This window comes from Nannobrachium achirus (assembly GCF_963921795.1).
Source record: "Nannobrachium achirus genome assembly, chromosome: 2".
Classification (NCBI taxonomy): Eukaryota; Metazoa; Chordata; class Actinopteri; order Myctophiformes; family Myctophidae; genus Nannobrachium; species Nannobrachium achirus.
The window spans coordinates 68,570,845-68,715,023 of NC_137811.1; the positions used below are offsets into that span (position 1 = coordinate 68,570,845).

Below are 144,179 nucleotides of genomic sequence, written 5' to 3' on the forward strand. Positions count from 1 at the left end.
TGTGAGCGAGGATGGTACTGAATCGTCATCTGCCATAGGCTGGTTTTGGTGCCAGATGTCATCATCTTCTGTACTCGACAGATGGTGACCAATCACCAACCATACAGTTCTGTTTTTTTCCACCGAGATGTCATGCAGGCTTCGCTCACATTTGGAGCTTGGTTAGACTTTAAATCAGGTGTCTTCAACAGGGGGTCCAGGGGTCCTCAGAGTTACTACAGGGGGTCCTCCAAATCTTTGTGTGATAGAAATCTTTTATCTCCTTTTTTTATATTGACCACTTGAACCCAAGCATCCATATTCGGAGAACTTTAGCCAAAAATAGCAGATCTTCAAGCTCACAACGCCTCGCGCTGCTATTTTTGGCAAAGAGCTTTGGTGTAGAGGGGGAAAAAAGAACAGACTAAGTACTTACAGTAGTATAAGGTCAAGTTTATTAAGTATTGACAAGTGGTTAAATATCTGAAAACACAAATTGACACGAATCCAAATACACTGATGATTGTGTGGTCAAACAATGAAACTATATGGAATCTATGAACAGGTTGTGGGGGGTCCCTGCTTCATCCCCCTCTCAACTAAGACATTGAAGACCCCTGCTTTAAAGAATTGCATAAGGCTTTTTAAAACACTGGCGTGAATGTTCTCAGTGCACAGGTGGAACGTCCCAAGGCGGAGGAATTCCGATTCCTGAATTATGATATCCCTCACACTGAAACATCTTGTTAGTTTTGGATCACATGCGATCAGACGTCCTCTTCCTGCCTAATGGACTGTTCACAACACCTGGGGAACTTCCACCATCTCCTTCACTAGAGTCTGACCAAGGGGATAGAACCATAGAGTTATACACATGCACGCGCAGTTATCTTTAATTAACCACTTAAAGGAGTAGTTCACCCCAAAATGACTTTTTTTCTATTGATTCACGCCATGGAGACTTCAATAATATATATATTTTTTGTATTTGTCCCATTCCTAAGTCAAAAATGTGATTGTAGTAAATTTACCCCCATTGATTCTGGATGGGGACCCAATGCATTTGGGTCCGAATCAATGGGGGTAAATTAAGGACCAAGTAATGTTTACCCCCATTGATTCTGACTCTGAGCTTGTGTCCCCATCCAGGGCCTTTGCATGTGTGTCCCCTTCCATCCAGAATTAATGGGGGTAAATTTACTATAATCAAAATGTTTGTGCGACAAATACAAAAAATACAATTGAACTCAAGTCTCCATGGCGTGACTAATCAATAGAAAAAAAGTCATTTTGGTGGTGAACTACTCCTTTAAGCCCTATATACTTTGTCATGCCATGAAGGTAGCCGATGTACAAGCTCATAACGCGTTGGGATGCAAAGCTTTGTGCCCCTATAGATCTGCCTTTTTAATTATTATGTTGCCTAATGTCTAAAACGGGGACTCCAGTGGTTAATTAATTAATGTCCTAGCTCAGGCTCTGGTTTTTCAACACTGTCCTCATGGAGATCAGAATCATGTTAATGTTTACCAGTGATTGTTAAACACAGTTCCTCTTGTGTATGTAGACTTGTACGCTGGTGATACTATAATTTATACAGTATGTATTAATTTATAATAAGACAGACCATAATAGTCGTACTGTTAGTAAAAATATAGATATATATATTGGGAGTGTACAGTGTTTAGACATTTCAAGCCTTGGTGTGCCTACTGCATTGGTTTTTACTTTTTACTTGTATTTTATTTTATTTTTTCGACGAGGCTGCATTCGAGTCTTAAGTTTAGTCGATTCTGCAAGTGAAACATTCAAATGGGGGAGAGAAAAAAATGAAGTTGACGTAATTTGTCATGAATGCTGTCACCAGTAATACACAAACTGCACTTTCTATGTTATACATTTTGAATTGATTGAATTGAGCCGAATTGTGAATGCAACCACAGCTTTAGTTTCCATAAAGACATTCCTCTCCAGCGGTGGAGAGACCAGTAAAAGATTCATGTTACGGACACAATGGTGACCTAGAGAAAACCTGTTATTTCTGAAACAGCGTTGCATCTTGTGGGACTCACTGCTGAATTAAAGAATTGCTGAAACAGATGTTGGGTTTTATTAACTTTTTACTCTCTTTGTTTGAAGAAGCTGTGTGTTTGACCACGTAAGCCCTGATGTTTACTTTGTATAATGTCGTGACTTGTGTTGTGAAATGCAGTGGTGTAAAGTAGGCCTAACTAAGTACATTTACTCAAGTTTTACTTAAAGGAGTAGTTCAGCCCCAAAATGACTTTTTGGAGCTGTGTGAAGCACAGGCTCCCTATACGTGGCCGTGTGGGTCTGTGTGTCTGTGTGTCTGTGTGTGTGTGTGTGTGTATGTAGCCTGAACTTCCTAAACTTCGGCACGCCACTAGTCCCACAGTTTTGCCACCACACACTCGCGCCATATGTCAAATCGACCGGCTTACTCGGGAATCGTGGGCTATTACTTTTCTAAGAGAAAGGTTCTATAGTTTAATTGATATTAATTTATTAGTGAATTAATTTTCCCCATTGACTTATAATGGGAATCGCAAAAACTCACATTCAATTATTTGTCTCTCGCAAACCATAGGGGCTAGAGTTTCAAGACTTGGAGAGGAGGTTCATAATGATTTCAAGGATTAAATAAAAAATAATTGTGTCATTTGGCCGCATGGTGGCGCCATAACACCCCACTTTACGTTTTGGCCTGTAACTCTTGAACCGTAGGTCGGAAAATTAAAAATATTTTTTCCCTGGATTCCTTGGGTCATGACGCATCTCCCCATATAGGCCACGCCCATTTGCGCCATGATAGATTTTCCGCCATCTTGAATTTTCACCAAAACACACTTTTTGCTCCTTTTCCTACATATTTTCTTCAAATGTCACAAAAAACGGTACACATGATCCACACACACACACACACACACACACACACACACACAGCTCCACTTCACACGGGTGTGATTTTTTTTCTATTGATTACTCATGCCATAGAGACTTGAGTTCAATAATATTGTTTTGTATATTTGTCACATTCCTAAGACAAAATGTGATTATAGTAAATGTACCTCCATTGATTCCGGATGGGGACCCAAATGAATGGCACTGGATGGGGAAACCGTCACGGTATATTTTCTTTTTTTCCCTACATTTTGAGATATTTTTCTTCTACTCCACTACATCTCAGATGCAAATGTACTTTTTTATATATTTATTTTAGGGCTTTTTATGCATGTATTGATGGTAGGTTGATGGAGTTGCAGAGATGGGGAGTGATGGGAGCAGCAAAGGCCGCCGGGATCGGGACTAGGGATGGGACGATAAGAGATATCATTTATCGTGATAAAAAAAAACTATATTGTGGAGATTTAATTTATCGTGATGTCATGCACTGGGATCAATTAACCTTTTATTTGCCGAGCTGCATGTCCGGTACCACTTAAACCTTCTATAATTGGTAAAAGGTACTTATAATATAGTATGTACTTGATGCAGTCTTTTTTTCACTATAATAGCCGATCTGTGTCGCGTTGTGAGCTTGTAGATCTGCCATTTTTTGGCAAATGTTCCACCCAAGGGTAATGGATTTTGATTATCGCGATAATATCGTAAATCGCGATTTATTTTGTCACAATAATCGTGATATGACATTTTCGTATCGTCCCATCACTAATCGGTAATCGGGACTCGAACCCACATCGCACTGTCAGGCTACATTAGAGCCTAGGTGCCCGGTGTGCTGTGCCAGCCTTCCAGGCCAGGCAAATGTACTTCCACAGTGTCTTCCACTACAATTACTTGAAAAGTTTAGTTACTAGTTACTTTTGACACTAACCTCATACACACTATATATTTCAGCAATTTGAAAATAGCTGATCTACAAGCTCCCAACTCGTTGTGAGCTTGTAGATCTGTTATTTTCAAAAGACTTGAAAACTTCAAATGGGACATACTTTTGCTACTTATCTTTAAGTATATTTTAATGCCAATACTTGTGTATACTTTTAGCTTACAGTAAGTAAATTCTGAACACCAGACTTTTTACTTGTAACAAGAGCATTTCTACACTGTGGTATTGATACTACTTGTAGCTCTGATTTTCTCTTGTTCTTCCCCCCCCCCTCCCTCTCTCTCTCCCTCTGGTTTTCTTTCTGTTCCAAACAACTCTCACTCCTCTCTATAATCATCCCATCCAGTGTGCCTTTAGATCTGACCTCTTGCCAACATTCTCTTCTTCACCTGCTCATTTCTCTGTAATTCAAACAACAATGTGAGCAGTCCTGCAGCCAGCGTTCGCCACAGCACTCATTCCACATGTCCACGCTGGTATTTACTGCAGCAAAACCAATTGCGAATATACGCTCTAATACTGTATATTTCCAGGACTGTGTTTTCTGTAGCCGGAAAAGAAAAATGACCGTGGACCATGATTAACAAAGTTAAAGCTGCACTGTATGTAACCCAGGGGTTCTCAACCTTTTCAGGACGCGACCCCCAAAATAATCGTATTTTAACTGGGGACCCCACGCTGACAAGCACTTGGAATTTTAGGAGTTGGCATTGCATTTAGTTTGATTTCGATTTGTTCCATTGTGAAAATAGCAGATCTACATGCTCACAACGCCTCGCAACGCGAGGCGTTGTGAGCATGTAGATCTGCTATTTACTTAGTATACACTTATACTGTACAGTATGTTGGTCTGTTTACTGTTGAGTGAGAAAACAATGATAAACCTCTTCTACCCCTGATTTGAAACTGTTTTCTTGCGCAAGTGCTGCTCATTGAGCTAATAGAGCCTGCCTGCTTGCTCAGGGGATAAATTGAATTTTGACCATGAGGTCAAAATGTGTGTCAGATCCTGTATCTTGGTGAGACATGACCTTTGACACAATCTAAATGTCTCAATAGAAGAGTAGGGAGACAAAATACAACCGATTGTACAGGCCTGAAGGTAAGTTATAATGAATTAACAACATACTTTGCCATACAGATTGAACAAAATCACATTTTATTCATTCAAAAAAGTTGCCGCTATGCCTTATTTTATACTTTCTCGTTCCACTGTCATGCGGGGGGGGGAGGGGGAAATACCCGATCTACAACCTCACAATGCATCCCATCGCTGCGCGTTGTGAGTTGGTAGATCAGCTATTTCCGCAGTAATGCCATGCCCAAAAGTAGGGTTGCCTCAGGCCAGGGTTAAAGTGGCTATATGTTTACCTATACCCTATCATTTTAGCAGAGGTATGATAGAGGGTTGTTGAAGTTTTGGTTTCACTTTGTTTACTAGTGGTGAGGTGTGCTACGGGTGTGACGGAGGAGTTCAGGGTGGAAGTGGGTCCGCATCAAGGATCAGCACTGAGACCCTTCTAGTTTGCTATTGTGACGGACAGGCTGACAGATGAGCTTAGACAGGAATCCCCATGGACCATGATGTCTGCATGATGACATTGTGATCTGTGGTGAGAGCAGTGAGCAGGTAGAGCATGGGTGGGCAACTTTGATGATGGTGAGGGCCACTATATTTCCACCTTCACTCCAGAGGGCCACATTTGTCATTCTAGTAATTGCATACAATGGAAGCAAAAATAGCAGATCTACAAGCTCAAAAGCTTGTAGATCGGCTATTTTTGCTTCTTTTGAATTGGAATCCTGAATATTTTTTTGTTATTTCTTAATTGGAATCCTGAAATGTAACATTTTGATTTAATTTCAAACGCATTTAGTTACATACTCATTTTAACTTTATGAACCTAAATACAAATACATTGAACATTGGACATAAGAAAATACATTTTAATACTACTATACAAGTCATTAAGCTACTAATATAGACAGAATTAAAGCAGGTCATGTTTAGAATTGTAACAGCTGAAATCAATAATATATCAGTATTCCGGTATTAACCTGCGGGCCGCATTAAGTGAAGGTGGGGGCCGCAAGTGGCCCCCGGGCCGCCAGTTGCCCATGTATGAGGTAGAGGAACACTAGAGAGGTGGAGCTATGCCCTGGGAAGGAGAGGAATGAAGGTTCGAAGGCCGCAGCAAGACTGAATACATGTGTGTGAATGAGAGGAACCCAAGTGGAACAGTGAGGTTACAGGGAGTAGGGATGGGACGATATGAAAATGTCATATCACGATTATTGTGCAAAATAAATCGCGATTCACGATATATCACGATAATAAAAATTCATTATCCTGGGGCGGAATATTTGCAAAAAAAATAGCAGATCTACAAAAGTTCCCCCCCTTCTGTGTTGCCTAGAACTGGAAGATTGATTTTGGGGTTTGTATTGTAAAGTACAACTTGATGACATCTCACCGTTGTACTTTACAATACAAACCCCAAAATCAATCTTCCAGTTCTAGGCAACACAGAAGGGGGGGAACTTTTTTTTTCTATTTCCACACAACTCCTCTAAGTTATATTAATGACATAATTCACTATTGAAAATGGGTGGTCTTCCCCTTTAAGTATTTAAAGCATTTATAGTCCTACACCAGCCATTTTGAGGACCAACACAGGTGTTTTGATTAATGTAGAACATTGGTTCTATGCCAATCAGACAAATTGAACACCCGTGTTGGTCCTCTATATGGCCGGTTTAGGACTACAAATGCAACCCATGAATATCTTTGAATGTGGTACTTTTATTTTGTAGTATTTCTACACGTTGATATATTTGGTATTGCTGCCTTTTCTTGCAGTAGCCTAAGTAATAGGCTACGTTTGATCAAGACTAGCTTACTTTCACCACTACCATTTACATTATTTGGGGAAGAAAAACACTATATTCATGACAGATCAATATATATATTATTTATTTGCATTACATAATTATTTACATCATCATCATCATCATCATTTATTTAATTTTATGGTGGCTGCTGGCCTGCTTGTTGCTGCTGAGGCTGGCTGGCGTGGTACTTGGCCGTTCGCTGCTTGATGAAAGCAGCCATTAGCTGTGGGTTGGACTTCAGGATATCGAGGACTTGCTGCTGCTGCTGAGGTGAGCTGGGGGACTTGAGGGTACGGAGGAGGTCCTGGAGGGCATTGGGAGCAATGGTGCCGGTTCTCTGTGGTGTTGGTGGCCAGACGCCAGGCTGCTGGGGGGGCACCGACATCCCCTGGGCCAGCTGTGGCTGCTGCCCTTGTGGTATCATGGCTCGCTGCAGGGTCATGGCCTGCTGTGGGGACTGCCCTTGGGGAAAGCCCAGTTGCTGGGGCTGGGCAGCCTGCATCTGTCCGCCAGCTCCGGGGCACTGTCCCGGGGCCATGCCAGGCTGCATAACCTGGGGCCCCTGTGGCCCTGGCACCAGCTGCATGGGCGCCTGCATGGGTCCAGCCATGCGCTGCTGGTACTCACCTGAAGCCTGCTGACGGGTCTGGGGGTTGTTGGGCTGAGGGTGAGAAGTGGGTGTGCTGGGAGCAGTGGAGGCCGGCAGGGACGGTAGAGACATGGTTCTGTGCTTTATGTTCAGGCAGAACGGTACAGGACACTTGTTTTCCTGACAGTGCGTAGCATGATAGCAACACAAAGCAATGAGTTGTTTGCACACGGGGCATCCTCCGTTGGTCTTGCGCTTGCAACCCTTCGTGTGCAGAACCACCCTCTTCATCTTTTGGCAGGACGGCAGGGAGCAGTTGGCGTTGCGGCACTGGCAGGCGTGGACCAGGGACTGGATGTAGCGCTGGATACTCAAGCGCCTGCTCTCCTGAGGGCTCTTGGAGGCCTCTCCACTCTGGTTGCTATCATCATCCTCCAAGCCCAGGCCCCGCTTAACCATCTGGTGCTCATGGCCCTTGGAATTGTAGCAGTTAATGCACAGGTCAAAGTCCTCGCAGACAGTGCAGTGACAGCGCGTCTCCACGTGGTGCTTGCATTCGTTGCAGGTGTAGACGAAGCGATCCTGGCCTTGGTTGTGCAGCTCCACCAGCATGCACTTGGTGCTCCACTTGCACCGCCTCAGGGAGCTGAACTCCCAGTGTTTTTCCCTGGCCAGAGTCAGGAAAGTGTCACGGCTGTCCATCAGGTCACAGGTCAGCAGGGGGTCAGGGTCCATGATGGGCGGCAGGGTGTCGACCATGGGGGCAGGGTGCAGGTGGATCACAAAGAACTCCTCTTTGTGTTTCTCCAGGCTGGCATAAAGCTTCTGGGACAGATCATTGGATACATTCGGCATCCCAGGCTTCTTATTGTCTCGGCTAACGCTGCTCTTGTTTTTATTGACCTTCTTGTTATTTTTCTTCTTGGCTTTCTTGGTGATACTTGGTGTTCCCTCAGGAGTTTCACAGGCGGCGGTGTTCTCCGCCTTCTTACGCTCCTCCTCCTCTTGTTCCAACTCCTTGATGCTTTGCTCGAAAACGTTGGGCCAGAAGTCACCGTCAAAATAGGGAAGGTCTTTGGCGCTGGTCACACGGTCCTCTGTTGCCTGCTTGAAGATATCCTTGTAGTCGTGCAGGATGCTCTCAGCGTAGGCCTTGTCCAGCATGGTCCTGTACCACTCCTGAAGCTGCTTGGGTTTAGGGATCTTCTGGTCGGCAGGGTGGCAGTTGAAGATGTAGTCGTCTCCTTCACTTGGCGGACACACCCAAATGTGACCCTGGGCATACCCGAGTTTCTTGACATATTCTAGATAGCCAATGAGAATCTCATGGTAGACCGCCGTTCGTAGCATCCGAGGTCTGAAGAAGTGAACACTGTCGAGGTATGATATGTATACCCGCCTGGTGTTAGGGAACGAGCATTCAGAGCCGTACTCCTGTACGTGCATGCCAAAGAAGCACACGTCCACTCCATCAATCTCCTGAAAGGCGAAAAGTGCTTTGGTTCTGTAAGGAAAGGTCTCTGGCGTATCACCTGTGTCCACAAACCTGGTTTTCATTCCAGGCTTAACCTTCACCGTTTTGTCAGAGCTGGCCACCACTCGCACAAAAACCTCTCCAGCCTCCGGGTGGTTCTGGCTCTTCAAGTACTTATTCACACGGTCCTCTATGTGCATTCCCAACCGTGTTGACTGTAATCTTTTTGCAGAAAACATATTGTCCTTCCTTGTTTTACCGCTCTTCTTCAAACAATTGTCACAGATGAATCCAGACGGCCAGATGACGTTGTGGTGTAAAACACATATCTGGTGCATCTTCCGTCCACAATCTTTACATTCAACAAACGGTTCAGCATCTAGTGTGTCATTCTTCTTCTTTTCAAACTGGTCTTTCGATATTATTGTCTGTGGCTGAGCAGGATCATCCCTTAAGGTCACGCTCTCCCCCTGGATCTCATTGAAGCACTTCTCACAGAAATAATACTTGTTCTGGTAGCTGTAGTATGTGCCTCCAGTGGGTATAGTGCACAGCTGTTTGCCATAGCAACAGAGGGTTTGAAGGGAAAAGTCGTACTTCCTACCACAGCAGAAGCCCAGGCCCTGCATGACCGGGGCGATCTCGGACTCGAACACCTCGGCCAGCTTGGAGCAGTACTTGTACACGCGAGATGTCTTGCGGTTGTACAGCCAGGCGTTGTTAAACATGAGCCAGACATCCTCCACATACTGCCAGGGCACTTGGTACTGGCCCGTATCCAGCTTGCGCTTGATGGTCGACAGGTCTATGGGGTTCTTTACAATGTCAAAGTAATCCGGGATGCCCAGCTGCATGGGGTCTACAGGCTGTCTGAAGGGCAGTGACTCTGGGTCCAGCCTATAGAGAGATTCCAGGGTGGGCATCAGAGCCTGGCGCAGCTCCTCTGGTTTAAAGATTTTCCTCTGTGATTGAGAGGAGGGTGAAGAGGTTGTGCCGTTAGCTCCACCTTCCTCCTCCTCTTTGGGTTCCGTCTTCATCTCTGGCTTCTCCTCTACTTCCATTGCCTCATGCTTCTCCTCTGGCTCCTCTTTCTTCATCGACAGCGAACCGGAGTCCTCCCCACTCTCCATGTTGGGCTCTGTTTTTCCGCCGGCAGCCTCAAACTCCTGCCGCTCGTGGCGCGGCTCGACTTTGGTCTCCTGTTTGGGCAAGTCGGCTCCTGCGTGCTGGTAGTGCAAGTCAGCACTGGCGGCTGAGGCTGGGGTCGGCACCCGGTTATCTAGACTGGCTACCGGTTGAGACAGCGGCGTGGTAGGGGGCTGAGGCATCTGTGCCACTGCGGGGAGCACTGCTTGGGTTTGGGGCTGGGCAGGGCAGGGTGGGGTGGAACCCTGGGCCGGGGTGGGACCCGGGCCGGGGCCAGGGAGGTTGGGGGTGGAGCTACGTCTGGAGGGCTGGGCAGTCAACAGGGCCTGGTTGATGATCTGTTTCCGGAGCAGCGACCGCCTCTTCTCCTCCAGCTCCTTCTGGATCTTGTAGATCTTCTCAGCCAGCAAGTGGTAGTACTCATCCCTGCTGTTAGCTGACACATACATGTCCCCCTCCACCTTCCTGGCATAAACCACAAAGTTCTCCATCCGCCTGTCCTTCAGAGCTGCCGGGTCTGGGGTGGGGAATATGGCTTGAACTAGTTTATGTACAAGGTGATTGCGCAGGTCCAAGGTGACGTGCTCATGCCAGCCTTTCCTGGTGCACGTGGCGGAGAGGGGCGCTGTTGTGGGCAGGTTGCCCATGGAGCCTACAGCTGACCCGTCAGGCAGCAGCTGGTCTGGTCCATTAGACGCTGACAGCGCACGTGAATTGAGCTTCCGTCTCTTAGGGTTGGGAGGTCCCACGTCCAGCAGGTTCTTCTCAGCCATGGTGTTGTGGTGGTGGTGATCCCCTATGGATTAAAGATTAAGTCTGTTTAATTTAGTTGTCCAAAAAACGGACCAAAAAAAAAGGAATCCACAGAAATGCAGGGTAGGTCGTCCTAGGTCCAAATTTGGAGTTTATTAGGTGAGACCTACAGTAGATAAGTTGCAAGATGTGTCGGGTAGATTATTCTAGAGGTTCTCAATGTTATGACCTCACTCTGTTGACACCTGATGCATCTGAATGCTCTCAGGTCAAGAGGCCTTTATTTATTTGGCAACGACAAACTGCCACGTCACAAACGCGTTCATTGGTTACTGTACAGCGTACATTTCGGTTGCCATGGAGACCAACAAACTGTCAACAAAACACCGGCGGTCAGCGCCGTAGCCACGCCCCCAACGTACGCGATGAGCGTGGGGGAGACGCGGCTTCTGATTGGTTGAAACGCGGAAGTAAACAAACACCGGTGTCCGCTGTAAAACGCACAGTTAGTGGTGTAAAGTAACTAAATACATTTACTCAGGTACTGTATATTTAATTACACATTTCAGGTACTTTTACTTTACCGGAGTATTTCCAATTTTCATTACTTTTAGTTCTACGTACGCTAGCCTCACACTAGCGTTGCGAAGAGGTGCGTGATATTGGCGAATATAAGGACTTCCGAGTGTGAGAGATAACGAATATAAGACATCCGGTTTGCATGAATCGCCTTCAAAATATAACGATAGTAATCGTTTTTCAACGTTTTTCATTTGCCTCGGGGCCAGGGGTACTCTTATGCTGAAAATATCGACCACCGGGAAGTCTTATATTCGCCAGCTTATATTCGCCAAATAAACATAGCCAGTGTGTTTCTATGAGGAACTAGCGGAGAGAATTGGACAGTATCACTGCTGCTGGACACTTCTGTCATGCTTTTATAACTCTGTCACAACAGCTCACCAGGGTTTGTGTTTTGGATTTAATTCTCTATAGCCTATAGGTCTATATAAATATAAAATTATGTTCGGAATTTTAAATTGCACGTTCATTTTTTGACAACAACTAAAGTTGCGTTACAGTCCTGCCTTTCTCTTAGCTGCTCTGTTCTTTTTGTGTTTAAATTATGTTTGCACCGTTACTTCACTTGATAGAGCGTGTGAAGTTGTGAACTGGACTTAATTCAGTAGAACGTTAGAGCTGTGTTCCTCTCAAAGGACAGCTGCTATTGTTGTGGCTCAAAACACAAGGAAACATAACGTGTCATATGACATAATAACAACGTGTCATATGACTGGTCCACAGTAGGTGGTTTAGTCATTGGAGAGTGACTTATGAATGTGCCCAGAACAAGTACAGCTCAACATGAATCACCATCAGCTGCAATGGGGCGACCATGCCAGTTATTAATCAGTGTTTCTCATTCTCAAAACAGTTTCATGACAAGGATCCAGGGACCCCTTAAGAGAAGATATCTTTTGTTAGATTAGATTTAGTATATCATTCTACAACTGTCTTATACTAATAGGTAGGGAGAGTAGGCCTAATCTTTCATCATTCTGAATTGTTATGCAGTTGTTATCTCAAACATCCCTAACAGTTATCTGCTATTTTCCCATTGTTCCGAGGACCCCTGTTGGTCCCCCAGACCCCACTTTGAGAACCATTAAGCTAAATGACATATTATGCCTATTGGAGTTTAATTGTGTTCAATGAATAATTATTATCATCATCATAATGTTTTGAAACACACATCAACACCATCCATCAAACAATGCAAACAAATAGGTTTAGATCTTAAAAAATCTGTTGAAAGTGAAACATATTCTTTTTTTATCGATAGGCTGCTACAACCTGTATGTTTTTGTGGACTTGGCATGCAAGTTGAGCAGTACCTAGTTATACTGTAAGAAACAAAACAGTTAACTGCCTAGCATACTGTAGATGAGAATACGAGAACGCTCACCCCAAAACCCATAACTCTATGCCCAAAACGCACTCGCCCGGTTCAAATCCGACCACCTTGGAACGGTCGCCAGGGCACCAGGTATTCCTAAACGTAACCTCTGTAAACTATGCCTAAACCTAATCTTATTCCTAAATGTAACCTCTGTAAACTATGCCTAAACCTAATCATATTCCTAAATGTAACCTCAGTAAACTATGCCTAAACCTAATCTTATTCCTAAATGTAACCTCTGTAAACTATGCCTAAACCTAACCTTATTCCTAATCTTAAACTCAGTAAAACGATGCCTAAACATAACCTTATTCTTAACCTTAACCTCAGTAAAACAAATAAGAATACAACCACTCAGGGCAAGCCGCCCGCAGAAAAAGTGGGTCCGAGTGTGTTTATGGGGCCCGCAGAAAAAGTGGGTCCGAGTGTGTTTATGGGGCGAGTTGTACTTATCTATCTTTAAGAAGTTTTGGGGCTTTTATGCCTTTATTGATAGGACAGTAGACTAACAGGAACTGGGGAGAGAGATGACACACAGCAAAGTTGGTTGGGACTCGAACCAGCGACACGCTGTCAGGCTACACTGAGCCTATATGTGGTATGTGCCTGGACCGGTTGGCCAGCGGGCTGGGGCGAGTTGTCTGGTTACTGTAGATCAGTGGTCCTCAACCTTTTCAGGGCGTGACCCCCAAAAAATAATCATATTCGATTTGGGGACCCCCCACCAAGAGTTGAGGTGTTACATTTTGTATAACACGGTTCCATTGTGAAAATAGCAGATCTACTTGCTCACAAGCTATTTTCACAATTTCAGACTCTTTTTAATATTTGACAATTTGGACATGTTTAATGTCATTTTAGAGGCATTAAAAAGTTCTTAAATTGTCACTTTAGAAATGTGCAGATACCCTCTAGTCTAGTCTATATACTCTATTATGTTGGTTTACTCTGCTCTGTTTCCACAGATGGCCCTGAAGAACGGAGACGCTCTCTCCTCCTCCTTCTCTCTTTGTCTGTCTCTGTCCATCATGGCGTGTCTGCCTCACTCCGCTGTATCCAGAGCCTTCTCCCATCATCAACCCCAACACAAAGGTACCCACTCTCCCTCAGTGCTGGGAATTATGAATTATCTTCTTAGAGATTATTTTGTCCATCACTTTTTTCATTAATCGAATGATCAGGAAGTGGATTTTAAAAATTTAAACAAGTGTCTTACTCTTATTTCTTTTATAGAAAATAATTGACTAAATAAATTTGTCTGATTGTCACAACGAGAGCGTGAGCTTGTAGATCTGCTATTTTTTAAACTTTTTTCACCATGACAATGACATGCCCAAAATGGTGATGCCGGGACGAAAAGTGGTTATCGTTGCAATGGGCCATAATTCTAAAAATCTATTATTTTTAATAATCGATAAAAGCAATTCATTCTATTAACTGCTGCAGCCTTATTGTAAATGTAGTGAAGTATGGAGCACATACCACACGTGCATGTTTTTCATAATAGTAGTCGACTATAGTCTCCTTTTACCGAACATGTAATACATATAAATAACAATGAAAATAGTATTTTGTAAAGCAGGAAGTTCAGGCATCCTAGTGTGGTATTTCACACTATGTACTTTACACTATGAACCACAATTTATAAATGGCAACTGCCCTGCCAGCAGTTGCCATGACGAATTAAACACATAAATGATAAACCAGCGCTGTATATTTAGCATGAGGAAGTTGTCCACGTCTACCCCAGTTGACTGCTGCCTACAGCACAGACTAGTGGTCGACTAGTAGACTAATATATTAGGCCAGCGATTCCCAAACTGCAGACCGGATGAAGGGTTATCTGGGTTGAGGATATTTCTAGTGAGCCCTCAAATACTTGGCAAAACACTAAGATTTTATTCATAATATAACATTAATATTAAAAACAAAATGCATGGTATTTTTGAAAAAGTACTTTTCATTGTGATACCCCTACAGTAAATAAGAACTTAAAGTATATGTTAGTTCTTGAAGTATTTTATATGTTAGATCCACAACAGTTTAGGAACTGCTCATTTAGGCATTAGTGCTATACATTTAGTGATACCGTAATATTACTTCTAGTTACATTATGTCCAGTCAGTTTCATTATGCTCACAAAGTCCTGTAAGACAATGTAAAATCATAAATATTCAAAGCAAAGTACTATGTGTAAAATAAATCTATTACCGCTAGTATCTACTATACATTTTGTCAGATTTTTAAGTTTTAACTCATTTGTGTCTCTAGTTCGACCATGTCATTATAAGGGCAAACTTTCAAAAATATAAAAAATGTAGCTCTGGTCCATTGCATTGCGTCACCTCCAGTGACGCTCTGACAGACTCGTCAGCAAATGAATAGGCCGCGATTTCTCAGCCCCTACGAGCGCTCAACGCACCCACCTCGAGCCAGCCAGCGGCCACCGCAGATACAATGGTTCACAACCCGGATCTATTCATTTGCCGACTGGTCTGTCAGAGCGTCACTGGAGGTGACGCGATGGACCAGAGCTATAAAAAATGTACGTCACATTATGCGTTGTGAGCTTTTATATATTTTTTTGCAGAGTGACATTGTCACTTAAATGTATCATTTACCTTTTCATGTTACTGTGCTAAATATCAGATATAGCAGCGGAGGTGGCGGGCTACGCCGACGTGGCCAAGCGGATCATAGACCTGGCCGTGTCCGGGTCGGCCCAGAACCGCTCTTACACGCGCCTGGCTGACTTCACCGACGCCATCGGGAACAGAGTGAGCGGCTCCCACAACCTGGAGATGGCCATCAAGTACATGCACAATGCCATGACACAAGACGGACTGGATGTGCATCTGGGTGAGGATTAGGGCTGTCACCATTATGACATTTTACATGATGATTAATTGTCACTCAAATAATTGCGGTTAACGATTTAATCGTGTTTTTGTCGTTGACAATTACATTTCTGTTTGGCTTTTAGGCTTTGAAGTCGCACATGGCAGATATGACACATAACCTAAATATACAAAGAAATTGCTGACATATTTGATAACTTTATACTTTAAAAAAGAACATCGATAGTGGGAATAGCCGATCTACAAGCTCACAACGCGCCGCATCGCGATGCGTTGTGAGCTTTTAGATCTGCTTTATAATAACATAAAGCAGATAATAACAACAATAACAATTATTATGTAATAAAAAGTGTGACAGGCCTAGTGAGGATGAGTGGATAGATGAATGAATGAATACAGTCATTTTGATAGATTTCAGTAGATTGACTGGAAATGGGGAGAAGAGAGGGATGGGGAAGTGACACACAGCAAAGATCGTCGGGATCAGGAGTCAAACCCGCGACACGCTGTCAGAAAGCATCAGCAGCCTAGTTGCCTGGACCGCTACGCTACTATGTAGAAAAAGTAAAAGTCCGGAATTCAAAATGTACTTTAATTTAAGTATTTGTATCAAAATGTATGTACTTACAGTACCAAAAGTAGAAAGTACTCATTATACAGAATGTCCCATTTCACAAGTTTTCAAATGTATGAAATGTATAAAAACCCTTAAAAAATAGCCAATCTACAAACTCACAATGCGTCACATCGCGACACATTGTGAGCTTGTAGATCGTCTATTTTCAAATGGTCTAAATATATATAGGGCTGAAGTGGTTACTGTATGTTTTGTAATAATAATCAAAATCTACAAAGTAACTAGTAACTAAAGATTTCACATAATTGTAGTGGAGTAAAAGTACAATATTTTCCTCTTAATTGTAGTGGAGTAGAAGTAAAAGTATTTAAAATAGGAAAGTAAAAATACCTCAAAATTGTACTTGAGTAAATGACTGGAGCTAGTTACTTTACCCCCCTGAATCAATCAATTAATGGATAGATGAATGGACGGAACGAACGGATGAATTAAACCTCTGTGAAATTAATTGTGTGTAAATACATTATGTAAAGCAAGAGTTTGTGGTCTGCTGCTTTTCAGCCCACGACCCCCAAAAGAATCATATTTGACCTGGGGACCCCCCACCCTGACGAGCACTAAGAGTTGACTGAGTTGCAATACATTTTGTTCTATTGTGAAAATAGCAGATCTACATGCTCACAACGTTGCGAGGCGTTGTGAGCATGTAGATCGGCTATTTTCACAATTTCTGCCTGTACTATTTGACAATTTGGCCAATGTTTAATTTGTCATTTTAGAGGTATTAAAAAGTCCTTAAATTGTCACTTTAGCAATGTGCATGCAACTATACACTCAAATGTGATGTTGGTCTGTTGAGAGAGAAAACAATGTTGCACATTAAGTTAATCATCTGGGGACCCCCCAAAATAATTTGGGGACCCCTCTGGGGGTCCCGACCCACAGGTTGAGAACCACTGTCTTGCAGGACATGTGTATTTAATGTGCTGTCCCACTTGAATGCCGACAGAACCGGTGAAGATCCCTCACTGGGTGAGAGGAGAAGAGAGTGCTGAGATGCTTCATCCCAGGAACAAGAGTCTGGCTCTCCTGGGCCTGGGCAGCAGTGTAGGAACCCCTCCTGGAGGTACACTACACCACTTGCACCATATTATTACTCTTAACCAGTGGTGCTTTGGGATTTTTTTTTCTGGGCGGACAGTCATTTATTGACGTCACGTGCACGCGCCTCTAGAGGCTATTTAGATAGAAAGGATGTCAGCAGATGGTGGGAAAACAAATAGTTTTCTAGTCTTAACTCATTGAGTGCCTATCCCGAATTAGTTCGGGATATATTATCGCATCCCAGAGTGCCTATCCCGAACTAGTTCGGGATATTAAAAAAAAAAAAAAAAAAAAAAGAGATATTTTTTTGAAAAAAAAAAATTAGAATTTTTTTTTTTGGACCCCATCAAATCTAGTGAACATGATTTCAATCGCGATTTTGCATGTTCCACCCCCATACAACCCCATCTAACATACAGGGCAGCCATGTTTGTTTACATAACATGTAAAACATAATGGCGATTATCTCAAGAATGCCTGAACGGATTTCCAATCGGATTTTTTTGTTTGAAAGCTGTGAACAAACTGCACAAATCCACTCCAATGCAATCCAGGATTGCATTGGATTTTTTAGAGCTCATTCTTCTCTGTTTTTTTCCCATGCATGAGGTGTGCAAGGTTTAATCATGGCTAAGTTGACGAAAATAAGGCTTCTAAAATGCTTGGTAGCCAATAGCTAACTTTAAGCTAACTTCATCCTCTTCCTGTACATGCACAAAGGAAAGTGTTCAGGCAAGTCATGGCTGCAGGGCTTCTGCATATACCAGCATATCTCTATGGGATTTTCTATGGCCACTGGGCGCCCTCTAGTGGTGACTAGGGTGGCACTAAATGAGTTAATTACATTTGCATTGTTACTTAAGATTTTATGTTCTACTTTCTTTTAATTCATTTAGAAAATACAGCACTGCAGTAGGATAGAGAAACAAAGTTTGCCTTGAACGAATCTCAAACACTAAATACCACAGTAATATGGAGCCATGTATGAGGACACACACACTTCGACACATGCACATGCAGTCACAGCTGGAAACCTAGGTGTTAAAGTAGGCTATATATCCATATGAATAGAGGCTTGAGGACGCTCACACATTCACCACTAGAAACCTGTTATGCAAAGTAGTAGCCACTGATTAAAGTATAGCTTGTAGTTATCGCGGATTCGCGGGGTGGGGGGTTGTCGCGGCTCTCGCGGGGGGGTATGCGCATTTACACGCTCGTGCACCGTTCGGTGCTGTCCGTGCGCGTGCATGTGGGGAAATATTTCCGGCCACATGGCGTCCGGTCGCGTCCGGCCCCCAAAGCGCTACTGCTCTTAACCACATTACCACTGGCGGCTTTGATTTAAAATGGCAGATCTACAATCTACAAGCAGCTAATTTGTCTATTTGTCGTACAGCAAAGTATATAGGACTGAAGTGGTTAAAGGATTAGTGACATTACCTTTGTAGAATGACATGAAAATGTTTAGATGCGATGTACTGTAATACTTGCTGAGCAAAGACCGTTTGTCATTCTACCCAAAGAAAAAAAATAAGGGATGGGTGGCTTGGGCGCTGAATACAGGGAGATGGAGAAGAGTACTAGAAGGCCACTTTGAGATAACCTACTGTTCATTTTTAATCTGACATTTGTTTAATCACAACAATCACTATAATAGTTCACCATTGTCTTTGTTATACTGTAATCGCGGTGTGGACTCTGCCATTCACTTGATTTATAGTTATAGTTATAGACTAGTGCTTGGTGTGTACGGCCTATTAATCTGTACTGTCTGTACTGTACTCTACTCTTCCTTAATTCTTTGTCAGTATTTGACACTTGCTAACAATATGTTGGTGTGTTGGGCACTGGTAAAATGTTGTTGTTTTGAAAATGGTCTTAAGAAAATGTAAAGTACCGGTATACAATGATATTAACATGTAGCCTGGCGGGGCCCGACGTTATCTGTGTTCATTCCTTCCACAGTATAACGTCTGGCCTTTAGCCTATTGGCAGCTTGAAAAGTGGGCGGGAGTACTTGCCTTGACAGACAGACTCCTCTAACCAATCACCATCTCTCAGCCAGTCGGAAGAACGGCAAACAAACACGTCTTTTCGGCCGATAAACTCCACTAGCGCATCCTCCGTGTTGCTTTTTAATTGTTGTAATTGATTCCAACTCTGAAATAACTGCACTTATTGGTTGTTTTATGGTTAGAGCGTTAACTGTTACACTTTTTGCATCGCGAGGGCAGCCATTGTTGTTTTGAAAATGCTGCAGCTTGCAGCATGCATCTACGTCACCGTCTACACATGGACCAATCAGGGAAATCTTTTCACTTGTTGTCAGGAAGACTACGTTTGTTGTGCGGAAGCATAGTGCGGAAGCAGTCACTGATTGGCCCAAATCACAGAATAATCGGTATACTCGCTGCCAATCAACGGAAGTCCAGACGTTATACTGTGGAAGGAATGAACACAGATATAGCGTCGGGCCCCGCCAGGCTAATTAACATGCGCATCATTGTCTGCCTTAAAATAACCTTCAACTTCTTGTTTATTGAATTCTCTCAGTTCTCAGTTATCTATGAATTGAGTTCAAAAGGACCCCAATTTAAACAAGCCATAGTGATTTCTCGGGTTTAAATCCTATTAGTAGACTTTGTATCTGAAGTGTACTGTCTTGTGCTTTTCCCATTGCAAACTGCTTATAAAGTATTCAACCAGATCAATGGAACTCTGTCTCCCTGTCTCCCCAGGCATAGAGGCGGAGGTGCTGGTGGTGGAGTCCTTTGAGGAGCTGAGGCGTAGAGCGGATGAGGCGGTGGGGAGGATCGTTGTGTTCAACCAGCCCTTCGTCAGCTACGGGGAGACGGTGGCGTACCGGGCCTTCGGTGCCTCCGAGGCCGCCAAGCTAGGAGCCGTCGCCACACTCATCCGATCTGTCACTCCATTCTCCATCAACAGGTACCTGCTAGGGACTGTCACCATTAGGACATTTTACATGACGATTAACCCATTCAGAACGGGTACACATTATTGTGTATCATTATTTTATGCTTTAACTATTGAAAAATAGCAGATATACAAGCTCACAGCGCGGCACCGAGTGCCGCGCTGCGAGCTTGTAGATCTGCTATTTTTGAAAAATCGTGAAATGTGGAATTTTGACCCGATTCTATAAGTGTCTTTTGAATCCTTCTAAGGTTTTTTTTTAAAACCTATGTTTCTATGTCAGCAATCTGGCTAGCCATCGTCAAAGAAAAGGTCCTTTTCAGTTAACTGGATCTCAGTTAGTCTGTTCTTGAGAGACTACTATGTCAGTGGTTCTCAAACCTTTTCATGTGAAGGACCCCCAAAATGATATGTATTTGGCCACGGACCCCCATCTCAAAATATTTAGTTCCAGGGACCCCCCAGAAGCAAAATTTGAGTTACAAACGTTTGCTTTAAAAATACATATATTCAAAGATTTGCACACATTTTCACAACTTTTCGAAAATAGCAGATCTACAAGCTCGCAGCGTGGCACTCGGTGCCGCGCTGTGAGCTTGTTTATCTGCTATTTTTCAATAGCTAAAGCATTCAATAATTCTAGACCTAAATTTGAGAGCGTCTGCTAAATGCCTAAATTGTATATTGTAAATTGTCTTCAGTCCGCATACAGGTTGGCAGGACTACCAGGATGGAGTGAAGCGTATCCCCACAGCCTGCATCACGGTGGAGGATGCCCAGATGATGGGCCGCATGGCCCGCAGGGGACACGCCGTGGTGGTCCGGCTCACCATGGGAGCCAGGACCCTCCCCGACGCTGACTCCTTCAACACGGTGGCGGAGATCAGAGGCTGGCAGCATCCCGAACAGGTACGCTTGGGTTCAGCCCATTTAGACAAGTTGGAACGCATTTGTGTCACGTTTTTTTAACTGGTGCCGTGCTGTGAGCTTGTAGATCTGCTATTTTTTTTTAAATCATGACAATTTGTGCAAGTCTTCGAATATATTGACCTGATTCTATAATGTCTTCAAAAGGTTTTTTGAAAAACTCAAAACACAAACCTTTTCATGTCAAGGACCCCTATAATTAAGTGTATTTGACCACTTTCTTGTCAATACGTAGTCACCAGTGTCTCTTTCTTGTCAATACGTAGTCACCAGTGTCTCTTTCTTGCCAATACGTAGTCACCATTGTCTCTTTCTTGCCATGTAGACACCAGTGTCTTTTGCTGAGATTCTGAGTCCTCATCTTTAAACCAATCCAGTGACTTTTATTGGTGCAGGGCTGAGCATGGATCAGATTGTAAATACCATTATTATTATTTATTTCACTGCAGATAATCTCCACATTACATTTATAACACCCTTAACCCTTAAATTCAATTCATTCTTTCAATGGACTTGGAAAATGTTTCACTTTACACATTTTGGTTTCATAGCACATCTCTCTTTCTCTCTCTCTCTCTCTCTCTGTCTTTCAGTCTCTCCATCTCTTTTTATTTTTCTCTTCCTCTCCCCCACACTAGTGACGTTGTGTCCTCTTTTATTTCCCGAGAAAATGGGCGAGACGGGAGTGGCAACAACAACAGTCTTAAAACAACACATGGGCTTACATCTTTCAGGAGTCAGGATTTTGTGAAATAAATGCGTAGAATATCGTCATAATAAGTGATTGTTATTGTTGTGATCGTTGCTGCAATGTGGAGGAACAAAGCAAGGCATTGTACTGTGTGTAACTCGTGTATATATCATGAGATGTAACAAAATACAAATTGCTGAGCGTTTGGGGAAACGCTGGCACTGCCCTGCTGACTACACACATTCCTACAGCTGTTTAGTCTACCTACTGCAAGTGACGTAATCTTTCCAAAGAAGCACTAAGTAAGGCCTGCCTGCCTCTGCTGGAAATAGTTCATTTAACCACCTGAACCCCACTCTCCATATACTGGGGGTGGGGGACATTAGTCGAAAATAGTCGATCTACAACGCAACACGGCTATACTTAGATCTGCTTATTCGGCTATGTTTGGTGGAGAAATGTTATGTACTGTAAAAGCTTCATCACTAGGACAAATCACAGTTTTTTTGCAAGTAGGTCTCAAGTTTTTGCTCTCGAGTACTGAGTCAATTCCCAAGTCAAGACAGGCAAGTCCCAAGTGAAGAATAACAAGTCCCAAGTTAAGTCCAAGTCCCAAACATTTTGTTTTGAGTCTCAAACAAGTCCTAAGCTTGTTGGAATGTATCAAGGGACTATTTTCTTGTTTAAAGTAATCAAATTTGTCGACTCCACAAGAAGTGATTAACCCATTTAGGCCTAGAATTATTGACTGCTTTAACCAGTGAAAAATAGCAGATATACAAGCTCACAGCGCGGCACCGAGTGCCGCGCTGCGAGCTTGTAGATCTGCTATTTTTGAAAAAGTCGTGAAAATGTGTGCAAATCTTTGAATATATGTATTTTCAAAGCGAATGTTTGTAACTCAGATTTTGCTTCTGGGTGGTCCCTGGAACTAAATATTTTGAGATGGGGGTCCGTGGCCAAATAAATATCATTTTGGGGGTCCTTCACATGAAAAGGTTTGAGAACCACTGACATAGTAGTCTCTCGAGAACAGACTAACTGAGCTCAAGTTAAGTGAAAAGGACCTTTTCTTTGACGATGGCTGGCCATATTGCTGACATAGAAACATAGGTTTTTTCCAAAAATCTTAGAAGGATTCAAAAGACACTTACCTAGAATCGGGTCAAAATTCTAATTTTCACGATTTAAAAAAAATAGCAGATCTACAAGCTCGCAGCGCGGCACTCGGTGCCGCGCTGTGAGCTTGTATATCTGCTATTTTTGTATATTTAAAGCATAAAATATTGCGTCATAATGTGTTCAGGCCTAATGGGTTAACATAACACAAGCTGAGAGGGAGACAGATTAGGAGAGACAGACAGTAAGAAAGCTGAGAGGCAGACAGTTTAGTGGAGACAGACAGACTAAGAAAGCTGAGAGACAGTGTATGAGACACAGACAGTAGGGAAGCTGAGGTAGAAAAGTGTAAGAGAGACAGACAGCAGGAAAACTGCTGTGTGCGTGTGCGTGTGCGTGTGTGTGTGTGCGTGTGTGCGTGTGTGCGTGTGTGCGTGTGTGCGTGCGTGTGTGCGTGCGTGCGTGCGTGCGTGCGTGCGTGCGCATGCGTGTGTGCACATTTGCGTGGGTTCAGTTGGAAATGAGAACATTGGAACACTAAATATTACTTTTCGTCAACCATCACTATTTAAAGTTTCTATGGAAAGATGATTACACTGGGAGTTCACTTTCATTTCTGGGGGAAATATAATTATGAAGTCAGTCACTGTAGAATGTGCTGTTGCCTTAGCAACAATTATTTAGAAAAAAAAGAAAAAAGTCGAGTCCTGGCTATATCTACATCACAGCCAAACTTTATCATTAACATTCATGCTATCAGAATCAGAATGTAGAGTACAAAAAAGAAAATAAATAAATATTTGTCCGGTTTTGAAATATGCAAGATAAAGTCAGGCCTTATTCATGTACCCAATTTCACACACTGGAAACTTTAGTGAAAAAAACAAAAAAACAATGACATAGTTACAAAATACAAGATGGGATCCAATTTAGTATTTCTTTAAACCTTCTATTAATTCACAATTCTTTCTGTCACTGTCCGGCTTAACTCCGACCATACGGTCTAAAATCTGGCGCAGAAATGCAGATATCGGTATCTGTCTGAGGGGGACACCTAATTTCTCGGTGTGTTTGGGAGATTGTATGCATCTGCTTCCCAGATTGGCTAACTAACCCAAACCGTTGGCTTCATGGTTTGTCTAGGCCTTGTAATAATAATAATCTAGATATAATAATGATGATGATGATGATAATAAGAGCTGCTAAGAGAGGCAAGGGATGTCGATTTGGATTTGGGTGATTTCAAAATCTTAGTTCGTCCTGTTATTTTAGGAATGCTAAACATCACTGCTCTGCTGCTACAGAGAAGTACTTTACAGAGGAAGTTAACCACATGATGAAACAAAACAACCTCAGATGATATACTGCAAACTCCCAACTCTTTCTTTTCCCACAGCAGAAAAAAATCTAAAGTATTTTAAGATCACGTTGATGACGGACACACAGTTGGCTTCATCGCATCCATCCATCCAACGTGAACCTCAACATGTTGCCTGTACACAGGGGCGTCACAAGGGGGGGAAAAGTGGGACTGAGTTACTAGGGCCCAAGGTGGACGAGCCTTAATTATTTTATACTTTAGCTAAAAGAAAGTAGTGAAAATGTGTGCAAATCTTTGAATATATGTAGGTTTTTAAGCAAACATTTGTAACTCAAATTTTGCTTCTGGGGGGTCCCTGGAACTCAATATTTTGAGATGGCGGTCTGTGGCCAAATACATATCATTTTGAACTGAAAAGGTTTGAGCAACACTGACATAGAAACATAGGTGCAGCTCTACAAGCTCGCAGCTGTGAGCTTGTATATCTGCTATTTTTCAATGGTTAAAGCACAAAATAACGCGCAATGATGCGTTCCCAGTCTAAATACGTTAAACCCCCTCCCCCCTATGAAGAACATTCATGGGGGGGGGGGGGGGCGCAGTGAATCCTTGTACCCGGGGCCCGGAATTTGGTGCGACACCCCTGCCTGCACAGCACAAAGCCTGCTGATAAAGACTCATTAGATTTCAACAGTGTGATGTATGAGTCACGGTAGGTGGGTGTACACTGGGTTCCGCTGGCTTCAGCGCCGTGGGCTTTGTAGTGGGATGAGCCTGTTTGTGTTCAGGAGCGCTAGCTAACATGACTCATGAGTCACGCAGTCGGGGGAGGGGGAGGGGGGGCCACTGCTGACCTGTTAGCCTCGCGTAGCGCGCTTTAGCCAAACTCTGTGATGGGAAAACGTAATGGTTCATATCCCTGGACATCCTGCTGGAAACGGTGGGTGTGGGAAATGACTGAGCCTGGGCCAACACTAGACTAGAGGACTGGTTCTCAACCTGTGGGTTGGGACCCCCAGGGGGGGTCCCCAAATTATTTTTTTTGGAGGGGTCCCCAGATGATTAATGTAATGTGCAACACTGTTTTCTCACTCGAGTCAAAGCAACATAGGCTACAGTTTAAGTGTATAGAGGGTTTATGCACATTTCCAAACGTGACAATTTAAGGACTTTTTAATACCTCTAAAATGTCATACATTGGCCAAACTGTCAAATATCAGAGGCCGAAATTGTGAAAATAGCCGATCTACATGCTTACAACGCCTCATGTTTGCGAGGCGTTGTAAGCATGTAGATCTGCTATTTTCACAATAGAAACGTGTTATACAAAATGTAATGCCTCAACTCTTAGTGCTCGTCAGGGTGGGGTGGGGGGGGGGGGGGGGGGGGGGGGGCGGTCCCCAGTTAAAATATGATTATTTGGGGGGTCGTTGAGAACCACTGGACTAGAGGACCGGGGTTGTACTGGGTTGTTACTGCGTTGTACTGGTTTGAACTGGGTTACACTGTGTTGTACTTGCTTACACCAAGTTTTGATTGATTGATTGATTGAATAATTTATTAGAAGTTTGCATAGGGAAAAAGTACAGTTTCATGACCGTACAAATCACTGGTTCAAGGTCAACTAAAATTCCTATTAATTCAGCCTATTAAGCTTTTTGGCTTATTTACACAGGAACCACTTTATGTGGGCCTATCTCATATAACACTGACAGACAGACGGATAAAACACAGTATTTTTGCAAAGGGAATTGTCAGTAACAAAAGGGGAAGAAATTAAAAGCAGTCATAAAAAATTCAAATAACAAGAGAAAAGAAATAATAGTAATAAAGAGAAATATGAGATATTTACAATATCTTGGGCTTAGTCTATTACGAGTTTTGAGTAGCAACCGTTTAGTTGTACCGGGTTATGATAAAACACGTGAAATTTGTCCTCTGCATTTTCCCATCCTATGACTACTAGGAGCAGTGGGCAGCCACAGTGAGCAGCCACTGGTGCCATCTCAATATTTTTATGTCCAACTTCGTCATTCTAGTATGTCACACAAAAGTAACAAAAAATAGCCGATCTACAAGCTCAAAACGTTTAGCTATTTTTTTTATTGGAATCCTGAAAAGGATTTCAAATGCATTTAGTTATATATGGATAAACTTATAAAGTTAAATACATTTACACTGGTCAATTTTGTAATACTAGTCATGAAACTACCAGTCATTCAGAGGGTCATGTTTGCATTTTTGGAATTGGAACAGCTGAATAATAATAATAATATATCGGTATTCTGGTTAACCTGGAGGATGCATGTGGACCCCAGACCGCCAGTTGCCCATGTACAGTATGAGTTAGAGGTTCATTGTCTTGCTCAAAAACACTTTGACCCATTGCTGTACCTGGAATCGAACCTGGGGCCTGCACTGGCTTGTACTGGGTTCATTTGTACAGACTTGCACTGGCTTACACTGGATTAAACTGGGTTTTACTGGCTGGTACTGGTTTGTAACTTCACATGTGAATGTGAGGGTGTGTACAAGAGAATCTTGCAGTCGACTGAAGTTGCCAAAATACATACATGCAGTACATAAATCTTTCAGCGTCTACTCTGACAAAATAAACGACAGCGAAGGGTAGAGAAGGCCAGAAATGTAGAGTTTAATAACAAAATATGCTTTTTTAATAGCGTTTGGCTGATTCCGTTGAGCGAGTTAACCATTCGACTGGGACACGTTCACAATGTGTGGCATCTTTCCATGTTGTGAGTGTGTAGATCTGCTATTTTAGCTACTTTTTTAAGAAGAAAAAAACAACAATATAGTTTGGGCGATTTAGATTATAGGGCCCGGACCGTTGGCCTAGCAGGCCGGGCACCTAGGCTCCAATGTAGACTGACAACGCATTGCAGGTTCGAGTCTCGTTCCTGATGATCTGCATGTCTGCATGTCTCTCCCCATCTCACTCTCCCTGTGCCCTGTCCATCTCCACTATACCTATAGGCAGAAAAGCCCTAAATATATATTTAAAGAAATTACTGATTATTGGCCATATTTCAGTTATTTATCTAATATCACACACTAACAGAATCCTTTTTATGCCCATATATGGAGTTCCCTGATGTCATCAATATTAAGCCCATATCTAACAGGACTTCATATGGGAATGCCCATATATGGAGGAAGACAGCCCATATCTGTGTGGCTGGTTCTACAGACAGGGATATCCATGTATGGGCATAAAAGGGTATGATGTCAGATGTCATAGACATCATAGGACTTTCACATAATGAATAACTGAGTAAGCATGTTTGGGCTCTCAGCATAAGTATCTTCATATACAGTACATGGATCTCCATATATGGGTACCAGGGGTCTCCATATATGGGTAACTGGTCCGATGTACATCACAGTAGTAGTAGTAGTAGGTCGGGAGTGGCTTATTGTCGGTATCAGCCGGTAACACGCGGGAGTCTGTCCCCGTTACAATGAACTAGACCCCTGGGAGATGTACTGGCCAGATGGCAAAGAATTGGCGCGACCTCGCCCTTTGGGGTGAGGTCACATGTCGCCCTGAGGCGTCTTACTAGTGTAATTTGTATTCATATGTTCCAATGTTGAAAGCCAAAAACCTGTGACAATGAATCGTCATCTAAAATGTCATGATGGTGACGGCCCTGGTATTTGGTTGCTATTTGAGACTAGATACGGTAGCTTCCTGGTGTTGTGTAATCTAAGACCTCATCCTCCACAAGCAGAATTTAAGAATGAGGAAACTGAATCAGTGGAACAAAGAAGTCACAAAGTTGAGATGAACGTCGACGTTGCTGTCAACGTTACCCTGACAGCAGCGCACGATGACAGAGGTCACATGATTTCTAAAAAGACAGAGGGGTCCCCAAATGATTTTGGGGGGTCCCCAGATGATTAACTTAATGTGCAATTTGTTTTCTCTCTCAGCAGTAAACAAACCAACGTAAGGTTTAAGTGTATAGAGGGTATCTGCACATTTCTAAAGTGACAATTTAAGGACTTTTTAATATCCCTAAAATGACAAATTAAACATTGTCCAAATTGTCAAATATTAGAGGCAGAAAATTGTGAAAATAGCAGATCTACATGCTCACAACGCCTCGCAACGCAAGGTGTTGTGAGCATGTAGATCTGCTATTTTCACAATAGAACCGTGTTATACAGTGCTCGTCTGGGTGGCAGGGGTTCCCCAGTTAAAATATGATTATTTTGTGATGGAGAGGTCCATCACAAACATGAACGTTTAGTTGACGATTATTTGTGATTCATCATTTAAAGGGATATTTCACTTCCAAATAAATCAATCATTAAAACAATATATACAAAATAAATGAAAAGAAGTAATGGAATAAATCACAGCGCCCTCACGCATTAGAAGGACATTCTAATGCGTGAGGTGGCCTTTTTTAAATGTTTATTTTATTTGAAAGTGAAATACCCCTTTAATTGTGTTTATGGCATGGTGTTTTAGGCACTGTCTCAAATGTAAAACGTTATCAGATCAGAAATGCCAGGTTTGATTTGTAGAAAAACAATCAAACAGAGAGGTTGTGGTTCATCAATAGAAAACATAAGGGCTCTAGGGTTAGGACTCTAGTTATTATTTTCATAACCAATACATTTGTTTAAAACACAGTTTTTATCATTCAATTAACACTTATGTTGCTATCAATTAAATCTCTTTGAAGGTCCAAGATGCCATGGTCTCCATAGACTTCCATGTAATGTAATGTGCGCTGTTCACAGCTTTCAACAATCAACAATCTGCTTGGAAATCCGTTCAGGCATTCATGAGGTATAGCAGCCATTATGTTTTCTTCAAATGTAAACAAACATGGCTGCCATGTTTGAAAGGTGGGGTTGGTATGGGGGTTAAACATGCAATTTCGCGATCGCGATCATGCCTAATAGATCTTTTGAGGTCCAAAAAACATTTTTGAAAAAAAAAAATCTTTTTCTTCAAAAACGGCCCAAACTCTGGAAACTCGGGGTTGGCACAGGGGGGGTACTGTACCAATACAAACTCGGGAAACTCGGGGTTGGCACCAGACAGGTTAACCACTTGAAACCTACATACTTAGTTGACCGGGGTTCACCAGGGGTCCATACCTGGTCTGGTCCCCTCTACACCAAATGTCTTGCTGACAAAAATAGCTGATCTGGAGGCTCACAACACAACACATTTCTATGCGTTATAATCTTGCAGATCTGCTATTTTCGTGAAATGTTTGTCCCCAGAATAGGGATGCTAGTGTTTTAAGTGGTTAACCTAAAATGGTTAAAATAAAATTATACTGTAGTAAAAGGTAATAAAATACAAAATGATGGCACATGCGCATCACAAGTTATCTGAACCCAAACCCATCTTGAAAGTGATTATATATGTTCACCCCAAGGTCCAAAAAAGGGGAAACCCATCACGGTGTACTTTGCAATACAAAATCAATCCTCCAGTTCTAGGCAACACAGAAGGGGGGGAACTTATTTTTATTTTCCAAACTCTTCTAAGAAAAATGGGTGGTTTCCCCTTTAAAGGGGAATACCACTACTACTAATTGAATAACTATGTCATTAATAATATACCTTGGAGATGTTGTGTGGAAATAAGAAAAAGGTCCTCCCCCTTCTGTGTTGCCTAGAACTGGGGGATTGATTGTGGGGTCATGTGATCAGTGACATCATGAAGATGTACTCTGCAAGCCAAAGAGTTTGGTGAAGTTATGAACAGCCGGTTATACATTTCTGAATGAAATCACTAAATTGATTATTCGATTACTTGATTAATTGTCTCACTGTAATTGATTATTTTATAAATTGTTTTGCTATTAACGATATTCGATTACTTGATTAATTGTCTCACTGTAATTGATTATTTTATGAATTGTTTTGCTATTAACGAAAAGATCGACAACCCACAAGAAAGATCAACGATTGAAAAGAAAACTAAATTACTGGTGATCAAATTGAGGAAGCTACTTTAAGGAACAAAGAACTACAGTATATGTCTGCTAAAGAAGACTGTGGTTTCTCCTGAAATGTCTCCCTTCCATGTTATCGTTTGGGGATTCCACATCTAAAAGAAGATGTGGAAGTGACTGCTCATCAATCAGGATATTCTACATGTCTCATTTCCATAATGTATGAATGTCTTTCATAACTGCAGGGTGGCATCTTGTGAAAATTCAGATAATGTTATATGTGTATCTTATTTGTTGTCCAATTACTTGTGGGGCTCCACTTGCAATATCCTCACGACCCACTAGTGGGCCCCAGCACTAAGGGTGGGAATCAATGTCTTAAAAAAAAGAAAAAAAGCATCACCGACCCTTGGACCCTACTGACCCCAACACGGGGCTCTTTAATGTACATGGACACCTACTGCGAGGCTTTGGGAGCTTGAGGTTGTCTATTTTCACAATATGTATCTGTGGAACTGAGTCACACTATATGTAAGGCCTCAACTCCTACATTCCAAGTGCTTGTCAGGGTGGGGAAGGGTCCCCAGTTCAAATATGTTTCTTTTTGGCAGGGGGGGGGGGGGGGGGGTGTCACTCTCTGAAAAGGTTGAGAACCTTGGGATGGGACGATATGAACATTTCATATCACGATTATTGTGACCAAAGAAATTGCGATGTACAATTATTATCGCGATAATCAAAATATCCCCAACATTCATTATCCTGGGGCGGAACATGTGCCAAAATTAGCAGGTTATTTTCAGCTATTTTTTAGCAAAGACAATTGATAGAGAGTGAAAAAAATATTGTATCAAGTGCGTATGTTATAAGTACATTTTACCAATTATAGAGGGTTTAAGTGGTACCGGGATATGCAGCTCGGCAAAAATAAAAGGTGAATTGATCCCAGTGCATGACGGAGGACGATATCACGATAAAAATGTAATCTCCACAATACGATTATCGTGAGTGTTTTTTTTATCACGATAACCGATAATATCGCTTATCGTCGCATCCCTACTGCACACCTATAGAGCATCTTTCACCCTCCCTCCTCTACTGTGTGTGTCTCTGCTGTCAGGTTGTGTTACTGAGCGGCCATTTGGACAGCTGGGACGTGGGCCAGGGCGCCATGGACGACGGAGGCGGGGCCTTCATCTCCTGGGAGGCCCTGTCAATCATCAAGGACCTGGGTAATGAAGAGAGACACTTTTACTTGTTGCAATAACTCACGACAGGTCATCGGCTGTACAGTGGTGTTTGGCTTGACGCATGGCCTGGAGTGAGGTATTGCTTCTATAACACGCATACTTATGTACACATGTACCAAATATGACAACATGAAAATTAGGGATGCGGTATCGGTAGCCTACTCGTGGTATCGGTACTCGCCCCGATACCGGCCTATTTCGCGGTATCGGTACTCGTCAGATACTGCTCACAAAGCGCCCGAGTACCCTGTGTGTTCCGCCACTTCGCCTTTCTCTCTCTCTCTTAAAGTATCAAAAGTAAAAATACAAAATGTTTGAGCATAGCAGATCTAGAAGATCATGCACAGTACAAGAATTTCCATGGGCTAAACCTGAAAAAAAGTGAAATGTGTGGCAGTTGTGCCATGTTCTGGGAAAGCAATGCTATTTAATGTGTTATATACAGCCAGAAAGTGAGAAACATCTGATAAAAAAAAAAGAAAAAAAAAAGAAAAAAACGTAATTTAAAGACATTTTGTATTATTGATTGTACTCGGTATCGGCGAGTACTCAAAATGAAGTACTCGTACTTGTACTCGGTCAGCAAAAAAGTGGTATCGGGACATCCCTAATGAAAATCATATGCATGTCCCACTCCCAACAGGCTCCATGCAGCAGCCATGTTTGGAAAGAATCAAGGCCTCTTCCTTTACAGATCTTACCAATTATATGAGAATAATTAAGGCTCTGTTCCATCATGGTCAAATTGATTGATTGAATACTTTATTAACAGTTTCCAAAAGGTACAGACCTTATACAATAATGCTAAAAGGATTTTCAAAATATCCAACAATTATTTGCCAAAAGCTAAGCTTTTCATGAATAATACAAAAAATTTAATAAAATAAAAACTGCAATGACCTTTCTAAGAAATGGCATTAAAACAAAATACATTTCTAAGAAAGAAGTGACGGGTCGTGAGCTCTGAGAGCTGCTGTTTTCACTAGTTTGGGTCCCGGGCTAACATCTTATTTCTCTTTCGGGTCTCGAGCTAAAACGTTTGGGAACCACAGCCTTACACACCTTGGTAAAAAAAAAAGAAGATTTAAGTACTTCCGACAGATTTAAGAAATTGTGCTCTCATGTTGACCTCAAAAACAACTCTCCTGCTCTCCAGGTGTCTCTTCAGGTCTCTTTTCAGGTCTCTTTTCAGTTCCGTCTTCCCCCTTTTCAGGCCTGGCTTTTCCCTTTTCCCCAACATACTTGTGCAGGGTGCTGTAGTACGTCATGTTTTCATGTACGCTGTAGAGAGCCGAGATCTCCTCCCACGCCTCCTGGTCGGGGAGGGTGAATTTCTCGGGGTCCTTCTCGCCAAAGAAGCTCTCCACGTTTCTTTCTGCCAACTTTTGGGCATATTTCTCCGCAAAGACGTCAAAGTGCCTATTTTCCTTCAGCGTGTAGAGCTTCCAGAACGTGCGCTGCAGGTAGCTCATCCTGGAGCAGCAGTTGCAATTGCTAACGAGCCCAAGAACGGCACCTATAATGAGGACACACCAGCCCATGATCTGTGGATGCATAGAAGTATAAGAGCAGAGCACACGTTCACATGGTTAAAACTAGAACTGCACTCTGTTGAGGTGCCAACTTGCCAGTGACACCACTGGCATCACCAGGAATGCTGGTCCCTCATTGGCTGTTAATGATGACATTGCCAGAAATGCTGGTCCCTGATTGGGCTATAGGCTTAAAGGGGAAGACCACCCATTTTCAATATTGAACTATGTCATTAATATACCTTAGAGGAGAAATAGAAAAAATGTTCCCCCCCTTCTGTGTTGCCTAGAACTGAAGGATTGATTTTGGGGTTTGTATTGTAAAGTACAACGGTGTGATGTCATCAAGTTGTACTTTACAATACAAACACCAAAATCAATCCTCCAGTTCTAGACAACACAGAAGGGGGGAAACTTTTTTTCTATTTCCACACAACTCCTCTAAGGTATATTAATGACATAGTTCAATATTGAAAATGGGTGGTCTTCCCCTTTAAAGACTCTGCTTCAATTCATTGATCTCTACTATGGAAGTCACATGGTTATTGAAGAGGCTGCCGTGTCTTACGGCTGCCCTTCTCCACTCCCCCGCCGGCGTCAAGAACTTCCAGAGCATTGCTCACCTGTGACTGTGCCCTGAGCATTAGCAGCAGTTCCGTGCGTTCGCCAGCGGATAGTTTGCATAGCTCCTTGCAGGGCACACGCGGCAGTTCCTCCTGGCACATGGACGTCTTGTTCACACAGAAGGAACCCACCACCACCAGACGGTGGCCCAGACCGCTGGCGGCACACTCATAAAAGCTTCCGTTCAGCAGGGCCACGCACAGCCACATCAATGGGGCGACGCAGGCACGCGTGAAGATACTCAGGATCACCGTGGACCTAGGGCTGTCACAATTATTACATAATCGTCTAATCGTGATTATTTGACATAATCGTGATTATTTTTCATAATCATCATCATTGTTTCCATGTTGAAAAATGTTCATATATATCTTTTTAAAGTAAAACAATAGTGAAAATAGCAGATCTACAAGCTCACAACTTGAGCTTGTAGATCGGCTATTTCCACTATCAATGTTCTTTTTTAAGTATAAAGTTGTCAAATATGTCAGTAATTTCTTTGCATATTTAGGTTATGTGTCATATCTACCATGTGCAACTTGAAAGCCTAAAAGCCAAACAGAAATGTAATTGTCAACGACAGAAACACAATTAAATCGTTAATCGCAATTATTTGAGTGACAATTAATCGTCATGTAAAATGTCATAATCGTGACAGCCCTACCTGGGGCACTGCAAACAGTTGTCCTCTGGGCATAGTTTCTTATGGTTTAGACAGCAGCCGGTGAAGAGCCTCCACATTCTGGTGCTGAAGAACAGGCCAAGAATCAGAAGCACCGCTGCCGGGCCGAGCAGGAAAGTCAGCCCGTAGGCAAAGTTCTGCTCGTGGTTGCAGGGGCACTGAAAGGAGACCTTGGACAGTGGTGGAAAAGATATTCAAAATGTTCACTTTAGTACTGCAATGTAGAAATACGCTGTTAGGGTGCCCTCACACCAAAATACCTATGAGAGTGGAATCCGCGTTCCGTCAATGCATTTCAATGAGAAGGGAGCGTTTTTTGCAGAAATCCTCTGCTGGCATGAAACCGCTTCACTCTCATTGAAATGCATTGGCAGAACGCGGATTCCACTCTCATAGGTACTTTGGTGTGAGGGCACCCTTACAAGTAAAAGTATTGGTATTGAAATGTGCTACCAAAAGTAGAAAGTATTAATTATGCAGAATGTCCCATTTCACAAGTCTTCAAATATATAAAATGTATTAAAATCTTGAAAATAGCATAATTACAAGCTCACAATGCATTGTGAGGTTGTAGATCGGCTATTTTCAAATGGCCGAAATGTGTTTAGAGCTGAAGGGGCAGATCTACAAAGTAACGAGTAACTAAAGTTTTCAAGTAACTGTATTGAATTAAAAGTACAATATTTGCCTCTGAGATGTAGTGTAGTAGAAGTACTGAAGTACTACTTAAGTACAGTACTTGTAATAAGTAAATGTAATTAGTTACTTTCCACCACTGACCTTGGTGAAGATCGCCTCTCCACTGATTGTCAGAAGTGCCATGAAACTGTAACCGATGGTGGTCTTCTTATCCACTAAAAAGCCCAAGATGGAAGGCAGAACGTTATCCATAACGCCCATGAGAGAAGCTTTCAGATGACACTCCACAAAAATTAGAAGAAAAGCTAAGCAAGGCAAATTAAAGCAGGAAAAGGACAGATGAAAGCGCTGGAAAGTTGGTGTGCCCAAAGGCCTATTTCCTTCAAGATAATGCTCGTTTGGTATTACTGTTATATCCCAATGTTCTCTCCTCCAAAAGACGACTTAATGAAGTATTAAAATGTGCATTTCTGTGGACATGCTCAGCAGTTCATTAAAAAATACTGATTTGACTTTTGTTTACTGTCCACTTGCACCACCTCCCACTGTCTCACCATCAGTTCTCTGTCTCACTTCTCTTTTGCAGGATGCCGCAACAATAATGACAGATTATTAATGCTGGGAAATGGCACGAATGACACGAATCACGTGGAACGAATCCGCTGGGAAATGAATTCCGTCTTACCATGCATGAGAAACAATTCTTTGCCAGAGAAGCTTGCAGCTTACAATGGGAATACAACAATACATGCACTGGCTCCCCGTTTTCAGCCAGGATACAAGGCCACGACTCCAAGGTCCTGCTAATCACTCATAACTGTGTAAATGGACATGCGCCTCCCTGCCTACAGAAACCAATTAAGCCCCCACGGACGTCCACTCGCACCCTCAGATCCGTGACCAGATTCCTCCTCGATGTCCCTAGTACCAATCTATGCACCATGGGGGTCTGGGGCCTTCGGCAGCACCGCGCCTGTGGAACAGCCTTCCTATCGATTTGAGAGCAGACCGCAGACCCTGGATTCAGAAACGGGCCTAAAAACGTTATTATTTCGGAAGGCCTTTTCGTGTTAAATTGTTCTGTAACCACTGTGTGTGTGTGTGTGTGTGTGTGTGTGTGTGTGTGTGTGTGTGTGTGTGTGCGTGTGCGTGTGCGTGTGTGTGCGTGCAGGTTTGCGTCCCAGGAGGACCCTCAGAGCAGTTCTGTGGACAGCAGAGGAGCAGGGTGGCGTGGGAGCACAGCAGTATTACACCACCCACAAGGTGAAGTTCACTTTACACAGCATTACCCAAGACGGAAATAGCAATACAAGGCAATTCTGTTCTACTTCCCGTATCTGCGTGACGTAGGTGGATACCTTTTTAGGAGACGGGAAGCAGGTTGGAGTCCATTCATTTCATGAACACAGCTTCTGATCTACTCTTAAGCTCCATGGTCACTGAACTAAATATTGGACCTGATCGTTACAAGCCACATAATATTCCCATATGCTTTTTTCAAAAGACACAAATCAGGAGAAAATCTACTTTATTATTGCTCTTTTTCTGTCCCAGCAACACAACACACTCTTGCGGGATCTAGAACGATGCCTGTTAGGGAAGCGGACGAGGTTGTCGGTTTGAATCCTGAGGGCGAGGGTGGAAGATGTGCAGTGTGATGAGAAGAACTCAGACTTTTAACCCATTTAGGCCTAGGATTATTGACTGCTTTAACTATTGAAAAATAGCAGATATACAAGCTCGCAGCGCAGCGCGGCACCGAGTGCCGCGCTGCGAGCTTGTAGATCTGCTATTTTTGAAAAATCATGATTTTGAGTCTTTGAATATATCTATTTAAAGCAAACAATTGTAACTCAAATATTTGCTTCGGGGGGTCCCTGGAACAACATATTTTGAGATGGGGGTCCGTGGCTAAATACCTGTAATTTTGGGGGTCCTTGACATCAAAAAGTTTGAGAACCACTGATTTAGAGGAAGGATTTAGAAGTCGGGTCAAAGATCGTGTCAAAGATATTCAAAGACTTGCACACATTTTCACGATTTTTCAAAAATAGCAGATCTACAAGCTCGCAGCGCGGCACTCGGTGCCGCGCTGTGAGCTTGTATATCTGCTATTTTTCCAAAGTTAAAGCATACTATAATGGTTAAAGTGGTTAAAATCTAACGCGACTCGGGCGCGGTCCAGGTATTTGAGAGTTAACATAACCGCTTTAATGTCGCTGCATGTTTCTCAATATGTCTATCTCTCTTCCATCTCTCTCCACCCCTCACCCTCCTACCTCTCCCTCCCCCTCTCCTCCAGGTGAATCTGTCCAACTATGACCTTGTGATGGAGTCTGACTCGGGGACATTCACTCCGGTGGCCTTACAGTTCAGAGGCAGCGATGCGGCATGGAAGGTAGCGTTAAACGTCTCTGACACCATCTGTCTGTCTGTCTGTCTCACTGGGATAACTTGAATCACCACTGGGTCAAGGCTGGGCATCTTTGACCCCGGGGGGGCCACTATATTTTCACACTCACTCCAGAGGGCCACATTGCATATACAGTCAAAAATAGCAAAAATAGACGATTTACAAGCTTAAAACGCATTGTACTGCGACGCGTTTTGAGTTTCTTTGAATTGGAATGCTGAATTCTTTTTAGTGGATTAGAATCCTGAAAAGTATATATATTTTATTAATTTAATTTCAAATGCATTTATATGTTATGAACTTAAATACTAAAAAAAGACTAGTACTAGTCATTAAGCTGCTACTATAGACTGAAGTAATTAAAGCGGGTCATGTTTGCATGTTTGGAATTGTAACAGCTGAAATCAATAATATATCAGTATTACGATATTAACCTGCGGGCCGATTGTTGTGGCCCCCGCACCGCCAGTTGCCCATGTAAGCTCTAGGTGTATACTGGTCAGCTCCCAGTGGCTTGTCACATAAGCCTGTGCTTGTACTGGGTGCTTCCCAGTGTTATTTATTCTTGTTTAAATAAAGCTTTGTCATTGTGTCTCAACCGTCTCCAGGTGATGGAGCAGGTGGTTCAACTGCTGGCTCCCATCAACACCACCAAACTGGAACCCCAAGCTGAAGGGACAGATATATCACCCTGGATGGAGGCTGGAGTCCCAGGTACGTCTGTCTGTCTGTCTGTCTGTCTGTTTGTACTAGATCCCAGTCAATGAACTGGGGTGTGACGTTGGTGTAGTGGTTAGTGCATATCGATGGCCAAAACGCAAAACCTCCTATCTGAAAAATTCACTTTGTTGGGAAAATGAAAAAGAAAATGTGTGTTCAACACAAAACAGGCAACTTTTTTTGGTTAAATAACACTTTTTACAGCACTTAATTGAGATCAAGACATTCTACAGGTCTGTTACAAGTATTACCATTAACATTCTTTATCAAAGGTTTCACCACCTGACACCAAGCATTAGTAATCAATTGGCAACACAGATAGGAGGTTTTGAGCTTCATTATTTTGCCAAATGTTCCATATGTCTTTTGCCAAACCTGTCAAATGTCATGTTCTAGTCACATGACATTTTAGCAAAATGAGGGGCAGAACGATCTTGCAGACAGACCGACCATGTGTTGTGCAGCATAGCCTGTTGTCCTCATTTCTAGTGAAATCCAAAAATCATGAAATTTGCAGATAGGAGGTTTTGCGTTTTGGCCATCGGTATGCCCTTCATGTGGAAGGTGAGTGGTTCAAACCCTGCCTAAGCCGACGTCAGCAAGGGGGAGAAGACGACAGCCAGCCCCATGGCCTCCCCTAAGTAACAAGAAATCTTGTGAAATAAAATCTCGTCAACCAATCATCAAGGACGATGATACACGAAAGAGGAAGTCAAGGAACCAACCCTGGGTCTCTGTAGGCTTGTCACAATTATTACATAATCGTCTAATCGCAATTATTTTACATAATTGTCATAATCGTAATGGCAATAGTCGTAGACGCGTTGGAGCTTCTAGATCGTCTATTTCCACTATCAATGTTTGAGGAGTGAGGAGCATGAGGAGTGCATGACTGTGGATGGACTGTGACAACATCGAGGCTTGCCACCCGCTGCCCAGGAGAAAGGACAGTGACAACCCCGGCCCGCCGGGCGTAATTGTGAGGTTTGCCAACAGAAAATTCAAGACGGCTCTGCTGAAGCAGGCGAAAAAGTTAAAGGGAACCGATGTGTTCATTAAGCATCTATCCCCAAAAAAATGGGGAAATAGCAAGAAAGGCTCGCCAACTCAAGAAGCAGAAAAAAAAACAGAACACTTGGACCGCAAACTGCAAGATTTTTATCAAGTTAAATGGTACCACTGAAGATGCAAAAGTGGTGTTGATTAGAGGCATTGAGGAGCTGGACAAGTACCAACGATGAGCTATGAATGTACTGCACTGTATAGGCTACTGTAATGGACTTGACTGGTCTGGACTATAAGGTAACAAGTACAACTAACAACACATCATGACACAAAACCATAGAACTTATTCTTCATCTGGTGACATCAGTCACCTAACACAGAGGATAAGAGACTATGAACATATAGATCTTAATACATTGGATTATAGTGAATACAGCATAATGGACCCGGACATCAATTCTTTCTTCAACATTAATAACGCTTGCAAATACTACACTACTGAACAATATAATCGCAACATCAAAGCAGACGGGAAGTTATCAATTATTCACATTAACTCTCCCCACGCTTTGAACGTTAACGTTCGCCCCATTTTTTACAGAACCTCGATGCCAATACGGCGCTCGTTCGGTTCGTTCGTCTGATGACTGTAAGCTGATGAGGGGTCGCGCGGCCGTTTACTGTAAACACATTTTCCGCGGTGATGGTGTAAAAAATCCATCAACGGAGAACAATTCACTTCCTTGTTGATTTCCTCTGGCTGTAAGGCTCTGTGGCCAGTGACTGGTCTTCTTCTTCTTCAACACATAACAGGCAAATTCACATTCATTCTCGCATGACGCCGCCCTCTGCTGCCTGGCAGACCAAAGTGCACTATTGCACAATAAAAAAAAAAAAAAAAAAAAAAAGTCTGTCTATCTGCTATAACGTCGCAAAGGTAAGCCGCTTTTTGATGGCACCAGACCCAATAAATAAATAAATAATCTGGCAGTAGGAGAGTTAACAGTAGAAGTTTATATGCAAATTGTAATCGTGACAACCCCAGGTCTCTGTACCTCTTTTCAGTTACTGTTTTTGATAAACTAAACCCCTCATCTACTGGACTTTATGGTTTCAGAAGTGAAATTGCTGCGTACGCATAAACACATCCTCTTACTGGCACGCAACAAGACATCCAGTACAACACATGACCAGAGGTTCTGGTCACGGCATTTGTTGACCTCTTGAACCCTCCTGGCGTCCCTGTTCTGGCACCAACACTCGGCGGGAACAGACGATCTTGAGCTTGTAGATCTGTCAACCAACTATATTGGGTTTAAAAAGAGTATTGATTGGTAAACCCTATATCTGGTATAACCTAGTTGTTTTCTAAAACCAGAATTTCACACTTTCTTTATCAGTTAGTAAGTCTGTCTGTCTGCCTGCCTGCCTGCCTGCCTGTTAGTCTGTCTGTCTGTCAGTCTGTTCGTCTGTCTGTCTTTCTCTCGTTGCCTGATCGATCTGTGTGGTTTTCATTGTGGTGGTTAAGCGGTCCAGACAACGTGTCTTGTTTTCGCGCATAAAGAAGTGAAATTGCAGCGCACATGAGAAATGTACAGTCATGGTGGTCTCACATATCCGTGAGGAATTGAGAATAACTAAGCAAAGTTGACCAAGGACATTTGCTTTTTGACACAACAAGCATGTGTTTTTTAGTACACTAAAGCAGTGTTTCTCAAATGGGGGTAAGCGGGGATACTGCAGGGTGTACGTGAGAAAAAAACTAGAAAATGGAAATATTGGGAAAATGTTAGTATTATGGTCAACGATAAAACATTCACAGACTTTGTGTGAACCTGCTCATCTGTAAAGTATTAAACCAAATTACATCAATACCTTGACTAGTACAACTGTTAAAGCAATGTTTATTTGCCATTATGCTGTTTTATTTTCAACATATTGGCATTGGAACTGGACTTTTGATGTCAAGTTTTCTAAGCAAAATGCTGTAGCCAGGGGAAGGGGGTACTCGGCTTCAGAAATCACTATAAGGAGCAGCCAAAACAGCGACTGCGTTTTTTTTACTGACGAAAACTAAATAAAAACAAAATAAAACTAAACTGTGATTACTAAAACTAAGACTAAATATATTGTCAATTTCGTCAACAAAATAAAAACTAGACTAAAATGTTGAGGAGGGACTAGTGTAGAAGGGAGTCATTTTATGTTTGGTTGCTCTCAGGTGTTGCTTGCTGAAAATAGCAGATCTACAAGCTCACAACGCGTCGCAACGCGACGCGTTGTGAGCTTGTAGATCTGCTTTTTTCAGCACGCAAGCAAGTGTCATTACGATGCCATCAAGGCCTGCCAAAATACATTTTAGTTGACTAAATCAACTGTAGATTTAGTCAACTAAAATCTTATGATATTTAGTCGACTACAATTAGACTAAAACTAAAACTTTCAGGTGACTAAATTATGACTAAAACTAAATGAGATTTTATTCAAAAGACTATGACTGAAACTAAATCAAAATTTGTTGTCAAAAACAACACTGAGAACCAGTGCATTAAAGTAGCAGATCTATGTTGCTACATGCTACCCTGCCGTCAACGCACCGCAACGGGGCGCTCCACTCCTTTGGTCCCGTAGAATGGAAGTGAAGAGAGGCTGAAAGATGCGTTTGATGTGCATGTGTGACCATGACCATAGGTGTGACTGCACACCCTGTTGTGGCAATGAACTAATTATTGATGCACACAGGATAAAGCAGCCATCCCCCACACCTGTTTTATCTTGGTTCCTGGCAGCTACCTACTGTTTAAGGCATGGCAAGCAGTGCGTTCACGGAAATAAAGAAAACCTAAAACCCTGTCTGTCATTTGAGACCTGTAACAGAGATGTACTGTAGACCGATGACATGTATTTGCTTTATTTAACCTGTTAAAAACCTGTTAAAACCAATTAAAACCTGGAAAGCATCTGTGAAACCACTTTAATTATTTTTAATAGCAAGTTTGTGCCGTGCTATGAGCTTGTAGATCTGCTATTTTTTAATTTATTTTTATCGTAAAAATGTGCAAAAGAAATGATAGCAAACATTTTGAAGTCAAATCTTTGCTTCTAGGGATCCCTGGAACAAAATATTTAGAGATTTTGGAGGGGGTCCGTCGCCAAAATCCTGGACAAATACTGTAACAATGTTTTTTCAGAAAACTGTTTTTAGAACAGACATTTGTGGAATCAGGCCTCAGTTTCTTGGGTTAAATAGGACAGTATGGAGACAGGGGAAGGAGATGCACACAGACAGAATGGAACCGGGACGTTATGCATTATATGGTTCAATGTGCTCCTCTGTGCATATCTGCGCTCCAAGGTTTTCAGAAAGGTTTTCAACTGCTTTGCTTCCTTTTCACATCAATGTTGTTTTTGACAGCAAATTTTGATTTAGTTTTAGTCATAGTCTTTTGAATAAAATGTAATTTAGTTTGTCATAATTTAGTCACCGGAAAGGTTTTAGTTTTAGTAAAGTTTTAGTCGACTAAATATCATACGTTTTTAGGCGACTAAATCTACAGTTGATTTAGTCAACTGAAATGTATTTTGGCGATGCCATGATGGCATCGTAATGACTGATTTTACACTTTGTTGCATGCTGAAAATAGCCGATCTACAAGCTCACAACGCGTCGCAGAGCGACGCGTTGTGAGCTTTTAGATCTGCTATTTTCAGCACGCAACACCTGAGAGCAACCAAACATAAAATGACTCTCTTCTCCACTAGTCCCTCCCTAACGTTTTAGTCTAGTTTTTATTTTGTTGACGAAATTGTCAATATATTAAATTTTAGTCTTAGTTTTAGTCATCACAGCTTAGTTTTTATTTAGTTTTCGTCAGTGAAAAAAACATAGTCGACAAACATTTTTTTGTCATAGTTTTAGTCGACAAAATCAACACTGTTTCACATAGCTTTGTTTGATTGGCTTAGCAGCAGACTTGAACTGCAAACACATGAAGGTCTTATGTCATAATGTGTTATGTTTCTGATCTTCTGTCGAGCCAAACAAACAAAACATGGGAAAACAAGGAACAGGAAAATGGGTATTTCAACCTTCTGAAAAAACCCGGGACTACATTCAATACACTGATGCTCAGAGTCAGAGACTAATCCTGTCGCTTATGCGCCCCGATTAACGGGTGTTTCAGCTTAGCAGTGAGTTCACACCTTTAAGGAGCCTTGGCATGCTATGCTGACATATATTCTCCTGGCCTGGTCAGGGCCCCCCCTCCCCCCACCCTCCCCCCATCCTGAAAAAGACCACCTCATCAAGGCAGAAATGGAGCTGCATGCATAAGAAGAAGCTGGCAGGACTTGAACCATGCCAGGAAAATATACATCATACTTTACTTTACTGACTTATTATGTTTCATTTATTCTGATGTTTCTTTAAGTCTCTCTCTCTCTCTCTTTCTTTCTCTCTCTGTCTCTTTCAATTCAATTCAATTTTTCAATTCAATGGGCTTATTGGGATGAGAAAACATACGTTTACATTGCCAAAGCAGAAGTGTACACAATACAATACAATACAATACAATACAATACAATACAATTGGAACAAAATATGTACAGGTGAAAAGAGTGTAACAGTTTTCATGCGTCAAGGTTACGTGCAGGCAGAGCAGGGATATATACAATGGTCTTTAAGGTGGTTGGGTTCCATTTGATATCCTTGCTGCTGTGTTTGCACCTTGTTTTACTTCACCCAGCAGGTATGGGAGTTTTTCATCATTGGTCATGTTTTCAAACTCTCAAAGTATGTGTCTCCGATGTCTTTCTCTCTCTCCTCCCTCAGTCTCTCTCTGCTTTCAAATTCTATCTTTAACAAAATCTGACAACGGTTTCACCTGCATAACTAGCATGATGTTACCTGTTTAACCAGTTTATTGTTTGGTCCCTCTTTGATATGTATCTGACTATCGCGTCTTCCTGTTGTTGGTTAATGTTTTGATTTCATAACTCTACAAGGATTATATCAGTTCACCTCCATATATTCTATAGTGCTCACTTCAGCAATGTTTTTGACTGTTTTACAACCAGAATTACAACCATTTTCAACCATATCTTGATATAACTGCTACTCTAATGCTATGGACAGTTGAGAACCCTGCTTAGTGCCTACCGATGACATCATCCATGGGGATTCCAAGCTATTTGAAGTCTTTCTCTTCCTGGAAAGTTAGGATGCTGAAATGGAAGCCGACGGTATTTACTCTTCCATTGAAAATGGATGTAATGTCACAATTATTGGGACCAAATAAACTGCGATTTACGATATTATCGCGATAATCAAAATACCCCCAACATACATTATCCAACCCATTTAGAACGGGTACACATTATTGTGTATCATTATTTTATGCTTTAACTATTGAAAAATAGCAGATATACAAGCTCACAGCGCGGCACCGAGTGCCCCGCTGCGAGCTTGTAGATCTGCTATTTTTGAAAAATCGTGAAAATTAGAATTTTGACCCGATTCTATAAGTGTCTTTTGAATACTTCTAAGATTTTTTGAAAAACCTATGTTTCTATGTCAGCAATCTGGCCAGCCATCAACAAAGAAAAGGTCCTTTTCACTTAAATGGAGCTCAGTTGGTCTGTGTCCCCCCCCCCCCCCCCCCCCCGAAGCAAAATTTGAGTTTACTTTAAAAATACATATATTCAAAGATTTGCACACATTTTCATGACTTTCATCAAAAATAGCAGATATACAAGCTCGCAGCGCGCGCTGTGAGATTGTATATCTGCTATTTTTCAATAGTTAAAGCATTCAATAATCCCAGGCCTAAATGGGTTAATAAAAGGTGAATTGATCCCAGTGCGTGACGGAGGATCATTTCACGATACATTGAAATCGCCTTATTATTGTGTTTTTTAGTTTATCACGATAAAGGATAATAAGGATTGTGGTCCCATCCCTAGGTGCCAGCCTCCACGTGTCAAATAGCAGGTACTTCTGGTTCCACCACAGCGACGGAGACACCATGACGGTCCAGAGTCCTGCGGACATGGACCTCTGCTCCGCCCTGTGGGCCGTGGTGGCCTACGTGGTCGCCGACCTGCAGGACATGCTGCCCAGGTAGCCAATCGGAGGAACGCAGCGTCCCCTCACAAGTGACACGTTCGACCAATCAACACAGAGGACAGTTGACTGTCTCTTATGGCCCCAAGTATTCCGCCTCCAATCCACTGTAAACTGACTATACGGACTATACCGTTTTCATTCCAACCGAGCCTCAGCATGACATGATTATGCTAACTATTGGAGATTTTACTTTGAAATACCGACTTTTCTGATGCTGCTTTCAGTTGTCACCAAGTATTCTATTAAATTTCTGCTGACATGCACAACCTTGTCCAGGGACGAGGGTTAATGTTTATTGTGATCCATTGTAGATTTTATGTATTTTTATTTTTAACATCTATTTTTTATAAGTAATGTTTTAATCATTGATTTTATTATCATCAACGATTCTGTTGCGTCAGTAAAGTTTTACAAACATCAGTTATTCTTCCCTTCAGAGTTTGATTTGTAAAACAAACAAAAACCCACACTTCTTTGTAGGACAAATTAGTGAAAATAGCAGATGTACAAGCTCACAACACGTCGTGATGAGATGTGTTTTGAGCTTGTAATGTGTAGACCTGCTATTTTCACATTGTCATAATATCAAACATAGACAGTCAAGATTTCCCATAATGGAAATGCATGTGTTTAATTGAAGTCTAGCAAGGTAACTACAACCAAAGCCTCTACCAAAGTGTCAAGTGTGGCTTTAACAGTGAGTTCAGGACACATTCCATTTATACATAACTTTCTTTTGTTCTGTGACTTTGTCCAAACTTTACAACATATTGGAGAGGAGAGAGGAGAGGAGAGGAGAGGAGAGGAGAGGAGAGGAGAGGAGGACGTTGAGCATAAGGTTTAGACACACACACAAACACACACTGTGTGTAAATGTACTTACACACTTTGTATATTTTTCCACAACAGACATATCAATCAATCAATCAATCTTTATTATTAGCGGACTCAGGTCCATAGAACAGAATACAAGACATAAAAACACTTAACCATGCATATAAGAAACACAACAGGCAATAAAAAATCAATAAGAAGATGTAAAAAATAAATAGTACATATCCTAGCCCACAGGAAAAACACACAGGCATTTTAACCAGTGTACCCTTAGTCTGGATGTGTATCGTGAACTGCTCATAAGGGGGCTTGAAAGTGCCACAATGATGCCGTTAGTTGATACATCCAACCGTTTCATGAATTTGAACATTAAGTTTCTTAAAAGTGCTTTAAAAGTCCTCACTCCCGCAGTGACAAACATCTCACTAGCACTGCCCCCTCTGGGTTTTTTAAGGAGTATCCTCATAGCATCGTTATATGCAACTTGCAGCCTATGCATACTAGATTTCTTATAAGAAGACCAAAGGTGAGCAGTATAGAGTGGTGTACAGTATGTCTTAAACAATGACACTTTCACTTTAGTAGAACATTGACTGAACTTACGAGCAATAGTGTTTGCTTGAGCATACAGTTTTCTACACTGTCTGAAGATATCATCATCATCAGTCATTTGATCAGTAATGAAGTGACCAAGGTATTTGATTTTATTCCAGACTTCTAGATTATTGTCTGATAATTTAAATACAGGAAAATTAAGACGCTTGTCCTCTTTAGTCCTACTTATTAAAACAGCACTTTTGCTGGCATTGTATTTTATGTCATGATCTACGCCATACAGAGAACATACGTCCAGGAGCTGCTGTAAACCAGCACTACTGGGACTCAGGACCACCAGGTCATCAGCATACATCAGGTGGTTTACAATTGTTTCCCCAACCATGCAACCAGTGTTACAACCTCTCAATTGAGCAGATAAGTCATCCATATATAAATTAAATAAAATGGGACTTAAAATTCCCCCCTGCCGGACCCCATTGCTAACCCCAAATGGGGCCGATATACTCCCACCCCATTTGACTCGCATGGTCTGGTGGGCGTACCAGTAGGCCAGGACCCGCACAATATATCCAGGCACACCTCTTTGCTTCATTTTTAAGAAGAGCTTCCTGTGATTAACCCGGTCAAAGGCCCGAGATGCGTCAATAAAACACATGAGGACCGATGAGTTACGTTCTTTGTATTTGCTCACAATATCTTTGAGAGCAAAGATACACAAGTCAGTACCATGCTTTGCTTTGAACCCAAACTGGTTATCAAATGAATTAATATGATCGACAACTCTATCCAGTAGGATTCTTTCCATTACCTTTGAGAGGATACTGGCTATGGCTATGGGCCTATAATTATCCAGGCTACTGACCTTACCCGCTTTGTCCTTAATGACCGGGACAAGCAACACAGAAAGCATTGAATCAGGTAAAATCCCATGAATCATAAAACCAGTAAAACTGATGGATAAAAGAGGGGCTAGCCTCAGACTGGCATTTTTCAGGTGTTCTGCAGAGATCAGGTCCATGCCACAAGCTTTATTGTCAGATAATTTGTGCATGGCTTCATACACTTCATGTGTTTTTATTCCTATAGTGTTGTTATTCATGTCTGAGTCATCTACAAACAACTCACTATGAATACAGTTGAACAGCGTACTATAATGTTGTCGCCACAAGGCTGCAATGTTATCCCCTCCAGAGATTCCTTCAACCGTAGAAGGTAAGGAGGATTTACTATTAGTAATGGCTCTCACATCTTTCCAAAAGTCATTCATATTATTACACATTAGTTTGCTGGCCATGGAGTCTGCCCTCATGGCTTGCTCATTTTTACAAATGAACCGTACCGCATACTTGTATCTAGCATTTGCTAACATTTTATGCTCCAGCTCGGGCCCCTGTCTAGGCCTTCCAGCTATAGCCCACAGTTTAAAGGCATCCCTAGCCTCAGCATGATACACTGCTACATGGTCATTCCAGCCTGGTCTGATGTGACCTTTTCTCTTCCCCTTGTAGTGGGGCTTAGCACCTTCAACCAAGGCAGCCACTATTCCTTCATAAAGTGAACAGAGGGCTTCCTTATGATTAACACTTTTACAATTAGCATCTTTACACATGATAGCATCTATAGGTAAATCAATAGTATGTAATAATGTGTCAGTGGTCAAATAGTAAGAAACTAAATCCTCCTTGGACAGAGTTGACCAGTCCAGTTTACCAGAAAAGTCAATATTGTTGTTTCTATCTATTGAGGGCAGAGCCTCTACATTTATTGTGAAGGTCAGAGGTATATGGTCAGTTGTTGCTAACCCATACCCAATACTCATATTAACTATAGCAGCATGCCCATCAGCTGTACTAATACAGTGGTCTAACCATGAGGTACTATGCCAGGCTTCACTTATATAAGTATAGCTGTCAGTGGGCAGGAGCACTTTGCTTGACAAGGTGAGATTTGAATCGTCACAGAAGTGGATCAGGTGTTTACCAAATAATGAGTTTCTGTCATTAATATCAGAATTAATATCCCCAACAACGTAAACACTGCATGTGTCATTATCTTGAATAAAAGCATTAATAAAGGCAAGTCTGTTCAGATATTCATCCTCGTTCTCACGGGACTCATATGGTGTGTACACATTAAGAACAATGAAATCATTATCATTATGCGTATATTGGATCCCAACACACCAATCTACATCAAGTCGAATAGTCTTTATCACAGCATCAAGTTTCGAGTCCCAGAGAATAGCCACGCCCCCTGGTATTCTCCCTCTGAGTATAGCCTTACTGAGATCAGTCGTCGATTCACCCACTCCGTGGAATTTAGAATTAAGAGAGTTCAGTTTATCCAAATCTTGCTTAGATAAAAATGTCTCTTGTAGACATAAAATGTCACAGCCCTCCAGTAATTTGTCCACAACTAAGCGCCGCGCTTTATCCCCTGCACTCTGTCCCATACGCAGGCCACGACAGTTGTAAGACACGACCCGTATGGCCATTAGCAGGCTGTAGTATTGCCACCGTTGGGCACATTACTCACCCCGAGGGCAAGGTTAGTTAGCGTATTTGCCCCAACCAGTGTGCCTACAGCCTTGCGAGGCTCATAATATCGCCTGACAAATGCACCTTCAGGCCAGAGCTCAGGCATGTACATTTCACCAATGTCATTACATTCAGCAGTCACTTTAAATGAGGCAAATCTGCTGCGCACATTGTCAATTTTATGACAAGTGACATCACGGTTAAGTTTATCCTTGAGATACAGCGCCAACGTGCCAGCGTCTAACTCTGGAGCAAACTTAGTGGCAAATACACTAACAAGTTTAGTCTTAACCGTTTTGATGCTACTCACAACACTTGTGCCAACAATGGATACTGCTCCTCCTGGTCTCTTCCGTGCTGCGGAGGTAGCAGTCGCCCGCGAACCTGCGCGGACAGTGGCGTTCCCCGATCCCTGTTGTGGCCGGCTGTTTTTCACAACTTTGCTCCATGGAGGAGAGCTTGCAGCTGTGGTTACGGTAAACCGTGACACCGATCCATTTGGACCTTTCAGGTCGGAAGCGGAGGCGATCTTCAAGCCGTTCCCGGCTCTGTCTTGCCTGCAGGGCGACTGTGCTAGTCTCCCCGCTGACGTGTCGTTCACTGCGGCGCCCAGGTCCCGCGATACGGCGGCTTCCTCGTCCTCCGTCTCGCCCTCGGGGTGTTCCCCCCGGTCCGGAGCACGGTCTGCATGCGACACGCGCCCGTCTTCAGGGGCATTCAAACCAGCCTCCATGCCACCCTCGCCAGGTCCAACACCATGGCCAGGACAGCGCTCCAAAGCTGTGACTCTGAGGTTGACTTCCACAGCGTCGGCTCGTACCTGTTCACAAACATCTGTCTGCAGCTGGGTCAAGCGTTTCAGCGCGCCAACCTCAACACAGAGTTGCTCCATTCTCCGCAGTAGGCAAGTGACATCGATGCTGGTGAACGTAACTGGCGGCAGTTCATCCAGGTAATATGAAACAAATCTGGGTACATTTTCCCCACATTCGTTCAGGACTTTGAGACACAATTTGACGTTGTTTGTATCTTTATGCTGGCCTTTATGCGCTATGTTCCGCTGAGTTGTTGCAGGGCACAGGTCAAACAAAACTTTCTTGGAAGCCTCGATCCCGTCTGAATCAAAAGTGTTTGTAGCCAACAACACTATTTCATCTTGATTCATGGTCTTAATTCTAATAGAGAGAAAGTTCAGTAACTCATCCTCCACTATTACTTTGCCTTCCTCAGTTCTGTAGATCTCTGGTTTTAATCGTGATCGTTTGAAAGCGGGAGCTGCAGCAGGAGCTGCCGTGCTGCTGTCTGGTCCCTCCGCCATCTTTTTAGTTTAAAGCTCGGTATTGTCCATAATCAGTCATCCTCCGACTATCTCTCTCTCTCTCTTCTCTCACACACACACACACACACACACACACACACACACACACACACACACACACACACACACACACACACACACACACACACACACACACACACACACACAGGTTTGCATTTGCTACTTTGTGGGGACATTACACATAGTCTACTATCCCTGTGGGGACATTCCATTAATTTTTATGCAAGTCCTGTGGCCTTACCCTAACCTCTATCCCTAACCCTAACCCTAACCCTTAACCTAACCCCTAAACCTAACCCTTGCCATGTGGGACACTAAAATGTGTCCCCACAAGGTCTTTTTCTCCGATTGTACTATCTTTGTGGGCACCTGTGGGCCCCCACAAAGATAGTATTGCAAGCCCACACACACACACACACACACACACACACACACACACACACACACACACACACACACACACACACACACAGCTGGGATGTCTGCCACCAGCACAGATACGTCAGCAGTCTGATGTGATGACATCACGTTAGTCAGCCAGCCAATGCTGATAGCTGTGGAAACACAGACAGTGAGTGGACATCAGCACATCTGTCAGGTGTGTGTGTGTGTGTGTGTGTGTGTGTGTGTGTGTGTGTGTGTGTGTGTGTGTGTGTGTGTGTGTGTGTGTGTGTGTGTGTGTGTGTGTGTGTGTGTGTGTGTGTGTGTGTGTGTGTGTGTGTGTGTGTGTGTGTGTGTGTGTGTGTGTGTGTGTGTGCGCGCGCGTGCGTGCATCACATCTGTCAAACGTGTGGGAGAGAGAGTCTGTGTTCCCTAATGTGCTGCTGTACCACGGTTGTGGAAAGACTTGTGTGTGTGTGTTCAGTGTGTTCGCTCTGAAACATGAAACAGGCTGTCTATAGGTTCCTTCTCTGGTAATTAAATATGGTTGTGTAGCTACATCTAGTGGACTGAGTTGCAAACTGCACGACAGCATATTCTACTGCTTCACACACACACACACACATACACACACACACACACACACACGCACACACACACACACACACACACACACACACACACACACACACACACACACACACACATTTTTGCAAAGCACTGTGCTCAAAAACCAATCACAGTGCACCTAGAGTTTGAGTACAATTGCTTCATAATTATATAATATGGTTCCTTGATGAAAGGTTCTTACTTCTTAAAATCACCCGCAGATTGCGTTTCTCTCCGGTGGTAATCATTTCTTAATACAATAATGTTTACTACAACAGAACTTAACTGTAATGTATTGTTATTGTTATAAGTCATTGTTATGTCTGAACTTAACCTAATCACCCAAAAAGGAGAGGAGTTTGAGACCGTCCAATCAATGACACAACTATACCCTCTCTTTCGTAGAGCACAATGGTCTGATTTAATCACTTACAGTCCTTTGATAATGCTGTCTGATCAAAAGCCTTTTCTGTTGAAATGTAATCAAAGGGGTTTCAATTGATTAAAACTGGCTGTTGGAAACTGAGATAGACACATTCCACAATGTAGAAATAACAATGTCCTATAATTAACTTGAGTAATTGAGTCATTATTACATTTTAACAGCGTTATGATATCATCACAACACATGGTTGACACTCCGATACATGGGCAATGTTGGGTAATTCATGGCGATACGATAATATGATTACATTAATCTGTTTTTAAATCGATACAGTAACTAGCAAAACACAATCTGTGTGAAATGTCTGGATAGTGCAGGTTTTTAAGGGAAAAGTGTAGTACAGTATTATGAATATGGATATGTAAAGACAGTGATTCTCTGGCAAATACATGGACATTATAATTCAACACATATGGGCAAAACTCGCACCTTGACATGAACTCAGATTCGTTCAACGATATGAGCTTAGATCTGCTATTTTTGAAACATTTAGAAAATCTGTGCAAATCTTTGAATATACAGAATATATATACATTTTTATCTTTGCTTCTGTGGGTCCCTGGAACAAAGTATTATAAGATAGACAGGGCTCTGAGGCTAAGTACATATAATCTTGGGGGTTAGAGTGATATGAAAAGTTTTGAGCACCACTGATAAAGCAATATAACGTCACTGTCGGGCAGAAGCCTTGTATCTCCAAGTTCCCAATTTCAAGTAAAGTCCTGCTTCATCATACAAGACTGTCGCACAAAACTGCGATGCATTGTGTTCTTGTAGATCTGCTATTTTCACTACTTTCCACCCAACAACAATGGTAAGTTTTTCCAAAAACGTTTAGAATTCGCCTCAGGTCTTTACATGCTAATATTCCTTTTTGCTGTCATCATTTTGATGCTCTTCTACACATTTTAAAACTGCACCGATTAGTGAAAGATTGCATGGCAATACAATCTGCAATACGACTAACCCAGAACCTTCTACCTACGGAGAGTTGCGTCACTCCCATTCACTTCATGGGGCCAGGTCTTCTACGCACACATCTATTGGCGTATAGTGACAAACGGCGAACCGGAAGTTTACAAAATGCATTGAAGTCTATGAGGTGTAAAGTGACAATGAACCACGTGACCAGCGCTGTTTCTGACCCCGCAGTGGCATGACTCTCTGATTAGACGACTCTGGACTAACCTATAGAATTGTGAAACCCCACTACCAATGGGCTTTGTATAATATTTGTCTATCAGTCTGTCACACATCACACTTTTGCCCTACTCATATCTCTGCCACTGTTGCCCGGATCCATGCCAAACTTTGCACACACACTCACATGGCCCTCTTCTAGCGCCACCATGAGGCTTATTCTTGCTAAACACATTTTTGGCCACTGCTCCTACAGATTTGGCCCTAAAATCACGCAAAGCGGTACACACTCACAGTATCTCTACAGTCATGTCATCAAAATGCATCTGTCCCATCTAGCGCCACTATCTGGCCGATTTTTTTGTAAAACACATTTTTGGACACTGCTCCTACAGATTTTGCCCTAAAATCACGCAAAGCGGTACACAGTATCTCTAAGGTCATGTCATCAACATGGATCTGTCCCATTTCCCATATTCCCTCCTGATTGCCTTCTAAAGTTTGTGTATGGACCTGACGGTCGCTTATCTCCCGATTTAGGGAGTCTTACTGGTATTTCTATAATATATAGTCTCAATTTGGAGACTGACTGGATGAGCTTAAAAAGTATTCAGTATCAGGATTAAACTGATATCGTTTAGCGTTAACAGAACTGAACAAGTGAACTCAAATCACACAAGAGGTAGATGTTTATTTGAATCAAACATATCATGCCATCATTATAGTTGATTTTACAGATCTATATTGTCCTTAGAAGTCAGAGCCAAAATAATCATACAAGCATACACAAAACAACAAAACAAACATCATTATGTATTAAATCATTTTAAAAATACAAAATAACGACAAACACACTTTTACAATAAAGCTAGGCTATAGAATCATGAAAATCCACTACCTCACTATGAAACAAATCAAACAATGATGGCTTCATATCATTTTTTCTATATTGTCACTGTCGGGCAGAAACCTCGTATCTCCAAGTTTCAAATTTGTACTTTTTTCACCAAGCCCTGCTTCACCATACAAGGCTGTCGCACAAAAGTTTAATTCATTTTTAAAATGATAAATACAAAGGAACGGTCTTGGACATACAAGGTTTCCACCCGACAACGACGATATAGTCGCCATCGTCAATCCTCAACATCATCAACATCATCGTTCCACTCAATCTTCCCCGGTAACATCTTCATAGTAGCAGTAGCGCTAATGAATGGAAAGAGTGTTTCAGTGAAAGTGTGCGTGAAGGTGTGTATGTGTGTGTTAGTATCAGGATCAGAGAATGACAGTTTTCCTCTGTTCCAGTCCAGACTGACTCTGATAGTATGGGGAACCTGTTTCCACAAGAGATTGGTCTTTGACCCTGGTGAGGAGGCCATTGAGTATGAACCAGAGTTTATTCTCCAGAATGGACCCCCTCCGGTTCCCTTCCTCTGAAAGGACTCTGCTAAGACACCCATTGACCAGTGTTTACTGTCTCCCACCTCAACATCCCAGCTGTGAGTCCCTGAGTTAAAGCCCTCAGAACCCAGGACAACGTGCAAGTGGTCAAACCTCTCTGGGTTGTCTGGAAGCTGCTGGCTTTCTCCAGGTCTCACACTGGTCAGATCATCAGACAGGGTATATTTTGGATGGGCAGTGTTGGGGTCCAGAATGACAGGAGTGTAGGAGACAGTGTCCTTCATCTTGTCCCAGACTCTGAAGGTCAGGTTGCCCAGGTGTTTGGCCACATCTATCAGTGCTCCTGATGACAGCGGCTGTGGGTCCTGCAGTGTGAGCTGGAGTCTTTCCATTGTAGTCTCGTAGTTCTGCAGGAATGAGACGTGTTCAGCTCTCATCTCCTCCTCTAAAGCTGCGATTGTGTATGAAAGGGTTGATATGTCTCTGTTCAGAGCCTCGTTCGTCTCCTTCATCAGCTGACACTTGTGTTCCTTTTCCTCCCTCAGCGCTGTGATGCTGGCCTCCTCTTCCTCTTGTAGAAACCGATGCATCTTCTTAAACTGCTCCTTAATCCTACTCGTTGTGCACTGGGCCTGGACTCTAATGTATTCTGCTGTTTGCTCATATTTACCCCTAACATAATTACGTACCTTCAGTTTAATCTGTAAACGCTTCAGTGATTTCTGGACTTCCTCCTTTTGTTCCAGTGCAACTTCATCGATGGGTCTGAAACTGTGGTTGGTGTGTTTGTCTGAATGAAGACACACAACACACGCTGGCTGTTGACATTCCATGCAGAAGAGCTTGAACTTCTCGGTGTGCAGACCGCAGTCAACATCAGACCCTGATGAAGTTCTTGGATGTTTTGTTGCTCGGTTGCAGAGAACCTCAGACCCAGATGAAGTTTTCGGACGTTTTGAAGCTCTCTGACGTCTCGCCTGTAGGAAGGCTTCGCACAAGTTCTTCAGAACCAGGTTACAGGGTGGATGATCCGTTGAAGATATTTCCTTACAAATCGGACATTCCTTTAATTGCTTCTCTCCCCACCATGCGTGCACACAGCCTCTGCAGAAGCTGTGGCTGCACAGCAGGACAACAGGATCTTTAAAGATGTCACGACACACAGGACAGGAAATGGTAGCCATTGCGTCTCTCAGTGATGCTACGAACGCTGTGGTGAACGAGACGGGATATCAACCAGTCAGTGGTGGTAACACGCCCTTCTCCGGATACAATGTTCCCCAAAGTTGACTTTCGTAGTGAATCCCGGTTCTTGTTAAAGTCCGTTCAGCAGTCTGGGTCGGTGTCAGTATTCTCTCTCGTATAGTACATTAGTTATAGAAAGACAGCCTGTCCTCTCTCACTGGAAGATGTGTGTTTGATCTGAACTGAACTGAATCTTTTATTGTCACAAATGAGTATGATAAGGGACGGTGCTTTCACATGCAAATCACACACACACACACACACACACACACACACACACACACACACACACACACACACGCACACACACATACACATACACATACACACATACATACAAAGACACGTCTAGGCATGTCAACAGCCATTTTATGGTTGATTACATTTAAAAAAAGATAACCTGATGAAGGTCTATAGCCGAAACGTTATTCCCATTGAATATTTTTAATTGCATTTGAAGACAGTGTGAACTGTGAAGGTGTTTTTCTTTCAACAGTTAATTAAATCACTGTAGCCACACCCAAGCTGCTCATTCCCTGATTTAAAGACCACAACTAAAAAGTTAAAGTGAAATTGTTTTTATTACAATGTAAGTTTTATCTTCTTGCACAATATCATATATGACAATTCAGTTAGTTGACTTGACTGACAGTATGTATTCCCCAAATGAATTATTATATTTAGAGCATGGTGATCCATTTCTTTCCATGACTATTCAATATTTCAAATGTAAGATATAACCAGCTAGTTGATTGGTTGTTTTATTTTGAGAATGTTACCTTCAAAAAAAAAAAAGAAAGTTAAATTATTTGATTACACCAATTGACATTTTTTTGCCTTAATTCCTACATATATTCTATCAATGTTGAATTAAACCAGACATTTTCGACTTGGTCCTCAAAAAGAATGAATTTATTTTCTAATTTTGTCACTTCTAACGAAACCATATGGAGACAAAGACAATTAGCGGGAACATCACTGACCAACCCTGCCGGTTGATTGTGTCATCGCATCAGTGGGCTTTGTTCACTTAATCTCTCTCCACAGGACATTCCTTTGAGAATGCTTGCAACTGTGTTTCTATGGGTTTGTCGCTCTAATGTCACTGTGATTTCAGGGGAACCACTCTAACAGAATGGGTTTGCCGCTTTGACATCACGCTCTGACTTCACTGTGATCTCACAATAACAGAATCCCTTTTATGCCCATATATGAAGTTCCCTGATGTCATCAATATTAAGCACACATCTAACAGGACTTCATATGGGAATGAAGTCCCATGATGACCACTGGTACCCATATATGGAGATCCATGTACTGAATATGGAGATATGCTGTGAGAGCCCAAACATGCTTATCTGTTATTCGTTATGTGAAAGTCCTATGACTTCTATGACATCTGATATCATACCCTTTTATGCCCATACATGGAGATCCCTGTCTGTAGAACCAGCCATGCAGATATGGGCTGTCTTGGCCATAATGGATTCTGTTAGTGTTGTATGTGGCTTATGTGGCCTCCATATATATGTAACTGGTCCGGGCACAGGCCAGATGGCCAAGAATTGGCGTGACCTCGCGCATGTTGCCCTGAGGCGTCTTAGTATGTATGCTGTCAAAGACAAACAGGTCTTCACACACCTCTCTGAATGGATCGCCTTTTTGAGCGGTGGTCACACCGTCTCCTTAACGTGAATGTGTGTGTAGCTATGTGTCTATGCGTCTAGTGTGTGAGAGAGAGAGACTTGAATGACACAACACAGTTTCACACCTTTCAACAAAGAAAACAATCAAATACTGCCATGGCGGCATATCAAAAGGCTGAAGGAACTACACAAATGAACAGATTAAATGACCAGTGGGCATCTTTACAATAGTGCCCATAAAATACAACAGCTACACACCAGTTTTAGTGAAAGACTGCATTCCAATTAACACACTCTGCAATAGTGCTGATTTCGTAGACTAAAACTATGGCGAAAAATGTCCGCCAACTACCTTTTTTAACTGACCAAAACTAAATAAAAACTAAGTGTGATGACCCAATGCATACTCCACTACTTAACCCAATTTCCAGGACTATATAACAATAATTCAGCTCAATAACAGGTCTCTTACTCCTATGCGCAATGCCCAAAGACAGGTAGTGTATGCCAGTGGTTCTCAACCTTTTCAGGTCATGACTCGTGACCCCCGAAATAATCGTGTTTTAACTGGGGACCCGGCACCCTGACGAGCACTAAGAGTTGAGGAATTTTGTATAACACTGTTCTATTGTGAGCATGTAGATCGGCTATTTTCACAATTTCTGCCTCTAATATTTGCAATTTGGCCCATGTTTAATTTGTCATTTCAGAGGTATTAACAAAATCAATACCAAAGACAATGCATAGCTATTCTTTCCAGGACCTTCCAGGACCCTTGATAAATTCCAAAACTTTTCCAGTACTGGAAAAATATTTTTCTAATTTCAAAATATTTCCAGGAATTTCATGACCGTGTGAACCCTGTGTCTAGAGCCGAGTTTAAATCGGTTCAGTTTGGGGTGTCACGATATCTCGGCAACACTGAACACAAAGCATCAGTATTAAAACTAAGAGTGTTTTTGCTTTTAACAGAACATAATGGACAACTGAATCCAAATTGCACAAGAGATAGATGTTTATTTCAATTAAACATATCATTACAGTTCTCTTTACAGATCAATAATTTATTTACAAGTCAGACCAAAGATGATCACATTGTTTGATTATTTTGTAGCATCACAAGATATTTCAAAAGTTGATAGTTGAAATGGTTGAATAAATCCTTTTGACATTCATGCATACATGTTACAGTGATTCTAGAAATTCATGCCCATTGAACACTTAATTGCATATTTAATAAAGTTAATAAAATACATGCTTCCTTTACACTGATCATTTTGATGCTCTACAACTTGTGGGTGCATTGTATGATTAAATTATTACAAAAATACAAAATAATTACAGTTTTAGTTTAAAGATTACATGCCAACACAATCTAAAATGTTATACCCATGAAAACCCACTATCTCGCCATGAATCTCGGCATGTCATCATAAACAACATCATTGTTCCAGAACACTGAGCTTCCCTGGTAAGATCTTCATACTAGCAGTAGCGCTAATGAATGGAAAGAGTGGCTCAGTGAAAGTGTGTGTGAAGGTGTGTATGTGTGTGTTAGTGTCAGGATCAGAGAATGCCAGTTTCCCTCCGTTGCAGTCCAGCTGGACTCTGATCCTACGAGGAATCTGCTTCCACAAGAGATTTGTTTGTGACCCTGGTGAGGCCATTGAGGTTGAATCTGAGTTTATTTTCCAGAATGGACCCCCTCCGGTTCCCTTCCTCTGAAAAGACTCTGCTAAGACACCCAGTGACCAGTGTTTACTGTCTCCCACCTCAACATCCCAGCTGTGAGTCCCTGAGTTAAAGCCCTCAGAACCCAGGACAACGTGCACGTGGTCAAACCTCTCTGGGTTGTCTGGAATCCAAATTCTTCCAATGCTCACACTGGTCAGATCGTCAGACAGGATGAGCCCTGGTTTGGCAGTGTTGGGGTCCAGAATGACAGGAGTGTAGGAGACAATGTCCTTCATCTTGTCCCAGACTCTGAAGGTCAGGTTGCCCAGGTGTTTGGCCACGTCTATCAGTGCTCCTGAGACCAGCTCTGGGTCCTGCAGTGTGAACTGGCCTATTTCCATTGTGATCCTGTAGTTCTGCAGGAACGAGACGTGTTCAGCTCTCATCTCCTCCTCCATGGCTGCGATTGTGTATGAAAGGGTTGATATGTCTCTGTTCAGACCCTCAATCTTCTGCTTCATGAAGTGAGTCTTCAATTCCTCTTCCTCTCTCAGTGCAGAGACTATAGTCTCCTCTTCGTCTTCTAGAAACTGATGAAGCGTTTTAAACTGTTCCGTAATCCTACTCTTTGTGTGCTGGGCCTGGCCTCTGATGTATTCTGCTGTTTGTGCATATTTACCCCTGACAGCATTAAACACCTTAAGCTTCTTCTGTAAACGCTTCAGTGATTTCTGGACTTCCTCCTTTTGTTCCAGTGCAACTTCATCGATGGGTCTGAAACTGTGGTTGGTGTGCTTGTCTGAATGAAGACACACAACACACGCTGGCTGTTGACATTCCAGGCAGAAGAGTTTGAGTTTCTCGGCGTGCAGATTGCAGAGAACCTCAGACCCTGTTGAAGTTCTCGGACGTTTTGAAGCTCTCTGATGTCTCTCCTGTGTGAAGGCCTCACACAAGTTCTTCAGAGCCAGGTTACGGGGTGGATTATCCATTGAAGATATGTTCTTACAAACAGGACATTCCTTTATTTGCTTCTCTCCCCACCACGTGTGCACACAGCCTCTGCAGAAGCTGTGGCTGCATAACAGGACAACAGGATCGTTAAAGATGTCACGACACACAGGACAGGAAAAATCCACATCTGAAAGAGACATCTGCGAAGCCATTACGTCTCTCTCAGTGAAACTACAATCACTCACTGATCAAGACAGGAAATCAGCCAGTCAGTCAGTGTAACACTCCCTTCTCCCGACAGAATGTTCCCTGAAGTTGGCTTTCACAGCAAATCCTGGTTCTTGTTAATTAAAGTCCATTCATCTGACAGAGTCAGCAGCAGTCTGGGTCGTATTCCCTCCTGTAGTTGTGGAAAGACAGCCTGTCCTCTCTCACTCGAAGATGTGTTTGGTCTGATTTGAAGGTGAATCTTTTATTGTCTCAGGCAGGTCTGGTAAGGGGCGGAGCTTTGACATGCGCACACATGTCTGGGTGTAGTCTGGGCGTGTCGATTTCAGTATCAACACTGGAGTATTCAGGACAAGTATCAATGCTGATACAGATACTATATCAAATCAATCATTCGTTATATGGGAACAAAACTAGATTTTATCCCAACAGCCATTTTATGGTTAATTAAACTACTTTTTTTTTTTTTACAACAAGGATTCACATTTTAGATTCTATTTAGAGAAAATTGTTTTCATTTATTACTTTTTTTTGTTTTTGCCATTTTAGCGATTTTGATTTCAGTGGTTAGGGGCATGCGGCCGTGCAAGTGGCACACATGTATTCTTAGACACAATAAGCTGGTAATGTCTTTATTACTATATTTACAGTAACACTACTAGCCCCCATAAGTCACATCTGCCCATGAAAGATCGTGGTGCATCTTGGGAATGGGCTTATTGTGTCTAAAAAGCCACATTTGGCCACTTGTACGCATGCCCCCAAGGCCCAACCACTGAAATCAATCTTTTCTCTAATTACAATCTAAAATATGAACCCTTGTTATAAAGTTTCCTTTAAGCTGCCTCAAGTTGCAGATTCCATGTTTTAAAGACCTCAACATTAAAGTTAAAGTATGTTTTAATACTATATAAGTTTTGTATAAAAAACCACACTCTACTACAAACTACTATGTTATTTTCAGACTAGTAGATACTAAACAGCATAGGGCAAGGGTGGGCAACTTTGATGACAGAGAGAGCAGCTGTATTTCCACACTCACTCCAGGGGGCCTCATTGCATACTGTTGCTTTCAACAGAAACCTCTCATCTCCATATTTGAACGTAACTTATTTCGTAAATTAATGTCCCACTCAAACATTCTACTTTCACGCCTAAGTAGCTAAAAATAGCCAGTCTACAACGCAAAATGTATTGCAATGCGACACATTTTCCACTTGCACACTGGCATTCTTTTACTATTTTTTTGTTATACTCAAATGCATTTAGTTATACTTACAATATGTTAAGTAGTTTGTATCTCACATACTGGTTAGTAGCTCCTTAGCTTTCAGACATCCTTAAAAGTAATTTGGCATAGTAAATTGTACTGTATGTTTGTAAGTCATTTCGGATGCAACCATGGTCTTCTTGCAAAATAACAAAATGCCTCTTTGAATGGTGGTTACAACACCTTGCTTAACAATAGTTGACTTGACTGTTATGATTCAGTGTTTTCATTATTATATTCAGAGCACAATGACAATTAAATAGTATATGTTTTTTTTAGACTATAGGTTCTCAAAAAGAATATAGTATGCAATGTTCAAATTTTGTCCCTCTTTAACTAAAGCATATGGACACACAAAACAAATGATTATGATGTCATTGACCCTTCCAGTGGATTGTCGTCACATCAGTGGGCCTTTTTCTCTCCACAAGAAATGTATTTGAGAATTCTTGGAACCGTGTTGTTGGCCAATATGCTGTGCCTTCTTTACAGTCTCCAATGTTGATGTATCTGCAATCGCTAAGCAGGTCTTCACTCTCCTCTTTGAACGGATCACCCAGTTCTTCCATTACAATCTTTCCTAAACACTTCCGTTCCATTTCATCTATGAGCTGGTTTGCACCTTCAAATTCCTCAATCAGCGATGCAATCTCAGAGCCATCTACCATCCACCATGGTTAATATAATGAATATTATAATGGATATAATCTAACTATTAATTTAGCGAATGTCTGTCCGTCTGGTGTCCATCGTCTGTCTACATGCTGACATCACTGATACTAAACAGTGTTGCCACCATGGTAACAGTCGCATGCTGAAACGAAGCCCAAATTTGGAGATTAGCATGCTGACATCACTGATAATAAACAGTGTCGCCACCATGGCTGTCGCATGCTGACGTCATACTCTGACATCATAGTACTGACATCACAGACTGATACAACGGGTATTGCACAACTGGACATCAATGACTTTTCTGCCCAACGGGTTCTCCAACATTACTTCTGAGACTCCTACAGTACATTCAGTCCCTCATATACTGTGATTGTGCATACCCCCTGGGCACAGGACTAGTAATATATATAATATCATAATAAGAATGAAATGACCAATTACTTTAAGTATTTCTAGAAGTATTTATTTGGTTCCCTGCAGGATCAAGAATAGATGATCTCCCGTTCTTTTACATTTGGTTCAAATTGGATGCATAGGAATGCTTGCCAACTGCTGGTGGCCATTATGAAAACTATACCCTTATTTTTTTTACTAGGCCTCTTCTATCTTTAAATGCTTTAAGAAAACCATCTATATTCTTTACTTCTTTAAAAATGCCTTCTTTCAACTTTAAATTGCTTATTCGTTATGAAAAGCAAAAGACACATGAATAAATTCAATTCAATTCATTTTTTTTAACCACAGCCTTGTTAGATTGGAATTTTCATTGCAATACTTAAGCACAGCATAAGCTAATATTATCTCAACCCTACCAATATAGGTATCAATAGCAGTGTTTACATGTACTGCATTATGAACTGTACAACACTGACTCTGCTACAACCTTAACAGGTTTTAATAAAGCTTTAAATATAATATATAGATATATTTACAGATATGCATTTAGAAACATTCAAAAGCAGCAACATACTACGGTATATGTGCCATTACCGCTAAACATATACACCTAACGATCTCCATATTGTAACAGTATTATCGTCTCTGTCGAGCATAAACCTTGCATTTCCATCTTTCATCTTTTTATTATAATTAATGCTCTATGTCCTATCTATGTTCATACTTTAATGACGAAAGTAGCGGAAACAGGTGTTTCTTTAAGGTATTTACCAATTAAATGTATTCAAAAGAGCTTGAAAAATCTAATTTCTTCCCCTTTTCTTGAAAAGAAACCACATTGGACATACAAGGCTTCCACTCTACAGTGATCATATTGCCCAAAACCTTCCTTTTTTGTTATTATTAAAAAAAAAACTATTTAAAATAGTGAAAATGGACGTTCTACAAAGGCGTTGTGTGCTTGTAGATCTGCTATTTTCACTACTTTTGTGCAACACTCTTGTATGATGAAGTCGGGCTTTAATTTGAAGAAGAAAAAAAACATACACATTTGAAACTTGGACATACGATTTTTCTGTCTGACAGATACAGTATTGGTTATAATATTGGCACATATCCCATTGCCTTCAGTGTGAAAGCACTACTAATCCCAGCAGAGGTAGAAGCCACAGCGCCCTCATGTGGACGTGAGCCGTGGTTGCTCCGCTGCGGTTGCAGAAGTTGCTGCTGCTGCAGCAGTGCACGGTGTTGCCGTTCCCGTCCTCGTCCACGGCCGCGGACGCCGCTCCGCCCAGACAGGTGGCCTTGCTGGCACACTGCTTCACTATGGATTTAGCGATACCTGCTCAGAACCACACGCACACACACACACACACACACACACACACACACACACACACACACACACACACACACACACACACACACACACACACACACACACACACACACACACACACACACACACACACACACACACACACACACACACACACACACACACACACACACACACACACACAGGAAGCAGGGGTCATGATAGCTCTGGTCAGAGCCGTTTCTGGCTCCACGGGGGCCCTAAGCGAGATTCGGGGGCCTCTGATTGGTGCATAGTGTGTGCGGGCGCCGGCGAAAAATTTGGGCTGTTTGAAGGTAGAATTAGAGGAATATTAACATTAGGATTAGACTGTTGTAATGTCCAGTGGCGTAGGGTAGTCATGACAGTTACAGGGGTGTAGTGTAAGTTTAAGAGTTGTCAAAAGCCACGAGGGTAGTCCTGAACACACATCCAACATGATCAAGTGGAGAGAACTTGATCTACGCCTACGTCGTGGACAGACGCTTGACCATGTTCAGATGTTTTGGTTGAGCTATGGAGTGAGTCTGTTGTTCTTAGTGCAACAGGGAATCTATTCTAGGACAAGTTGACTTTTGACCTGTTTTTTTTTTTCTGTCAGCATCTGAAATAATAATAATTTTAAAAAGTATACTATGGCTTGGCCGAATACTTGGTCATTATACAATGTCATCATTCAACTGATCAATGTGCATCCATACTGCCCAGTATGCCCATACTATTTTATTTGATATTTAATCAATAGCTATTAGTCAATGCCAATACCTTGCTTTCCATCTTGCATCAGTGCATTACTTATAAAAGTATCAATACTGCAATATAGAAATACTCTGCTACTAAAGTCCACAATTGAAAATGTACTTGAGTAAAAGTATGAAAGTGTTGTCATCAACATGTACTTCAAAAAGTACCAAACCAACAGTAAAAGTACAAAATGTTTGAGAATAGAAGATCTACGAGCTTGTAGATCAACTATTCTCAAATCCCAAGGTAAAACATAGGGCTAAATATAATATAATATATTAATATAATATTACAATTAATGTCAAACAAAGTAACTAAAGTTTTCAAATTATTGTGTAGTGGTGGAGTAAAAGTACAATATTTGGATCCAAGAGATGTAGTGGAGTAGAAGTAGAAGTATAGGAAAAATTAAAATACACAAGTATATAGCTACAAATACCTAAAATTGTACTTAAGTACTTAGTTACTTTATACCTCTGTATACACAGTACACACACACACACACACACACACACACACCTCAAAATCTCACATTCACATTCACAACTAAGAACCAGCAGCAGCAGCAGCTGCAGCACCAACAACAAACAAACTGGACCTAAAAAACCAACCAAACAAAATCAGAAACAAAATCACAACTGTAGTCGCTGACTGCAGCGAGTCAGACAGGCAGCAAGTGATGATGAGAAAGATCAGATTACACAACAAACGCCAGCACGCAACAACGTGGCTGAGATGCACAACACAGCAAGTTAAACAACACAGAGTGCAAGTTGAATCTTTATTTACCTGATTGCTGCTGCCTGCAGTTCTTTTTTTCGTATCCAGAAAGATAAACGCGCTTCATTACGTGTCAAACGCTAAGTCGCTAAAACCGAAACAAACACACTGTCACGTCACAGCTGTGAGCCTGTGAGACGCTGGCTACTGCACTGCATTCTGAAAGAGGGGCGGGTTCCAAAGAGTGTACAAGTAAAGCACAGTGCTGTGACACAGTGACAGCCAATCAGAAGACGTCTCTGATTCAGAGATGTCTGAATCAGGAAAGATGGCAGTAGACTGCCTGCGCTACACTCAGTGCGCTTTGCGCTGTTTCTGATCAAGGTTGGTACATTCTTTTCAGCATCGCGGGGGGCCTTTTGACGGCGGGGGCCCTACGCATTGTGCGTAGTGTGCGTGTACGGCCCGCCGGCACTGGCTCTGGTCCATCGCTTTCACCTCCCGCATTGCTCCCGGTGAAGCTCTGACAGACCCGTCGGGAAACGCATGGACTCGAGATTGTCGGCCCCGCCGAGCGCTCAATACTAGTGAAAATAAACAAAACCGTTTCACTACTCACCAAACCAAAGGTAGTTTTGCGTTGTTGAAAGTCTATTCTCCGCGGTGGTAAACCTCTCAGCACCCCACCTACTCTGTAAAATACATTATTTTTGTCATGAAATAAAACGCACACACCTCAGGCCACCTAGCGGCCACCGCAGATACAATGGTTCACAACCCGGAAATAAGCGGCGGTCGAGTTGGATGCACTTTATTTCATGCCAAAAATAATGTATTTTACAGCGTAGGTGGGGTGCTGAGGGGTTCACCACCACGGAGAATAGACTTTCAACAGCGCAAAACGACCTTTGGTTTGGTGAGTAGTGAAACGGTTTTGTTTATTTTCACTAGTATTGAGCGCTCGGCGGGGCCGACAATCTCGAGTCCATGCGTTTCCCGACCGGTCTGTCAGAGCTTCACCGGGAGCAATGCGGGAGGTGAAAGCGATGGACCAGAGCTAGGGTCATGAATGCCAGTCCATCGCAAATTCGTCATAATTTCTTTTACACACCATTATAATGTTCTTATTTTGATCACACGACTGCAGTTACCAAAAGTCATGTCTTCAGGTTTTCTTCAGAATATTTATGACAATTATTTACTACAGTACATCTATGGTATATTAGGAGTCTGGCTAGTGGTTCTCAAATGTTTTATTTTCAAGGTGTTTAAATGAACACTCTCAGAGTTACATATCTGTTATTTTAGCTCTTTGTGAGTTTCTGTTAATATTATTGCCCACACATTTTGGAAGTGGACAATCATTTTGACAAAATAACCACCACAAGCCAGCATGGTGATGACCCCTGATGGGAAGGTCTCATTATACAGTTCAGTACAGTACAGTACAGTACAGTATATATATATATATATATATATATATATATATATATATATATATATATATATATATATATATATATATATATAGGTCTATATGATTATTCAATTACATGTGTGATTGTAATTGCGACCGTAGGTCGCAGTTAACTATGAAAACCGTCACATCTAGTCAGTAACACATGTCAGAGGCTGGATAACGCCTTGATGTCTATAGCTGACCTATGACCTCAAATTGTTGTGACGTCCTTGTCCCTTGTATGCCCATATATGGAGATCCCTGATGTCATCAATATTAAGCAGCCCATTGCTTAGAATGCCCATATATGGATATATTGTGTGAGTGTCATGTGGTCTATAACATAGGACATCTATGATGTCAGACGTCAGTCATATCCATTACCACACCCAATTAAAATATACGCTTTTAAAAATATAATTATTAGCCTACTCCCGGAGACAGAGAAAAAAGCCTGCTACGAGTAAGTAAAATGTATCCATGATATCCATTGTATATGGATATCAGGCCCGGCCCATCTCACAGCACTGAATGGCAGGAATGTCAGCACCTGTCACACAGTGCTGCGAGAGGGGCCTGTTATCCCTGTGACAGGGCTGTCAGTAGGGCTACAGTAGTTACAGGGCTGTCAGTAGGCTACAGTAGTTACCCGCTACGTCTATGATGGTCATGCACGTATCCAGCGGTTGCGGACACGTTTGATTGCTCTCGTTGCATTGTTCATTGGTGGGGCTGGAGCTGCACACGTAGCATGTCAGAGACGAAGCTAGCAAAACAGAGAGAGAGAAAAAACCAGAGACATTCACAGGGAGTTTAATTCAGACGCATTGACCCTGACATCCCAATTTGGGGCATGTCAGCAAATAAGATGATCGTAAATGCTTGATGAGTTGTCTATTGATTCCACTATGGGGATATGATATACCCTATAATTGAAGCAACTGATAGATTACACCAGGGTTCCCCAATAGGCGGCCTGCGGGCCAAGGGGGCTACTGCACACAACGCCTCGCAGATGCGAGGCGTTGTGTGCTTGTAGATCTGCTGTTTTCACTAGTTTTGTGCAACAATCTTGTATGATGAAGCAGGGCTTTGCTTTACCAAAAAACGTACACATTTGAAACTTGGAGATACCAGGTTTCTGCCCGACAGTGACGATATCGATATCTGAACTGTTGCTGGAGTAGCGGAAACACCACCATCGCCCCCTGCAATGTTGTGGCCCTCGGCTTGGTACCCTAGACATAATTCGGACCTTGGGGAAAACTATTTGGGGAACCCTGGATTACACAGGAAATATTTATATATAGGCCTAAGAGAAGCAGAAAACATGGTGCAAGCTTGTCCGGCATTGCAGGGTTATTGCATTGACAACATACAGTATCGCTACGCAAAGTACGCATCCTTCAATCAGCATGTTCAGATTCCAGTACACAGCACTGGTTGTTATTATTGCGTGCATGGGTGAAATAGGCTCTCTCCCTCCCTCTCCATCTCTCCCCCTCCCCCTCCCTCCCTCCCTCCTGTTTAAATAATACGTTATTGTTCGTCCCAAAATATCCTTCTAGGACCATGAAGCATTCGTTTTGGAGCGGTGTTTCCATGGTTCTGTTTCAAACTGAATTCTGGGAATTGCAGTTCTAACAGACAACAGAGTTTCATCTGGACACGTTCTTTAAAATGTATCCAAAAGCAGGGATGCCAACATACATTTTAAATCGTGATGTTATCAAACAACAATACATGCACTTCCTTGCTTGCAGACTGTTGACCAGTGGTTCTCAAAGTGTGGTCCAGGGACTCTCAGGGTTTCAAATGGATCCTTACAGGTTTGTAACTCTGAGAGTTATGGGGGTCCTTGAAATTAATCAAGTTTGAGAACTGTGGAGAACTGTGGCTTAATTCAGTCCTGAAGGCAGAAGCAGGGACCGGGGCATCATTGGGCAACTGCCATCCCCTAGTGTTCACATTTAACCTTAAATGCAGTTATTTTATGCATATTTGTCCCCAACTTTGAATTGTTTTAGCAGCTGAATCTGACGTCCATTCATATACATGTGACACCTGTTATCATTTAGATAAGCCTTTTATTGTTTAATGCAGAGGTTCTCAAACCTTTTTGGTTGCAGTACCCCTTATAGTGATTTCTGAAGCCAAGTACCCCCTTCCCCTGACTACAGCATTTTGCTTATAACATTGACATCAAAAGTCCAGCTCCAATGCCAATATGTACAAAATAAAACAGCATAATGGAAAATAGACATTGCTTTCTATTCAATAACAGTTGTACTAGTCAAGGTGTTGATGTAATTTGGTTTGGGAGACAGGCACGTAGGTGTGGCACACAATGTATATTTATCCTGTTATGTAAGAATGTTGTGGACTGATTGTACGAGGCTTTATCATGATAGAGGTGCAATGCAAAAGTGTGTATGTTATTTCTTTTATTTATTTTTTTTGTTGTTGATAAGGTTAGGTTCGGTCTTGTCTTACTGTTAGAACGTGTTTTGTTTTGTTTGTTCTGTTCTTGTTGAGCTTTTCGAATTGTGTTTGTTTTTATGGGGACATGATCCACACAGTTAAAATGATGGGCTACCACTGTGTCAGCCCCTGTCTTGTTTGTACTGCAAAAAAAAAGGAAAAAGTCACACAAAGACTGTCATTACCATAATAGTGAAATACGTATTCCCATTTTCTCCTGTACCCCCTGCAGTACCCCTGCGTTCCCCTAGGGGTACACGTACCCCCATTTGAGAAACACTGGTTTAATGCAACCATTAGTTAATGAACCACTTTCAACATGGCATCCCTATTTTGGGAATGTCATTATAGGAACATACAAACGTTTTCTCCTTTTCCCCCAAACAATTGAAACAAATAGTGAAAAGAGTGGATCTACAGGCTCTCAACGTGTTGCTTGGCGACGCGTTGAGAGCTTGTACCAGGGCTGTATTAACCATTGGGCCGGTGGGGCCGTTGCCAGGGGCCCTTGGCTCTCAGGGGCCCTTGGGGGAACTGGGCCCCACGTGGTCATTGACAATTTACTAAAATTAAATGTATGCATTAATCAAATATCAAATGTGTGGGCCCCTCCTCTGTTGTCTACAGGTGCTTTCTTGACCCACAGATGATCATCATGGCTTAAAATCTGAGCTGGGTAGTGCGTGTCGAGAGGGAAGGAGGGTTATGGTGGGGGGCCCTAAAAAAATAGAGGCCATGCAAGGGCCCTAGCGGGGGTTAATCCGTCCATGCTTGTAGAGCCACTATTTTTGCTATTTTAGACACATATTGTTTTGCCACCGCCTATGTCTTTCTGAAATTTCACCTCTGAGCACAGTGAGCAGAGTTAAAACATATACCCGTCCCACAGGCCATACAGAAGGAATACATGAAAGGTCGACCTAAAACAAAGTCGACCCAAACTCGTTTCCCAACGGGTCTGTGGCCTTAAGCTAGATGCAGAATAGACCGAAATCTAATCTTTGCTTCTGGGGGTCCCTGGAACAAAATATTTTGCGATAGGGGTCCATCCGTGGAACAAAATATTTTGAGATGGGGGTCCACGGCCAAAAACACATTTTGGGGGTCCTTGGCTTAACCACTGATAGGCACATTCTAAAAATGTCTTCTAAATCCTAACAGTTTTCCTGAAAGAACTTCTGTTGCTATCATTGTTTCTCAAACTTTGTCATGTCAAGGACCCCCATAATGATGTGTATTTGGCCACGGACCCCTTTTGTCTATTATGCATCTAGCTTAAAGGGGAAGACCACCCATTTTCAATATTGAACTATGTCATTTATATAACTTAGAGGAGTTGTGTGGAAATAGAAAGAAAGTTCCCCCTCTTCTGTGTTGCCTAGAACTGGAGCATTGATTTTGGGGTTTGTAATGCAAATCACAACTTGATGACATCACACATTGTACTTTACAATACAAACCCCAAAATCAATGGGTGGTCTTCCCCTTTAAGGCCACAGACCTGTTGGGAAACGAGTTTGGGTCGACTTTGTTTTAGGTTGGCTTTTCCTTGTTCCCTAAAGGAGAATGTCTGACCAGAGGGGAGATGTCAATGGCATGGACCCCCCCCCCCCCCCCCTCCCCCCAATCATATCCAACCCCAGAGGAGGTGGTCTTACCTGGAGGAAGAGAGGCAGAGAGCAGGAGAATGCTGAGCAGGATCTTCATGGTAGGAACACTGTTCATCTCTGTTACTCTAGCTCTGACTGACTGTGTGAATACAGTTATGTCTGGCTCGGTTGGCTGCCCTGTGTGTGTGTGTGTGTGTGTGTGTGTGTGTGTGTGTGTGTGTGTGTGTGTGTGTGTGTGTGTGTGTGTGTGTGTGTGTGTGTGTGTGTGTGTGTGTGTGTGTGTGTGTGTGTGTGTGTGTGTGTGTGTGTGTGTGTGTGTGTGTGTGTGTGTGTGTGTGCGCGCGCGCATGCTTTACCTGGCATGTGGTATGAAGCACGCTCCTATGTCGCAGGTCCACCCATGTCACATGCCATCAGATAGAAGTCATTCCATAACTACCGTTTGTGTGTGTGTGTGTGTGTGTGTGTGTGTGTGTGTGAGAGACGGAGTGTGTGTTTGTTTTAGTGGACATTCTTGGTGTGGTTCTGCCTGGTTTCACAGATACTTATCTACTGCTGTAAGTTTGTCAGTCTTGTCAGTCATTCATACAGTAGGACACAATGCAGCTTATTCAACACACAGCCAGCCAGCATCTCATTAGCATAGCAGGCTAACCACATGAACCATACCAGCCTCCCTATCCTGGCCTGGCCTGGGGTGAACTGTCACTTAGTTGAAATAGCCAATCTACGTGCTTGTAGATCAGCTATTTTCCTGTGAGGGGATTTTAGTCCATGCTGAACCCCAAACCCTTAACCCAGGGGTCTTCAACAGGGGTCCGGGACCCCTAGTTACTACAGGGGGTCCTCCAAATCTTTGAGTGATAGAAACATTTTTTTTCCTCCTTTTTATATTAACTACTTGAACCCTAGCGTCTATATTCAAAAATAGCAGATCTACAAGAGTGAGCTTGTAGATCGTCTATTTTTGGCAAAGAGCTTTGGTGTAAAGGGGGAAAAAAAGCTGACTAAGTACAGAGAGAAAGGCCAAGTTTATTAAGTATTGACAAGTGGTTAAATATCTGAAAACACAAATTGACATGAATCCAAAATACACTGACGATTGTGCTGTCAAACAATGAAACTATATGGAATCTATGAGGAGGTTGTATGGGTCCCTGCTTCATCTTTTTCTCAACTAAGGGCCGGTAACTTATTTGTCAATGTATATCGGTTATTTGTAGGGTTTAGAAATGTTTTTCAAAACAGTAAAAAAAAAGGCAAAGAAGTTTAGAGGTTTAGGGTTCAGCATGGACGAAAATTAGCCTCGTAATCCGCCCTCTTCCGGAAAACGCATTCTCATTCCTGGATTACGGAAGTTGGTGGTTTACGAGGCTAGACGAAAATAGGGCCCACAGTATAGAGCCCTGGGGGGGGCGTGGTTAAATCAACAAGTATTATTATTAGATATAAATAGTAGCGGGCCTGCTGCGTGATGTGATGTGCAACAGGTTCTAAAACAAACGCCACAGGTTGGAAAGATACATAATAATAGACAAAACGTTTAGCTCATAGTATTGCATGTGGCCTCATTTACATTGATAGACACACACACACACACACACACACACACACACACACACACACACACACACACACACTGAAACTTCATGAACCAGTCAAGCAGATACCGCCACAATATCGCTTTCATCTCCGCCTGGTTGTCTGGTGGTGGCATGTATGTGATGATAGATATAAATGCACAACGGATACTTAAACATGTCCGGTGAAACACACACACACACGCACGCACGCACACACACACACACACACACACACACACACACACACACACACACACACACACACACACACACACACACACACACACACACACACACACGCATACACGCACACTCACACACGCACTCTACACTCGGTGAGCAGAAATGATAACAGGCTTCATTTCATTTGTTTCTATCAAATATTTAATACCAAAAACCTTTTTAAAAAGTATCAAAGCTGCAACAATAATGTGTATGTACAGTCCATGTACAGTCAGTGTTCCTTACAATAAAACAGTTGTGGGTTGAAACTCACGCGATCTGGGACACAACAAACAAGGACGCTTTCTATCACAAGAGCCGCTCAACATTCTGCCCCTATAATGGAGTCTTTTCACAAGCGGCAGCTACGTGGTCAGGGTGGGTAGAGAGCCTGAGGCGTCCTGGGAAACCGAAGGTCACCGGTTCAACGCCCAGTCTGCCTTGAAGTGTCCTTGAGCAAGAAGCTTGACCCCTAACTGCCCTCCCCCCCACCCCCCTGAGAAGCCATCAGCTAGGCGAAGCTGAAACTGAATTTTAATAAAGGTCTGCCGTTTGAAAATGCAACGACAAAAGATTGTGCCAGATCGCCTGATTTCACAGCAGAAAAATATTGATTTTACAACATTGGGTTTCAAACCCTGTGGTCTGAGGGGCCAACGATAAAAATATTAGTTGTGCAACAGAGCATGAAGTAGGCATTCCTCTCAATATGAACAGTAACATAACATAATGAAAGTAATTAGCACTGGTTACCTTTCACTTCTATACTGTTTTAATATGAATGTTTGACTACATAGCTACTGGTGCACTTTATTAGTTGGCTCATCACAACCTCTTACATTCGTTAAACCTTTAAATCAAAAGGTTTCTGCCAAAATGATATGATTTCTAAGTAGTGTTAAGACATCATAATGAATTCCTGTCATTCTGTCTGTGTTAAGTAAAACAAAAACATAAATACAAAAGGTAAGTTATACTGCCAGGCTATCTCCGGTCAATTCTCCTCTAAAATGACTTCTGGCCAGTTAAAGCATGCCTCGATGTTGTTAGCATCAATAAATAAGATGTTTAGATTCACATTTTGACACTGGAGAGAAGCAGCCATATTGGCATTGTAAATTATACGAATATTATGACGTATAAGAAGTGTTACACCAAAAAGATATATGAACAAAAGCAGCTAACCTACTACCGATGAAGGGTTAGTGGGATAAGAAAATGATAACAAAAAGTATCTGAACATTAAAAAGATGAACAAAATGTATATGCGAGATAGAACACTGTATTCACAGCAATGGGGAGCAGGTAAAATATAGGCAAAATGTGCTTTGTGACTGTATATTTGTAAGTTTGAAATAAAATCAGTTGTTCACAAAATAAAATAAAAACATGTTTAAATGGCACTTTTGTGAGTTTGCTCCCATCTAAAGGCTAGAAATCGCCCAAAGAGCTAGGCTTAGCAAGGTATAAAAATATGAAAAGTAAAAAATATATACATATATGTCTTTCTTGCAATGCAGTCATCGTGCTCAGTCAACATATAGCAGGTATGAAGTTAGGCAGGCAGATAATGTAGCAACTTACAACACAACTGTAACTTTACCCTGTAAAAGTCTTCAATCAGGTCTGATCTCATAAATATTATAACCAGAAGTGTTGTCCAAATGACATTATGAACAAAATATACAGTAAGAAGCAGCTATACTGATGCAGCGTTAGTAATAATAATAGTGATGTATATCGGACCGGTTACCCATATATGGAGACCCCTGGTACCCATATATGAAGATCCATGTACTGTATATGTAGATATGCTGTGAAAGCCCAACAATGCTTACTCAGTTATTCGTTATGTGAAAATCCTATGATGTCTATGACATCTGACATCACAGTGATGTCAGAGCGGTGGAAGTGGGACATTTCTGGACTAAGCAAGAGGTATATCACAATTAGAACCGTCATAACGCTGAATACTCAACTGATTATCACAATTATTGTTTTGTTTCAAATGTCAGGTGTGTAGTTATGATATAGGATACTTGGTCAAAAAAAGACAAAGGAGGGTTTCATTCCAAAACCCCTCTTGCATAGATACTGTAGTAACAGTAATGGTTATCAGTAAGACTCCCTAATCGGGAGATCAGGGCAAAATGTGTAGGAGCAGTGTCCAATAATGTGTTTGAAAAAAATCGGCCTGATGGTGGCGCTATATGGGACAGATCCATGTTGATGACATGAGTGTAGACATACTGTGTACCGAGTTGCGTGATTTTAGGGCAAAATCTGTAGGAGCAGTGTCCAAAAATGTGTTTTAAAAAATCGTCCAGAAGGTGGCGCTAAATGGGACAGATCCATGTTGATGACATGAGTGTAGATATACTGTGTACCGTTTTGCATGATTTTAGGGCCAAATTTGTAGGAGCAGTGGCCAAAAATGTGTTTTGCAAGAATCGGCCTCATGGTGGCGCTAGAAGAGGGCCATGTGAGAATTGAGAATTTGGCATGGATCAGGGCAACGGTTGCGGAGATATGAGCAGGGCAAAAGTGTGACGTGTGACAGACTGACTGACTGACTGACAGACTGACGGACAGCTGGTCGAGGTTTTGATAGTAACTGCGACCTGACGGTCGCAATAAATCGGAAACAATAAAGTTTTCGTCACAGGTACTTATATAGAACATGCAGTGGAGTTACAGCAAGTTGTCCCTGCCATTGCTGCCAATATGGTGGCAAATTTGACGTGATGTAATCCACTGGCCAAGGCGGCCTCTACGTATATTGTGGAATGTTCTAAAACACAAGCTCAATGAGGAATTTGTAAATCCCTTATTTTAGGATCTGGTAGTTTCATTTAACCTTCACATGTGCCATATTATCCACATATGACAGATAATGTTATGGGGGAGTGTGGCATAACATTACCTACAGCAGGGGTCTTCAACGTTTTCAGGCCAAGGACCCCTTAGTTGAGAGAGATGAAGCAGGGACCCCCACAACCTTTTCATAGATTCCATATAGTTTCATCGCTTGACAGCACAATAGTCAGTATATTTTGGATTCATGTCAATGTGTGTTTTCAGATATTTAACCACTTGAACCGTTGATACTTAATAAACTTGACCTTTCATTCTGTAATTAGTCTGCTCAACTTCCCCTCTGCACCAAACATCTTTGCCGAAAATAGCCGATCTACAAGCTCACAACGCCTCACTCTGCGAGGCGTTGTGAGCTTGTAGATCTGCTATTTTTGGCCAAAGTTATCAGAATATGGACGCTATAGCGTTCAAGTGGTTAATATAAAAAAGTTTCTACAACACAAAGATTTGGAGGACCACCTGTAGTAACTCTGAACAATCTCTAGGGGTCCCGGACCCCCTGTTGAAGACCCTTGACCTACGGTATGTAATACCAGTCTCGTCTCCTCATGGAGGTCATCAGAAACATTCCTAAGGCATCATCGCTGCCTTCCACAATCACTGTCATCAACAATGTTTTTTTTTTAAAGTCTTGAATACACTGTCTGCTGGGGATGGATGAGGGATCGCTAGCTATGCGCTGCTTGATTGATAAGGCCGCTTGATTGGTTGTCTTCTTCTGTCTAACCTGATCACTGCCTCTGTCCTGGTGACGAGATGACACGTCCGCTTGATGACATCATCATGCATCAGTGGCGGGCGGGTCTCGGTGGTGCGGGGTTTTCCTGAAGAGAAAGAAAACACTTGTCATTCAGATAGTCAGGGAATTTTAATAAAACCCTGGGAATAAATTCCTTACCAAACAATTTCTTCACTTACTGTAGTTTAAGGGAAAAAAATCACTCCCAAAAATATGCTTTAAGTAGCATGTTAGGGGTCTAACTAGGTGTTTTTAATTATTCTGAATCCATTGCAAGCATTTGTTTTGCACGAAAAACATTCATTCAGATTCAATCAGATGCAAAATAACGATGGTTTAGTGATGAGTCATCACTTTTCACAAGGTGTATGGGGTCCATTTTTGGCCCAAGGAATGTTTTTCGTGCAAAACAAATGCTTGCAATGGATTCAGAATGCGAGCTTGTATATCTGCTATTTTTGAAAAATCGTGAAAATTAGAATTTTTACCCGATTCTATAAGTGTCTTTTGAATCCTTCTAATATTTTTTTTAAAAACCTATGTTTCTATGTCAGCAATCTGGCTAGCCATCATCAAAGAAAAGGTCCTTTTCACTTAAATGGAGCTCAGTTGGTCTGTTCTTGAGAGACTACTATGTCAGTGGTTCTCAAACCTTTTCATGTGAAGGACCCCAAAATGTATTTGGCCACGGACCCGCATCTCAAAATATGTAGTTCCAGGGACCACCCAGAAGCAAGATTTGAGTTATATACGTTCGCTTTGAAAATACATAGGCTATAGTCAAAGATTTGCACACATTTTCACGACTTTTTCAAAAATAGCAGATCTACAAGCTCGCAGCGCGGCACTCGGTGCCGCGCTGTGAGCTTGTATATCTGCTATTTTTCACTGGTTAAAGCATTCAATAATCTTTGAAATACAATCAGCTGGTTCTAGCAACGCTGTGGAAAGGGTTGTGTATGCATGTATCAATTATGCTTTGGCACTTAAACCTGCCATCGCTGTTTTGGGCATGTCATTATAGACGAAAAGTGTTTTATTTTTATTTCTATTTTTTTAAGATAAATGCTCTAATATTTTGGAAGATAAACCATTTGTGAAAACAAGCCAATGTACAAGCTCACAATGTGCCGTGACAAAATGCTGTGTAAAGGGCTAAAATGGTTGAAGAGGCAGACCTGTATCTTATAGAGCAGTGAATTCATGGCCCGTCCCCCGGTTCACGGAAGTAATTTCTCTATGGAGAATAACATTGGATCATCTTAATATCGTCTCATATAAGCATTGTGGTCCAAAAATAAACAAACGGTTTCCGCGATATTGTCGGGGAGGTGGCTCCGTATGGTTTATGATAGTCAGTCACTCATGTTTGATAAAGCCTGTTTCTAGCAATAATAATTCGGCGACAGTAACATTAGCGTTTTCTCACCGTCAGTTGATTCTTCATATACATTTGAGTCAAACCGCTGAGACCATGTGTTTATGTTTGGAACACAGTTATTATATGACGCAATATGAAAAAAAGTCTATGGGAATTCAGAATGGGGAGAAAAAAACGTGAACCAGCTAGGATGGATAAATGACGTCAGACTTCACTGCTCTATAGTACTTTGTACGTTACAGAACTCCCCCTGCGGGATCAGTAAAGGTCCATCTATCTAGAACCATACGGTACATACTGAGTTTGTGTTTTCAACGTGTGTATTCATTTACATTAACATCTACTGTAGCAGTACATGGCATAGAGCCCCAAAGTCTGACATCACTGCCACTAGAGGGCGCTATCCCACTGGGTCACGGCATCATGTTTTGTATTGGATTTCTGCATAGCAGCATAAGTGGTCCACAAAGAAATTATCCCTAAACTTCTTTACCTTTTTTACTATTTTGAAAAACATTTATAACCATTCAAATAACCAAGTTCACAACATGGCGATGTAGATCGGCTAGTTGAACAATTCTTTTAATTTTGTATTTTTTTTTTCTTTCTTCAAAATAGTAAAAAAGAAAAGGCAAAGAAGTTTAGGCATATGACAAACAAATCAATGTATTTTTTTCTCTCCAAAAAAACAGGCGTTATCAAATGTAACTCAATATCACAGAGTCACATACAGCACCGCTCGCTGGGATGGTTTGTTTATTTTTGGAACACGATCTAAGATTTGTCTATCTGGATTTACAATACAAAACATAACACAGTGATGACTCAGGGGTAGTGGAAGTGATGCCAGGACTTTCGGTATTCTTTTGTGACGTTGCTTTATCCCTCACACCATTTCTCTGATTGGATTGGCTGGTTTTGTGCAGGGGTCATCTATATGTCCGCACACGACAAAATGTGTCCGTGGGAAAGACTTGTTCTTGTCGGTGGCAGATTTTAGATTTTATTTTTTACACACCATTATAATGTTCTTATTTGGACCATAAGACCCTCTTACTGAATGTCAGTCTCTAGGTTTTCTTCACAATATGTACGACAATTATTTACTACGACACTATGGCATTTTTTAGGAGTCCATCTAGTGACAGGGATATTCCACTTTCAACAGGGAAACACCTTATGGGCTTTTCTCCCCATACACACCCATTGTAACTTCAAACTCCATTTAATTAAAAACACCCATTATTTTTTCCTGTTCCCTCCTAAGCAGGCCGTGTTTTTTCGATAACTCTTTTCATTTATTTTTAATAATTATTTGTGAAAATGGAAAAAATGAAATACAAAAAATTGAATGGTTAAAATGAAGTTTGAAGTTACAATGGGTGTGTGTGGGGAGAGGCCCTGGGTCTGGAGGGCCTGGTAACATTTACATCAAATATCTAAATATTGAATCAAGCAAATTAAAAACTGTTGAGGGTGTTCATAAAAGCCTGATTAGACGATAAAAATACCAAAAGCTTTTTTTTTAAGTGAAATATCCCTTTAACTCTCAGAGTGTACAAATGAAACCACATATTTGGTTTCATTTGAACACTCTCAGAGTTACAGGCCTGTTATGGTCATTCGGGGTCAGCTCTTTGTGTGTTATTGGTAATATTATTGTCCACTCATTTTGTATGTCCATAAAATGGAATTTTGATGAAAATGCACATGGCAGTGTGCTGCGCTGGGAGTGGGAGCGAGACCTACTCGTGTTTGGTGAGGGAGGCTTTGTCGCAGGTGGTCTCTGTCTTCTGTGTCTTTGACTGCTGCTGTGTTGTGTCATGCAGTCCCTTTAACGTCATTGTTCCGTTTCTGTTCCCAGGACGCACACACGTGCACACGCACACACACACACACACACACACACACACACACACACACACACACACACACACACATGGTTGTATTGCTATAGTTGTCATGTAAGTCCGACTTACAGTAGTGTACGTTCATTTCACAAAACACCACACATTCATACGCCACACATAAGCCCCCTTTCCACTACAGGGCCAAACCAGAACTAGAACCAGAACTTTCCAGAACCAAGAACTTTCAAGAACCGGTGAAGTTCCGGGACCAAGTTCCGCTTACGTTTCCATATAGCCAGACCTAACCGGGAAGGTCCCAAAAAAGAGCAGCAGCGCCAGAACTCAAGTTTAGTTCTACAAGACCTTAAAAAGGATCCCAGAACCTTGTCTGAAACCAGGCCGTGCGCTATGGAAACAAAACCAGAACCCCAAAAAATAGGTTCAGATTTTGGTAAAGTTTTGGTTCCGCCTCCTATCGTGGAAAAGGGGCTATAGTTAACTTCCTCTGTACATTTGTCGTGTTTTACTGTAGGTGCACACACCTACTGTACGCATGCAGGCACACGCCATGGTTATAATAGTTTTGATTTTCATTAGTTGTCATTTTTTTATCAGTGAGTTTAACTGGCGTTGCTAGTTTAGTGTCGTTTTTTATTTTGTGAGAGAATGTTTTAGTGTTCGTTTTAGTAACATTTATTATTAACTTTTAATGTTAGTTTTAGTGACGTTTTTATTAGTTTTAGTGTTAGTTTTTATCAGGGTGACCTTCAAAACAAGGCAAAGAAGTTTAGACATATGGGGTAAGGCCCTGGCAAGAATAAGGCCCAAAGAGTAAGAAAATTGATGTTTAGATTTTCATTAGTTGTCATTTTGCATCAGTTAGCTTAACCGGGGTTGCTAGTTTAGTGAGGTTTTTATTTTGTGAGAGAATAATGCTTCGTTTTAGTTGTGTTTTTATTTGTTTATAGTAACATTTTTATTAACTTTTAATGTTAGTTTTAGTTATGTTTTTATTAGTTTTAGTGTTAGTTTTTTATCAGGGTGACATTCAAAAAGGTCAGAAAAAGTATTGAAATAAATATTCACTTGTAAAACTGGTCTGGCACTGTTAAACAAATGGAAGATGGAAGAACTAAAATATTAGTCTTATGTATGTAATAAATTGACAAAGACTAAATCCCTAACCTTAACTTTTTCTCAAAGATTTTAGTTACTTTTAGTGATTTTTGTAAGCAGACAATACACTTTCAGTTTTTATTTTTATAATATCGTTTCACTCACACACATGCATGCACAGTTGCACACTCACACGCACGCACGCACGCACACACATCACACACACACATACCCGTTAGTAGCTACTTCGCTCTCTTCCAGAGACTTGAGGCCGGGCATTTTGGGTCCAAACAGCTTGGCGTAGATGAACATGAGGAGACCGCAGCGGTTCCTATAGCAACAGGTGGCGTCCACCGCTATCAGGATCAACAGGAAGATCACCATGACGACTGCCACCACGCCCCCTTTGGTGATACTAGCCTTCACTGGGGAGAGAGAGAGAGAGAGAGAGAGAGAGAGAGAGAGAGAGAGAGAGAGAGAGAGAGAGAGACTTCACTAACCATCTTATTCCATAGCGTATAGGAATAATTGATGTAAGTAAATAATATTCCGTATATTGACATTTCACCCCCCAAAAAGTTTGAAATTAGAATTGAACAACAGAATAACAATACGAAGCCACTGAATTCAAATAGGAGTGGATGGAGTGTCCCACCGAGTGTCCCACCAAGATACAGTAACCAATGGGTGTGAAGAGGGGCGGGACAACGAGACAGCTAGGACTTGACAAAGGGTGAATTCTCAGTTCTAATCTGTAATCTATCTATCTATCTATCTATCTATCTATCTATCTATCTATCTATCTATCTATCTATCTATCTATCTATCTGGCAAATTGACCCTCCTATGTTCTCCCAAGTTCAACTGGCCAATAGAAGTGATTGTGAAGAAAGGTTCACACCATTAGAGGTTCAAATGAAAGTGATTGTAAATCTTGGTACCCGGTGCTGGTCCCACTGTGAAGTTGGCCTTGGCAGGACTGGATGAACCGTTGGTGTTGACCGCTGACACTTCCAGCTGGTAGTCTGTACCGAACACCAGCCCTGGCAGAGACACGGAGGTGGCGTCTGGTGAGAGCTCCTTCTCTCTCCACTCATCACCCTCTTTGTCCTGGAAATGGAGAGCAGAGAGAGAGAGAGAGAGAGAGAGAGAGAGAGAGTGCAAAGGAGGGATAGAGAAGCAATGAGGCAATATCGTCGTTGTTGTGTGGAAACCTCGTATCTCCAAGTTTCAAATTTGTATGTTCTTTCGCGAAGTAAAGCCCTGCTTCATCATACAAGGCCGTCGCACAAAAGTAGTGAAAACTGCATATCTACAAGCACACAACGCCTCACCGCGATCGGCTGTTTTCACTAGTTTAAATCATTTTTAAAATGAAAAATGCAAAATGAACGGTTTTGGACATACAAGGTTTTCGCCCGACAATGACGATATGCTGCAGCATCATACAGACACTCACACAGTCGCACACTGCAGTGGTGGAAAGTAACTAATTAAATTTGTATTGTATTTAATTACACTTTTGAGGTATTTTTTTACTTTACTGGAGTACTTCCAATATTCAATACTTTCACTTCTACTCCACTGCATCTCAGAGACAAGTATTGTACTTTTTACTCCAATTATTTGAAAACTAAGAGCATTACCCACTTCAGCCCTATTGCATTTCGACCATTTCTGCATAATTGGAACTTTAAATGAATTGCTCACCCAAACAATTACTCATTTTATATCAATTACACACCCCATGAAGCCTTGAACTCATGGAGATGTTTTTTTGTTTTTGTTCCATCCCTGAGCCAGTAATTTGATGATGGGCAGAGTCTCCGATAACCTTTTGGGTGAACTACTCCTTTTAATTTTTATAATTTTTATCCCACGATTTTGCAACCTATTTTCCACCAGTGACAATTGCCTATGTAATCCTTGGCTCTGCTCTCCCTCTGCCGCGCCTGGGGAGACAACGGACTGACCTCGTGCTTCCTTCAATGCATGAGTAGTCCAACTTCCAAGTTGTTTCTTTTCACCTTACATGGGGGATTTCCCCGGGATGGACGTAGCGCGTGGAAGGAACACGTTATTCCAACCAATTCCTTTCCCCTCCATCAAGCGCCCCGGCTGGCCAGGGGGAGGCATTATTGAGACCAGGATTCCTGCATGTTTTTGTGAGGGTATCAACCCTAGGAGACACGGGGAGAACATGCAAACTCCACACAGAAAGGCCCTATCGCCGACCCCACCTAGGGTGTGGGTGTGGGCGCTGATGACGCGGAGGGAGAAACACGCCCCCAATACCCACAGCGTCCCCCGGCGGGAATCGAACCCAGGACGTTCTAGCTGTGAGGCGAAGCGCTAACCACTGCGCCACCGTGCCCCCTGAACTACTCCTTTTAAGTAGATTTTCATGCCAGTGCTTTTGTACTTTCATTCAAGTTCATTCAGAGTACCAAACTTCGAGCAGAGTATGTCAACTTAAGTAAACATCTGAATTCTACTTTACCACTGCGCACAGATGCACGCACGCACGTACAGTCGTACACACCTTGTATCGGATGTTGTAGTGTGTCAGGGGAGAGCCTCCGTTGTCCAGCTGTCTGAGTGGGAGAGAGAAGGAGTTCTTGTCTACCTTCATGTCCTCCAGGGACAGCACAGGACTGTCTGGTTCACCTGGGGACAGACAGACGGACAGAGAGACGGGACAGAGGAGAGGAAGGACGTGGGGAACACCATTAGAGACACATATCCCAAAATATCCATGGTAATGCAGCTGCTTCATAGCCTGACACTCAGCCTGAATTGACATTTCGTTTCACTCCATTATTCAGTCTGAGGTCGCTCCCACCCAGGGCGATTGCTGGGATGGGCGTTGCCAAAGAGGCAGTCTTCTGCAATTGGTTCACTGTCTGACCAACACATGACGTAGTGTTGTTATGTGTGGCTGGCTAGTGGCTAGCCTGTTGCTTGCTAGTGCTACTTGCTAACCAAAGAAACAGGCAGAATAGCACTACGAACTAGTAATCAAACACAACATAACATGCCTGCTACTGGTGTTTCATAGCGAGATCGATACAATCGCATTTCACGCACTGATTCGCTGTACGGATTTTCGAACGAGGAAGGCCTCTTCAATGAGAGCGATTCTAGACCCCTGAATCGCCAAAACAAAAATGTAAAGGGGTGGCTAGCGATTCAGGGTCTGGAACTAGGCTAGCTGCTTCACCTCCTGATGGGCATCTTTGTTTGATGTTTGTTAGATTTGATTCGATTAGGTTAGCTTAGATTAGATTAGAGTAGACTTTGTCGTCCTAGAAGGATAATAGTTTTCACAGGTTGTTTAACACACTCTGGAAGCACATGAGAAACATAGCAACACATCATACAACTGATACAAGCTAGCAATGGCTATAATTTCCTATGCATCCATACTTCCTAACACACATGTCAGCAAGGCCGTTTGCTGCAATGGTGGAGTGGACGACACTCCAAAGTGTTTCCCATCTCAAAGTTCTATACAGTATCTCCATCCAGAGATGGCAATAATGTGAAGTGAAGATTGAGGGTCGAGTGGAGTTGGAGTGTTGGAAAGAGATTGACTTTAGAGGCGGTATGTGTGATGCTAGTAAGTTTGTTTTTTATTGAAAATGGAATGAAACATGTTGAAGAAGCATGAGGAACCGGATGAGTTGAGTAATCCTTTTGTACAATAAATACAAGAGGCGGGTGGCAACAGATCTGAGCTGACAACAGAGTCTTTGCTAGGATCATGTGATGTGTTGATCAAATCTGAGTGACTGACCGTCTGACTGATTCTGACTGACCGTCTGATTGACTGACTGACTTACTGATTAATTGATTAATTGATTAATTGATTGATTGATTGATTGAGTGGCCTGAGTGTAGCAACACTTAACAATACAATACAATACAATACAATACAATACAATACCTGCAAAACGCTACAGAGGATATATGACTGTGATTGACTGAGTGATTGATTCATTGATTGATTGATGGATGAATATGCATACTTTACCTTCTGTGAAAGTCATGTCAGCAGAATGAATGATGTCATCAGCAGCGTGAGTGGGCATCGAGTGCATGGGGACACGATGGACACGATGGCAGATGATTTAGCAAATTGATGAATAAGAGCAGATGAGTGGAAAAAGCAAGCACACACACTTAAAACACACACACACACACACACACACACACACACACACACACACACACACACACACACACACCACGCACACACACGGACACACACACTTTCTCTATCACCTTGTGTTTGAGAGTGAGTAGTGCTGTGTAGTAGTAGCATGCATGTGTGTGTATTGGTGGTTTGTGTTAGTGTGTATTGAGTATAAGTCCTGATGTCAAAACTGTAGTCCATTTGTAGGCAGCCCTTTATTTTCTTACTCTTTGGTTAAATTAGTACCTTTTCACCATCAGTTGATGCTTCGTAACCAGATGAGTAAAATATCTGGACTCATTTTGTTGCTGTCTGGCAGAAAAGAAAATATTTTAACGTTTTGTGTTTTATTTTATTTTATTTTATTTTTTGTAAATTAATGCTCTACTTGATCATACTACAACGCCACGCAAAAGTTATCAAAAGTTGCAGATCCACAAGCTCGACGGCACAACTTCCGCACAAGCAGGTGTGAAGGCAAGAAGACAGCACAAGTAGTAGGATGAATCTTTAGACGTTTCTCTAATAAATTATTATAGCTACGTGTAATATCTTGCCACTTGCAAGTTCAAGAAAATAATGTATTAGAGCATCATTTTCAGTCATGAGACCTTCCTCAAGCCTGAATTATTTGAATCCTGAAAAGTAACAGTTTTGGATATATGAGGTTTACACTCGACAGAGACGATTACATTTTTTCAATGGGAGATTTAAAAAAATATAAATCAGGACTTCAGAATTGTAGTGGGTATCACAGTGCGGTTAATGTGTATTAGGGCATTAACGAAAAAGTCGACAAGTCGACTTCATTACACAAGTCGACTCCCACCAGAGAAAGTCGAAAGTTGAAGTTGAAAAAAAAAAGAAAATCCTTTGTATTTTTTTCTATAATTATTTTTGCTCCATGTGTGTGTCTGTAGTACAGCATTCAAACAGTAGGATTGCTTGTCAAGGACAGAATGAATCAATGATCCAATATTACAGTGGTTCTCAACCTTTTCAGGCCGCGACCCCCAGAATAATAATATTTTAACAGGGGACCCCCACCCTGACGATGTTATATTTGGTATAACATGGTTCTATTGTGAAAATAGCAGATCTACATGCTCACAACGCCTCGCATCGCGAGGCGTTGTGAGCATGTAGATCGTCTATTTTCACAATTTCTGCCTCTATATATTTGACAATTTGGACAATGTTTAATTTGTCATTTTAGAGGTATTAACACAATTAGTGAAGGTTGCTTGGTGCCTCGGTGCCACGCGGTTTCCTCCATAGGCCGCCGCTATTATTTTGAAGGGCTGGAAGGGGGTTGTTTTTGTTTTTTTGGATTATCACTTGACGGCAACGATTACGTCATCTAGTCACATGACAGTGTGGGACAAGAAGATGAAGATGGCTGCGCCCTGCCTTGTGCCTTGTTTACATTTAGATCTGCTGCAAAATGTCTCAAAATGGCTATTTTGTTTAAATGAAGTTTCTTTATGGGCCTCTCCATTGACTTAACATTGAGGAGCTTCACTTCGCGTGCACGCCCAACGTGCGTTGTAAACAAATCGCCGACATTACCGATGCGAGCGGGACCGGAGCGACATTAAGTAAGTAATAATATCTTTACTGTATATACAGTAAGATTCACAGTCCTCACCGTCAACGGCGCCATGGTATTAACCCTTTCAATGACGGTGAGGACTGTCAACGGCGGCAGAACAGTTAAAAGTCCTTAAATTAGCACTTTAGAAATGTGAAGATACCCTCTATGTACTTAAACTTTATGTTGGTTTGTTAACAGTTGAGTGAGAAAACAATGTTGCACATTAAGTTAATCATCTGGGGACCCCCTAAAATAATTGGGGGGTTGTGTGTGATGTGATGACGTCATCAAACAATAAAGTCGACTTCAACTCAACTTTTTACTGAGTCGAGTCGACTTGCAAAAATCACAAGTCGTTAATGCCCTAGTGTGTATTGCAATAGGTAAACAGTGCATTTATATATAGTGCCCTTATCCAAAGTGCATCACATTCACACCACCGACCGGTAGAGGGAACCATGCAAGGCAGCAACCTGCTCATCAGGAGCAGTCAAGGGGTTAAGGGTCTTGCTCAAGAGCACTTCCACACTAACACAGAGGGAACCCGGGGATCGAACCGAGAACCTTTCAGGTTGCTCTCTACCTCCTGAGGCCACCGCCGCCCTGTGTGTTAGTAGTGTGTCGTCACCTTCTTAAAATAATGGCCTACGTTGTCACCTTCTTAAAATAATGGCCTACAGTATACTGCCAGAGTGCAATAACTACATTTTTGGACACATCAACTTATTTGTGTATCCCAAAGGTCAAATTAGCCTTTATGATATTGGGGGATTTACCTCAAGAACACAATCAGTGTAATATCACTCGTATGCTTTTATCTCATTTGGCTAACCAGTTGAAACAAACCCATTTATCAGTCCATTTTTTGTTCGTAGTTACTGCATTCTGCCTTTGTAGGGCAGTGAAGTATCTCAATTGATAGTGAAAAGAACATTGATAGTGGAAATAGACGATCTACAAGCTCAACATGGAACCGATTATGACAAAATAGTTGTGATCGTGACAAAATAATTGCGATTAGACAATTTTACTGGTGACAGGCCTAGGTTAGGTCATGTCATGAAGGCAAAAATTTAGGCATAAACAGCACTTTTCCTCAAAAGACAACACAGGCCATTATTTTAAGACGTGACGGTGTGTTAGTTGTACTTCAGTGCAGGGACGTGCTGGCCATTGGGAAAAGCGGGACAACTCCCGAACGGCTGGTTCATTCCCGGCCGGTCCAGGCCGGCCATTAGGAAAAAAATCTACTGTTTGCACAAAAGTACAAATTAAACTGTTTGCACAAAAGTAGTGAAAACAGCAGATCTACAAGCACACAACGCCTCGCGGTGCGAGGCGTTGTGTGCTTGTAGATCGGCTGTTTTCACTAGTTTAAATCATTTTTAAAATGATAAATACAAAACAAACGGTTTTGGACATACAAGGTTTCCACCCGACAACGACGAAATATAACTCATGCAATTGGCCCACTGGCTTGTCACTTGTCATAATCTGAAATGGCAAATCTTTGAGTAGCAGCAGCGCTATAGAGAGATCTCTCTCTCTATAGCGCGCAATGAGGGCCTCTCCAACTCTTTTTCCTGGGCTGAATCAGGGGCCCAGCACGTCCCTGCTTCAGTGTGTGTGGCAGTGTGCGTACAGTATACTCACGTATGCCCTGTGTGAGAACGGTGTGTACTTGTGAGAACAGCCCCACCCCCACAGTGTTGATGGCAGCCAGCCGCACCATGTAGGACGTGTACGGTCTGAGGCCAGTGATGACCAGCGGGTCTAATATGACACACGCACACACGCACGCACGCACACACGCACGCACGCACGCAGGCAACGCACGCACGCACGCACGCACGCACGCAGGCAACGCACGCACGCACGCACGCGCACACACACACACACACACACACACACACACACACACACACAGAAAGAAAGAAAACAATGTTGGATGAAGTGCACCAAAAAAAATGACTTTATTACACGAGAGGGTGTGGGTTAACGTGATTATCGTACCGCCTGCGTTGCCGCAGGCACAATCCCGAAGCAAGGGCGAGTGTCCGTAGGTATAGCGCAGAAGGTTCAATAATCACTTAACCCAGTAACTCGAGTGTAATATTGCGATTATATATATAAAAAGAAATATATTTGATAGGAATTTGTCATTTTTAATGCCACATTTAGCAACTATGTCCCTTAACTTCACATGAAAACTGCTAGCCTAGCCGCCAGCATAGTTTGCGCTCTTTCGTGACCAGCGCAGCTGATATCTTTGTTTGATTAGGTAGTGTCCTACACACAGAGAAATAAGGGTACGTTTCTGTACCCTAAAAGGTCCATTTGTCATAAAAGTACCCTGTGATTGGTAGAAGGTACTTAAATGGCCCTTATGGTGACAACTGTGGACCTTTATTGAATTTTAAAAGGTACAAAATCATTGTTGGCCACTTAAGGTACATATTTGTACCCTTTTGACCAAGAGGAGGAGCTACAGTTTATGGGGGGAAATGCAACAGTCAGATGTAGTTTGTGAGGGAAAAGACAGTGAGAGATTTATCTTTTGCTTAGAGAGCAAACATGTTTAGCCTATACTGTACCTTGAGATTAGTCATAAAATGTACTCATTGGAGTAAGAAGCACTTACAACTAGAAGTTATTCTGACTGTGACTCAACATCAATCATGCTGCCAGCTAACTGCTTGCTGGACTGGAGTCTGGAGCCAAGAGCTACATGGCTGACATGGAACATTTGAATTATCTATTTTTTCCTCAAAGTCCTGTGAAATCTGAAAGGTGTGGAAGACTGCAAGGCAAAGGTGAGAAAAACTCTCTGTGTTTTATTTTCTTCCAAATTGGTCAAACCTTTAATCTCAAGTGTTGTTTAGTGCTAGCTGTTTGAAAGGTCAGCTGCTAGCAGCTTATGTTATCAGGTTGGAGTTAGCAGGTTGGAATGAATAACTAACTAAATGTAAGGGCATCTTGGCATACATTTGACATTATCCCAAAGAGTGAATAGTTGTACACTAAAATAGGTGGTTCACATAAATGAATTAACTTAAAAGTATAGCATTTCCTTGTTAAATGTAGTGGAGGGTAAGTATAAAGTAGCCACTCAGACATGTACAGACATGTTCTTTTAGAGTTGCACAGATCAATAAGGTACAATGTTGCCACGCTGGGTACATAAATGTCCCTTTAAAGGTGTGAAGGTACAAAACCACTGCTTATATTAATACTGGCTGGTTAATGTGTTTGTTATTTTGTCATTATCTTTACCAGGGCTTGTGCAAGGAAGCAGGAGGAGAAGCAGGAGATTCTTGGATGACTTGAATGGAATGCTGCACTACATATGCATAGATTGTTTATGTACTTTCAAAACCAAAGGTATATTTTATGCTCTCAAAATCTTTTCTCAGTTATTCAACTAATCCATTTTAAGCAGTGTATCCACCCCTATTTGTGTGACACCCTGTTTTGCTTCTTTTATACCATATTTCCTTCTACCCAGGTGGATCATTGGATGATAATGCCAGAGCCCTGTTCTGGATGTGCTCCAGAGCACATCTAGATATGAATGCACAAAAAGGCAGTGGCCCTACGAGACCTGCTCTGAAGACCTGTCAGGTAAATAAACATTTCAAGCAGCAGGGAAAACACTTGTCCCTCATTGCCATTCAGGGATATTTCTTAATGTTTATTTGTTAATGTGCTGCAATCTAGAGAAAATATCTGGAGATTCACACCAGTGGAGTCCGTGTGGGTATGCCAGAAAACCAGTATTCAGCACTGCAAAGTACAGTCAAGTTGGAGGATTAAGATGGCCTTCCAGACATCCCAACTGTGTTTACAGGTGACTTTATCTACTCTACATTGCATGTAGGCCTACTCAAAATTGGAAGTATTTATTGGATATGTGTAAAGTTAAAATTGTTCTGCTTGCTAAGAGCCAGACTGTCTGGTATAGATACTGTTCTGTTCCTCATGGATGTGCTGTTTTGAACTTCAAAGTGCACACTATTTATGCCTGTATAACATTTGTTTGTATTTTTAAGTAATTAGGTAAGAGTGACTTAATATTGGCTCTGATTGTATTTGTATTCCTTACAGTAACACAAGGCTGCAGCACATTACAAACTGCTATTCAAGGATCAAGCCTGCTTCACACTGGAATTCATTTAAAGGTAACTTTAGGCTTGAAGGCAGAAGTATAAAGTTAGCATTTGTGTGAATTAACTTCTGACTTGTTTAGGATTTATGTTTGAGCATAAGTATGTGCAAAACATAAATAAATAATGTTTTTTCTTTCTGTATTTTAAGATTTAGAACAATCCATTCACTACTTATACTTGTTCTTTGTTCCCTGCCAGATTGTCATGTTGCTGCATTCCAGCCATCAGTTCCTCATGGATACTTACTGCTTTAGACCTTCTGCATTGGACTTTTGACATCAATCCAACTGCTCCTTAACTTGTTTGCCTTTCTGTGAGTTGTCTCATTTGTTCAAAGAAGGAATTACTTGTTTATGTGCGCTTTTAGAAATGTAAATATATTATTCTTTATTTTCATTCTATACTACAGTGAATGGATAACTTGTTGGAGGGTGTGACCTCATGTTTTTTTTTTTTACAGTTTTAATAAATGTTTTATTGCAGATCTGACTGGGTTTTATTTTGTGTTTGAAGAAGATCTACATGTTGCTTTTTACAACCTGTAAAAAGGTTTCCAAGAAGGTACAAAATTTCCACTGGGGGTACAGAAATGGTTTAAAGGTACAAACAAGAAGGTACAATGTTGTCACTATAGGGGTACATAAATGATTTAGAGGTAAAAACAAGAAGGTACAATATTGTCACTCGGGGTACAGAAATGGTCCTTATAAGGTACAAACAAGAAGGTACAATAATGTACCAGTGTTAAAGGTACAATTCTGTACCCAGCGAGGGTACGCCCCCAGCGACGAAGCCTTTGTACCTTTTAAGGTACAAAATCGGCCCTTTATTTCTCTGTGTGTATTTCAACCAATCAGATTGCTTCATTGGTTGTTTTTATTGCATTCCTAAGCCAATCATTTGATGAACGACAGAGTATCCTACCACTGAGTCTCCTATTGACCAATGACCTGCTCATCAAAGTACTGTCTCAGGAATGCGACAAAAACCAAAAATCTCCACTGTTCATGGCTTCATGGCGTGTCTATCTGTTGCCGATAGAAAATGTGAAATGTGTTGGGTGAACTAGTGCTTTAAGGCCTATACTTAAACAACCTGAGGCTGGCACCACGGTCTCCGCCCATTTGTCGTCCGGGCCCTGCCTGGCATGCAGGGCGTAGCCTGTGATTGGTGTTCCTCCGCTCATGGGCGGGGTCTGGAGGGAGAAGTGGACAGACGTGGGTCCAGGAGAGACGGACATGGCGTCGGGACTCGCTGGCTGAGCTGAGAGGAGAGAAGAACACGTGATTAGCAAAAATGTCACGATTTTTCAAAAATAGCAGATCTACAAGCTTGCAGCGCAGCACTCGGTGCGGCTATTTGCCGCCAACTGTCGCTGACTTCTTTGTAACAATTTGTAAAAATAGACAACCTTTTAGCTATGTTAGCAGATTTACAAGCTCACAGTCACAACACGTCAGGATTGATGCAACGCTTATAACTCTTCTATGAATTAAAAACTTTAAAAGTTCACAAATGTTGGAACATTTTCCCAAAATAGAGATGCCAGGGTGATTGTTGAATTGTGATAATAATTTATTATCACACGTCATGAACATCAACAACCATATCAGACGGTCTACATGTCCCATGTATGCATGCAATTGACTGTATTTAATTCAGTCTCATCAGAAGCAGTGATAAAACATAACCCCCACCGGCCATAAAGCTGAATGACCAGACTCAGAAGCTTCAATAGCAGAGGCAGGGGCGTCACAAGGGGTAGGAAAGTGGGACTGAGTTACTGGGGCCCAAGGTGGAGGGGCCCTAATAACTTTATCTATTGAAAAATAGCAGATATACAAGCTCACAGCGCGGCACCGAGTGCCGCGCTGCAAGCTTGTAGATCTGCTATTTTTTAAAAGTTGTGAAAATGTGTGGAAAACTTTGAATATACCGGTATGTATTTTTTAAGCTAACATTTCTAACTCAAATTTTGCTTCTGGGGGTCCCTGGAACGAAATATTTTGAGATCGGGGTCCGTGGCCAAATACATATCATCTTGGGGGTCCTTGACATAGGTTTCTTGCACAAATTGTCCCGATTTAAAAAAAATTGCAGATATACAAGCTCGCAGCGCTGTGAGCTTGTATATCTGCTATTTTTCAATAGTTAACATTCATGGGGAGCCCGCAGTGAATCCTTGTACCCAGGGCCCAGAATTTGGTGTGATGCCCCTGAGCAGAGGCTATGGAACCCCCTATACATCCAACCCTGTGTTGTTTGATTGACTGAGGGAGTGAGTGGTCGATCATGATGAACTGTTGTCTTACTTTTCAGCCTGATATCCCTTGAAGCATTGCCACAGGGACTGACGGCCATGCAGGAATACAGGCCACCATCGGAGGGCGCCACATTATCAATCATCAGCACACCGTCACGCACTCTGCCTGATGTGGAATACTGACACAGGCACGCACGCACGCACACACGCACACACACACACACACGCGCACGCACGCACACACACACACACACACACACACACACACACACACACACACACACACACACACACACACACACACACACACACACACATAAATAACATTGTAGACAGACCGTAGGGCTTTATTATCCAGTTGATTGACGGGACTGACACTATAGTATTAAAGGAGTAGTTCACCCCCAAAATGACTTTTTTTCGAATGATTACTCACCCCATTGGGACTTGAATTCAATAATATTGTTTTGTATTTGTCGCATTCCAAAGACAAAAAAATCGATTATAATAAATTGATCCCCATTGATTCTGGATGGGGACCCAAATGCATTCGGGTCCCCATCCGGAATCAAAGGGGGTACATTTATTGTAATCAAATTATTGTCTTAGCAATGAGACAAAAAGCTAAATATATTATTGAACTCAAGTCTCCATAGCATGAGTAATCATTAGGGAAAAAAAACATTTGGGGGGTGACCTACTCCTTTAACAGACAAGATATGTATGTTTTAAACTTTGAAATGTGTCCTAACCAGTGTCTGTCCGTTTCCGCTCTGCTTGTTGATCCAGTGTAGCTGAGGCTTGGGGTGACCCGTAGCGTTGCAGACCACGGTCAGCCTCTTTCCTCTGTCCACGCTCTGTTCCTCCTGGTTCAGGAACACCTCTGGATGCTCTGCCACACACAGCAGTATATTTTAATGTAAAACTGGCTATGAAGGCGAGTGACCCAGAACCTTTTCAGAACCAGTGCTGTGAAGTTCTGTGATCCTTTTTGTTTGTTACCTCCCCCTGAAGGGGAGGTAAGTCATAAAAACAAACAATTTCATTATTGGTTTTTCAGTGTCATGGTCAGTATAATAGTTAGTATCATGGTCAGTATCATGGTCAGTATCATGGTCAGTAACATGCCAGTAACATGACAGTATCATGGTCAGTATCATGTCAGTACCATGTCAGTATCATGGTCAGTATCATGTCAGTATCATGGTCAGTATCATGGTCAGTATCATGTCAGTACCATGTCAGTATCATGGTCAGTATCATGTCAGTATCATGTCATTATCATTTCAGTATCATGGTCAGTATCATGGTCAGTATCATGTCAGTATCATGGTCAGTATCATGGTCAGTATCATGACAGTATCATGACAGTAGCATGGTCAGTATCATGTCAGTATCATGGTCAGTATCATGACAGTATCATGTCAGTATCATGACAGTATCATGGTCAGTATCATGGCAGTATCATGACAGTATCATGGTCAGTATCATGGCAGTATCATGACAGTATCATGGTCAGTATCATGGCAGTATCATGACAGTATCATGGTCAGTACCATGTCAGTATCATGGCCAGTATCATGGTCAGTATCATGTCAGTATAATGGTCAGTATCATGTCAGTATAATGGTCAGTACCATGTCAGTATCATGGTCAGTATCGTGTCAGTATAATGGTCAGTATCATGGCCAGTATCATGGTCAGTATCATGGCCAGTATCATGGTCAGTATCATGACAGTATCATGGCCGGTATCATGGTCAGTATCATGTCAGTATCATGGTCAGTATCATGGTCAGTATCATATCAGTATCATGGTCGGTATCATGGTCAGTATCATGGTCAGTACCATGTCAGTATCATGGTCAGTACCATGTCAGTATAATGGTCAGTATCATGGCCAGTATCATGGCCAGTATCATGGTCAGTATCATGGTCAGTATCATGTCAGTATCATGGTCAGTATCATGTCAGTATCATGTCAGTATCATGGTCAGTTTCATGGCCAGTATCATGGTCAGTATCATGGTCAGTACCATGTCAGTATCATGGTCAGTACCATGTCAGTATAATGGTCAGTATCATGGCCAGTATCATGGTCAGTATCATGGTCAGTATCATGTCAGTATCATGGTCAGTATCATGGTCAGTATCATGGTCAGTATCATGGTCAGTATCATGGCCAGTATCATGGTTAGTATCGTGGTCAGAATCATGCTTGAATTAGCTGTTTACTGTTTTCACAGTATGTATGTTTCTGTTTCTCTCACACAACCACCGGCACAGAATAAAAAGCAGGACCAACCGTTGACATGGAGCCTGATGGTGGCGCTGTCCTCAGCCACCTTGTTCTTGGCGGTGCAGGCGTACTCTCCATAGTCCCGCCTGGACACCGCCTGGATGGTCAGCTCACTGCGGTCCGAGTTGAACTGGTGGCGGGAGGGGTCAAAGGTCACTGGCCTGAGAGAGAAGGGAAGCAGAGCAGAGTGAAATACCCATACACTGTATAATAGATACCTTATTAACAACACCCATACACTGTATAATAGATACCTTATTATAAACACCCATACACTGTATAATAGATACCTTATTATAAACACCCATACACTGTATACTAGATACCTTATTATAAACACCCATACACTGTATAATAGATACCTTATTATAAACACCCATACACTGTATAATAGATACCTTATTATAAACACCCATACACTGTATAATAGATACCTTATTATAAACACCCATACACTGTATACTAGATACCTTATTATAAACACCCATACACTGTATAATAGATACCTTATTATAAACACCCATACACTGTATAATAGATACCTTATTATAAACACCCATACACTGTATAATAGATACCTTATTATAAACACCCATACACTGTATAATAGATACCTTATTATAAACACCCATACACTGTATAAATATAATAGATACCTTACCCATACACTGTATAATAGATACCTTACACATACACTGCATAATAGATACCTTACCCATACACTGTATAATAGATACCTTATTATCAGTCAGTCAGTTGTCGTTCACATATTCATATACCTTTCATTTTTTCATTCCATAAATATTTTACATCACAATTGAGTTTGTGGGGAGGGGGGCTTGCCTGATACTTGATATCAGAAGGCAATTATATCAACATATATGCTGCATTCAAGTTCAGGAGAGTTTGGACTTGACAATACTGCCTTATAATGGTGCCTTCAGGTATGACATGGAAAGGGGGGCATTTGCATTTCTTTCACCATAGTAAAAACTGCATTCATGGTCTGGAGAGGGCACTTTTTATAAAAGGATAAAAGGGCAGGGGCTCAAGCCCCCTTTGATGTCTATTGTGTATTGTGTATGTGCATGCCTGCTCATTGGCTGCTGGCTATTTTCCAGTGAAGAGATTTGGTGTGGAGGGGTGGGGGGGGGGGGGGGGGGGGGGGAGCAGAGCCCTAGCGTCCAGCCCTGGGGGACCGCTGGCCGTCCAGTTTAGGCCGGGTCAAACACAACAATGAGTTGATATGGAGGTCAGGAGGGGAGAGGAGGAAGCAGACGAGCGACGCTACTGGACATTAAGCTGATAAGAACATCACCAGGAAGTCTCTCATACACGATCCTCCAGCCAGATACACACACACACACACACACACACACACACACACACACACACACACACACACGCACGTAGCAGACAGGATGGCACGCTACATTAACGTTGCACTGAGTCAGCAGCAGTAGTGTAAATATCAATACAGAAGAATTCACCGCAAACAAACAGTTCTTTCACCTTTCTCTGTCCCCGTAGTTGTTTATTTATATTACCGGTATTCTACTTCTAGAGCATTGCAGAAGAAGCGGTTTACTGGTGCCACTAAAAATCTCCCATTCATTTTCCCCATAGACTTTTACAAAAATATTTATAACAATTATGTTAAGCCTAGAACCAAGCCATCCAGGATGGCAGTGAATCATGACCATAAAACCTTTGATCCTATTTAAAATATTATATATATAAATATATATATATATATATATATATATATATAAAAAAAAATATATATATATATATATATATATATATAAAATATATACATATACATATTTTTTTTTATATTGTAATATTTAATTATTTGAAATACATTTAATACGTACCCTTTGTTTAGCCATTTCAAAATGTTCTTTTCACAGAAACAAATGTTTCATGGTCATGATTCACTGACATCCTGGATGACTTGGTGAACTAGGCTTAACATAATTGTTATGAATATTTTCGTGAAAGTCTATGAGGAAATGAACAGATTTTTTAGTGGCACCAGTTAACCACGCCCACTGCTCTATTATGCGTTATACAAATGGAAAGTATCAATTAAAGGATATTTTTGTTTTAAATGAGGAATAGCAATCCTTTCCTAACCACTTTCAACCAGGCTTCCTTATTTTGGGAATAGAATGTGGCGAGTAGTAGTAGTGGATCGCCATACGCAAGATCTGCAATCTTTCTCGGGGAAAGTTTTTGCCGAAAACAGCAGATCCACAGCTTTCCCCCGCAATAACAGAAAACTGAACAGTGAGCACTTAATAGAGCCCCGAGGGACTCCGCTCTCAACAACATGGGGTTTTTAGGCCTATAGAATTATTGAATGCTTTAACCAGTGAAAAATAGCAGATCTACAAGCTCACAGCGCTGTGAGCTTGTAGATCTGCTATTTTTGAAAAAGTTGTGAAAATGTGTGCAAATCTTTGAATAATATGTATTTTCAAAGCGAACGTTTGTAACTCAAATTTTGCTTCTGGGGGGTCCCTGGAACTAAATATTTTGAGAAGGGGTTCCGTGGCCAAATAAATATCATTTTGGGGGTCCTTCACATGAAAAGGTTTGAGAACAACTGACATAGTAGTCTCTCAAGAACAGACTAGCTGAGCTCCAGTTAAGTGAAAAGGACCTTTTCTTTGACGATGGCTGGCCAGATTGCTGACATAGAAACATGGGTTTTTCAAAAAACCTTAGAAGGATTCAAAAGACACTTATAGAATCGGGTCAAAATTCTAATTTTCGCGATTTTTCAAAAATAGCAGATCTACAAGCTCGCAGCGTGAGCTTGTATATCTGCTATTTTTCAATAGTTAAAGCATAAAATAATGATACACAATAATGTGTACCCGTTCTGAATGGGTTAAGAGGTTAGAATAATAATAGCGCCATGTTTTGTGTCTTACATGGTCCAGGTGATGTTGGGCTGAGGTAAACCGTCCACCAAACACAGCAAGGAGACGTTGTTCCAAGCCCCGGACATCACGGTCATCTCCTCCTCCAGCAGACGCACCGTTGGAGCAGCTGCAGACAGCCATTCGTATAAGGTATGAAACCATGCACAATGTATATTAGTACACACACACATGCTATATTCATTTACAGTACATTAATTTATTCACTCTGGAGCATCGTTTCTTCATCAAGACAGACAGCAGGTCCAGGGACGTACAGAGAATGTTAGAGAGGCAGGGGCTGAAATGTCTAAAAGGGCCTTTTGGTGAAAATATCGAATATAGCAGAGGTTGGCTACTTTATCCACACCACACTGAACTCGGCATAATCAAGTCAACACTGGAGATGTGGCGTACCGTATGGATTTCTATACAGAGAAGGCGATTCCTTCAACATAAGATGCTGCATTCAAGTTCAGGAGAGTTTGGACTCTTGAATGCTGGCTTTAGGTATGGCATGGAAAGAGGGGCATTTGCATTTCTTTTCACTATAGTAAAAACTGCATTCATGGTCTGGAAAGGGCACTTTTTACAGACGGATAAAAGGGCAGGGGCTCAAGCCCCCTTTGATGTCTATGTGTGCACGTGCCTGACCTGCTTGAGGTCGCACTTCCCAGCCCGTTCTCATCTCACAAGCAGAAAGGCCTTGAAAGCAAGCATAACTGAGAGTGTCTATAATGGGCTTGTAAGTACAGTACAAGGTGTGGTTGTTGGAAAATCTCTTCGGTTATGGAATCAAACAATGCTTGAGAAGATACTCAGGTTGGCCGTAGCTTCGTGGGAGGAGAGGCCATTTGGTGTTCAGAAGGACACATACACATCAGAAGTGTGGTCATCATGACCATCTGAACAGTCATTGGTGGATTAGTGAATTAGAATTTAGAAAAACGAATTGAGGTTCATTATAGCCCAGCAAGCATGGTCAGGACCTGGACCAATCAGTGATGTCTCGATTGGGGCCAGATCAAGTCAAACCATGACTAGTCAGATCTGGCCTAGAATATCACCTGAGTTCAATCAATATAAATCCTGCCCACGAAAACGGCCAGATCAAGTCAAACCACAACTATTCAGATATGTCTCAGAATATAACCTTATAGGTCTATGCTCATATTTCAACTTACGTTACAAACAATAACAATAATCCTGTCAAACAAAAAAGTCCATATGACGTCCTGGTAATGACGTCATGATAATAATGGTAATGATCATCCCCATATGGGCTGTGATCTGGCCTAGTTCTGAACGTCACGGGAGGGAGTCACCGGAGGATGTTATCATAACGTCATCAGAAGGTTCTGGCTGGGATTCAATTCATTGCACTATTGTCTGCTCAACACAGCATGTCTCTGAAAGTGTATGGTTCAGTTGTTCTGACATGAAAGAGTGTGTTCTGGTATGAGGTACGTGTTGAGGCATTATAGTGTGTTCAGGTACTAATGAAGCAGTGCTCTGGTTACTGTCGAAATAGATGAAAGGAAACTTACCATTGATGACCACAGAGATGGGGAGCAGCTTAGAGACGGGTCTCCCTTTGATCTTGGCCTGACACTTGTAGCTGCCTGTGTCGTTTCTGGCTGCCTCCCTGATGCGAAGAGAGTTATCAGACGCCTGATAAACCCGTCGACCCTCTGGGTGGAGACAGACAGACAGACCGAGAGAGAGAGAGAAATAAGAAGGGAATATCTTCAGAAATAGTGTCATATCCTGGAATAAATTCCTTACCAAAAAAAAAAATCTTCTCCAATGTGTTTGTAAAGGTGTCTAGTAACACATCCCACAAAGACTGAAATTCAGTTTCCCTAGGAGAATCCGTGTCAGTTGCTGAAAGTTGGGGTCCCATTAAATTAACTATACAGGATAAAACACACCAAAATAAAAATGCTTTAAGTAGCATGTGAGGGGTCAAACTAGGGGTTTTTCATGATTCTGAATCCATTGCAAGCATTTGTTTTGCACAAAAAACATTCCTTGGCCAACAAATGGCCCGACAAAACTATGGTTTAGTGATGAGTCATCACTTTTCACAGTTTTGTGGGAGCCACCTTCACCCCAAGGAATGTTTTTTATGCAAAACAAATGCTTGCAATGGATTCAGAATCATGAAAAACCCCTAGTTTGACCCCTCACATGCTATGAACTATGTCATTAATATACCTTAGAGGAGTTGTGTGGAAATAGAAAAAAAGTCCCCCCCCCCCCCCCTTCTGTGTTGCCTAGAACTGGAGGATTGATTTTGGGGTTTGTATTGTAAAGTACAACTTGATGACATCACACATTGTACTTTACTATACAAACCCCAAAATCAATCTTCCAGTTCTAGGCAACACAGAAGGGGGGGGACTTTTTTTCTATTTCCACACAACTCCTCTAAGGTATATTAATGACATAGTTAAATATTGAAAATGGGTGGTCTTCCCCTTTAAAGCATATTTATTTTGGTGTGTTTTATCCTGTATAGCTAATTTAATGGGACCCCAACTTTCAGCAACTGACACGGATTCTTCGGTCACGCGTCCCGTATCTTTTCTGACCAGTGTCACACGCCTCTCACACGCACGGGCATGCATCAACCCCCTGAAGTTCACACCTCGACAGCGAACCACTGCTTTACACCCCTGTTCCTACCGCCGTTAGAGGGGACCTCCCAGTGGTCCCGGAACCACTGAACCTCCACGGCGGGCTGGCCAGACACCAGGCAGGGAACCACTCCATCCTGACCCAGCAGGAACTCATGGTAGCGCTGGGTGCTGCCGAACGACGGGCCCTCTGGAAGCACACAGACAACGGAGGGGTTAGGCACATCGATTGTGTCTGTGTGTATCGTGTCTCAAACAGGCAGTGTTGTAAAAAGTACTCACATTGTATACTTAAGTAAAAGTATCAATACAGCAATGTAGATGTACTCCGTTACAAGTAAATGTCCAGAATTCAAAATGTACTTGAGTAAGAGTATGAAAGTATTGGCATCAAAATGTACTTAAAGTACCAAAAGTAAAAGTACAAAATGTTTGAAAATAGCCAATCTACAAGCTCACAACGTGTCGCATCGCGGCGCGTTGTGAGCTTGTAGATCGGCTATTTTCAAATAGCCACGGTATAGAATAGGGCTAAAGTGCATTAATGTATGTTTTATAATATAATCATTTATATCTGCAAAGTAACTAGTAACTAGTGTTTTCACATAATTGTAGTGGAGTAAAAGTTCAATATTTGGATCCGAGATGTCGTGGAGTTGAAGTAAAAGTACTGAAAACTGGAAATACTCAAGTAAAGTACAAACACCTCAAAACTGTACTTAAATTAAGTACAGTACTTAAGTAAATGTACTTAGTTACTTTACACCACTGAAAACAGGCATGTAGTCAGCGGTGGAAAGAGTAGCCTACTCACATTGTGTGAGTCACAAGTGAAAGTATCAATACTGCAATGTAGAAATTCAAATAATCTGTTACAAGTAAAAGTCCGGAATTCAAGTACCGGTATATATGGTATCAAAATGTACTTAAAGTGCCAAAGGTACTCTTTATGCAGATTGTCCCATTTCAAAAGTTTTCAAATGTATACAATGTATTAAAAACCTTTGAAAATAGCAGATCTACAAGCTCACAGTGCGTCGCGATGCTTGTAGATCGACTATTTTCATATGGCCGAGATGTATAAAGTGCTGAAGCGGTTAATGCATGTTTTGTAATAATAATCAAAATCTACAAAGTAACTATACTAGTAGTAACTCAAGTTTTCAAATAATTGGCGTGGAGTAAAAAGTAGCCAACAATACTTGAGATGTGGTAGAGTTAGAAGAAAAAATACTGAAAATTGGAAATACTCCAGCAAAGTAAAAAAAAAAAATACCTAAAATTGTACTTAAGTACAGTAGCCTACTTGAGTAAATGTACTTTGTTGTGGACAGAATCGGGTTCACGCTCACCGTACACGAATAACGCCATGGTCGCCTCATCGCTGTGTCCGCCTTCGAAATCAATGTGACAGGTGTACTTCCCGGCGTCGGACATTTTGATTTTGGGGATGTGCAGCGTGGACGACGACTCGTCCACCTTGATGACCTCCACCTCGTCCGTGTCCACGTCCTCCCTGTCCTTCTGCCACGAGATCTCCCCCTCCGTGTTCACTGGAGGACAGGGGCATGCAGAGAATGTTAGAGAGGCAGAGGCTGACATTTCTAATGGTGAAAATTAGCCTGGTTAATAAACCAGACCGCACAACACCACCCCGTGGTGTAGTGTGGTCTGGAGCCTCACAATTGAGAATCCATTTCCACCAGCCACCAGAAAGGGTTAGCCAATCAGGGCTGTAGGCTGTGTGGACACAAAAACATTCCCCCCTCCCCCTCCCCTCTATGACAGGCATCAAAGAGGTAGTTGTCTTTGATGTTTCATTGATTAGAGAGAACACTAACGAGCTATTGACACTTGTATTGCTCAATCAATTACTGCGGTTTACAACCCTTTTGAAGTTCAAAGGGAGCAATTAAGAGCAAGTCACCTTGACATTTTTTTAAACCGCCCCTAACATTATGTCAATAGGCTTTAGCCCGCCCCCCAGAAAAAGAATCTCTCCCCGAAATTCCAGACTCTCTTCCCAAAACGAAGTGTGTGATAGAGTCTGGTTTATTAACCAGGCAAGGTGAAAATAGCAGACCTCCAAGCTCACAACGCCTCACAGCGCGACGCGTGGTGAGCTTAGAGGTTGGCTATTTTCATTTCTTGATACCACACTAAACTAAGCATAATCAAGAGAATACTGGAGAAGTGGAGTAACGGCATAGATTTCTACACAGAGAGGGTGATTATTGTGTGCTCGCTGAAAGGCAAGACCAGTATGTTATCTTTATACTGTAGGTCAAGTTTAGCCTTAGCCAATGACCAAAGGGTAGATCTTTGTGCCCATACATGGTGTTCCATGCGAGCCCGCTCTGTTTCGTAGGAACAGTATTTCTAGTTTGAACATAAGACGCGGCATTCAAGTTCAGGAGAGTTTGGACAAGGCAATTCTCTTGAATGCTGCCTTCAGGTATGGCATGGAAAGAGGGCATTTGCATCTCTTTCACCATAGAAAAAAATCCAGTCACAAAAATCTTATTGTGGAGATTTAAATTTATCGTGAAGTTGTCCTCCGTCATGCACTGGGATCGATTTCTTTCTTCTTCACTCTATCAAATCTGGTTCTTTATGACAAGATACAGAGAAGATACATTCATCTGAACAATATGTAATGATCTTAAAATAGAATATCATAACACAAAGTCTGCTCTGATTCTAGTCCAAATTCCTCTATAGCGTTTCAGTTCAGTTGTTACTTACCTTTACACAACAAAAGGGTTTCGTCTCCCACTGCCACATCTTGGTTGCCAATGATGTCTACTTTAGCATCTGGGAGAGGAGAGGAGAGGAGAGGAGAGGAGAGGAGAGGAGAGGAGAGGAGAACATAATATTTTTGCAACTCCTAGCAAATCCACTTCATCCACCTTGTCCAACATTCCAATCATTTCTACAGTATATGCTAAGTCAGTCATTTTGGATCCTTTTTGGACCAAGCTAAGTATGCAGTATGCATTATTCTATATCCATTTCAAAAGGGACATGTTTAGACATACGGTATCAACTGTGACCAGCTCTTAAACATTTTGGACAGAGATACATCATTGGCTGCGTGGTTGAATCAAATACTTCCAAAAATGCCTCAGATTTGCCATTTTAAAAATGCCAGCACATCTTTCCAAACCTCATCAACAGCTTGAACACTGTAGCCTGCAACATATAACACAATGAACAGACTATAGACTTATAGCCTACTGTACAGCATCTTTGCTCTGGAAGTGCCAGTACAGTCATGAGAGCAGTGTACCAACATGGAATGTGTTTTCAAGCACAGTAATACACCTTTGCAGCCCTAAATGGGTGAACAAGCTGAACAAATAATGTTCATGCATTTATTTTGTGGAGGGGAGGATGATTGCTCCCACAAACAGGGACGTGGTGGCCATTCGGAAAATCGGGACAACTCCCGAACGGCCGGTTCATTCCCGGCCGGTCCAGGCCGGCCATTAGGAAAAATATAAAAATAAAATGTCTGCCTTCTTTCCATTTTGGGGGCTGGGTGGCCAACAAAGTAAATCGTCACTGTCGGGCAGAAACCTTGTATTTCCAAGTTTCAAATTTGTAGATTTTTTCGCAAAGCAAAGCCCTGCTTCATCATACAAGGCCGTCGCACAAAAGTAGTGAAAACAGCAGATCTACAAGCACACAACGCTTCACTAGTTTAAATCGTTTTTAAAATGATAAATACAAAACAAACGGTTTTGGACATACAAGGTTTCCACCCGACAACGACGAAATATAACTCATGTAATTGGCCCACTGCCTTGTCACTTGTCATGATCCGAAATGGCAAATCTTTGAGTAGCAGCAGCGCTATATAGAGAGATCTCTCTCTATAGCACGCAATGAGGGCCTCTCCAACTCTTTTTCCCGGGCTGAATCAGGGGCCCAGCATGTCCCTGCCCACAAACCCCTCCCATCCCCTCTGTGAGCCACAGAGTCTTTCCTCCCTGGCACAGCACACAGTGACTTGGACGTGCTTTGTGCCAGCAGCCTTCAGCCTCCACAAGCAATTGCTTGAGAGATCAAGACCTGCACTGTCTTCTCTGCCCTCACGGGATTACTGATTCCTGCTTTGACTTTGGCAACGTCCGTTCTTTTGGGATTATACCGATTCCATCTTTTGACTCACGCATGCCTCGGACTGCTAGGATGTACGCTACAGAACCGTGACAGATGCCTGTCAAAGATTACTAGTTGACGGACAGACTTACGCATGTCTCTGCGTCGAACAGAAACTTTCCACAGATTATATTGCGTTTTATTTTCTGTTCTCACCACGAGCTGGTAGGACGGCCTGTTTTGATACTAGGAGACAGCAGGTCTCAACATCTCGAAACAAGTACTATCTAGACCAGGGGTTTTCAAAGTGGCTGACGGGGCACCCTGGGGTGCCGCGACGGCAGTCCAGGGGTGCCCTTGAGATAATTTGATAATATTTGGAATTTATTTGGACACTTGAAAAAATATTTAGTATCATTTTAACCAAAATTATCTCAACGTTTTCCTCGCAACATAATCACTAAAATATCGTCGCTGTCGGGCAGAAACCTCGTATCTCCAAGTTTCAAATGTTTACGTCTTTTGGTAAAGCAAAGCCCTGCTGCATCATACAAGACTGTCGCACAAAACTAGTGAAAACAGCCGATCTACAAGCACTGTGCTTGTAGATCTGCTGTTTTCACTAGTTTAGTACATTTTATAGATGATAAATACAAAACGAACGGTTTTGGACATACAAGGTTTCCACCCGACAACAACGATATGCTATAAATATAAGGTGCTGGGAGTGAAAATTATAATGTAGGGGTGCCTCGGATTAAAAGAATATTGATGGGGTGCCCTGAGACAAAGAAGTTTGGGAACCCCTGATCTAGACTGGTTGCCCTGCACCACACCACGCAACTCTGGGAGATTGCAAGTGTGGTTGCCACGTGTAAGCATTTTTTAACTCAAATATTTGCTTCTGGGGGTCCCCGGGAACAAAGTATTTTGAGATGGGGGTCCGCGGCCAAACACATATCATTTTGACATGACAAAGTTTGAGAACCCCTGATATAGCAAATGCGTTTTGTTTTTCAGAAAACTGTTAGGATTTAGAAGACATTTGTAGAATCGGCCTATATCAGCGGTTCTCAAACTTTGTCATGTCACGGACCCCCAAAATGATTAGCCTATGTATTTGGCTGTGGACCCCCATCTCAAAATATGTTCACAATGCGTCGCTTTGCGCCACGTTGTGAGCTTGTAGATTGGCTGTTTTCACTACTTCTTGGACATTAAGTTTTCTAATTTATGGAATTTCTTGGATTTTTCTTTTATTGTTTATTAATGAAATTAGGCCTACTTAGAAAAATCATTGCTTTTTTATTCATGACTGAATAGTTTTTTGGTGGGAATGTTTTGAAATAATAATTATTAAAAACAAAATGTAGGCAAGATGTGTCCGCGACCCACAAATGGATCCTGACCCAGTGCTTGTGAACCGCTTTGGATGAAATAAAAATAAAGTCGGACAATAATACTCAAACATGTGACACAAGACAAACAAGGACTTAACTGGGGGACAAGACTATACACACAAGTGGTGATTACAAATGAGATACAGCTGAACATAGAAAACCAGGCCAGGGAACAAAATACAGAGAAATACAAGACACATCCATTTGATTCATTTCAACACAGTTGTTCACTCCCTGACAAGTAACCATTTTGGACATGCAGTTGTTTCTGATGTGATAATAAATTCATATATTCATTGTTTATTGACTGTTGAAAGACTACCTAGATGCTGCTGAAGCCTGTTGACACTGTACATATATACTTACATTATGTTGATAGCCTATACTATATAAGTACCTATTAATATATTCATTGGCAATAAATGTATATTCATTCATACAGTATTGATATTAACTGGTGATATACTGCACTCAGAGACCAGGTGCAGTTGTCCTGTTTTCTTAATCTTGATTTCAATTATTTTTTTCTTGACTCGTGACTCAGTCAATTCACAATGGAAAATTGGACTTAAGTTTGAGCTTGAGCAACATTTGCTCAGTAGGCTAGGTCAGTTGCGAGTAGTGATCCTAGAACATATATCGCAACTTCAAGGGCAAGGCATCGTGCTGAGACACTTTGTCAGCTTGTAGATCTGCTATTTCAGAATCAAATATAGGGGCTTAAGTCATTAATGTCTGTTTTATTGCAGTTTTTTTCCACAGCAATAAAACGTGATTTTTAGCACTCCACAAGTTTTGTTCACTGTTCCAGTACTTACACTACTACTATATAATAACTATTTATATTAGACTGACTGTGTCACTTTATTGACCAAGAATGTTTACATATTCATGGGTTGCATTTGTAGTCCTTCACCAGCCATTTTGAGGACCAACACAGGTGTTTTGATTAACATAGAACATTGGTTCTATGCCAATCAGACAAATTGAACACCTGTGTTGGTCCTCAATATGGCCAGTTTAGGACTACAAATGCAACCCATGAATACATGTCGTCAAGTTGCTCACAGAGTACATCATTTAGACATAACCCAACAAGATTATGGTAAATACAAATAGTAAAGTAATAGAAGACATAATACACTTGGTCTCTATAATGAACTTCATTGATTACACTGACATAACATTATATTCATCACAATCACTGTACTGTACACACCAAAGCACATTTAACGGTCCATTTAAATGATCTAGATCAGTGGTTCTCAAAGTGGATTTCAGAGGCTCTCTAGGTTCCTTTATGGGGGTCTAAATTGAACCTCACAAGTCTGTAACTTTGTCAAAGTTAAGGGGAGACCTTCAAATTTCAAAGTTTGAGAAACACTGCTCTAATAGATTGTTGGACTCACCTGTCACACACGCCACCAGCAGCAGCAACGCTGTCGTTCTCAGGATGAAAGCTGATTGGTCCATTCTCTGTACCTGCCTGACGGCTCTTTGAGCCCAGGTGACTTCAGCCTCTGGAAAACTGATTGAAAGAATAATCCTGTTTGTGTGAAATGGAACAAAGTAAACGCTTCTAAACCCCTGATGTGATCTGTCACTTACACACACACGCTCCTCACACACACACTCACTCACTCACACACACACACGTGCGCGCACACACACCTGCTGTTGCTGAGCCAACACTTGTAACTGATGTGCACAGCTGTTGCATGGCCAGGGGTTTTATAGGGCCTGAGAGAGAGAGAGAGAGAGAGAGAGAGAGGGAGAGGGAGAGGGAGAGAGAGAGAGAGAGAGAGAGAGAGAGAGAGAGGACGGTCAATTCACAATCTTGCCTCAGAGAGATGGGGGGGAGAGCGAGAGCGAGAGGGGGAGAGACAGACAGAGAGAGAGAGAGAGACAGACAGAGAGAGGACAGTCACTTCACAATCTTGCCTGAGCATCTCTCTCCCTCTGCTGCACTCCCAACACACACACACACACACACACACACACACGCACACACGCACACACACACACACACACACACACGCACACACACACACACACGCACACGCACATGCTGGCCCAGTCAGATCAGACTACATCTCACTGCAATATTCTTACGTTAATATTCTACGTTATGTTGACTAGTGTTTCTCCATCTTTTGCATTTCAAGGTCTCCCCCTAACTCAGTATACACCGGTCCCTTTGGACCTGTGTCAGAGTTGAACTGTCAGAGTTACAGACTTTTACAGTATGGGTCCATTTAGACCCCCATAAAGGAACCCACAAAGTCCCTGGAATCCACTTTGAGAAGTTACCACTGACCATGACAATGGACTATACCATTCTATGTAGACCATGACAATGCCTGATACTCTTTAGCACACCGTTTCCCAAACGCCGGCTCGGGACACATTTCTGGGTCACAGACCCATTTTCTTTTTCTACATTAAAAAAAGATATATGTAAAAATGTTTCTTTATAATTAAAAATAATAATCTTCATACATTTTAAAACAAACAAACACATGATCCAAGAAATATTACAGATATTAGAAATACTATTAAAGATTTACAATAATTAAGATGTAGTGAAAATAGCCGATCTAAGTCTCACAACTCTCTAATAATGCAGCTTTTATAAAGCATCAAAATCAGTTGACCACGTTAAACCTATATACGTCGGTCATTTAAAATATTTTTTAAAATATATATATTTTAAAATTTAAAATAGACAATCTACAGTACAAAATGGCACAACATATTTTCTGTGGCCAAAATGGTGAAATTCGACAGTCGGAAGTAGAAAAGTCAAAAGAATCTATAAGCGAGGAGTATTTTTTGGAGGTCCTTGACATTAAGAAGTTTGAGAACCACTGTCCTAGAGTACAGTCCATTACAAACATGCAAGTGTCAAAATATAATAAAAACATTACACCATATCCTTCCATCACTCAAAGGTAGTTGAGGCCCTACTCGTTGAGTCTTGTCTGAAAGGGAGGGCCCCTTCTGCATAATTCAGTCTGAATGGATAAGGCAGGGCATTGCAGAACGTACAGTACGTTTATTACATACGTTTATCGATTTGACATTTTCTTATTGTCAACATACCGGTAGCCAAAACCTATTTGTGTTCTGGTATTTTTGTTTAAGCAGGCAGGTCACATTAATTAGGCCTAGAATTATTGAATGCTTTAACCAGTGATATACAAGCTCACAGCGCTGCACCGAGTGCCGCGCTGCGAGCTTGTAGATCTGCTATTTTTGAAAAAGTCGTGAAAATGTGTGCAAATCTTTGACAATATGTATTTTCAAAGTGAACGTTTGTAACTAAAATTTTGCTTCTGTTACTCTCTTACTCAATATTTTGAGATGGGGGTCCGTGGCCAAATAAATATCATTTTGGGGGTCCTTCACATGAAAAGGTTTGAGAACCACTGACATAGTCTCTCAAGAACAGACTAACTGAGCTCCAGTTAAGTGAAAAGGACCTTTTCTTTGACGATGGCTGGCCAGATTGCTGACATAGAAACATAGGTTTTTTCAAAAAATCTTAGAAAGTTTCAAAAGACACTTATAGAATCGGGTCAAAATTATAATTTTCACGATTTTTCAAAAATAGCAGATCTACAAGCTTGCGAGCTGTGAGCTTGTAGATCTGCAATTTTTCAATAGTTAAAGCATAAAATAATGATACACAATAATGTGTACCCGTTCTGAATGGGTTAACTAAAGGTATAGGTTCTAAAGGTTAAATACTATCTCATTGCATTTCTCATATCTGATCTTTAGGACTGACCGTCCACACTGTTATTTGCAAGTGATCAGATCAGATTTGTGTACACAGACATCGCCAAAAACAGCAGATGTACAAGCTCAGTGTGAGCTTATAGTTCATTATGTCCAGAGTCCAGACTGAGACACAAATGTAGAAATCACATTTCAAACCACCTAGGAATTTTATTTTATATCTGATTTGAGAAAAAAAGTAAAAACAATCTGTTTCCATGAGTTTTTAAGATGTTCAGTCTTTATGAAACAAATCTAATTCCAATCTGGATTTATGCCCAAAAATCGGGTTTGGCAAAATGTTATGTGTAAACACGTCCAGAAGAAACGACAGAAGACTTCCAACATGTTGTGTTGAAGGGACTGTCAGTGTGTGTGCCCACCCTCGTTAATGGCCCTCGTTAACATCACACGTTACGAGCACGCTCCATTCTAATTGGGCCATAATGAGCCCTGCTGATAAGCGACCTGATAGGTGGCCTCCACGGGCGCTCTGGCCTCTGAGTGGACGGTCGGAGCGGCGGCGCGGAGCCACTGATAGGCCATCGGGGCCGCGGTGGGAGGGGCAAGCTGGCTGCTAGCCAATGGGAGTAACAGGACCCTCAGGAGTGAGGCGAGACCGCGGCACAGGGCACGGAGAAGATGAAAGAATGTGTGACTCAAGGTGCGTGTGCGTGCGTGCGTGTGTGTGTGTGCGTGTGCGTGTGTGCGTGTGCGTGTGTGCGCGTGTGTGTGTGTGTGTGTGTGTGTGTGTGTGTGTGTGTGTGTGCGCGTGCATCTGGGTGTGACGTGGGGAGGGATAATGGTTTGGTTTACGGTAATATTTGCTATATTTTTAGCCCTTTATATTGAGTATGTTACTAAAAAGGTCCTTTGTCCATCAGTCGACTTTAAGGCTTAATCAGGAGTTTGGTAGGCTAGACGGACATTGCTCTTGTCTGTATTATCCTTATGTATACCGGTATGTCTGTAATCCTTTCTCGTTCATTTCTTAAGTGTTAGGGTTAGGTTTTAGGGTTAGGCATAGTTTTACTGATGTTAGGGTTAGTGTTTGGGTTAGGTTTAGACATAGTGGTTAACATTCACCAGCATTCACCAGCGTCAAACAAATGGAACGTCGAACAAATGTTACGTCGCAATATCGACAAGCTCCTCTGTAGTGTGGTATAGATCTTTTTCCAGAGCGCTGCCATGTAGCTGCGGTGTCAACACACAGTCGCACACACACATACTGTAGGTCAGGGTTCCCCAATAGGCGGCCCGCGGGCCATTTTGCGGTGCGAGGCGTTGTGTGCTTGTAGATCGGCTGTTTTCACTAGTTTAAATCATTTTTAAAATGATAAATGCAAAACGGTCATACAAGATTTTCACCCGACAACGACGATATCTGAACTGTCACTGGAGTAGCAGGAATGCCACCGTCGCCCCCTGCATTGTTGTGGCCCTCGGCTTGGTACCCTAGACATAATTTGGCCCTTGGGGAAAACGAATTGGGGAACCCTGGTGTAGGTGCTGCTTGACACCGCAGTTATGGTTGCTGCTCTGAGAAACTGGTCTATAGCGGAGGTTGCGGGACCGACCCATGCCCAGGTGCCAGGCACACACCTGCACGCACTCAAAGCTCAGAATGACAGTTTTGATGACATGGGCCAGTAGTTCTCAACCTGTTGGCCCGGGGTCCACAGGTGGGCTGTGAAGACATTGCAAGTGGGCCCCCAAATAATTGGCAAACTATGAGTTTTAATGGAATATACATAATTAATCATTACAAATGATATTATGTAAAAAATATATATATATACTGTATTTCTTCATTAAAAACCTTAACGATTTTGTGATACAGATAAATGGCAACATAAATTGTACTATCGATCCAAGACTGAACACAATCGATTGATTTATTATTGCGACCGTAGGTCGCTATTTAGTATGAAAACCCCCCAGTTCATGTCCATCCGTCTGTCACACCTCATGCTCTTCTGACATCACAATGATGTTGCAAATGAATGGCCAAGACAGAATTAATTTGCATTGACCTGTTCTGACATCACAAAGATGATTCGACCAGCTCAGCATTCTCAACGGGCCCAAAAGGGCCTGGCTCTAAATGGGCCCTAACTAGGCCTTAACTGGGCCCTAACTGGGCCGGCCCGAGGCCCCGTCTGGCCTTACTAATTAGCATACAATTTTATGCCCTACCCGGCCCAAAAATGTAAACATTAATTCCATATATGGGCATTCCCAGATGGGCAACAACACTACAATCCCTGTTATGCCCATCATCGAAATATTAAGCCCTGATAAGTTTAGGTTTTACTTTAACTAAAAGCTTTAACTAAATATTGAGAAGAAAATATAGAAGTCCATGAAGATGAGAAGTAGTAGATGTCCAAGCTTTATTTAGGAGGCAAAACAGAACAAGTCCAAAACAGCATAAAGGATATCCCAGTACGCAAGAGCCTGCTCACAGGAGGCGAGGCCTAGATTGATCAGTGGCAGACATAAGAAGACTCTGTTTTCACCTGTACATATTGTGTTCTGATTGTATTGTGTATTGTGTACACTTCTGCTTTGGCAATGTAAACGTATGTTTTCTCATGCCAATAAAGCCCTTTGAATTGAATTGAATTGACACCCTGATCAAAGGACTTCCAATACACCTTTCCTGTCTGTAAGAATGTTCAAAGCACAGGACATCAAGGCATAGGAAGTGATAGTGACATACTATGACAGACAACAATAGACATCTTGATTAAGATTCCATCCATGGAACCAATAATAACACTTCGTAATTGAGTTAATCATATTGCATAATGTTAAAGTCCATCCTTAATGACACTTCATGTCTCTATTAATACAAGCTAAATTCATACAGTACATGTTTAAAACCAAAAGCACACTACAAAATCGATCTATCAAGCCCATATCTGGGAATGCACATACAGTATATGGACATAGCCCGTATCTGGGAATGCCCATATTCCCAGGTTCCCAGATATATGGACACATTGTGTCAGTCTCATGTCGTCTATGACGTCAAACATGATGGGTGGACGTGCCTAGACTGGCATGGGTGAGGCTTAATCGCCTCCGAACCGGCGTTGGACCTTTCCGCTCATTCATATAGATGGCGCCTGGCTCCTAGTGCCACCTGTGAGTGCGGCGCCAACCTGCAGTGCGGCGCCAATCTGGCTAGCCATCGTCAAGGAAAAGTTCGGTCGCTCTTTCAACTGAAGCTCAGTTGTAACTCGAGCTCAGTTCGGCTGTTCTTGAGAGACTAGTGTGGCACAGAGGAACAGACAGCAGACCATGTAATTCTGGAATGCCCCTATGCTAGTCAATCTGAGGTTTGACCCAAAAGAAATTGCAATAGTAATGGTTCAAGGTTTTTTATGATCCTTAGGGTCATCCAAGAAACATGTTAAAAAGGCCCTTTTTTTGCTTAGATTGGCTGGCCTAGTATGGGGCTCCTAAAGGGATGCATGGCCTGCTGTCTGTGGACCATAACACAGTGACGTGGCTACAGAGAGAGATGACGTCACGTCAGTCATCTCCATATTTGGGAAGATATGGCCACATTATGGCCACATTTTGGCCAACTTAAACAACCAACCAGGTCTGTGCATTTTTTTGGTCAAAGTTGATCCCATGCCAAAGCGCCAGCGCTTGCCCAGCAGTCTGCTGTCACCAAGGCGGATGCGTGAACGTGAATGCCCATGGCGAGGTCGTTTCTCGCCCTTATGGCGTTTTACTGGTTAAAATAAACTCTGAAAATGCTTTGTCACTTACTGTACATAAACCTTGACTACACTTTGAAAGTTGCTGCTGAAGTCTCTACTTGAAATTCTGATAATCTGAGATATTCTTCCAATTATTTAATATATCTGATATTGTGTCTTGTTATCTGACTTTGAATTTATATTAAGTATTTTGGAAACCGCAAAACATTGAGAAATAGAACAAAGATAACTATTCTTTGGGAAGAAGAAACAAGACAACAAGATATGTGCATGTACTTCTTTGCTTTCACAGATGAAAGTGACTTTATGATGTTTGGCTGTGAAAGTACACGTAGCCCTAAACAATACAAGAGCCTCAAAAAAAAAAAAAACGTCTCACACGTAGCCAACTGTCTGATGCAGATGTGGTGTGTGTGTGTGTGTGTGTGTGTGTGTGTGTGTGTGTGTGTGTGTGTGTGTGTGTGTGTGTGTGTGTGTGTGTGTGTGTGTGTGTGTGTGTGTGTGTGTAAAAACATGACTGGCAGTAAACAGTGCATCCAGGATGTTGGGCATCAAAGCGCTCAGTTCCAGTCAGAGCCTGGCGAGAGATGACTGGCTGATTACCCATTCTGAGTGTGTGTGTGTGTGTGTGTGTGTGTGTGTGTGTGTGTGTGTGCGTGCGTGCATGCGTGCGTGCGCATAGGCGGCTCCACGGGGGTGCATTGGGGGGAAATGCCCACCCAGATTAGACCTTGTGCCCCTCCAGTCCAGATTGGCCAGCCACCATTATTCTAAGATGTTTTACAGGTGTTAATTATATTATGTTATATATATATATATGTTTTGTTCTTTAGGATTATTATAAATATAGATTTTCAAATGAATTAATAGTCTAATGAAAATGCAATAATAAAAGGTAGCCTACACTGGCGCTGCACCAAGTTGGTTTTGTTTTGATGTCTATCCCTGTGTTGTTGTGCATGCAGCACAGGACATTTAAATCTTTTCAGTGAGAAAATGGTGCAAAATCAGCTTGATATATACTGTATAGGGGTGTGTTGAGAAATAAAGTGCCCCCTTTGGAAAATGTAAGGCCCCCCTGCTGATTCTTCCCTGGAGCCTCCACTGTGCGTGCGTGCGTGCGTGCGCGCGTGCGTGCATGCGCGGTATGATTCCGTGTGTGGTATGATTCCGATAACAACATTTTACCAGTCATTAAAACCAACTGGGAGACTTCTAACTATTGTCAGTAAATTCTACTACAGGAGGAGGGGACGGGGAGAGGGGGAGAAGCCTGGTTTGGCAAAGATAAAATTAAGCCCTATATCTCAGCTTAAATCTGAGGCCCTACATTATTAAATATCTTTCATAACCTAACTCTAAATAGACGTATCTGTGTGTAATTCGGTGCATAGAATAGTAGGGTATTATACAAAAGCTTAAAAAAGCCACATAACTCTTCTGCAATGTTTGGTGATCGTATAGTTCTTTACCGCTTCTTAAGGCCTATTTCGGAAATAGTGAGAATAGCGATCTTCAAGCTCAAAGCGATGGGATGCCGGTTTAGATGAATCAATCAATATCAATGAGTCACAAAGACGAGTGCTAGTTCAAGTCCAAATACTTAACTGAATCAAGCAGGGTAATGATGACAATTGAGAAGAAGACCTGAGCCACCAGGGTTACCATACCAACCAACCAACATACCTACAGTATGTGACTCGGTTGGTTACCATAACAACTAACCTGCAACAATAACTGCTCCACATACTATGTGCAATAGAGGGTATGCGCGTGACATCATCATCATACTCAGAAGTTATGTGGAAACACCTATTGAGTGGCAAAAAAATACTTTCTGGCCTTGACAGCCCATACATGTACATCCAAACAGATAAGTCCTATCTGATTGCATTGAACGACATTAAAATACTCACTTTGCCAATCACTTTGCCACTCGATTTGCCACTCGATATGCCATTCACTTTATGCATGCGCATACCCTCTATACTGTATGTTGTAGACAGTACTGTGTCCTACCATAACGTCCCTGGCGCCACCATTTTCCCCTTTAAAATAAACATCCCGCAAAAATCCTGTACTTTCAGCAAAGGGCACAGCAGCAAACACAAACAGAACAGAATGACATGGCACCAGCAGACACCTGCCCACAGTCTCTTTGGCACCTGCCGGCAGCGCCCCAAACGTCAAGGCATGCCAGTCTGACAGTGGTTTTCAGACATGCTATGATACAGTTTTATTCATATAGTTATACTCCTTATGTAGTCACTGCTCTCTATATGAAGAGAAGAGAAGAGAAGAGAAGAGAAGAGAAGAGAAGAGAAGAGAAGGGAAGAGAAGAGAAGGACAAAGATGAGAAGCGAGATGAGACCAGAGATCCTTCATATACAGTGGAAGGATTTAACAAAGGAAAACACTAGAGGCAGACTCTATCTTACTGAGAAATTATGCTTTATCAAACACACACTAAACAAAAATGCTGCTAAATTGCACTAAAAGTGGTTCTTTGGTGTAGAATGTGTCTAGATAGACTTGAGACATGGCGGAGGCGCTGCACTGCTGGCGACTCGCGACGGTCAAAGCATTCTTGTTTGTTAGTGTGTACCACGTTTATTGTTTTTTATGTCCAGTTTAGGTTGCTAGCTGTTTGTTAGCACTAGTGCTTCGATCCTCAAAAAGGTATATTGAATTGGAAATGAAGGGACAAAGTTTTGTCACGGGGACTGAACGCCCAAATGAGGAAACGGGGGAACAGCAACACATCTCCTACACTAGAGAGCAACTCCTCGGGATTAGACAACATGGAGAGGGAAATATAGACCTTGATACATTACCACTGGGGATCAGAAAGCATGTACACCAACATCACCGGCGAGACGAAGTGTCCCGCGGGCGGAGAGAGCCGCACCACGGCGGCACAACACGGAGAGAGCCGGTGCGCGGCGGGGGACAGAGAGAGGAGCTCCGCGGTGGCACACGGAGAGAGCCGCACCGCGGAGGCGGAGGCGGACAGAGAGAGCCGCGCCACGGCGGCCGCGGCTCACGGAGAGGGCCGATCTGCGGCCGTGGACGGAGAGAGGAGCTCCGCGGTGGTACACGGAGAGAGGTGTTCCGCGAGCAGAGAAGGAAGAGAGGCAAGCGGGGTGGAATACGGAGGAAACTCCAAAGACGCAAAACAAAACTACCGCTCCCGACGATCATCCTCGCCAATGTCAGGTCATTATGCCCCAAGATGGATGCCCTACACATTAAAATCCGATACTTTAAAGAATACAGGGATGCCTGTATTCTCTGTTTTACAGAAAGCTGGTTAACTGAGGAGTCAAACAATGACATTCTTCAGTTACACGGCTTTATGGGCCCAATACGGGCGGACAGAGACCTGAACAGCACAGTGAAGGAATCAGGAGGTGGGGTATGTTTCTATATAAATGAACGCTGGTGCTCTTCTGTGCATGTTAAAGACAAAATATGCACGGATGAGCTTGAACTGTTGTCAATTTCCCTGCGCCCATTTTATCTACCCAGAGAATATGGACAGGTGATTGTAACAGGTGTTTATATTCCACCATATGCTAATGCAACTAGGGCTGCTCAGACAGTATACCAATGCATTGAGAAGCTAGAAACGACCTCCCCTGGTGCTCCAAAAATTATATTGGGGGATTTTAACTCTTGTAGACTAGATAATGTGCTGCCTACATACGAGCAGCATGTTACATGTAACACAAGGGAAGAGAGGATACTGGACTTGTGTTATAGTAATGTCACAGGGGCCTATAAATCCATACAGAAAACAAAAGTAGGCACTTCAGATCACTTTGCTGTTCAGCTGCTGCCCACATACAAACAAAAGCTGAAGCAGGAGAAGGTTAAAAGGAAAACAGTGCAGGTGTGGTCCAGTGAGGCCATACAGAGCCTTCAGGGCTGCTTTGCCTGCACAGACTGGCAGGTTTTCACTCAGGACCACTCCCTCGAACAGTCCGTCACAGCAGTAACCTCATATATTCAATTCTGTGAGAATATGCTAATTCCAACTAAGACTGTTAAGCATTTCCCAAACAACAAGCCGTGGTTCACAGCTGATCTGAGAAAAGCAGTGGAGGCTAAGAACAGAGCCTTTGCTGCTGGGAATAGAGAGGAGGGGAGGGCAGCACAAGCAGCAATAAAAAAGGAGGTGGCCCAGGCTAAAAGGCGCCATAAAGAACGTGTGGAGGCCATGTTCCACTCTGGCAACCTGAGGCAGGCCTGGCAAGGACTTAATGTCCTCACAGGGAAAGCCCCAGCAAAGACCACCACAGAAAGGAGGGAAGGAGAGGAGGCAGCGTTTGTCGCCGACCTGAACTCCTTTTACTGTCGGTTTGACACCCACGACTTCAGCGCAACATCAGAGAGGCTGAGGAACGAACTCCTGCAGGAGATCAATGAGGCGCAGAGTCAGCCAGTCCCCTTCACAGAGCAGGAGGTGAGGAAGGTCCTGAGGAGTATTAATCCATCCAAGTCCCCAGGGCCTGACCTCATTAAAGGGAGAGTGGTGAAGGAATGCATGGAGGAGCTGTCCAGTGTCCTCTGTCAACTCTTCAACCGCTCTCTTCAGGAGAACACCATCCCTACACTGTGGAAACGTTCAGAAATAAGACCCATTCCCAAGACCAACCGTCCTGTGGAGCTGAACGACTACAGACCTGTGGCCCTGACATCAGTCCTGGTAAAGTGCCTGGAGAGACTACTGCTACCACGCATCCTCACACAAGTCAGTTCCACTCTTGACCCATTGCAGTTTGCCTACAGGGCAAACCGATCAGTGGAGGATGCAGTGATAACTGTATTAAACACCACCTACAGTCAACTGGAGACAGCAAAGGCATACATCAGGATCCTGTTCGTAGACTTTTCCTCTGCTTTTAACTGCATGCAGCCCCACATCCTATGCACCAAGCTGAAAGATCTCCAGGTGGATCCCCACATGATCCTCTGGATAATGGACTTCCTCCTTAAAAGGGAGCAGTTTGTGAAGGTCAACAACTCCTCGTCTTCTGTCATGATAACATCTACTGGTGCCCCCCAGGGGACAGTGATTTCCCCAGTCCTGTTCTCCCTCTATACCAACAACCTGAGGGGCTCAGACAGTGCGAGCATGGCTGTGAAGTTTGCGGACGATACTGCTCTGGTGGACACCTCAAACTGTCCTGCTCACTTTGAAGAGGAAGCAGAGAAGCTCCACCAGTGGTGTGAGGAGCACTACCTCCGGCTGAATGTGAAGAAGACTAAAGAGCTTCTCATAAGTCCCCGGAGGAAGGAGGATGATGACCCTGTTCCTCAGCTGACACTGGGTGGGGAGCTGGTGGAGAGGGTCAGCAGCTATAAATATCTTGGGACCACCATTGATAGCGGGTTGACCTTTAATGACAACACACAGGCCATCTTTTCAAGGTGTCAGCAGCGGACCTACCTCCTACGGAGGCTGAGATACATGGATGTTGCCCCCCCCATCCTTCGCAGCTTTTACATCTGCCATATAGAGAGCCTCCTTACCTTCTCCTTCCTGGCTTGGTACGGGGCTCTCTCAGAGGCCAACAAGGCTAAGCTGCGGAGGGTAACCTCAGTGGGGTCTAAGCTCTGTGGGATGCAGTGCTCTGCCCTCCAGCATCTATACGACCAGAGGACAGTGAAGAAAGCAGCAAAGATCGCGAGAGATCCAACTCATAATCTCAGCACCTGCTTTAAGATCCTGCCCTCGGGTAGGAGATATGATGCCTCAACATTCAAGAAGGCAAAGGCCAGTGCCAGTTTTATCCCCTCTGCCATTAGGCTCCTCAACAAACACAAACCCCCAAACACCTGATTCACCTCAACTGGACTAGCATACGCACACGGCACACACATACACACACAGGTTCATACACATAAGTGTTCCACAGTGTGGATGGAGGACTTTGCTTTCCTTTAAATACCTCTTAAATACCTTTTAAAATTCTGAATCATTTTATACTCTTTTACAGAACTGAAGTACTTTGCTGGGTGTTTTATTGTATTGTATATTTATGTATTGTGTTTTTTATATGCATTGACCCAAGCAAAACAAATTTCCCTTGTGGATAATAAAGACATCTAATCTAATCTAATCTAATCTAATCTAATCTAAAAAATCACACCCGTGTGAAGTGGAGCTGTGTGTGTGTGTGTGTGTGTGTGTGTGTGTGTGTGTGTGTGTGTGTGTGTGTGTGTGTGGATCATGTGTACCGATTTTTGTGACATTTGAAGAAAATATGTAGGAAAAGGAGCAAAAAGTGTGTTTTGGAGAAAATTCAAGATGGCGGAAAATCTATCATGGCGCAAATGGGCGTGGCCTATATGGGGAGATGCGTCATGACCCAAGGAATCCAGGGAAAAAATATTTTTAATTTTCCGACCTACGGTTCAAGAGTTACAGGCCAAAACGTAAAGTGGGGTGTTATGGCGCCACCATGCGGCCAAATGACACAATTATTTTTTATTTAATCCTTGAAATCATTATGAACCTCCTCTCCAAGTCTTGAAACTCTAGCCCCTATGGTTTGCGAGAGACAAATAATTGAATGTGAGTTTTTGCGATTCCCATTATAAGTCAATGGGGAAAATTAATTCACTAATAAATTAATATCAATTAAACTATTGAACCTTTCTCTTAGCAAGTTACTAGCCCACGATTCCCGAGTAAGCCTGTCGATTTGACATATGGCGCGAGTGTGTGGTGGCAAAACTGTGGGACTAGTAGCGTGCCGAAGTTTAGGAAGTTCAGGCTACATACACACAGACAGACAGACAGACCCACACGGCCACGTATAGGGAGCCTGTGCTTCACACAGCTCCAAAAACTAAACAAAATCCCCTATGAATATACAGTAGCACATCAGGTTTCTTACAGGGGTTCTTTGGGATGGCATATATGGGACTAGTCACAGCAAAGAAAGAGACTTTTGTACAATGATACACCTGTAAAGAAAAAAATAGTTGGTCTTATGTGTATTTCTTTTATTTCTCAATTTTATTATCCCATTCTTCATTTCTCTTTACATGCCTTATGTAAAAAAGAAAAACAAAACATTTCATGCACAAATGATTAAAATGCTTTTGTGTATGAAATGTGCTACATACTATAAATAAACTTGTAGTTTTACTTGTAGTTGTTGTACATGTAGTCGGAATGATGTTTACATACTGAGGGATATTGGCTAAACACATTAGGCCTATCTATGGAATGTAGCATTTGTGTGGGTTAGGTAAGGATAACATTATTTATGTGCATGTGTGCGTGTGTGCTCACACACACACACACACACACACACACACACACACACACACACACACACACACACACACACACACACACACACACACACACACACACCGTCAGAGTCTCGGCCATCCAGTGTTCCTGTCATTGTCCTAGATCAGTAAACAAACAACAGAACAATAGATGCTTGTAGTGCCAAGACCACTATATTAGTTTTCTGTAATAAGCATGCATGCACACACACACACACACACACACACACACACACACACACACACACACACACACACACACACACACACACACACACACACACACACACACGCACACACACACCGATAGATCGTAATGGAATACTCATTGTTGTAATGTGCACATGGCTTGACTGACATCCCAGTGTCTGTACATAATCGTAACTATTCTCATCATCATCATCATCATCATCATCATCATCATCATCATCATTTATTTACGGTAACTCACATCATCATCATTTATTTACGGTAACTCACATCATCATCATCATCATCATCATCATCATTTATTTAACTCACAACTATGATCACATGGTTTGGAGCACAGATTATATACATAAATAGCATATATCATCTATAGCAAATAGATGATGAAACAGATGTAGCAGAAAGGCGGGCATGGCATACATTATTTGAACAAGGGCAAGACATTCTTTAGGAAAGCTCCCGATTTACAAAGAACGTTTGCCTTGTCGGTTTGTAGCAATAGAATCAGTTTCCACATCCACATAGATGGATTATATAGTACCTGTGGCAAGTATTTTTGTCTGAAATTCACAATACTTGGTGCCTTGCACTCAAACAATACATGGAACTCATCCCCGAATGTCATTGCATAGGTTACAAAATCTCTGGCTTCTTTCCAACCCTTTATATCTGCCAGTAGCTTCATTATCAAGATACTCAGGCCCTATAATGCAGGATGTCACTGTTGAAATACAAATGTCATCTTGCTTTCTAGGACATCATGTCTTTATTGTCTTCCATGCATTTGTCATTTCCTATGTATATCCTGTCCTATATGCCTCTGTATCAGTTATGACTTGAGTAGCTTCCGCTCACACAGTATGGCTTGTCCAAATGTATGTAATTCTCTGACAGTGTTTAACAAACCTGGTTGTGTGACACTGCCTGGAGCATGGTCATCTTGTCATCTTGATCAACACTGGAGTGCAGAAGGGTAATTCAATACAACATGCACACACATGTGGAGCATGTAGATCGGCAATAGACAATGCAGTATCAGAAAATGGATTCTATTTGATCAGTACTTCCTTGTTTTCCAGGGCGACCGTGTTGCGCTGATGAGACAGGCGCTGGGGAGACGCAGATCTAAAAGCTCACAACATGTCACCTCAATATACGTAATTTCTTTGATTTCTTTTATGAAATTAGGCTACTGAAAAACAATATTTAATTTGTTTTTTGAATTCACAACGTTTTTGTTTGTTGCTTTTTTGGGAATGTTTTTTTTTTCTTTTTTTAATGTTTTGAATTAATAATTAAAAACAAAATGTAGGAAACAAAGATTTAAGGGACCCATACAATTGTGTACACTACCCACAAATGCTTGGGAACCAGGGCACTAGACTGTCAACATAAAGCAATAATAGCTCAGAAACAATAATAATGGGGGGAAAAATATGTAGATAAAACGGTAGGGGACATTATGATCTGCACCAAGGGAAGCTATCTATAGCTGAGAGGAAATGTTATATCACATTATGTACTCTCTTCACAAACCCGACTGTACTGTATAGCACACACATACACAAAAAACACACACAATAAACACTAAATATTACATACCTACAGTATACACTCAAACGCACGCACGCACGCACGCACGCAAGCATGCACGCACAGGTTTGTCTGATACTGTATCTGCATGTCTGTACACAACTCCAACGCAGACCATGTGGTTCTAAAACATTTTATTTAAACTCTGAGATTATGTGGAACCGAATGGACCTGTTAGGGTCCATTTGGTACCATCTGTATAGTCTCAAAGTTACAGGCCCATAAGGGTCCATTTGGAACGCTTCCAAGTAACCCTGAGGGTCCCTGGACCCCACTTTGAGAACCACGAACCGTAGAGATGTTGTTACACACACAAACACACTCATATAAACACACATGCAATGTGACTTTGGGTACTCAGAATAGAGATTCCAGGTATTATTATTATTATTATGACGTCATGAAACAGAACCCATGCTGACACTGTAAAACGACACAGCATGTAGTCTGCACAATCAGGAAATGACTTGTGAATATCAAAGTGTGTGAAAGGTGTGTCATAAGTACTGGGAGCTGACGGTACTGTAGGTGTGGCGCTTCACCTCAGCAACCCATCTCTCTGGCCTTGCACAGATACTTACAGTAGCAGGTCAATTTGACCTATACCTTGTTAGTAGGTCAATTTGACCTATACCTTGTTACTTAACATTGGAAAATGTTTTCTTTTTTTATGCCATGGCTCTGCAAGAGGATACCATTTATAAGAGACATAAGACGTGTGTGTGTGTGTGTGTGTGTGTGTGTGTGTGTGTGTGTGTGTGTGTGTGCGCGTGCGTGCGTGCGTGCGTGCGTGCATGCGTGCGTGCGTGTAGCCAGTGGGGCTAAAGTGTGTGTGTGTGTGTGTGTTGACCCTGTTGACCCGCACATTCTGGACACACTCCCAGACCTTCCACCACTCATGCACCTTGATTCTCCACCACAATACTCAGAAACCCCCCAAGCCATTAGGGGCTTGAAGAACAATAAGAGTCCAGGACCCGATGGAATCCCGGCAGAGGTCTTCAAACGCGGAGGGTACCTACTCGCGCGCTGCCTACACCTACTGATCTCAAACATCTGGCAGCATGAGACCCTCCCACAGGATTAGAAGGATGCCAACATTGTGGTCATTTACAAAAAACAAAGGCGACAGAGCGGTGGGAACAGCCGTGGAATAACCCTCCTTTCCATCGCAGGGAAAGTGTTGGCTAAGATTATGCTCAACAGGCTGGTAGAGCACATCTCAGAAGCTGCTCTCCCGGAAACACAATGTGGATTCAGGAAGAGTAGATCCACCACAGATATGGTCTTTGTCTTAACCCATTTAGTGCTCCAGACATGAACGGGTTAAATGTCCAGCGTCCGTGATGATGATGAATCGGCAAGGCCGATCGTGCCAGGACCTCCCGCCGGACTACAGGGTAGGAGAACCGGTGTTACTCCATATACAGTACTTTTCGCGAGTATACTCGGGATCGGCACTCTAAATACTCGAGTATTTTTCACGAGTATTCTCGGGATCGGCTACAAATGAGATTAAGACAGCTACTGGAAAAGTGCAGAGAGCAGTGCAAATATTTACACATTGCCTTCATTGACCTCAGCAAAGCCTTCGATACAACCATGAGATGCTCTGGAAACAACTCTCCAAACTTGGGGTACCACCCAAGTTTCTTTCTGTCCTGCAGCAATTGCACGATGGGATGAAAGCCAGAGTACTCACAGGAGAACTCCAGTCAGAGTTCTTTGGGGTAAACGTTGGGGTAAAGCAAGGCTATGTCTTGGCACCAGTGCTATTCAATCTCCTCCTCTCTGCCGCCACCTCCCTCCTCCACGTGCCCTGGGACACAAAGACGGTGTTCAAATACAATACCGCCTTGACGAATATCCGACGACTCCAGGCCCATACCAAGACAAAGACCTGCCAAATCTGTGAGCTGCAGTATGCCGATGATTACGCAATCTTAGCACACAGCCCAGAATCCATGCAGCATGCCCTCAACACAGTCTCCACTCTGTACCAGTCCTTTGGTCTTCAGGTCAACATCAAGAAAACTGAAGTCATGTCCCAACTCCCAACCCAACCCTCTTCACCCCCCAGCTTCCATATAAACGGTGTGGTGTCCCCATCAAAACAGTGGACCACTTCACCTACCTTGGCTCCACACTGTCCTCATACTGCTCCCTTGACACTGAAATAAACACCCGCATCAACAAAGCCTCATCGGCCTTTGGACGCCTGTGCAGCAGGGTTTACCGCAACCTGAAGGTCAGCACCAAGGTCGCTGCCTACAATGCAGTATGTGTTTCTACATTACTTTATGGGTCAGAGACATGGACTCCATACAGGCGGCACTTAAAAAACCTGGAGGCCTTTCACATCCGCTGCCTTCAGAAAATCCATGGCCTATCCTGGGAAGACAGAGTCCCTTACACGGAAATTCTGGCCAGCACAGAATCCAGCTGTATGGAAGCAGCTGTGGCCAAGAGACACCTACGGTGGATATGACACACCATCCGCATGCATGACCACCGCCTGCCCCGCCAAGTCCTCTACGGCCTACTACACAACGCAAAGCGTGCCGCCAAGGACCATTTGAAATGTGCTGCCATCAACCCCACGCAACTTGAGACCCTGGCACTTGACCACTCAGCATGGCGGGTCACCTGTGCAAGGGCAGTCTCACAGTTAAGCGACAGTAACCAGCGAAAGCGGTCAGAGAATCATGCCCAGCGACACCGGAGGGAAGCCGGCATTCCCCCAGCGACGGGGCTCCCCTGCCCTACCTGTGGACGGATGTGCGGCTCACGCATCGGCCTCGACAGCCACATCAAGTGGCACCAACGACAACCCCGCTGACCCCCTCCCCCTCCCTACCCCGGAGCAAGCGTCATCATCGTACACAGATGGACAGCTAAGATGGTGTGTGTGTGTGTGTGTGTGTGTGTGTGTGTGTGTGTGCGTGTGCGTGTGCGTGTGCGTGTGTATGTACAGTATGTATGTTTGTGGCAGAGAGAGTCACAGCCCCAGCCTGAAGCGTCAAAAGTCTAGAATCTCCCTCGTTCCATAGGGATATCCCTTTGTAGTAATGGTTAAGATATTGGACTTTCACACGGGAGGCGCAGGTTCAAAGCTGGGGTGGGGAGGTTCGCATCACCTCTGTTACACAGACACACACACACACACACAGACACACACACACACACACACACACACACACACACACACACACACACACACACACACACACACACACACACATATATATGTGGCGGAGAGAGTCGCAGCCCCAGCCTGAAGCCTCAAAAGTCTAGTATCTGCCTCATTCCATAGGGATAACCCTTTGGAGTAATGGTTAAGATATTGGACTTTCATGTGGGAGACTGGGTGGGGAGGTTCGGATCACCTCTGTATATATATATATATATATATATATATTAAGGCTGGGACTTTAACTGATTAATTGCGAATTAATTACAGAAAATTAACGCGATTAAAAAAATTAACGCATTTTAATCGCACTTAGTTTTTGCACCACAGAACCTTCAGTTTCGGGCATACCGATCATAGCGATGCACCAACCAAGAAGAGACAACAAACGCAAAGGGAGAAGTAGCCGATCAGAGTGCTTTGCTTGGCCCAGTGGATGCGAAATTTAGATTTAAAAAACTCAGTCGTTGATTCACTCGTACAACAAAATGTGTTTTACTTGAAAGAAAAATGCTTCTCGGGTCAAATATCGATGTGCGATTAACATGCGATTAATTGCGATTAATTAATCACAGCGCCTGTAATTAATTAGATTAAAAAATTTAATCGCATCCCAGCCCTAATATATATATATATATATATATATAGATATATAGATATATAAATTAAATATGGAAAGTAGAAAGTTGTAATTGCATTGCATTATTTTTGGGATTATGTGACAACTGTGGACCTTTTTTCAATCAAACAATGAAGTAATTATAGCGCTTGTCAACACACTGAAACAATAGAGGTGTCTAGACTTTTTGTAAACTAACCCCAAGTTACCCTGCTTGCCATGAGTTCCGTCTGAATGGAAAAAATAAATCTCTCTAGCAAACAAAGCCTTATGATATTCACACGTTTTGTTTGATGATAAAGCATGATAAGCTCCACAAACCAACAGTTTTTATGTTTCCTTTTGTTATGGGTGCATTTTATGTTGTAGAACAAATGTGAAACCTTCTTAGGCTTATGTTGTTCCCAGACCCAGACTTATTTTCTGCATCAAAAAACAATAAGGTGGAAAAAAAGCACTAGACATCTGGTATATGGAATTCATGGCTCAAAAATGTTAACTCAAAATTGGGATCTAGAGCTAGAAACTGTAATGTGCTGCCACCAAGTACTATTTCTAAATTAAATTAATTATAACAATATTGTTATCGATATTCGATAACGTTGTTGAATACCTCGATATCGATATTACTCGCGATACTAGTAAAAACAATGTTTAATGTTTTTCTGCTTTAGGTCCACTGCCTGCTTAACCCAGATAATGAATAGAATATCCATGCATGAACACTGCACAGTACACATAGAATAAAGACATTAAATGCCTTATTTCCATTTTCCAGCAATGGTTTTATTGAAATAACCACACCTGGTTACAGAAGGACTCCTATTTTTGCATATGCTACGTGCAATCGTGCATGCATAGTGTGTCTGTTAATTAATTTGACACACGCACCAATACTTCATTTCAAGCCGTCTTCGTCGATAAGTATACCTCACATTATTGATACCTCGATATCGATACATTTTTCGATATATTGCCCAACCTTAGTTTGGGAACTCCTGTCCTAGTGACCTTATACTGCCTAGTGCCTACGCATGCACAACCTCAATCTATAGTGAAACCACAACAACACACAGGAAATGAGGATGGCTTCAACATAAAGGAAATAATTAGAGCGTCGAAGCAGGAATGACCACACGCTGGCGTGTGTGTGTGTGTGTGTGTGTGTGTGTGTGTGTGTGTGTGTATACATCGCCCATAGAGATGCCCCCCACCCAGCCTGTGAAGCTTGGAGTGATGGAGTGTCTTCTGGCATGCAATGCCCTGCGAGATTCAGGAAGTGAGTTCTAAAGAATGCGAAACATACAGACAGACAATTAGCGACAATTTCCAAATATTTACACCCTCAGCCTCTCCTATATGATACACGCCTCATCATGTCATGGCAGGTCATCGTTTTGTAATCTTTGATGGATTGCCTACGACCAACTCACCATGTTTTGTTCCACGCCAGTGGCGTCAGTTCAGCAAAAGCTAAGTTATGGCAACATGGTGATACCAGTCATGTTGCCATACCTTAGCAACAAGCATGATGACTTACTTGAACTCCAGGGAGGTCCAAAATCCGCCTAAAATGCATGCCCAAATTGGAACAGTTGTGGACACAAAACTACAATTGTGGCTACTCTTGATCCACCAAATGTAAGCTAACCCCTGAAAACTCTTACCAAATTGTCCTGCTGTGATCACTTACCTAGGAAAAGAAGATGGAAAAAGACCTCCGCCTATGGAAAATTTGCATTCTGAATAGTGAAAAAGACTCAGGACCTCATTGAAAACATATATAGTGAATAGAGAAATTGTCCATCAAGGTGTCATCAATTGATAGGCAAAATCTTATGAATATATTTCAAACTATGCAAACTCTACAGATATTTTAGTGAGAGTAGTGCTGTAATATTAGTAATGTAAAAGTATAGGGTGAGTAATGATAAAAACAAGTAAAAATAAGGTGTAATAATACTGTAATCTATCTATAAATGCGACAAATCTCTGTCTGTCTGTCTGTCTGTCTGTCTGGGTTAGGGTTAGTCGTATCTCGAGAACCGTTCGTCCCACCGGCTTCAGATTCAGAAAACGGGTCCTATGACAACAGGTATATTGGGGTTTGCATTAAAGGGTGGGGACAAAGGCTAAACAGATATATTGGGGTTTGCATTAAAGGGTGGGGACAAAGGCTAACAGATGGTCAAAACGGGTCCTATGACAACAGGTATATTGGGGTTTGCATTAAAGGATGGGGCATTCATGGGGTCCGCTCCAAAAAAGAAAATAAAAGAGACAAAAACAAACATAAGACAAGCGACAAAGCGTGGGACTGGGAGGATGACTTGAATGATGCAGATTTAAGCAGGCTGTGTATTCTGCTTAAAGAAGAAACAAACAAAAAGCGACAGAGATCTCATATATGGGCATAAAATGGACGCAGATAAACAGATATCTCCATATACGGGCATAAAGGGACACAGACGGACAGATACAGAGATCTCCATATATGGGCATAAAATGGACACAAATAGACAGATATCTCCATATATGGGCATATGGGCATAAAATGGACCCAGAACTATATCTGCAGTGATCTCCATATATGGACATAAAATGGACGCCGACAGACAGACAGATACAGATATCTCCATATATGGGCATAAATGGACACAGGCAAACAGATGGTCAAAACGGGTTCTATGACAACAGGTATAATGGGGTTTGCATTAAAGGGCGGGGGATTCATTCCCTATTTACATCGTTCCCGAGTTGGCCAGGTCGCCGACTAGACGCTGGGCCGCCCGCTTCTAGTATGAGTAATGCATGGATGAAAAATACAATGGCAGCTGATTATATATGCTGTAGGCGCACTGTAGCAGAATCAACATTGAAATTGTAATTTGATTTTGTCTCTATTGATTAAAAAAGCCTTTTCTTTGATAAAAAAAGAAAAGGCAACTCTTGCCACTGTGTGCGATCCATCCTCCTATGAATACATGTTGATCTAAAAGGACACCACACCAGTCAAGTCAGAGCGCGGTAGTAACCAAAAAGTCTATTCATTGTCTGTGAATCCCCATCAAGCACTGACGAAGGTCCCGGGACCGAAACGCTTGCTTTTTTTATTTTCACTGAGCACCGAGCACTTTACAGTGGGTGTCGCCCTCCATTCCGACATGTCGCCACTCCGAAATTGACTTCTTATTGTCGGAGTGGCGACTCTTCCATAGGGGTTAAGTTTAGGGTAAGGGTTAGAGATACGGTTAGTGTCGGAATGGAAACATGTCGGAAAGGAGACATATCGGAGTGGCGGGGTGTAACCCTTTACAGTATGGGCATCTAAAAATAAATCACCTGACCTCTGTCGTTTGGGTTAGGTAAGATCTCTCCGCTCCCCCAGGTACACTGAGGGGCTATCTTTTTACCACCTCTGTCCTGGGGGGGGGGGGGGGGGGGGGGGGTTCACCCGGGCTATATATCTGGGCACACCTCCAGCAGACTCGTCACTGTGTCATCGTCCACAGACAGCAGGCATGCATGCATCCCATTTAGTCTAGTAGGAAACGCGCATAGGGTGGATTTCTTTCCCGCCACCAGTTTTTTTCTTAAACCTTAAAGGGAATAAAAAAATAAGGTGTAATAATACTGTAATCTATCTATAAATGCGACAAATCTCTGTCTGTCTGTCTGTCTGTTTGTTTGTTTGTAATCCGCGTATCTCGAGAACCGTTCGTCCCACCGGCTTCAGATTCGGCACGCGCGTTCCCCGCCGCCGCGCGGAGTGCAGTGCAGGGCCTCGACCCGACCCGACTCGCGGTTTTCCGAAACCGGCGCGAAACGTTCGGAATCTCCTTATGCGGAGCTGATTGTTGACATCAGGCTGTTCCGGAGGAAATCGGCGCAAGCGCTGACTCATTGTGACATCACTTCATAAAAGGCTGTGACATCACGTACGCCACATGAGTCAACAAAAAATCTCTGTGAATGTGTATGTATGTATGTGAATCTCGAGAACCGTTCTTCACACCGGCACACGCTTTCTCCAGATATAGGCATAAAATGAATCCCCGAATGCGGAGCTGATGTCTGACATCAGAGTTTTCCGCAACCGGTACTGTGTGTGCAGAGATCTCCATATATGGGCATAAGGGGACAAAGGCAAACAGATGGTCAAAACGGGTCCTATGACAACAGGTATATTGGGGTTTGCATTAAAGGGTGGGGACAAAGGCTAAACAGATATATTGGGGTTTGCATTAAAGGGTGGGGACAAAGGCTAACAGATGGTCAAAACGGGTCCTATGACAACAGGTATATTGGGGTTTGCATTAAAGGATGGGGCATTCATGGGGTCCGCTCCAAAAAAGAAAATAAAAGAGACAAAAACAAACATAAGACAAGCGACAAAGCGTGGGACTGGGAGGATGCCTTGAATGATGCAGATTTAAGCAGGCTGTGTATTCTGCTTAAAGAAGAAACAAACAAAAAGCGACAGAGATCTCATATATGGGCATAAAATGGACGCAGATAAACAGATATCTCCATATACGGGCATAAAGGGACACAGACGGACAGATACAGAGATCTCCATATATGGGCATAAAATGGACACAAATAGACAGATATCTCCATATATGGGCATATGGGCATAAAATGGACCCAGAACTATATCTGCAGTGATCTTCATATATGGACATAAAATGGACGCCGACAGACAGACAGATACAGATATCTCCATATATGGGCATAAATGGACACAGGCAAACAGATGGTCAAAACGGGTTCTATGACAACAGGTATAATGGGGTTTGCATTAAAGGGCGGGGGATTCATTCCCTATTTACATCGTTCCCGAGTTGGCCAGGTCGCCGACTAGCTTCTAGTATGAGTAATGCATGGATGAAAAATACAATGGCAGCTGATTATATATGCTGTAGGCGCACTGTAGCAGAATCAACATTGAAATTGTAATTTGATTTTGTCTCTATTGATTAAAAAAGCCTTTTCTTTGATAAAAAAAGAAAAGGCAACTCTTGCCACTGTGTGCGATCCATCCTCCTATGAATACATGTTGATCTAAAAGGACACCACACCAGTCAAGTCAGAGCGCGGTAGTAACCAAAAAGTCTATTCATTGTCTGTGAATCCCCATCAAGCACTGACGAAGGTCCCGGGACCGAAACGCTTGCTTTTTTTATTTTCACTGAGCACCGAGCACTTTACAGTGGGTGTCGCCCTCCATTCCGACATGTCGCCACTCCGAAATTGACTTCTTATTGTCGGAGTGGCGACTCTTCCATAGGGGTTAAGTTTAGGGTAAGGGTTAGAGATACGGTTAGTGTCGGAATGGAAACATGTCGGAAAGGAGACATATCGGAGTGGCGGGGTGTAACCCTTTACAGTATGGGCATCTAAAAATAAATCACCTGACCTCTGTCGTTTGGGTTAGGTAAGATCTCTCCGCTCCCCCAGGTACACTGAGGGGCTATCTTTTTACCACCTCTGTCCTGGGGGGTTCACCCGGGCTATATATCTGGGCACACCTCCAGCAGACTCGTCACTGTGTCATCGTCCACAGACAGCAGGCATGCATGCATCCCATTTAGTCTAGTAGGAAACGCGCATAGGGTGGATTTCTTTCCCGCCACCAGTTTTTTTCTTAAACCTTAAAGGGAATAAAAAAATAAGGTGTAATAATACTGTAATCTATCTATAAATGCGACAAATCTCTGTCTGTCTGTCTGTTTGTTTGTTTGTAATCCGCGTATCTCGAGAACCGTTCGTCCCACCGGCTTCAGATTCGGCACGCGCGTTCCCCGCCGCCGCGCGGAGTGCAGTGCAGGGCCTCGACCCGACCCGACTCGCGGTTTTCCGAAACCGGCGCGAAACGTTCGGAATCTCCTTATGCGGAGCTGATTGTTGACATCAGGCTGTTCCGGAGGAAATCGGCGCAAGCGCTGACTCATTGTGACATCACTTCATAAAAGGCTGTGACATCACGTACGCCACATGAGTCAACAAAAAATCTCTGTGAATGTGTATGTATGTATGTGAATCTCGAGAACCGTTCTTCACACCGGCACACGCTTTCTCCAGATATAGGCATAAAATGAATCCCCGAATGCGGAGCTGATGTCTGACATCAGAGTTTTCCGCAACCGGTACTGTGTGTGCAGAGATCTCCATATATGGGCATAAGGGGACAAAGGCAAACAGATGGTCAAAACGGGTCCTATGACAACAGGTATATTGGGGTTTGCATTAAAGGGTGGGGACAAAGGCTAAACAGATATATTGGGGTTTGCATTAACACATCTAGTGCCTCTTAATCTGAAGGTTGCTTGGTGCCTCGGCGCCACGCAGTTTCCTCCATAGGCCGCCGCTATTATTTTGAAGGGCTGGAAGGGGGTTGTTTTTGTTTTTTTGGATTATCACTTGACGGCAACGATTACGTCATCTAGTCACATGACAGTGTGGGACAAGAAGAGGAAAGATGGCTGCGCCCTGCCTTGTGCCTTGTTTACATTTAGATCTGCTGCAAAATGTCTCAAAATGGCTATTTTGTTTAAATGAAGTTTCTTTATGGGCCTCTCCATTGACTTAACATTGAGGAGCTTCACTTCGCGTGCACGCCCAACGTGCGTTGTAAACAAATCGCCGACATTACCGATGCGGGCGGGACCGGAGCGACTTACAGTAAGTAATCATATCTTTACTGTATATACAGTAAGATTCACAGTCCTCACCGTCAACGGCGCCATGGTATTAACCCTTTCAATGACGGTGAGGACTGTCAACGGCGGCGAAAAAGTTAAAGGGTGGGGACAAAGGCTAACAGATGGTCAAAACGGGTCCTATGACAACAGGTATATTGGGGTTTGCATTAAAGGATGGGGCATTCATGGGGTCCGCTCCAAAAAAGAAAATAAAAGAGACAAAAACAAACATAAGACAAGCGACAAAGCGTGGGACTGGGAGGATGACTTGAATGATGCAGATTTAAGCAGGCTGTGTATTCTGCTTAAAGAAGAAACAAACAAAAAGCGACAGAGATCTCATATATGGGCATAAAATGGACGCAGATAAACAGATATCTCCATATACGGGCATAAAGGGACACAGACGGACAGATACAGAGATCTCCATATATGGGCATAAAATGGACACAAATAGACAGATATCTCCATATATGGGCATATGGGCATAAAATGGACCCAGAACTATATCTGCAGTGATCTTCATATATGGACATAAAATGGACGCCGACAGACAGACAGATACAGATATCTCCATATATGGGCATAAATGGACACAGGCAAACAGATGGTCAAAACGGGTTCTATGACAACAGGTATAATGGGGTTTGCATTAAAGGGCGGGGGATTCATTCCCTATTTACATCGTTCCCGAGTTGGCCAGGTCGCCGACTAGCTTCTAGTATGAGTAATGCATGGATGAAAAATACAATGGCAGCTGATTATATATGCTGTAGGCGCACTGTAGCAGAATCAACATTGAAATTGTAATTTGATTTTGTCTCTATTGATTAAAAAAGCCTTTTCTTTGATAAAAAAAGAAAAGGCAACTCTTGCCACTGTGTGCGATCCATCCTCCTATGAATACATGTTGATCTAAAAGGACACCACACCAGTCAAGTCAGAGCGCGGTAGTAACCAAAAAGTCTATTCATTGTCTGTGAATCCCCATCAAGCACTGACGAAGGTCCCGGGACCGAAACGCTTGCTTTTTTTATTTTCACTGAGCACCGAGCACTTTACAGTGGGTGTCGCCCTCCATTCCGACATGTCGCCACTCCGAAATTGACTTCTTATTGTCGGAGTGGCGACTCTTCCATAGGGGTTAAGTTTAGGGTAAGGGTTAGAGATACGGTTAGTGTCGGAATGGAAACATGTCGGAAAGGAGACATATCGGAGTGGCGGGGTGTAACCCTTTACAGTATGGGCATCTAAAAATAAATCACCTGATCTCTGTCGTTTGGGTTAGGTAAGATCTCTCCGCTCCCCCAGGTACACTGAGGGGCTATCTTTTTACCACCTCTGTCCTGGGGGGGGGGGGGGGTTCACCCGGGCTATATATCTGGGCACACCTCCAGCAGACTCGTCACTGTGTCATCGTCCACAGACAGCAGGCATGCATGCATCCCATTTAGTCTAGTAGGAAACGCAGGGTGGATTTCTTTCCCGCCACCAGTTTTTTTCTTAAACCTTAAAGGGTATATTTTAAGATTCTGCCAGGTGCCAAGCTGAAATATCGCCCCAAGGGGTTCATTTTAATGATTTCTTGCCCATCTGTGCGGAAACACCCGACGCTGGTCTGGAGGCAATTACGCCAAACCTGTGCCAGTCTGGGCAGGTCCTTCCCAGAAGGAGGAAAACCGACGTCGGGGACGAAGAAAGACTAGAGGTGTTTACCTCCCACTGCATGCTTCAAAAGGTGACGTTTCACTGAACTATAATTAGTCATGCAGCAGGTGAAAGCATTAGCTTCTGGCTAATCTCACATACTGTACAGTTGGTGCCTCCCTCTCTCTCTCTCTCTCTCTCTCTCTCTCTCTCTCTCACACACACACACACACACACACACACACACACACACACACACACACACACACACACACAGGTTTTTATACATCACTTTTGGGGACATTACATAGACTTCCATTCATTTTCTGTGGCCTTACCCTAACCTCTATCCCTAACCCTAACCCAAACCGTTGTGGGGACCTACTATTTTGTCCCCACAATGTAGGAGGTCCCCTGCATGTGACTGTGTGAACATGTTTTTAGTACCCAAAAGTGATGAAAACAAACACACACACACACACACACACACACACACACACACACACACACACACACACACACACACACACACACACACACACGCACAGCAGAGCACAAGGTGCATCAGATGGCGTGCGTAACAACGCTGCACAAGTGGAACATCATCATTGTTACTAAAATAGTGATAAACTCCACTACTACTGCACAATACAGACCCTTCCTTTCTCCCGCTGCTTCCTCTATTGTTGTCTATGTGAGAGCAACAATGACAGAGCGGCCGCGCGGCTATATTTACCCAGCACGTACATGGAGAAGAGCAGGGCCCTGCGCTCCTCGCGCCCCTCTGTATACAATGACCATTGTTGTCCCATAAACAGCCAATAAACAAACAGCGTAGATGCGGCATGTTTAAATGTGTGTGTGTGTGTGTGTGTGTGTGTGTGTGTGTGTGTGTGTGTGTGTGTGTGTGTGTGTGTGTGTGTGTGTGTGTGTGTGTGTGTGTGTGAGAGAGAGCTGGCATCCTTATGTTGGACAAAATGTACAAAATCTGTAGTAGAAAATGTTCAATCCACTACTAAAACTGTAATACAGTAGGTAAATGGCACAAAGGTAAAGTAACATCCATTCTTACGTGGTGGACCATGGCTTCAATGCGTACCAAACTTGGTGCAAAACTGTTCAGGGGGCTGTCATGACAGTAGTCACACCACATAGGGCCCATCTGGCACATCCACGTAGGTCCAATCTGCACCAAACTTGGCGCAAACATTGTTTGGGGGTCTGGCATGAGAAGAATCAGACACACACACAAAAAAGAAGAAAAGAAAATTGTCTGTCTGCCATATCTGTCAGTATGTGTCTGTGTGTTTATTGTTTAATGTGTCTTCAGAGCGCAGCACTGGAAATAATTAATGTTGCAACTACCGCCGTTAATGTAGTTGGTGCCGATTTAAGATGCATTTGCAACTTCTGTGGACTGTGTGCTTCATCATGATCATCAAGCTGGCAAGCTTTGCAAGAAGGAGCTGCTCACTGATGGAGTGGACCGATCTACAAGCACACAACGCCTCGCACCGCAAGGCGTTGTGTGCTTGTAGATCGGATGTTTTCACTACTTTTGTGAGGCGGCCTTGAATGATGAAGCAGGGCTTTACTTTGCGAAAGAACAAACACATTCGGAGATATGAGGTTTCCACCTGACAAAGACGATATACTAGTAGTGTTGTTGATGCTCTTATACCACCATTATTACTGGGGTTGGTGTGGGCCTGACAGTAGCCCCCCGCAGGCCGCAAATGGCCCACGGGCCGCCTATTGGGGAACCCTGGAGTAGACCAACAGCCGACACTGAAAATGTGTCTCGAGTACTACTAATGAGCCTGCCTTTGGCAGTGTCAGATGTGCGCTGATGTGTGTCGTGGTCGATGAGTTGCTGTCATGTTGTGTTAATGCATCGCATGAGTTGTCAAGTTGTCATGTCTCCGATCAAACAGCTCACCAGTCTAAACAACCCGCCCAAGTCAGTCAAAAGCCATCAATCCTGTTAGTGGAGGCACTTTGCTACGCAGGGTTGACCCAGTTAGTGGAGTGCTGGAGGTCCATTACTTAGTCTTGACGTGAGCAGGCCTTGTGAGCGGAATGTTGCAGCCAGGAACAAATCCCTAGATCGGCTGGGAAAATCTCAGTGTGAGAATTTATCTGAGAACGTGTTCTCACACCCCTGGGGAATTATCATTCTCTTAGCCCTTGAGCATTGATTGATTGATTGATTGAATTCTTTATTGGCAGTTCGCATATAGGGAAAGCACAGGACAGTACGGTTCAGATACAAGGTTTACTAATAGGATTTGGTTTACTAATTGGATCTCTAATAGTCATTAGAGAAAAGAAAAGATGAGTGTTAAAATGTTTTCATTTACTTCTTTCTATCATTTTAGTGATTTGAACAATTTTGATTTGCATGCAAGTGGCTATTATGTATTTTTAGACCAGAAATTGACGGCTTATTGTTTCTAAAAAGACATATTTAGCCACTTGTATGCATGCCCCCAACAACTGAAATCAAAATACTAAAATAGCTAAAACAATAGAAAGCAGTAAAGGAAACTTTTTAACACTCATCTTTTATTTTCTCTAATTACAATCTAAAATATGAACCCTTGTTGTAAAAAAAGCAAAGTTATCCTTTAAGAAAACGAGGGGGCATAGTTTGCCTGCTACCCCAGTGGGCCGGGACATACAGTAGGGTTGATTCTTATGTAATCTTTTGCTACTTCTATAAAGGGGCGTTATTAATTAGACGCTATAACGTACAGTAGGCTGAGTGCTGCGTCCGTCACTCAATGAGTCTGTCATCAATCTGTCAAGTGAGGGCCTCCCTCTGCGTGATCCCCTCACAGACGGCCCATTGTTGCACTGACCACTGGAGACCAAAATACAATCAACAGACAATAGTAGGAAGACACCATGGAAGGCTGGCCTGCAATCAGCTAGTGTAGAAAACAAACACATCTTTGCATATGTGTGCGGACTAATTGAACTGCTTTTTGTGATTGTCATGGCAGCCGGCTGGACAGAGACAGACAGACAGACAGACAGACAGACAGACAGACAGACAGACAGACAGACAGACAGACAGACAGACAGACAGACAGACAGACAGACAGACAGACAGACAGACTGACTGACTGACTGACTGACTGACAGTCACACACACAGTATGCAGACAAACAGTCAGGCAGACAGACAGCCAAAACAACAGACAGAGAGGCAGACATGTAGACGAACAGATAGACAGGCATACAGAGAGATATCCTCTAAATAGGAATGCATAAACAATGTGTCTATGCCAAAAATATACTAGTAAGACGCCTCAGGGCGACATGCGACCTCGCCCTAACATGCGACCTTGCGCCAATTCTTGGCCATCTGGCCAGTGATATCGGACCAGTTACCTATATATGGTTGATCAACAATGTTATGTCAAAACATGCCCATATTTGGTAATGCCCATATTATGAGGATCCCTGATGTCATCGATATATATCACTGGCCAGATGGCCAAGCCATGGCCCATATCTGTATGGCTGGTTCACATAGGGATCTCCATATATGGGCATAAAACGTATGTTAATTAGTAAAGCCAAGCAGGGCCTTGGCGAGTAAGGGCCTGGGTTTGATGCCTGGGGATCTCCATATATGGGCATAAGGGGGTACCCTAACAGGGCATCATCTGGGAATGCCCATACTGTATATGGACATTTTATTTATTTTATCCTTTATTAATATATATCCATATATATGGACTTAATATTAACGTTTTCGTGGAAGGTAGGGTGTAAATCAGAGTAAAGCAGGCTCTTAGGCCAGTTGGGGCCTGGGATTGATGACATCAGAAATCTCCATATATGGGCATGAAACGGATTTTGTTTCTGGGAATGCCCATATATGGACTTTTTATTTTATTTTATCCTTTATTAATAATAATATGTATCCATATGCATACAATATATTGTATGCCCATACATGGAGATCCCTATCTGAACCAGCCACACAGATATGGGCCATGTCTTGGCCATCTGGCCAGAGATATATAGCGATGACATCAGGGATCTTCATATATGGGCATAAAAGAGATTCTGGGGAATACCCATATATGGACTTTTACATAGGTGATGTCACCTGTGATATCACCTGTGATGTCACAGTGACAAGGGAACCAACCAACAGACTGTAAAAAGGTGTACTGACTGACTGACTGACTGACTGACTGACTGACATTTCTCATAGTAAACTGTCGCAATCACACATATTCTTCTGACTTGTGGACCCAAATGACTGAAACTAGAAAGGGGCGCTCCATGGAGTGCATATATCCACCAGTTGCAGGCTGTTATAAAAATAAATCTTTTTAGAGCATTATGAACAAGGTCTGAACTGTTTGTGAATATTAATTTTAAAACATTCAACAACAATTTAATCGCTTTTTGAGCATATTTTCCAAAACATGTGCATACAAATTCTCATTACCGCAACGTTAAAACGTCAAGACGATTAGGAAAGCTAATCGTTTTGTTCAAAAAGTGGATGGATTATTAACAGTCATGCACAGTTACACGAAACTCTGAAATAAAATATTTTTGTAAATTTACGTTTTTTATTTGAATTTCACAGATTTCTCTCATTACCGCAACGCCTTTCATAAATTACAACCCAATCTTTTACATATTTCATTGAAACATGATATGTTTTCAAAATGATATGGCAATCCTGAAAGAACATAACATATTGATTCTACACCATGTATTTTTAAACAATTTTATATTTTTCCATGTATTAAATTAACACTAAATGAACACCTTTTTTTTACAAAATTGAAGCATAAAAATAATGTCAGAGGTTGCTGATAATGTAAATTTCATTTATTTATTTATAACATCTGGTTTAAATGATAATGGTACATTTACGACCCCATCAGCCCCCCCCCCCCCCCCCCCAATCCTCCCCACGACCGCACTTCTTCTTCTTTTGATAAAAAAAAGACCCCACTGTCACCTGCCCGCGACCCCATTTTGAGTCAGGACCCATAGTTTGAGAACCACTGAGCTAGGTGAAGCTGGGTGAATTTTCCTTGCGTGAGTAACAAGCTGCGGAAAAAATACCATTTATACAACATCCTGATATGATAGCAATAGAGTGCAGTTGGTATGATGCCTTTCAGTTCTTTGTGATACCCTTGTGAACCATAAGGCAGTAACAGAACATAAGACAATGGATCATATGCCGGATGCATCGCATCGATGGTTTGTATCCTTCCTTCTCTGAGTTGAAGAGTGACAGCTAACTTTCCAAATTGCTCAGAGTTCGTAGCTCCAGGAAGAATAACAGCTACGTCGCTATCCCTTGATGGTAAATCAATTGTTCCTTTGTTCTTCTGGAACAATTCTGTTGATTTTTCTCTTTCTGCTTTCCGCTGACTCTTATGACTTCTCTCTGAGTTTCTGCCGACTGTGTGGGGCCCCAGTCAGGCCCTGCACCACCTACAGGCCAATATTTGGGGAAAATGTTTAAACATTTTGTGATTATGAGAAGTAGAGACACATCTGAAAGTGGAAAAGTATATGGTCAGCAAGGCTTTTTAGACAATTGAACAACTACTGGGCGTGGAGTTACAGATGGACAAACGGACAAACACACTATTGCTGTGGTACGCATTATAGTGAGATAAGATTAGATTATGACATTCAAATATTAATCTGATCCACGGTATTACTAATTCATCCTTTGTCCATTACCCAGATCAATGACGGTCAGTGTATATCTAAAACATCAATAATAAGTGATAAATAAATATTACCAGTAAGACGCCCTAAAGGGCTAGGTCGCACAGGACGGAATTCATTTGCAAGTGTGATTCGAGTTGCGGTTGGTTGTTTAAGTTGGACAAAATGTGGACAAAATATTTTCCCAAATATGGATATGACTGACGTATGACATCATAGATGTCTTATGTTATATGTTAGACAATATGTATATATTGGCATTCCCAGATATGGGCTTAATATTGATGACATCAGAGATATCCATATATGGGCAAACAAGGGATTCTGTTAGTGTGGTTCCCCTGACAGGGCATCATCTGGGAGTGTCCATATATGGGTGTTGCCAAATATGGGTCAACAATGTGATGTCACAACAATGTGATGTCACAACAGGTCAGCTATTGAGGCGTTACCCATCCTGCCTCAGACGGACAGACAGGATCTGGGTTTCATAGTAAACTTCTCCCTATACGGTCGCAATTACTATTAATATAAACTGTTGAATGATAAAACTATTTCATTAACGTTTTATCCCGCAGCATTGACTATGTTGAATTATTTCCTTGAATATTTTGCTGTAAATGTCAATCTTACGAAGACCGAGCCTCACTCACCTACACATTATGTGGGTAGTTGATAGGTAGCCATAGTTACCCACTGAATATTGGTACTCCAAGTCTATATGGAGATACCCGACTCTAATACCCCAGTCTGTCTGACCTTACAAGCTCCATATTTGGACCGGGCGAGATATATCTTCATATATGACAGCTCCATTTATGGAAACGGCAAAAACATCTATCTGCTGACATCAGTATGACGGGTTCTGATGTCAGACAGTACACAGATGAGCACTATATAAAGAGTGGCATTACCCACTGAGAGGCAAGAGGCTAGCGGAAGCTCTACACCGACATGACTCCTATGGTCCCTCCATGTCCCAGCCGCTGCCTTCCAACTACCAGAACGCACAGAACCACATCCCACAGGTAACGAGCCCGGCGCCCATGACCCAGCCCATGGAGAGCAGGACGTCGCCCAGCAAGGCGCCCTATATCCACCCGTCGGGCCGGTGGGTGGAGATGCAGATGCCCGCCTCCTCCCACATAGGCCACGCCCCCTTCCAGCCGCCCCTCATCCGGCGGGACCCAGTCAGCTTCCCGCCCGGCTCGGTGGAGGCGTCGCAGCCTCACCTCAAGCGCCGGCGGAGGCTCACCGCGAAAGACATCGGGACGCCGGAGGCTCGGAGATTCATGATGTCTCTGAAGTCAGGTCTTCTGGCAGAAAGCACCTGGGCCCTGGACGCCATCAACATTCTACTGTACGATGATGACTCCACCTTTAACCTCGGCCAACTGCCTGGCTTGCTGGAGCTGGTGGTGGAGCACTTCCGGCGGTGTCTCATCGAGATCTTCGGCATCCTGAGGGAGAGTGAGGTGGGCGACCCCGGCCAGCGGACCCTCATTGACCCTAACGCCGCCGAGGATGCAGAGGACTACCTCCCCGTGCCACCCGAGCTGCTGGACCAGCGCGACACCAACGAGGACGACCGGAACGACCAAGACGAGGCAAAGACCAATCCTCCGCTGCCGTCCACTCCTGTCAAGGAGCCCACCGCCTCCACCCCGGAGGCTGTCATCGTCCTCGCTGTTGAAAAGCCCAAACAGGCCAGCACGTTCGATAAACTCCCCATCAAGATAGTGCATAAGAAGAACCCCTTCCTGGGCAGCCACTCGTCCAAGCTGGGCCAGATCAGGCAGAGCTTCGACAGCGGTCTGATCCACTGGAGCCTCGGTGGTGGCGACACCACAGAGCACATCCAGACCCACTTCCAGAGCCGCCGGCACCTCCTCAAGGCCTGGAAACGAACGCGGTTAGCGGCGGTGGCGGACAGTGAAGGCCGCAAGAACGCCTCGAATGCACCCCGGACAGCCTCCGAGGTGACAGCGTCGACAGAAAACCCAGAGCAAGGAGGAGGAGGAGCCAAGACGGCGAGCAGCAACCTCAAGATCCTGGAGGACGAGCCGTACACCAAGAACGAGACGCCGTTCAGCGCGCTGACGGACTGGCAGGACTCGCTGGCCTGCCGCTGCGTCTGCGTGTCCAACATCGTGCGCTCGCTGTCCTTCGTGCCCGGCAACGACCAGGAGATGGCCAAGCACCCCGGGCTGCTGCTGCTGCTGGGCCGCCTGCTCCTGCTGCACCACAGGCATCCCGAGCGCAAGCAGGCGCCCTACGACACCTACGAGAAGGAGGGCGAGGGTGTGAGCTGCGAGCGCGACGGCGAGTGGTGGTGGGACTGCCTGCAGGCGCTGCGCGAGAACACGCTGGTGACGCTGGCCAACATCTCGGGCCAGCTGGACCTGGGCCTCTACCCCGAGAACCTCTGCCTCCCCTTGCTGGACGGCCTGCTCCACTGGGCCGTGTGCCCCTCGGCCCAGGCCCTGGACCCCTTCCCCTGCAGCGTGGGCCCCGCCGCCGGCTCCATGTTGTCCCTGTGGCGGCTGGTCCTGGAGACACTCGCCAAGCTCTCGGTGCAGGACAACAACGTGGACCTGATCCTGGCCACACCCCCCCACAGCCGCCTGGAAAGGCTGTACAGCGTGCTGGTGCGCGCCGTGGGCGAGCGGCGCCAGGCCGTGTGCCGCGAGATGGCTGTGGTGCTGCTGGCCAACCTGGCGGCGGGCGGCGACGACGGCGTGGCGGCGCGCGCCATCGCCATGCAGAAGGCCAGCGTGGGCAACCTGCTGGGCTTCCTGGAGGACGGCCTGGCGGCGGCGCAGTTCCAGCAGGGGGCGCTAGTACTGCAAGGGCCGCAGCCCACCAGCGTGGACATGCTGCGGAGGGCGGCGCGCGCCCTGAGCGCCCTGGCCACGGTGGAGGAGAACCGCTCGGAGTTCACGCTGTACGAGTCGCGGCTGCTCGACATCGCGGTGTCGCCCCTCGTGAACCCGCTGGTGTCTCGCGTGATCTGTGACGTACTCTTCCTCATCAGCCAGTCGTGACGGCCGCTGGGGGGTTCTTTCCGTTGACCCCAACACCCGTTCTTCTCTCCCCCGGTCTCCCCCCACCCTTTCTTTCGTTTGTGTGTCTGTTGTTGGAGATCCCTCTCTGTAGAACCAACCGTGTGCTGTGAGACCCCAGCGTCCGTGAGTGTCAGTATCTGTCTCTCAGTCCTTATCCCCTTGTATGGGCATTAGAGGGATTCTATTAGTGTGGTTGCCCTAACAGGGCATCATCTGGGAATCAGATGTAGAGGTCAGCTCCATATATGGAGATCTAGGTGATGATCCAGTCTGCATGTATACAGTAGATATCCAGGGTTTGATCTTTGATGAGGTGATGTCATGTGATGTCACAATGCCATCAAAATTGTGGTGTTACAGAAGGACGTACGTACTGACAAGATGTGCTGGTTATCATAGTTAAACTGCGAC

The 144,179-nt window shown here is 42.8% G+C and overlaps 7 protein-coding genes across 7 annotated transcripts; 2 read left to right on the forward strand and 5 right to left on the reverse strand.

Annotated features, from left to right (window-relative positions):
* Nucleotides 1-6,878: 6,878 nt before the first annotated feature.
* LOC308300105 (histone lysine acetyltransferase CREBBP-like) lies at nucleotides 6,879-10,724 on the reverse strand (the record flags this gene model as incomplete). The annotated part of the gene is made up of 1 exon (XM_080743883.1): nucleotides 6,879-10,724. The coding sequence occupies one exon, from the start codon at nucleotides 10,722-10,724 to the stop codon at nucleotides 6,879-6,881; it is 3,846 nt and encodes a 1,281-aa protein (XP_080600009.1).
* An 843-nt stretch (nucleotides 10,725-11,567) lies between these two features.
* LOC308302788 (carboxypeptidase Q-like) lies at nucleotides 11,568-45,371 on the forward strand. Its single transcript, XM_080747079.1, has 11 exons — nucleotides 11,568-11,671; nucleotides 13,630-13,756; nucleotides 15,314-15,523; nucleotides 17,109-17,225; nucleotides 19,945-20,152; nucleotides 20,842-21,049; nucleotides 31,261-31,372; nucleotides 36,039-36,130; nucleotides 37,170-37,265; nucleotides 37,889-37,994; nucleotides 44,967-45,371. The coding sequence occupies exons 2-11, from the start codon at nucleotides 13,630-13,632 to the stop codon at nucleotides 45,125-45,127; spliced, it is 1,437 nt and encodes a 478-aa protein (XP_080603205.1). The 5' UTR covers nucleotides 11,568-11,671; the 3' UTR covers nucleotides 45,128-45,371.
* On the reverse strand, nucleotides 32,521-35,119 carry LOC308308327 (calcium homeostasis modulator protein 5-like; the record flags this gene model as incomplete). Its single annotated transcript, XM_080753723.1, has 4 exons — nucleotides 32,521-32,934; nucleotides 33,546-33,804; nucleotides 34,211-34,398; nucleotides 35,009-35,119. The coding sequence occupies 4 exons, from the start codon at nucleotides 35,117-35,119 to the stop codon at nucleotides 32,521-32,523; spliced, it is 972 nt and encodes a 323-aa protein (XP_080609849.1).
* Nucleotides 45,372-54,105: 8,734 nt separating the features above from the next.
* On the reverse strand, nucleotides 54,106-55,557 carry LOC308300113 (nuclear factor 7, brain-like; the record flags this gene model as incomplete). Its single annotated transcript, XM_080743892.1, has 1 exon — nucleotides 54,106-55,557. One exon carries the CDS (start codon nucleotides 55,555-55,557, stop codon nucleotides 54,106-54,108), a length of 1,452 nt encoding a protein of 483 aa, XP_080600018.1.
* Nucleotides 55,558-63,588: 8,031 nt separating this feature from the next.
* LOC308300120 (uncharacterized protein) lies at nucleotides 63,589-70,947 on the reverse strand (the record flags this gene model as incomplete). Its single annotated transcript, XM_080743913.1, has 3 exons — nucleotides 63,589-63,803; nucleotides 67,391-67,507; nucleotides 70,881-70,947. 3 exons carry the CDS (start codon nucleotides 70,945-70,947, stop codon nucleotides 63,589-63,591), a joined length of 399 nt encoding a protein of 132 aa, XP_080600039.1.
* A 9,292-nt stretch (nucleotides 70,948-80,239) lies between these two features.
* ncam3 (neural cell adhesion molecule 3) lies at nucleotides 80,240-107,662 on the reverse strand (the record flags this gene model as incomplete). Its single annotated transcript, XM_080743920.1, has 14 exons — nucleotides 80,240-80,249; nucleotides 80,833-81,025; nucleotides 81,542-81,710; nucleotides 83,131-83,267; nucleotides 88,043-88,162; nucleotides 91,651-91,813; nucleotides 93,571-93,710; nucleotides 95,123-95,277; nucleotides 98,059-98,176; nucleotides 99,594-99,737; nucleotides 100,735-100,875; nucleotides 102,038-102,238; nucleotides 103,431-103,499; nucleotides 107,599-107,662. 14 exons carry the CDS (start codon nucleotides 107,660-107,662, stop codon nucleotides 80,240-80,242), a joined length of 1,824 nt encoding a protein of 607 aa, XP_080600046.1.
* Nucleotides 107,663-141,677: 34,015 nt separating this feature from the next.
* On the forward strand, nucleotides 141,678-143,747 carry LOC308300134 (AT-rich interactive domain-containing protein 1A-like; the record flags this gene model as incomplete). The annotated part of the gene is made up of 1 exon (XM_080743931.1): nucleotides 141,678-143,747. One exon carries the CDS (start codon nucleotides 141,678-141,680, stop codon nucleotides 143,745-143,747), a length of 2,070 nt encoding a protein of 689 aa, XP_080600057.1.
* Nucleotides 143,748-144,179: the final 432 nt, after the last annotated feature.

What these genes read in the sequence shown, in the direction of transcription:
- LOC308302788 (XM_080747079.1), top strand. Translation starts at nt 13,630, where the DNA reads ATGGCCCTGAAGAACGGAGACGCTCTCTCCTCCTCCTTCTCTCTTTGT. An exon ending in GTCAATCATCAAGGACCTGG is followed by an intron (nt 31,373 to 36,038) that starts GTAATGAAGAGA and finishes GTGTGCGTGCAG; the next exon opens with GTTTGCGTCCCAGGAGGACC. An exon ending in AGTATTACACCACCCACAAG is followed by an intron (nt 36,131 to 37,169) that starts GTGAAGTTCACT and finishes CCTCTCCTCCAG; the next exon opens with GTGAATCTGTCCAACTATGA.